General features: G+C 41.3%; 2 protein-coding genes and 1 long non-coding RNA gene across 8 annotated transcripts; 1 reads left to right on the top strand and 2 right to left on the bottom strand.

Moving 5' to 3' along the window:
- The first annotated feature begins 45,058 nt into the window (after positions 1-45,058).
- Positions 45,059-102,086, top strand: GRAMD2B (GRAM domain containing 2B). 5 transcript variants are annotated; one of them, XM_048292028.1, is made up of 15 exons: positions 67,687-67,748; positions 69,021-69,243; positions 80,935-81,057; positions 83,120-83,201; positions 83,519-83,585; positions 84,569-84,672; positions 89,033-89,128; positions 89,828-89,899; positions 90,021-90,101; positions 90,724-90,835; positions 92,484-92,606; positions 92,800-92,887; positions 93,408-93,509; positions 95,059-95,152; positions 98,137-102,086. In XM_048292028.1, the coding sequence occupies exons 2-15, from the start codon at positions 69,215-69,217 to the stop codon at positions 98,176-98,178; spliced, it is 1,215 nt and encodes a 404-aa protein (XP_048147985.1). In that variant the 5' UTR covers positions 67,687-67,748; positions 69,021-69,214; the 3' UTR covers positions 98,179-102,086. The 5 variants fall into 5 exon arrangements, with proteins under 5 accessions (XP_048147982.1, XP_048147980.1, XP_048147983.1 ...); XM_048292025.1 differs by lacking the exons at positions 67,687-67,748; positions 69,021-69,243 and adding an exon at positions 45,059-45,252 and having other exon boundaries at positions 98,143-102,086; XM_048292023.1 differs by lacking the exons at positions 67,687-67,748; positions 69,021-69,243 and adding an exon at positions 45,059-45,252.
- Positions 102,087-102,968: 882 nt separating this feature from the next.
- Positions 102,969-107,881, bottom strand: LOC125320062. The gene is made up of 3 exons (XR_007200980.1): positions 107,651-107,881; positions 105,126-105,221; positions 102,969-103,994 (listed from the first exon to the last, which is right to left on the bottom strand). It is a non-coding gene; the product is annotated as an uncharacterized LOC125320062 (long non-coding RNA).
- A 1,274-nt stretch (positions 107,882-109,155) lies between these two features.
- Positions 109,156-127,432, bottom strand: ALDH7A1 (aldehyde dehydrogenase 7 family member A1). Of its 2 annotated transcripts, none has more exons than XM_048292021.1 (18): positions 127,228-127,432; positions 127,073-127,126; positions 126,144-126,209; positions 124,416-124,496; positions 121,989-122,112; positions 121,236-121,368; positions 120,574-120,618; positions 120,165-120,242; positions 119,169-119,266; positions 118,149-118,190; positions 116,474-116,568; positions 115,523-115,607; positions 115,126-115,232; positions 114,276-114,392; positions 113,733-113,830; positions 113,494-113,567; positions 112,653-112,728; positions 109,156-109,700 (listed from the first exon to the last, which is right to left on the bottom strand). In XM_048292021.1, exons 1-18 carry the CDS (start codon positions 127,399-127,401, stop codon positions 109,643-109,645), a joined length of 1,605 nt encoding a protein of 534 aa, XP_048147978.1. In that variant the 5' UTR covers positions 127,402-127,432; the 3' UTR covers positions 109,156-109,642. The 2 variants fall into 2 exon arrangements, with proteins under 2 accessions (XP_048147978.1, XP_048147979.1); XM_048292022.1 differs by lacking the exon at positions 109,156-109,700 and adding an exon at positions 111,387-111,883 and having other exon boundaries at positions 127,228-127,431.
- Between the last annotated feature and the right edge of the window lie 16,747 nt (positions 127,433-144,179).

The following is a 144,179-nucleotide window of genomic DNA, read 5'->3' as shown; positions in this document are numbered from 1 at the left end:
ACTCTTCACTGGAAGTTGTAATGACTTCTGAGGTGCACAGAATCTTGGTAAACATATGAAATTACAATCAAAATTATAGAATCACAGAATGTTAAGGTGTTGGAATGACCTTAAAGATCACATAACTTCAACCCCCTGCCAAGGGCAGGGACACCTCTCACCAGATCAGGTTGCTCAAAGCTTTATCCAACCTGGCTTTGAACACTGCCGGGGATGGGGCATCCACAACTTCCCTAGGCAACCTATTCCAGTGCATCACCACACTCACAGTAAAAAATTTCTTCCTAATACCCAGCCTAAATTTTCCCTCTTTCAATTTGTACCCATTACTCCTTGTCCTATCACTGCTAACTTAGTGATAGTCCCTAGTGTCCTGTACAATTTCCCTGTATTCTTCGTGTCCTTGTTTCCATTTCCTGAAAGCTTCTTGGTTTTGCTCTGTTTGCTCAGCAGCTCCTTATCTGCCCATGGAGGCCTCTTGGCACTTTTTCCAGGTTTCCTCCTTGCTGGGCTTTATAAACCCTGAGCTCAGAGGAGGTGATCCTTGAAATTCAGCCAGCATTATTGGGTCCCTCTGCCCTCCAGGGCTTTATCTCATGGGACTCTACCAAGCAGGCCTTTGAAGAGATCAGAATCTGCTCTCCTGAAGTCCAGGGCAGTGAGCTTGCTCTGTGCCATCCTCACTGCTCTGAGTATCTCAAATTCCACCATCTTGTGGTCACTGCAATCAAGTCTGCCTTGGAGCACTACATTCCCCACCAGCTCCTCCCCACTGGTGCGCACAAGGTTGAGCATGGCACCTCTCCTTGTTGGCTTCTCAATCACTTGTCTAAGGAAGTTCTCACTAACACATCTGAGGAACCTTCGGGACTGCTTGTGCCCTGCTGTTGTCCCTCCAACAGACATCCAGGTGGTTGAAATCCTCCATGAGGATCAGGGCTTGCGAGCGTGAAGCCACTCCTATCTTCCTGTGGAGCACTTCATCCACACCATCCTCCTCAGCAGGTTGTCTGCAGCAGATCCACACTATAACATCCTCTGTCCCTGCTATCTCCTTACTCTTGACCCACAAGCTCTCAGCTGGCCCCTCATCCTTCCTCAGGCAGAGTTCCATACTCTCCAGCTGGTCATCAATATAGGGGCTACACCCCTTCCTCATCTCCCTAGTGCGTCTTTCCTAAAAAGCCTAGAACCTTCCATTCCAATGCTCTAGTCATAGGAGCCATCCCACCTCCATGATGCCAATGATATACCCATGCAGGCATGCACATGCCTCTAATTCCTCTTGTTTGCTCCCCATAGCACATGTGTTTGTGTAGAGGGGTCTGCATCAGGTCCCAGGCTCTGGATAAAGCCAGCTCTCTGGCTGGAGTATCTGGAATGCCTTTGCACTTTTCTGGGCATACCTGACAGATGTCAGCATCCTACTGGCAGGGTTGGGATGGACAGGTGCCCTCCCCTGGCAAATCTAGTTTAAAGCCCCCTTCACTAGTCCAGCAAGCTGCCTACCAAAGGTAACTTTCCCCTTCTTTGTTAAGTGGACCCCAGCAGCCTCCAGTGAACCAGGCTTGGCAAAGCAAGTCCCATCATCTGAGTAACCAAAACCCTGACTACGGCACCATTGCTCTAACCATTTTTTTACCTGCCAGAATCATCTGGCCATTTGAGTCCCTCTCCTTCTGGGTCAGGGTTATTAAATTATTTGGTTTTGGTTTTTTAAAGGATGTAATACTTGATCTTACAGACAGATTTTAATACACTGTCACATTACCTAGTCATATCTCTAATTTTGTCCAGGTGATAACAAAAAGCACATCACTGAGTTTGTGTACTCATGTGCAGTATGTGTTAGTGCAACAAAAATATGTCCTATGTCCTATTAGTGTTGGTGATTAGGACAACTTCTTTACACATAAATGCAAATGTTCATAGTAGACTTTGACATCAGTGCATAAAAATAGGACCAAACCACAAATACATGAAGAGGGCATAAGATCATTCCCTTCTATGGTATCTAGGAGGTTTGTAGTAGGCAAAAAGGAATGATATTCCTGTTCTCTTACTATAACAGATTTTCAGAGTTCTGTATCCAGCAGCTCCTAGCATTTCATTTTGTCCTACAGGCTGCAAAGCCCTTCTGAAAGTGTCTGATTACCATGACACCAGTGTGGAAGTATAGTACATAACTCGCCCAAAGGAAAACCAACTTTCACTGCAACAATCAATATATTTATTAAATAAGAACCATGGCTTTGTCAAACTACAACTGCCTATGTTCCACATTTTGGATTTAGTTATAAGAAAAATGCATCTGAGAAAGCTTGGATTGCTCTTACCAAAGTTAGTCACAACTTGGTTTCTGTTACACAGGAAGCTGAGGTGTGTTCTTATAAATAATGGAATGAAAACTGAGGCTGTTGCATTCTTCCTTATCCTCCCAGAAAAGAAAAGGTTTCTAAACATTTTAGTGTCATATTTACCATGTGAAAACATTCAGACACGAGTACTCAGGGGTTTTCTAGTGCAAAGCACAGAGATTTTAGTACCAAGAGCTCTGATCTCAAGGCACCTGGAATGAGTTTCAACAGGGGGAACCTTCACTGTATCCAAATCTGTAACCATCAAAGCACTGTAGGCCACTGCAGCCTTGGCAGCTTCAGCCTACATAACTGGGTTGCCTTCATCTTTATACTCTGCACACCTCCTGCAGTCAAGTATCACTCTGTATAAAAACAGCAGTCCCTGCTGAGTATTCTACCAAGTCCAGCCAGAAGGCAAATGTTAGAAAGGCCTTTATTCAAAACAAATAAACAAACAATTTAAATAGGTATTTCCAGGAAAAAGGAGAGGTTTTATTTCTACCAAACAGTTTTTCCAGAAACTCATGGTACTTTCAGAGCATGTCAGACGCATCACTTTGAACTCACACTGTGCTTTCTTTAACACACAGCTCAGTTCTTCTCAACCAGAACTGAGTTACACAAAACATTTAGGCACAAATTCTCCAAGCATAAACACATATAACCCTGTTTAGTTCAGGTATGGATGCCATGTTGAGTATAAGCGCAGCTCTTTTCAGGATCCACATCTAATCTAAATTACTAACACATACAACTGCCTTAATGTACATGTGGGGTGGTAAAATACACACACATATATGCAGAGCAAATATTACCCTTTCCTCATATGCAAACAGAGTGCCAGCCAGCAAGGAAGTAAACGTAGATTTGTTTTATTAGACTTCAGGAGAAGAAATTGTCCAGCTCTGATGAGAATATAGATTTTAGGTTTTAATTATTATTCTAATGGAGTCACTTTCATTTGCAATTACACGTTTCATTTTGCAATTTAATAAATCATCACAGTGGGAGATAAATCAGGAGACATTCATGCTACAGCCTGAAATTTCTGGTGTCATTTGCATAAAAGACAACATCTCAGAGAAAACACACTGCTGGTTACATTTTCACATAGTGGAAATAACTGCAAAAAGCTAAAGAGATGCAGCAGGGACAGATTTATTTAAAAGAAAAGTCACACTGCCAATATTTAAATATGGAAACTTCATGATGATAGTGTGATTTTATATAGCTCAAAAGTAGAATAACTTTTTATTGAGAGTCATGATCTTGAATGTTGTGTGTGATATATATCAACACAGCACTCTTTTTTCTTAAATAAATCCCGCACTCACTGAAGCCATCATTTTACTAACACTAATGCTAGGCATGCATAAGAAAAATAACAGAAAAATTACAACTGGTTAACTAACAAGAGTTATGATCATGCATAATGAGTGTGCCACATGGAGGAGCCACATTTTGTCAATGACCTAGAGAAAGGACATGTTTTTGTACATCTTCACTCATAAAAACAATTACTTAAATTTCCATATTTTTGCTTCAAGATTAAAAAATACAGCCACAGAAGAGGAAATTACCTTGATAGCAGTAGAGCTCCTTCCAGCTCTTAACTCCAGGCTGGAAACCAAACAATTAGTTGATGATATAATGTAACATACTATAAAATGTTTCTTCAACTCCAGACAAAAAGATGTTGACACTGATTGAATTTACACTTCTTCCTGATCTTTATGTACTCCCTCATCTTTATTTTGATTATACATTAGAGAGCTTTCAAGTAAACTGATTTTTAAACACAAATACATGCAAATAAATTCTCAGGGAAGTGCATACTCTTACTGGAACAGTCTTCTCATTTCAGGAATTTAATACAGAAGTTGAAACCTATATCAGCTTCTTTCTCCATAACACTTGTTTTTCTGCCTAAAAATAGCTCCCAAGAGCATCATTAAGTTGTATTGTTTCTTTTCTAGACATGCAAGTAAACCCGAAATTTTTCCAGTTTGGAGGAAGTCATTGACATCTGAGGTCTCTATCTTGACCCACAAATATAATCCTAAGAATAACTTTAGTGCCTGTGATAGGAAAGGGAAAAAAAAGCAGTACTGAAATTTTCTGGCAGCATAAGTTCCATGTGTTAAAATAAAGAGTTTTGCAATAGGCGACATTAAGTAAAGATTTTACAGAAAAAAAAAAAGAGGGAGAGAGAAAAGTAATAAAGTCTCAATTGTTACAATATCTCTGATAGATTTTCATTTAAGTTTGAAGGCTGAGCAAGATTTCACAAATTAGAAATGACCCTGCATATTTTTAAAACTAGGAGAGTATTGAGACAAGAAGCAAGAGGGGAACACAGCTGGGTTGCAGAGTCTTTTCACCAGGAAAACAAATTTAAAGGGCCTATGGATTAAACAGTTTGAAATACTGCAGATTAAAACAATGTCAAAACTCCACTGAACTGGGGAAAAGAAGTGAAAGCAAACTAAAAGATATTCATAACTACAATATCTGCCTCAGACATGGGAGAAATACACAGACTATTAGGTTACCAACACTTTATTCCAAAACAAGGTGAAAGATACTTCTTTATAGCATGAAACACATAAGCAGAGGATATGCATTAATCATAGTGAGAAAGCAAAAAAATAAAGAAGCTATATAAAAAGAAATGTATAAATGCAAAACTAGAGAGATGAACAAAATTAATGTCTTGAGCTGGTGTAAAGAAAATGAAAAATGCCATGCCTACTGAGCCACATGGTAGCTGTGTCAGTGTGCTAAAGCTTGCAGTAAAGGAAAAAAAATCACACACTGAAAGCAAAACAGCATCTGAGAGGAAAATTTCTGCATTTTATGACTGTAATGCAATGCAAAATAGCACAAATAAATGATTTTTAGATCTCAGACTAGTACCAGATGCAAAGACAAGGCATCAGTATGCAAACAGTCAACTGAATGCCAAGCAGTCAGTGGGGCATGAGTAAAACCATGAAGCTAAAAAAAGCTATGGAAGAGGGAAGAAAATATAAAATTATTCAGTCTTACATATGCAGAATTAGGATAGTACAAATCCTACGCAAAATTCTGGTGAGGAAAAAGAATGCTAAAATTTCAGGCAGGACAAGGACATAAACCATACAGGACATAAACAGACATTCAGGCAAAGCCACCAGCAGTAAGCACATTCTGCCAGGGCCCACAGTATCCACGGAGATCTCTGCAAAAGTGGTACAGATTATTATGACAGACTTACAGGACCAGAGCCTTCTGCCCATAAGCACACTAAACCAGATAAAAACACTAAGAAATACAGCATCGAGATCACTGATTCCTTTTGTGATATGAGAGTAATGGAAAGACCAAACGGAAAAAGAAGGAATTATGGGTAATTCCTGGTAAGTCATTTGAGCCAAAGAAATATTCAAAAAAAGGGGAATGAGAGTCTTGGACAGATTAGTCATCATTTGAAAGGTTAAGAACACACATTTTAAAGACTGATTCTAGTCACAAAAGAGTGCTCCAAAGAAATCCTCTAGTAATGGTCTTAAAATGTGGTGTTCTCACTTCCCAAGGTTTGGACAGTAAGCAGTGCCAGAGGAGAAAACTATGCTTTTTGCCTGAAACTATCATTTTGGATCTAAAATGATTTTGCAGCAGGTCAAGAGGATCTGCACCACCCGGGAAAACAGAAATGAAGCAAATGAACTGAACTAGTCCTGGGCTTCAGAGAGAACAAAAACAAAACAAAACAAAAAGATTAAACACAAACTAATATTCTAAGACTATTTGCATCTGATATTCTAAAAAGGATCAGCTACTGAATGTTCTGAACTATCCAAGATCATCAAGTGCAAGAACTGCCACTGTACATTAAAACATTGAAGTCCTTGAGATACGAAACCCTTCGTGAAATTATTTTAAGTTGATTAGCCCTGGCTGGATTTGACTTTCAAGTCAAGTCTACTACAGACATTTGCCAAACATGACCAAAGATATTCAGCACACAGTTGTGACACATTCCAGGAAACACAGCAAAAGCAGCAAAAGCTAAATGTTTCTTGGAAATTGAGAGCATTCCCAGTTTTGGGGAGAGGGAAAGGGAGTACTTCATCGACTGACAGACTTGTTAAGGCTCTACATGCCAGAATAGCACAGCAAATGAATAAAACAGAAACACAAACCTGCTTCTCATCCATTAAATACATAATCACATGTTTTAACTTGCAACCTATTAAGTCAAAATATGAACCCAGAATGCTATGATAAAATACTGCTGGTCTGATTCCAGTGTGATTTGAAAGGGCATACACAGGCACCCACAGCATTCAGAAACTGATTCATGTTGACTCAGTCTTGGGGCAGGAGCAGGGCAACACCAGGTGATATGGTCCCAGCCTTTGACACAAACAAATTATATTAACCATATGCCACTGCCTTAGAGGCAAAGACACAACTGAGATGAACATATATGTTTCTTGTATTGTTTCTGCTATGAGGGTAACAGCCTCTGTCTGAGAGCAAGGTTGATCGTGACCACCTTTATCCCTACCACAGCAAAAGCACTGCAGACACCACAACAGAGGCTTCATTCAAATTTTGAGGAAGACCATGACCTGCAGATGTTCTGCATAAACCCAAGACAAGTGTTTGCAACACTTTAGAAACCGGATGTTTTTGACAGCAGACGGCTGTTTGTTAGCAGCATGTTTATACCCCATAGCCAGGAACTCAGTCATATCATTCTATCACAGCACCACAGCCAGCCAAAATCCAAAACTTTTGAGTCAGCAACTAGAATTTTAACCTTTTAACAGCTGCATGAAGCAAATAAATATGTCAAGTCAGCCTTGAAAGAAATAACTACACAGGAAGTCTGATTTACAAAGTCTCAATAAAACAATCAGTGCCAAGGCACAAGCCTGGATATGCGCAGCAGGACAGAAAATCAGAGTCAGACATACTGCCCAGAGCTGCTGTGGACGCCCTCTCACCAGAGAAATACAGGAACCATCTGGACACAATCCTGTGCCATGTGCTCTGGGGCGGCCCTGCTTGAGGAGGACATTGGACTACATGACCCACTGTGGTCTCTTACAACCCATTCTGTGATTCTGTGATACAGTGTGTACTGATATGGTGACACACAACCTTCCAGGGATCCTGTGAGGGAAAAAACATCTTCTGAAGATAAATTATGCTCTGGAAAAGAACTGCATGTATGAAACAGAAAACTTCATGGGGTTTGATTTGTTCAGGTTTTGGGTTAAGTGAGTGAGTACATATTTTTCCAAAAACATAAATATATCCACTCATTATGAATATATGCATCCGTGAAATACACTGAGAATCAGCCACCCAGAAAAAGCATCTGCACTAGTAAGTAGCCAGCATCAATAAAGACATCCTCAAAAACACTACGTATTCACAAAAAAAAAACAAAACAAAAAAACAAAAAAACAAAAAAAAAAAAAAAACAACAACAACAACACCAACAGGGAAGAAAAAAAGTCATTGAAAATTAAGTCAATTAAGTCCAACTTCAAATCTTCAAATCACCCACAAACCCCAATGTTTCATTCAATGCTAAAATAAAAGGAAAAGCTTTCCAATTCAGAGGAGAAAAGGTTAGTTGCCAAATAGAGAGGTAAAGTTAATTGTTGAGTTTAAAAGAATGAGGATGGGGATGACAAGTTTTACTATCATGAGCAAATACAAGAAATGTAAGCAATGTACAGTGGCTGCATCTAGTTGTGTTCTGTTGTGTAAAGAGAAAAGATATTACAATTATCAGCAACCTGACAATAAGGGCATGTACAAAGGACCTTAAAATAGCATTGGAAGGATATATATGAAAACCAGCACTGTTCAGCTAGGTTTGTACACTCATTTTACACTTCTGCAGTGAGTACATTTGCCTTAGGAGCACTGCTTCTGAATCACAGAATCAGAGAACCATAGAACAGCCCTAGTCGAACGGACTCATAAGGATCATCAAATCCACCTCCTGTTTGAAGCCAAACATGTTTTTGCTTTCAACACAGCTGCTACAAAGAATTACACTGCACCTTCCAAACCAGTCTACTTATAACCAGTCCAAGGGAAGGATGGACAATAAAAGAGTGAACTTTAAAATGGCAGAAATTAGTGAAAAAAGGATCCAATATTTTCAGCAGAATTTCAAAGCACTGAGTAAGAACAGAGGCTTGTCTTGTTCTATGCACAGATGTCAGCTCATGAAGACTTTGCTTCATGGAGAAGCTCATCCAGCAGCAGTTTCAGTTCCTTTTTTAATACTTAAGTCTACTTACTTTGTTTTATCTGAAGCATATAGTTAATTCTATAAAAATGACAGCCCTGACTTTTGAAACACCAAATTAAGTTTAGAGAGTTTGGTGGTAGAGATATTTACTTTGCAAGTTAAAATTAATTCAGGCTTGGGTTCTTTAAGAAATGCTTTGTCTCTTCGTAAAAATGTTTTCCTTACAAATAATCTGAACTTTAAACTCTTTTAGTTAAAAACCATTATCCCTTGTCCTATTGCTACAGGCCCTATTAAAAAGTCTGTCCCCATCTTTATTATAAGCCCACTTTACGGAAAGGTCAGGTGGATGTCCTTGGCCAAAAAACCACTTGCTTCCTTCAAGAAATCATTTCAGTCATGTTTTCAAGGTTTTCCCTAAAGATTGACAACTAAAAATACTTTTAGGATTAACAGGTAAAAGTTACATGTAACCACAAATCCAGGAACATAAGCTGTCAGTCAAAGTAATATAAGGAAACTGCCATATTTGAGATGTGAGATGCAGATGTGTTAGATTATTTGATTGTAATCTACATTCATTACACAATGCTGGCATCACAGGGATTTCAACTGCCTGAGGGTCGTTCAGTTTTTGTTGTCTATTTGACATGCATGCACCAGGTATTAAACCTACTCATTTTTCATCACCACCTTACAATTTCTTAAACCTCTTATGTATTCCAGCTTATTTTAAAAAAGAATTTTTACATATGTTTATTTACACTTCTGTTGTTACTCTCTGAGCAGATATGGGGGAAAATATTTTTTTAGTATCTACAGCTTTAGATAATCTTGGTATTTTTTAAAAAATCAACAAAATATCCCCATACTTTCTATCAACTTACTTCTTTCCCTAGGAAGGGCATATAAATACAAAAAAAAAAAAAAAAAAACAAACAAAAACAACCCAAGGCCTTGATGACGCAAGAAAACACAGAATCCATATAATCAAATGTTACTGAATGGAAAATATTAAAGAAACTATAAAATATTTCCAGGGATTGATTACCCAGAATAAATAAAGTTTTGACTGTGCTTGTGCATGAGCCCAGGCATGCAGAATACAGCACTGGTGTCTAAACAACTGATTTGAGCTTAATAAGAAATGAGACTAATTTGCTCCACACCCAATTAGTAGAAGCATTAAAAAAAAACCAAATCAGAATCCATAGTTCCATGTAATTTATTCCTCATTTTCATTTCTAAGATTTCTAGTGTACTTAGTAATAAAAATTTGAAGTGGATAAGATGGTAATTAGGTTTCGTATGGATTTTCTTTATCTAACAGTAATAGGAAGCTACACTGCCAGCACATGGAATACTACAAATTGTGTCTAAAATGCACAGTGGGAGGAAAGTGATCACTGTATGCCTGATTTAAACAAAAGACCCTTCTCATAGTTTTCTAGAACATAATAAACTGCAGTACAGCATGGCAGACTTTAGTCTGGTAGAGGAAGCAACAAATGAATCCAGGTTTTTTGTGTTAATAATTATTGGCTTCCAGCAACAGATTCACTTAGATACCTCACTGCCAGTAATAATAAACCATGTATTTAGTCCTTGTTTATGTTTATGGCAGAATTTTACTTTTAAAGCAATGTAAAAGAAAACATATGCCTCATCACATTAGTCTGTCTTGCTGTTTAACATCATCTGTAATGATCTTTTGAGAATCTGACTGAAAGCCTGGAGTTTCTCTACATGATGTCCCTTGGAACACATCACAGAATTCCTGCCGTGTAAAATTAGGCCTAATCTTAATTATCTTGCTGTCTATTTCCTGAGCTTAATTAACTTTTATGAGTGCTTTTCTACAGTGCAATGAGTACTAAACCCATTTCATCTTATTCAGCATTTCATAATTTCTTTTCCCTCAGTTCTAGGACAACAAAAAGCTCTTCACAGTCCTAATTGTTATGGCAAAAGCTAAGGTATGAAATTTGAAAGAGAGCTGTAACAAAAAAATTGAGAACATTCAGCCATGCATACAAATAGAAGGGCAGAAATCTGCAAATGTTGAGAGATAATCCATTCTATCCTCTAAATGAACTGACTTTAAATATTTAATTATCTTGTTAAGTAAATCCAGATTATAATATTCAAATCCTAGTCATTATAGGTCATGAGGCTGTTTTAGGTGAAGAACAAATTGTCTACAGTCCACACTACTCAAATAATTTTAGAATAATATAGTAGCTAATTTGCATGGCCAAGCCTTCTCCCTTAGTGCTTATTTAAATTTTCCAGTGATCTGGCCCCTTTTATCACAAGAGAGAACAACACAAAGAAGATTGAGCATGTATTGTAGCATCTCACTTTCCTACTGCTTGAATTTCACTCTGTTTTTATCCAATTATAAAAACCATCTCTATTCTTTGGTGAAAGAAGACACAAAGGCTATTTATTCCATTTTTTTGCCCATTCATGAGACAAAAGAGCAATTTTATTTAAACTGGCTCTCTAAAAATCCAATAGATTAATCTTAATTAAAAGAATACTTTCTTCCAAGATCAAACAATGTCCATTAGCTCTTACAGTGCATTTACTACCTATTACTCTCTTCACCTCTACCATGCCAGCAAGAACCAGGGTGGCTTTGTCTCTAGGCCTGATCAGATGAGGCACTCTGTGATTGATTAGCTGATATGCAGGTGTTCAGGTAAACTGCTTTTTAGTAATACCAAAGGCAGAATAGACAAGTGGAAAACAAGTGAAGGGACACCAGTCGCTCTCTACTTAAAGGTCAAAGGGCTAACGGATTTTACAGAATATTTGTTTGACTTCTCAGGATTTAGTCCTGCCACTAGCTGACTTTCAGCATCAAAGACAGATTCAGATACTTAAAATAGCCAACACCAGAGAAAAAATAATCAATATCTATCCAGAAAATAGGGAAATCTAAACTATATTTCCATTTCCACTTTTCCCATGACAGGCACAAACAGCAAAAAAGCTTAGCAATAACTTTATCAAAGTGAACAAGAAATTGTGCTGATCATAAATAACTAACTGAAAGATAGCTCATGATGGGGCACTCTATCCACTTGGTCATCTCCTCTCTTACCCTGGACACCAACAAACTACCCTTTATACCAAAAAATAATGCACTGCATAAAGAATAAAGAGGGCCAAAGTTCAGCCATTTCACTTCATGAATTTGTTTCCATGTGTATTTCAGTCTTTTTCATTGATTAAAGCCTCGTGCTTGTGAGCTGAGAAGTCACACAGGGCCACTTTCAGCGTCTGTGGACCACAGCCTTACAAGCACTGCTATCCCAAGCTGTCCGTGTTTTTTTAGCGGCAGCTTTCAGAAGGAAGATACAATAAGGGTATCTGGATGTACGAACATCGTATTCTCTCCTTCAGCAGCAGGGAGAGAAATTAAGCACAAACATCATAGCTCCCTGCCATCACACAGGACTCACACTGTAGATCATCAGCACAGCACACAAGTGTGCAATTGCCCACCACAAGCTGCAACATCTCACCTACTCCTTGAACTTCATGCTATCGCTTTCCTACACAGACCAGGGTATGCTTATATAGGGCTTGATAAGCTAGTAGTGAATTGAGTTACAGACCAGAATGCTTGCAAAACCAGGTCAAAAAAAGAGTCTTACTACAACCCATTATAATAAACAACAAAATAAAGAAAAAAACACCTAGAGCTCTACTAGAGTGGGTTTTACTTATTTTTTCCACATTAGCTTCCGTTACCATTAATACTTAAACAATGGGTAACTTCAGTCTATATCATCACTAATTTCCCCATTTTACTCTCCCTCCTCCAGAGCACCAGAAAAGATGTGAAGAAGGGCAAGTCCTACTTAACAGAACCAAAGGACAATCCCAGCTGGGCAAACTCAGCCTCAGAAGCAAGAAAACCAGGCTCCCAGGACTGGCACCAACACACCCAACTCTGACACCTGGGCAGTATATGGGAAAGGAAGGCCCACCAGGAAAGTGAGTAAGCAATTGCTGTCTCCCTCTTGTGAGGTGGCCCCAGAGCTGAAGCTAAAAACAGCTTTGAGCAAACTGTTTGCCTGTGTCACTAGTCCACAGCAAATGGGCATTTTTGACATGTGGCCTATAAACTTAGGAAGGTTGGCCATTTTAATTTTCAAGCTTCAAGCACAGTCTAAACTGGAACAGTTTCATCTGAATGCTTCAGAAATGAAAGTGCCTTTTCCTTCAAGGCAAATCCCTCTTAGGAACCAGAGCCCAGGGCAACTTACTGGTGACCAGTTCTAAAATGTTCTGTTAGGCCAGAACTGCTCACACTGCTGTGAACCCTATTGTGTCAACACAGAAACACCAAAAATTTAAACTTTAGGGCAGCAAAAAGGATTTATTTCTATTTAAGTGACAAGCTGGAGGTGAAAGCTTTGCCATATGAAGGTTAAAAGAAAAAGCAACAATCTTCTCCTTAAGCAGTTTAAGATTTGACTCACAGTTTCACCAGCTTGTGGACTTGTAAATTGTTTTTCAGCTCACAGAACAACTGTATTAATTTCCACTAAATTGGACAGCAGTTTGATTAAAAGATCAAGCAAAAATCCATTTCAAATTTGCTAGCCTTCTAGCACTAGTGTGATGGTGTAAGAAACCATTGCCTAGGCAAAAAGTCCATAAACCTATCATCTTATTGTATCTACTGTCTTTTGAAGTGAGCAACCTGCTCTGCAACTCAATTCTCATTGACAGATACAGACAAACATATCCACGTGTAAACACTCTCAATGGCTATTTTAAAAATATGAGGAAGGGAAATATATATATCTGTACTAGTTTGAAAACAAACCAGTGGGAGGCACCAAGTCAGAATAACAATTTAATGGAAATTAAAGAAAAGGGAAAAAAAAGTAAAAGAAAACACTGGTTCAAACTGACAGAGTCAAGATACAACCTGAGTCCCTGTTAGGCAGGGTGGTGGTAGCAGTCTGGTAGAATGGTGGCTGCAGTCCTCTGAAGCAGTGATCCTGTAGAAAAGGGTCTGCTCTTCCTCAGAAAGTCCAATGGTGGCTGTGTAGCTCCTGTCCTCTGGAAATCCAGTGGAAAGGGTTGTCTCTGGTGTTCAGTCCCAGATTATATCCAGGATGGAATGCTTGGTTCCTCCCTCTGGGTGGAGCATCTCACAATGGGGTAATGAGTCATGAGGCAAAGTGTTGATGAGGCTCATTAACAGAAGATAGTCCGGAGGGAGTTATCTCTGAGTCATACGGCAGGACAATGATGGGCAATTAACAGAAAGATAGTCTGGGGGGAGGAGGCAAGGAAACACTGCCCCACCTGATTACAACAGTTCATGAGGATGGTAATAGAATACACTGCAACCCAGGACAATATCCCTAGCTATTTTGAAATGAAGAGTCTGAACAACCAGAAAAACTCAAAACACATATTCATATCCTCATTTAATTGCGGAAAGCAATAGGCAAATAAATGAAGCGGAAGAAACAATCATAGAAGTTCAACAGGTTGCTTTTGCTCAAAGACAAAAAGTGGCTACATGTTAGAAGTGAGAATGTAGGTTTCACACCCGTGCATGCTCACGTACGAAGCAGTATGTAATTTTCTGCTGTTTCTCTATATGAAGCAGGTGATTAAGAGTGAACAGATTGAGAGACAACTGTCATGTAGGCTAAGTGTTAAAATAAAGCAAGCTCATGTTATCCCAACTGCACCACCATAACACTTTCAACTACTACTTGCGTGCTAAAATGAAGCAAAATGAACAACTAGAGAAACAAACAAAAACTGAAATAAACTCTCATAGTTAACCCTTGGTAACAGCAACTCAAAGATCTTTTACAAAAAAAAAAGTTTTCTAGCAAGTTTAAAAAAACCTGCTCATGTCTGGATATGCAGTGAGTTTCCAGGCATGCTTCATGATTATTAGAAAATGTATTAGAAATTTATTTGATCTAGATGAATGGGAAAAAGAATAATCCCTACATCTGCTGAAGCCACTAACAGCTTATTGATGGGTTCAACTGAGTCACTTCCATGTTTTCCCTACTTCCCTTAATTTATATCTTGGCAGTCAGCAGAGATGACAAAACACAGTATTTCAGAAGGTAGGGGAAAAGCCAATACATAGCTAAAGAAAAACATACATCAGCACTTCAGTCAACCTTCTTTCTGTGCTTTTGCTTTTTCCTCAGTGTGTGTCCTGACATTTTTCGAGTTATGTCTTTACAAAAGCTATCATTCAAGTTAGTATGAATTAAACATACTAACATAAGCACACACATCGCTGCTCTAGCAATTCACAGATTTCTTCCTGCATTTTATGGGGGTTTGAGACTATAGTTCCCAGAAGCACCCCTTGACACAAATATGAACATAATGCACAAACATATCCATGCATAATACACATAATACTCCCACGTCTATTCCTTGATTCTTCCCTTCCCACCTTGCTTCCATTGCTGCACAAGAGAATAACATTACAGATTTCTGTATGTTTTTGTTTACAGCATTTCTATGTAAAGATATTCCTAAGGTTTTGCAAGAAATTAAAATACTCTCAAAACAGGAAAGTTATTAGAAAGACATGTTTCTATGAAATAAGCATTCTCTCTGAATTCTTACACCCATGGGGTTTCTTAAGATAGCTTTGTATCCAGATCCTGTGTATAAATGGCAAAGTGGCTGATAGAAATCAAAAGCAGGACCACCTTTTAATGTAGTGAGTACAGACATGTATATTTTTATATACACATAAATATACTTACATCTGTATATATCCAGATTATACTAAAAGATAGTGCTGTCTTTAGTTTATATCAGTTGGTTTGCCATATAGTAGATAGCAAGATCAGAGGGGCTCTTGTGACTCTCCTATTTTAATACTTGTTTCCAGCCCTGTATCTTCACTGTGACTTTTGCAGCCATAAGGACAGGTTTACCACATCTTGGTCTGGCAGAGCACTGAGCTTTCCAAAGTCTGCAAATTATACTCTTGCACTTGATACCAGTAGCTGAATTCAAAATCATGAAGAAGTGAATACCTGAATATTCCATTACTTCTTTTTCATTGTTTGTGTGGAATTTGCAAGAAACATGACTACCTATTTTTCGGCCCTTCTTACCTGCATAGTAATAACAAGATAAACATCCTTTAAACACTTTTTACAAACACAAGGAAATAATTCAGTCATATATTTTTTCCCCTTTTCCAGTGCAATATTCTTTTGTACTCTGTTACAAACAGATCTGACATTGGGACCTGAAAGAATGAAAGGACAATTCTATTCATATTATGTGGAAAATAAACACAATAGTGTAGAACATTACTATATAGATTATGATTTGATACCTGCTGGATGTGAAATCTAGAATAATACATCTTTTCTTCAGAAAAACAACAAATAAAAGGTGTTGCTTTATACTATCACAAATGTGCATACTTGCTTTTACATCCAAATTATGGAACAGGCCAAGTAACTGAAAATTGCTAAATAACACAAGCAGAAAACAAGAAAGGTGATACAGAACAAATTTAATATCAATTTGTCTGGGTCAGAAGTCACAGTGCTTCCTGTGAGCACTAGCAGTGTCACCCAGGCACGAATACGATGATAATGTGCAATTTACATGTTTAACAGTAGAACAGAGCAGGATATCTTCCCAAACAAAGGGGGACCACTTAAATACAAATATGGGACAGAAACTCTGTTTGGAAGTGACAGACAATAAAGCAATTTATATGAGGATAAAAATAAAAATAACATTTCTGGTTCTTATGAAGAAAAGCATGGGAAAAAATCAATAGCCTTCAGGTAAGCAGACTTCTACAACCTTAGAGCCATGGTTGCTGAGGTCTAGTGGGATGGATGTCTAGAAAAGAGAAGGGAATGAAGAGAGCTGGTGACTTTTAAAGGGCATGGGTGCAAGTTATCACAGTTCAGTGGAAAGATAAGTAAGGTTTCAAAAACACTGACTTGGTTATTTCAGTTTTTCAGTTATTTCAAAAAGAGAACTCAAAGTAGAAATTGACTTAGATTATTCTTTATTACCACTAGTAATTAAAAAAACATGAGAAGGAAATGTAGAAAGACCAATCTTTGAATACTTAAACTTATTTGGTAAGTAATTCAGTAAGTAGACAAGCACAAAAAGAGCTGGCTTCATACACAGTGAAGAGGACACAATGCTTTGCAGTTCTCAGTGACTGACACACTCGTTACCAGTTCACTCAGGATGTGATCAGTGTTCAATATGACCAGTTCAAGTGACAGAAAGGTAAAAACTCCAGCAGGGCAAAGAGCATGTTGGATGTTTTGAAGCTGGCAGTGCTGCTGAAATACACTATTAGCACAGACTGAGGCCAGTGCCTGCATGAGTGGCGGAGCCAATCTAACAGCACACTCAAGCTGAGAGCAGAGGAGAGGAATCCGCCTCCTTGCCAGCAGTGGGCAGTTTATTGGCCCACCTCGCAGTCCTAAAACAAGTATTTGCAAAAGGCCAAAGGAAGCATCTCAAGAACAGTCAGTAGTTATGCTTCAGAGTTCATAAAAGACCTGGACACGCCTTGAAAACTGAGGACAGAAAAAACACCTGGTGACAACTTTTAAACAAGGGAAAAGAAAGGGTAGAACTTAGGACTCTGAGCCCTATGAGTTTAGCTCTGATTTCTAGAAAAGGAGAGCAAGAAAGCTCAAGCACCATCAACGAGGTGCAAATAGCACCAAGTTATTTGCACTTCTCTTCCTTTCAGGGCATAGATTCTCCTGAATGGGGAGCAAAGTGTTAATACCTTGACTTTAAGTTTCGAGTACAAAAACATTTCAGATTATCTTCTTGTAAGAATTAAGAAAGCAAGTTAAGAGAAAGCAACAAGTAGGACAAGCTAAATAGCAGAAGTATTATCAGCAGATTAATGATGAGCTGGATCAGGGTACGGAGTGAGGTTTTTCAAGAGTCAAGCTCAAAACTATTCAGTATTTCTTTACCAACCTGGATGAAAGAAACAGGTATGGTTACCATATTTATTACAGGTAGTATATATAAGGATCAGAGTTAGAATTCCAAATCATAATTAACTGAATTCTTACTCATTGCAACAGAGGTTAGGCACTGCTCAATAACAGCAAATGCAAAGCTCTACATTTAGAGGTAGTACAATTGCAGACAGGAAAGCACATTACTCTGTGCATATCTGCTCTGCAGAAAGAGGTCTAGGAGTTACCCAGTGTATTTTGTGATCCAAGGGGAAATGCATAATTGGAATAGGTTTTATCAACCATGTGAAGTTCTTCGCTCATTTAAGTGACTGAGTTGCCCTCAGCAAGAGAGTAATGCCCTGTTCTGGGCACTCATTCAAGAAAGACATGAGCAGCTGGAAAAGGCAATAAGAATAATCAAAGGCTTGAAATTCAAGTTACTCAGTTTAGAAGGTGGAAGAAGAAAGTGGCCAAAAAAACCCAAATGTACATCAGAATAAACTGATGCCATTGTCAACAGAAAATAGTGATCCTAAAGGTTTAAAGCTCTACTTTACATGCCAACAAAAGAGTCTTAGCATCCAAGACTTTTAGAAATGCAAGACAGTGCCTAGAACTATTTCAGTTTGACAGCAGACTGGGCACTTCTCTATGGCAGACAGGTAGAAGCAGTATCACAAGGATCCTCTAATGAAATCCAAAGCAAAATATTCAAGTAAAAAGAGTTGGAGGTAGAGGTGAGTAGCTGTCCTATAGAAAGTGTTATGCAAATTATTTTAATTACATTTGTGTTTTGTTGGCATGGCAAGGTTTTGGTAGCAGGACTCTACAAGGGTGGTTTTCTTAAGAATCTGCTAGGAGCTCCACACACATCCAACAGAACAAGTGCCAGCTTGCTGTAAGACAAACCACCACAGGCAAAGGCCAAGGCCAAGTCCAACAGCTGCAATGGCAGCATCACTGTAATAATGTAGTGAAAAAGAGGTAAAAACTGCTCCTCAATAGCAGCTGGCAAAGATGATTGAGAACATGTGAAGGAAACAACCTTGCAGCCACTGAGGTCAGTGCAGGAGTGGCAGGAGGTGCTCCAGGTACCAGAGCAGATTCCCCTGCAGCCCGTGGTGCAGACTGTGGCGAGTCACACTGTGCCCCTGGAGCCCATGGATGTTCATGATGGGGCACAGATCCACCTGCAGCCCCTGGAAGAGTCCAAGTCAGAGCAGTTAGATGGCTAAAGCTGTGACCCCACAGGAAACTTGCATTGGAGCAGGGTCCTGGCAGGACCTGTGGTCCCATGGAGAGAGGAGCCTATGCTGGAGCAGGTGTGCTGGCAGGACGTGTGACCCAGAGCAGCAGTCTGTTCCTGAAGGACTACACCATGTGGAAACAGACCCACACTGGAGCAGTTCAGGAAGAACTGCAGCATGTGGGAAAGACTCACATTGGAAAAATTCATGGAGGTTCACAGCATCTCCTGAAGGAGGAACCCCACACCACAGAAGGGGAAAAGTGATGGAGCTCTGCATGCTAGCTCAAAAGGGGCCCAGAGGTCTAGCCACAGTCCCATCCACGCTACGGCAGTCACACACCCACAAGTAAAGCAGGCAGACAGAGCTGAGCTCCTCACCCAAGGGAGCTTCCCTCTAAGCTGGTGGAGTAAGCACACAGCAGCAGAGGCAGAGAAGTAAGGAAAGAGGACTCTCCATCTGGGTTCCACACAGGCTTAACCCAGCGAAAAACAGGGACAAAGAAGCCAAATTGGTAGGAGAGTCCAGGGATCTTATACTGGGCACGGAATAGGTGGGGAAAGGGATCTCAGCCAATGGGATAGAGAAAAGCAGGTGGGATTGACAGGAAGGGAACCAATGGGAACAACACATAGGAGGGACTCAGGGAAGGATCCAATGGGGCATCAAGGAACGAAGAACTTTTTAGAATGGATACATATTAAAGAAGGGAAATGAATATACATAACCTCGTACATAACACAGGGAGAGGAAAACATTAACCAATTGGGAGAAAACATGCAAAAGACAGAACAAGGGAATCATGGGTTCTCACTGTGTCTGTGCTAAACTTGGGTTGCTGACCGCCGCAGCTGCTTGTCTGAGTTCTCCTCAGGAGACAGAGCAGCTGGAGCCACTTGCACCGCCGCGGAAAAGTGTGAGGAGTCCTCCCCCAGCAGAGGAAGAAGCAGCAGAGACAACTGTGATGAACTGCAGTCTCTATTTCCTGTCCCTCTGCACCACTGGAGGGGAAGACGTAGAGAGAATTGAGCTTAAAATTAAGCCCAGGAAAAAGAGAGGATTGTGGAGTAGGTGTTTTACAATTTAGTTTTTATTTCTCATTACTCTACTGATTTGCTTGGCAAGAATTTATATTAATTTCCTCAAGTCAAGTTGCTTTTGCCTGTGACTGTAATTGCTGAGTGATATCTCCCTGTTATTACCTTGACCCACAAGCCTTTTATTACTTTTTCTCTGCCTTGTTCAGCTGAGGAGGGGAGTGATAGAGCTGCTTGGTGGGAATCTGGTATCCAGTCAGGGTAAAAAGCACCACAGCAGTAAAGATGTCTCATACCACAGGCTCCCCTCTTTTCCTTTCTGATTCACAGTGCCTTCTACATCTAAACTGTGTTTTCCTAACGTTTAATCTCAGAAGATTGCCAATTTATGGCACATATTCTTTGAAAATCAGACATTACCCCTGCTTTCAGGAACTGAATCATGAAAAAGAAGAAAAACATGATCTAGTTCCATGTTAGTATTTGTGAGTTTGCCCCTGGAAGATGGGATTAAAGGAACAGAAGACACCTGATCAATGTTCAGTGTCTCACCTAAAGTTACGCATGACTTCAAGTACAACAATGCTTTCTCACGCCAAGCCTTTATCTCTGCTAAAATTATCTCTATGTATTGCCCATGGTGGTATTTCTCACTTAGGCAGACTATTCAAATGTGGTACCAGAAGTGCAGCAGTAGGTGGCGTGATTACGCTGTGATCTGGGGGAAATTCCAGCTTCACTGTTCTCTTTGTCTAAGTCAAGCAGACCAAATATTTTTTTTAAAAAGTGCTTTATACCCAAAACATTTTGCTCTCCAACCGAGGAAGTATGAAGCTGGCTCAACAACTATAAGAGCAGAAACAACACAGGGGAAACTGTTTTCTTGCAAGAAAGCTGAGCTCTAGGCTCAAATTCTTGTAACAGTGGTCAGAATCAAGCTAGAGTTCAGTGTTTATATTCCTTTCTTTTGACTGAAAGCAATACAATTTTCAGAAAAGAAATCCATTGAGTTTTTATGGATTTATGTAGATAATGTGGTTAACATTACTCACTCTTGCTTTAAGACTTTTCTTTCATACAGATTTTAAGAGAAGGTTGGTTGGACATTACAGCTTTGGTGTTTTTTAAGGCATCATAACTCCATTTTGAATTAACTATATATCAGAATTTTTCCCTTGGACTTCTCCACTGTCATAGGTTTTCAAAAATTTCATGTGAAGTTATTTTAAGTTACAGTAAAATCCCTCACTGCTTTTCAGGCTATGATTTCAAAGTGATAAAGCATGTGAAAAATGACACCACAAACAACCTAATATAACAGCTTCTGAGCCACAGGCAACAGTAAAACGAAATTTTTGTTACCAGTAGGGGTTAGCAGTATGTTAAAGAAAACTGAATTGCATGGCGTCTGTTTCCTTCGTCCTTAAGAATGTTTTAAGGTACTCACTGTCTTGCAAAATACTTTGATTTTTCTAGAGTGCAGAATAAACTGTTGAGTAGATATCAGCATTAATCTGCTTATATATGGTTCTCATTCACTGAATTGTAATCTCAGAATGAATCAAAACATGTGAAGAAAATATGCTCAAAACCAGCTGTAGCATCAGTGTACCTAATAGTCCTAATACGTGACATAGCACCTGGAGTGCTCCAGAGGCAACAGCAATCCGTGTTAGAAACCAAGATTTCCTCCTTGGGATCACCACGTCCCCCTTCTTCAGCATCTTTACTGCTGCCTTTACGTATTTAGAGAAATAACACAGCAAGACATATTGTCTAGAAACTTTTCTATAACTTATGCATAAGTTTTGAAGACTATAGGCTAATATGACATTCTTACAGGCAGGTTAGGCAGAGAGAAATATCATCACTTCTTCCCTATTTCATTGTCTCTCCTATCTCTTGCAAGCAAGAATAATTGGTTTCCAATTTGCACTCAGAATTTGGGTTATCTTCCTTGTGGCACACTGAGTACACACACTTTTCCTATCCCAGACAGCACTGCTGCAGTCATCAAGGTGTTCCTCTGGCTTCTAGAACAGCCTCTTATAACACTTTTAAGCAAAAATACCCACAACAGAAGAAAGAGCTGGATCCCCTTATCTAAGACTTCACCAGCAAGGATTTGAGATCTGGAAAAAGAAAATATTCTTCCAGTCCAGGTTTCTGTTTATATCGGTTGTGATAGAAGCAAAGATGCTCATGTGGACAAGTTTTTTCCACCTTGTGCACTTCAGTACACCAATTACACAATCAAATTTCTTTCTACAAGATAATCATTGGAGTGGCTGGGGATGCTGATGCTTATTGAATAGAAGGTACTCAGCACTATCATGTTGCTCTTACTACTCAGTGCAGACTCACATTTTAGTATATTTCTCACACTTTATTCTGAATATTGACCCTGACATCAGCTCAGCTTGTTAGACTCTGGTGCTAAAAACAGAAAGGTTGTGGGTTCAGTCCCTATATGGGCCAAGAGTGGGACTTGATGATCCTCATAGGTCCCTTCCAAGAGAATATTCTGTGATGCTGCGACCTACTAACTTCTGTGTGAAAGTCAAGTGTTTGTCACCCATCATACTGTCTTAGTGTGCTCCTCTAAATACTCCACAAGGTAAAGGACCATTATGATTCCTTTGCTTTTACTGATGATAAATGAAAGCATGGCAGCCAAAGTTAACATTATGATGACAAACTTTTTCAAGTCAGTAAATGTGATTTTTCAAGTTTTCAGGACAGAATTTCCATTTACTAAAGTTTAGTTGTGAAATCTCAACGTGTATGTGAACTGGGATGCTCAGGGTTGGAAGTGACATCCAAATAATTAATGAGGGGTTTGGCTTGGAGCTCTTGCTTTTTGGGTTGCTCCGTTTATTTGCAGGAGTTTGGCTTCGGTGACCTATAAAATTTTCAGTAAGACTTTGTGCAATGGAAATTAAATTCTCAAGGACACATTTCATCTGTCTTATTTTTAAGACCTCTCTTCTCTATGTCAGTCATCAAATAGTCCTATCTACATATCATTCAATCTCCACAAACCATTGAAAGGTTTGATTTCATATTCCAAATGTTTATTATTATTTTCTTGTTAACACCATTACTGTTCAGTATACTGTGCAAGCGTACTGACTGTTCAAAATAAAGTAGGAAGAGCACCCTCTGAGAGAATGTCCATTTACTTACACATGAAGATGTGCTATGTCTTGCAGGAAATTGTAGTATTTCCAAATCTTCTTTTAAGAGTGCTTGGGAATAATCCACCCACCCCCTTATGCTACTGTATAGCATAAGCCTCTATGTTGCATGTCAGGAACTATGAAATGAACAGTTCCCCTGCATTTGTCTCCCAGCCCCAAACTGCATATTTCAAATGCATATATTCAAACTGACTAAATTCATCCATAATACTCGAACAATTGAGGGCATTATCAAAGTGAACAGTATTAATGCTGCCAGAGGGAAATATTTCAATGTGGCATGATTGCAAGGGACTCCAGATCTTATGGATTCTATTCTTATGCTCAAGTGAAATCAAGTTGCACCTTGCAAGGATTTACTTGTTTTTTAAACAAAACAACCTGCTTTGGAAAAAATGTTTCACAACAGAATGTGTTGTGTGAGTGTTTCTGTTCTTTCTCCTCTACCCTTACAGTCTATCCTGGAAGTTCAAAGAAGTTTCCTAAATTAAACAAATATTCATGATTAAGCTCTCTTCTCACAATTATTTCTCCTTTATAGGAAATGGAAACTGGACAAGTTTTTTTCCACACATAATGAGGAGACTGTGGCCTTCTCCCACACTCTCGCAATATTCTCTCTTGGAAAATCCACTCAGTTACTTGCATTTCCTGCTGGTTTTTGGGGGGTTTGGTTTGTTGTTTGGGTTTTTTTAAGTGAAGCCACCTAGCTTGTAGCTTTTGTACTTTTATTTCTGTTACTGCCCTGGCTGAGTTCTTCTTTACCACAGGCAGATGTTCTCAAGCTCTCTCTTACAAGTGTTTTCTGAAAGTTGTCAAGCACTTTTACATATTTGTCTAGTAACAGGTGTTTTCTTGCCCAGGGTTTTTTCATGTAACACCTGTCCCAATTCCCTATTTGCCCATAAGAGTTAAGTCCTGTGTGCCTCACAGGGCATAAAATTGTTCTCAGGAAACAAATAAATTTGTGTCACTGGATTCTCACAGTATTCTAAAACTACTGTTCTGTCAGGACACTAGACAATGCACAGCTGATATTAAAACAAAAACCAACCAACTAAAACCCCAAACAAACAACAAAAAAGTTGACAAGTCAGTACATTACACACTACATTAGGCCTGAGGAATTCCTGTTACACTTTGTAGCGGGTTGAGTTTGAAACCGGGCGGAAACACCAATTAAATGTAGTGGTTTTGATTCAAAATATTCATTATTTACTTATTTTCCTTCTGTGAGATAAGAATTAGGAGAAAAGCAAAGCAGGCACAAACCTTAAACAGTTGCAGTACAATGGAAGAGCTTTATTACTAACAGAATTAAAAGTAAAGAGAAAACAACAAAACAAAATTCAAGTAAATTCCCCACCCCCCCCCACCCCCTCTTTCCAGCACTTCTCTCCTTTTATCCAGCTCACACAAGGGATAACAGAACATGGGATGTTAGTCAGTGTTGCAGTTCTTGAAAAGTCTCTCTCTTATGCTTAAGGAAAAAAGGGTTTTCCTTCAGTTGCACGTGGTTCCCAAACTGCCACCAACAGCAGACCCGCCCGGAAACAAACAGTCTGCTGTGTGTAGAACATCTCTCCCATGAAGAATTTCACAGTTCTTTCACACTACAGAACATGGGCCATCACATGGGGTTATTCATCTTTTTAAGGATAAGTTATTTTGGCCTGCACACAGAGGCTTTTCTTCGCCACAAGTCTCTAACAGCCTCTTACTACTTCTATATAGCCTGGCATAGGCACTCCTCACAAACTTCATAGGCACACGTTGATTCTCCACCCCCCCCCCCCCCATGTTCTTCAAATGGATTAAAGAGACAAACAGTTTGTGGTATTACAGTTTCTTACCACGGCATGCAAGAAGGTTTCTTTTAAGCTGCGCGCCAGAATCGCGGCACCGCCCTCTTTTCTCCTGTCGCCATGCTCAGCTCCGTCCCACGGGACTCACTTCTCTTTCTCTCTGACTCTGACGCCACCATGTTGAAGGGTGTTCTTGTTCGGGCTTTACGGTGGGGAAAGCCTCGCTCCCTCTGTGCTGCTGGCTGCGTGGTGTCCTCTTCAGTTCAGCACGGAGTGTGCTGGCTGCAGACAGGAGGCTCTGCCGGCTCCCGCTGGCTCCGCCGGCTCCGCATGGAGAGGAGAGGGACCCGCCTGTCCCCAGAAGCCGCGCTGGATGGGTTTAGCTGTGAGCAGTCCATGGCTGGTTTTAGCTGCCTGCGGCTCTGGGACAGTCCCCCGCAGTGACCCAGGGTCCGTGCCGCAGCGATGGGAAAGGGGGAAAGGGGCAGTGGCCCCGGCCTGGCCCAGCGGGGCCGGGAGGCTCGGAGCCCCCCCACCTTCCAGCAGGCGAGCTCCGACAAAAGGGGAAGTCCCGCCTTTCCGTGCGGTTTAAATATGTAAATTGTGAGAAGCGTAATTGGTCTTAAAGACTGTCCATCAACTCAGGGTCAACCCAACACACACTTAAAGAGTAACCTTATGACAGTTGTGTTGTAGTTCCTGATCTTTGTCCATACTAGGCAAACTCTGCTAAGGTTTGCAAATGTAAGTACTGATGTAAGCTTTTTCCATCCTATAAGTAAAGGTGTGCCTCTCCTTCTACTAATTGTAAGGGCCAACACAGTTTTTTTCTAGACAACAGCTTGGATCTCCACATGTTCATACATTACAGTTTCTTTCACTGTAGTATTCCAAATTCTCAAGTAATCTCTACTGTTTCAGGCACTATCTACCTTCAGAAATGGACCAAACCCACTATCTGCCAAGTTTTGTGGTTTAGCTGTTTTGTGAAGCATACATGGCTTTTCAGAGTTTTCATTCAATATCTTTTATTTTATTGAATACATCTTGCAAATGAAATCAGCTCCTTAAGTTGTGCTGAAGCTCCCTCTGATCAGTAAAATCATATCCTCCAAGTTTATTTTTTTCAAAGAACACCAAATTCTTCAAGTTCCTTTGTTTACATACAGAGTTGACTCTACAGAACAGGTCCTTTCTTGTAACTGAAAGCCATTACAGGATAGGAAGCCCCTACCATGTAGGGAGGGTAGGAAGCCACCATGTCACTACAGCATGTAGTGCAGTAGTGTAGTTCTTCCTGGAAACCTGCGATATCATTTACTACTTATATTCGCAGGGTGAAACGTGAGTTAATTTTTCTAATCTCTTTTATTATTATTATTATTATTGTTGTTGTTGTTGTTGTATGTCTTAGCGCACTACCATGTACAGTAGGCAGTAGTTATTCAGAAATAAGATGGCTTATGCAGTTTTGATTTCAGATACTTCTAAGGTACAGAAAGCAAGCTTTCACACCACCCATTCCTCAGATGCCTGTGATCTGCAGCACTACTGCAGCAGCAGTCAAGGAATGGGCCTGCAGACACTCAAGAAGAAACACAAACCTCTCCTGAGGAGAGCACTGCCTCCCCAGAAAGCAAGACAACAGAGCTACAACTATTCAGTGTCTTTCATTTTTCAGTACCTGCTAATCAAGTATTGTGCTACCCAATACCACACATGCTGGACACTGACAGGCCTTTTTCTGTCTCAGGTTTGAGGCACCTGCAGTTTTAAAAGCACTTGAATGTCATGTCCAAGATTAATTCAACTGGTGCTTCATAAATGCAAGAGAATGACTCCTTCATATTTTTGCAACAAACTGTAGCTCTCCTGTTTTGGAACCCAACTTTTCATCTTCAGTTTCTTTCCACCAAGCACAGAGGGCCTGGCCCTGGGCCAAGCCCCAGCTCCGAGGAGACCAAAGGGAGGACTCTTAACACTTTCCCAGGTTTTTCTCCACAGTGAAAGGTTTTATTATTTAGCATTATTTTCCTTTTCCGTGTGTTTGTTAAATAAATTGGTTTTATCTCTTTCATTTTCCTTCGAGGAAAATTTATTTTTTCCCAAACCTGGTGGGGGGAGGGATGGTTTGTAACCTGCCTTCTCTCAGAGGATATATTTCTAAATTTGGCCAAACCGGCACTCCATTCCAAAAAACTAGCACAAAAATAAAGTTTTACAGTCACTTTATTGAATCAAGAGTCTGTTGTTACAGTGCTAATTTGGGAAAAGTGTTTGAAAATACTATGTAGCAAAACAGACGCTGCACAGAAAATAATGAAATAATATAATACAGATGCACGTCATTGACAGATCAGTTCAGAGCTACTGAGGCTTAATATGATTATTAAAATTAAATTATGGTTTGAAGTAATAAGTTTCAACACAGCATTAGGACTTACTCATGAAGTAGCAGCTGTCAGAAAAAAACACAGACTGTCAGAAAAAACTTCAGGATTGTGGCAAAGTGTGTACAGGTGTGTGTATGTTTCTGCATGTGTGAATGGTCCAAAATGAAAACATTCGCAAATTGAGTTCTCCTGTAGGGAGTGGTTAATTTAAAATGTTTATAAGACATAACAGATTTTGTCGACTTGCTTCCTGAATTCTAAATATAAAATGAAAGCAAAGGATCCCATGCAAAGAAATTGGAGGCAGACATTACATGTCTCTCATTTGTATTGTTTGCAAAATGCACTAAGTGGTTTAATTCCAGTTGCTCCTACAGAGTAGACATGGGGAGCCTGCTGAAATCTGGGAGCATCCTAGTACAAAAGGAATGCTTCTGCAATCACAGAACTCTTGTAAGGCTTGAGTAGAAGGAACGGGACACATTGTGCATGATAGATGGGTCTTCCCACCTTTCTATGCCTGCAGCCAGGCACAGCAGCTCTGCAAGCCTCTGGGGCTGTCTTGCCTCCCTTTGGGCACACTTGTTTCCCATGGTTGTCCATTCTGGCAGCAGCCCCTGCTCTGGCTATGCCAGGGCCACCGCATGCCCAAATACCAGATGCCCCTCCTAGCCTGACTTGCACATGCAGCATAAATTCCAATGTCCAGGCTAGGAGCCACCCCACAACCCCAGCAGGCTGGGCACTGGCTGAAGCCCCAGACCTGTCCATCACCACTCTGACTCAAGAGGCTCTCAAGCAGAAGCTCCAAAGCCACCACTTCAGCAAAAATTACAAGGACACTTCTGCATGGCGGAAAGGTGCCCAGATGGCTAACCTGCACAGTGGGCCACTTGAGACCTAATGCTGCAGTCTTCTCTCTTTGTCCCTGGCCAACATCTCCTACAGACTCTGCGCTGCCCTGCCATTGCCTACAGCATTTCATAACAGTTGGATTTACTGCTTGACTCCTGAGTCCAAACACCTGCAGCTCTGGAAATGAAAAGTGAGAACTGCTATTTGTCATCTTCCCCTCTTGCTGCTGCAGCATGCCAGGGCACAGGCTCCAGGCTGCAATGTCACCACTGTGGAGTATCACAGTGACATTTGAGAACTTTCCCTCGGACCTTGCAGCCAGCCAGTGCCAGTTCCTTAGCATCTGCTGTCTGGCAGGACCAAGCCCAGCTGCCCAGGGAAATGCCTATGGCTAGGAATCATTCTGCTCTAACCCTGACAAGACAGTTTGAATGGGAGCCATCTCCAAGAAAAGCATAATCTGCTTCTGCTCAAGATGAATACCTTCAGCCGAAAGACTCAGCTTCTCCTGCCCCTCCAGGACAGGACAAGAAAGCAGCTTGTAATGCTGGTCTAGCATCCTTCAAGGAAGAAGAGCATCCCCACATGCACTGATGACCAAAGTACCAACAGAATCCATCTCCTTTGGTCAGAGGAGTGCTCTAGTGAAGCTGATGACTTTACCTTTCCAAACAGGCATACACAGACACACACCCCTTCCTAGATTCATACACACACACACATTTGTGGATTCCCCAGGAACTAGCATGGACCCTCCTGTCTCACATACAGATTCACAGAATAGTTAAGTTGAAAGGGACCCCACAAGGATCACCAAGTCCAGCTCATAAGTAAATGGCCCATACAGGGATTGAACCCACAAACCTTGGTGTTATTAGCACCATGTTCTGACCAAATGAGCTAATCTCCTCTCAGTACCCCTATGCAGATGTCAGCCTTCTTTTAATCCTGCATCACCTGAGGTACAAGGTGGAGTGTCTGGAAGTTGCAGTTCTGATGTGGCACAAGTATAGTCCTTTAACTGGTGCACAAAGTGCCCCAACCTCTTGCCCCCACATTTTCCCAACAGTACACCAAGACATGGGGCCTAACAGACTTTTAGTATCTCAACATCTTTTTGCAACAGTTGTTTCCTCTGCATGTTTACAAGGGCAGGCCTCCACTCTGTGAACTTACCTAAAATTACATACTCAAAGTTACAGCATTTAGGCATCTGATTAGGTCAACCTGGAAGTTTACAGATTGTTCCTGTGGTTTAGGGTGTGCACCTATAATGTGGTCTCCTTCTGCCTTCTTTTATTTTATTGAAATAATTTCCTAGAAATATTCAAGAATGAGAACAGTACTTTGCTAGCAAGCCTCTGTTTGCACCCTAATTTCAAATAAAAATGAAAGCCCATTCCTGATCATCCAAGGTAGAGAACTATTTGATTGAAAAAAGAACGTATTTTGATTACACAAACCATACATTTGTATAGACTATTAAAAAACCTTCTTTAAAATTATTTACCTTTTCTTTGTCAGTATTAGCTGTATTTTCAGATACAGAAACATTTCATAGGTGTAGCCAGCCATTAGCTCAGTTTAGAATGGTGTTTCTAACTCTGTATTTGAAATTGAAGAGACTATTGCTCTTTTTAGTACAGCAAGAGCACATTTTTTATCCAAAGAACCAAAACAACTATACAGAGACTAAATGAGATATCAAGAATAAAAGCCGAAGCCTCACGGGGCAGGCATGCATTTTTGATACTACATAGCCCAAAATCAAAAAGCAACACAGGACTCAGTGCAGCCTTTGCTGTGTACCCTCAATATAAGCAACACAGGCCAGGACAGCTTTGCCTTCTTCACTGCACTCCTTGTACATTTCACCAACATACTCTTTAACCTTTTAAAAACTAGGTATTCTGAACCCTGGAATAAAAGCGAGGCATCATGAATTTCATGTACCAGCTGAAGCTCCTCTGAGGATAAGTAAACACAGGCATGTTCAGCTAGCAGTTTTATCTAGCTTCATAACAGGCCTTGGAGATTACATATCACCATCTGCACACTTTGGATTTAATTTCCATGGTTTGGGATAAGCTGAAAGGCCAATTTGCCAACAGCACACAATTGCCTGCATTTTGATTGACTGGCAGATGAGGGAAGAGTTTTGTATTTATTACAATGAAGTCCATTCAATAAGTAACATTGGTAGCATTACCAAAATTAATAGTTCCTTCTTGCCAATGGTGTTCTTGCTGAAAGAAGTGTGCTGACACCTTTCTGCCTTTCTGCACACAAAGGCTTCATACAATAAAATCAAACATAATAGGAAATCAAAACACCTCCGAGTCTTTCCTAGTGCACACTAGCACATCCAGTTGTTACCATAACAACAACAACGAAAGATACAGTGGATGAGACTTTACTTTTAACACTGAAATATCTGAAAAACTACATTCCTCAGGAAAAAATACTAGATATTCTCTTCTTCAGTTGCAAAAGGACTGCAACCTCTTTGAGGCCGAAAAGCTGCTGGAAGAAGGAAACCTACAAGAATGAGGATGCAATTTAACAGAGGGAGAGAATATATTAGTAGTAAGATTTGGAAAATTTGAAGCAAAGTTTCTTCCAGCCTCAACACTCTAGCTGTGTGGAGGTCAAAGAAACCATGCCAAGACACTCAATGTCCACTAAAAAGGTACTTGATCATGTATCTATACAACTAAATCATGAAATTTATCACTTATGATGAAACAGAGCTAAAGCACATTCAATCTTTGTTTTAATTTCTGCAGTACTGTTTCTCAAGACCACAAAGCTTGTTCTTATAAGAAAAAAAGCACAAAATTTTCAATAGGATGCAAATATGGGCAATCAGCAATCTAGCTATGCAGAATCCTGACTATGGACTTTGTGACTATCTGTATGCAAGAGGCAGAACTACTCACTGCTTAGAGAAATTGGGCAGGAAAATTTAGTGTCCATATTAGTAAATAAAGTCAAACACTGCAGAAGCCTTCAGAAGTCATGAGTTCAGAAACAGATGTAGGTGAAAAGAAGGTAAAGTAGAACACTTCAGCATGTTTTATGGCAAAATTGATATTTCTGACCCCTCTTCTATCCATCTCCTTTGAGAAAGTGTCATTTATAAAATGTTGTTCAGATACTTTTGGTCCTAAAGAATCTAAAAGTAAGTTTGGGTCCTTTTTAACCAAGGGGTGAGGAGTTATTTTGAACATGCAAAAGCCAAACAAGCAAATCACACAAACACTTTTCCCCCCATAAATAATTCTAGTTAAGAGTTTGCTCTGTGTTTTCAGAATTTAAGAGTTACTTACTTCTACATATAATTTCAAGTACTCCATGAGTAGCATTTCTTGCTAATACCAATGAGCACTGTATGTACTTCCATACCAGCTTTTTGTGTGTGCTGGTTTCAGCTAGAAACTCTAGGGGTAGAGTTAATTTCCTTTCCTTCACAGCAGCTGGCAAGGGGCTGTGTTCTGGATTTGTGCTGAACACAGGGTTGATAACACAGAGTTGTATTTGTTATTGCTGAGCAGGGCTTACACAGAGCCAAGGCCTTCTCTGCTGTTTGTACTTCCACACTGGTGAGGAAGTTGGGGCTGCATGGGAGGCTGGGAGGAGACACAGCTGGGACAGGTGACCCCAACTGACCAAAGGGACATTACAGACCATGTGACATTGTGGTCACTACATAAAGCTGTGGGGAAGAAGCAGAAAGGAGGGAACATTTGGAGTGATGGTGTTTGTCTTCCCAAGCAAGTGTTACACGTGATGGGGCCCTGCTCTCCTGGAGATGGCTGAACTGCCTGCCATGGGAAGCAGTAAAATCATTTCATTTTTTGCTTTGCTTGTGTACATGGATATTTTTTTCACTATTAAACTGCCTTTATCTCAACCCACAATTTTTCTCACTTTTACCTTTCTGATTCTCTCTCCTCTGATGGGGCATGAGCGAGTGGCTGCCTGGGGTTGGTGGCTGGCTGAGATGAAACCACAACACTATGTCACTTCTATTTCTCCAACTTCAAGTGAGGTTTCACTTAGCTATGAAAGCTCTATGTTCCCAGCTGAATATTGCTGAAAGTTTGTTACGCAGGTTTACATCCAGAGGTTCAGTCTGTCAACATGTTCTACCACTATCATACTCCTTTGTCTTTTAGTACTAAGGGGAACTAAAAAGGAAGGAAGAAATATCTAGAATACGAGTATCTGTGCATATGAAGAAATGTGAGACAGACATTTAATGGGAAACAGGTTAAGAGCTTCACACTATCAGGTATACCACTACAGGGGGGAAAAGCAAAAGTCAGATCCCTGAATTATTCCCAGAGATCTCTCAATTACCTAAGGAAGTTTCAGTGTCCTGATCGCATTTCTGTTTACCATCCTAGCAAAGGAAGGACTGTTCTCAACAGGCAATCAAAGCACAATCTCGGCAACAGATTTAAAACTAAGTTTGATGCACTGACAGACTACTGCACCATCTGCATCTGCAAGCTTGTATCATACATTAGGCAGTCTGGATTATCTTTCATCATGTTAACCAATGTATTGCAGAAAGCAGACAAGCTATACAGTTATCATGAAGGGTTTGTGACTAAGCATAAATTCCCTAGCATACACAAAAACAGTGCTTCTTTCAAAATCAAATTTCCAGAGCTAAACCTCCTTTGATTACACCTTTTTCCCAACTGTATTCAGAACATATTCAATTCTTGTGTTTCAAAAGCAGATCAGATTAGGACCTATTATGTGTTACTTTCCATAATTAATTTCAGATATATGATTTAATACACCAAACATGTAATATTTTAAAGCTCTTCCATATGAATTGGATTATGAGAAATATCCTAAGACCTGGAGGATGTGCTGGGAATGAACAGATCAAGAGCAGCCCTGCCAAGAAGGCCTTGGGGGTGGTGGTGGATGAGAGGCTGGACATGACCCAGCCATGAGCACTCGCCCACAGCCCAGAAAGCCAAACATGTCCTGGGCTGCATCCAAGGCAGTGTGGGTAGCAGGGGAGGGAGAGGATTCTGCCCCTCTGCTCTGCCCTGGTGAGACCCCACCTGGAACACTGCATCTAGCTCTGGGTTTCTCAGCACAAGAAGAATGTGGACCTGTTGGAGCAAGTCCAGAGGAAGGCCAGGAAAATGATTAGAGGGTTGGAGCAGCTGTCATATGAGGAAAGGCTGAGAGAGTTGAGGTTGTTCTCTCTGGTGAAGGGAAGGCTCTGGGGAGATCTTATTGCAGCCTTCCAGTACCTGAAGGGAGCCTACGACAGATTTTTACAAGGGCATCAGTGACGTGACAAGGGAGAATAGCTTCAAGGTGAAAGCAAGTAGGTTTAGGTTAGGTATTAGTAAGAAATTCTTTACTGTGGGGGTGGCCAAGGCACTGGAACAGGTTGCCTAGAGAAGATGTGAATGTCCCATCCCTGGAAGTGTTCAAGACCAGGTTGGAATGAGGCCCTGAGCAATCTATCTAGTGGAAGATACCCCTGCCTCTGACATGAGGGTTGGAAATAAATGGTCTTTAAGGCCCTTTCCAACTTTTCTATGATTCTGATTCTATGAGTTCTGCACCTTAACTTTTATAGCCTACCTTATACATAACAAACCACAAAGAGCCCCATCACAAAATAAGATACAGGTTATGTATCAGGATCTCATAAATACTCATACCTGGTGGACACATGTTATCTCTTATCCTGTAATCTCAAATGTAGAAAATGCAATATTGACACATAACATAGACAACATCGAGTAAAAATCCGCATAATAAACATACTTTTTCTAGAAAGCAAAAATTTATGAAACATCCATTTATAAATTTCTTGATTTTGCACTAAAACTAACAACTCACAAAAACTAAATTATTAAGCACCTGTTTTGACATCTGGCTGCCTTCAGATATCAACTTCCTTGTTTGTTCCATCATTCTTGGCTCAAACACTTAAAGTAGCTCTAACTTAAATTCTTGTAAAAATAATCTACATTTAAGCCACTTTATGAGAGTCAGAAGGGTGAATGACTCACAGTGGAAAACGTTTTCTTTGAAAAAAAGACCATTGCTGAAGAGCTCTGTTAACTATTCATAAATGCACTGCAGAGATAATCAAGAGCGTTCTCAAATAGGGAACCTTTGTAAAGGATGCTTTTAACTGAAATGTTATCAGAATAGTTTTCAGAACAATTAAACCAATCAATGAATTCTTAGAGATCCTGAACTCACCCCAAGCTGTAGAAAAGTCATGCACTAAATTTCTGCGTAATGCTTTCAAAACTGAGTGCAGGATCTGCAGCCTATCATTTGCATTGGGCGCCATCCCAAGCACATGGGAACTGGTAGCTGCAGCACCAGCGAGAGAAGTGCGAGTGTGGGGCCCCTGACTGCGGCTCCGCGGGAAGAGAAAGGCGAACGCCGCGCAGCACAGGCCACCACGGTGGCAGGGACCACTAGATGGTGCTGTTCGCCCACATATTTAGTACTTTTGTCTTTGAAAAATGTAAAAAAACAGGACGGGAAAATGACCCGCTGAGGGCAGCGATTTTTGTAAAAAAATAAGAAAACAGCATAAAGTTTCAGAAGATTTTTTTTATCAGCTTTCTCCTCATCACTCATGTGAATGGTACTGGCCTCCATCACATCCCTTTCTTGAAGCAACATTAGATCAGAAAACTAAACCTTGGCCTGGGGGGCTTAGAGATATGTTCTCTCTTTTTTAACGGTTGTTCTCTAAAATAATCCAATTCTTAGGCTGCTCTAGTGATACTATGTATTACTCAACCATATATTAAATTATAGCCTGGAAGAGATTTCTGATTTTATTAATTCTACAAAATAGTCACATTTGAAAATAATTTACGTTGCAAATTAAATAAAAAACAAAATCTAGATTGTAGGAAACAGAACATAACCTTTTGTTTTCCGAACCTTTTCCAGTTTTTCACTGATAAATATCATAAGTTCACTGCACACAAAGGGAATGTTTAGTTTTTCCAAATGGCTTATTCCATTTTATCTTCATTTCAAAGTAACAGTCTATACACTTCTATAAACCTTGAGGGCATAGCAGGGAGTGGCAAGAGGGAAATATATAGTATTTTTAGGAAGTTTTGGTGTAAAAATGGCAGCTTATCCACAAAATATGGTAATTTTGTCCTGGAAAAAGAAAGATACACACACACGTGCAAAAATTTATACACATAGGATTAGGTGGTGAGGAATAATGGGTTGAGTCACAGGGAAATTTTACTGAAGGGGCAGGGACAAATTGTGTAAAGCACTAAGCCATTAACATACAGCAGACTGCATCAGAAGAATAAGAGTTATAATGAAAGACAGTGGAGGTGTCTTTATTAGCAGACTCAGTGGAATTTAGAAAATAGGTTTCTTATTGCTGGAGGCCTAAATAAAGTTTGCAGAGAAGAATTCAATATAGCAATTGTAGATGGTCATGGAAGAATCACATTACAACCTACCTTTCCTGGCTTCTCACGGAAAGCTCAGAAACAAGGCTGAAACCCAAAGTTAGCTTCAATATATTAGGCAACTAACAAATTTGCCTGAGTAACAATACACAGATAGCAAATCTGCTGATGAAAACTGCTGTTATACGTGCAAACTTACCATCACACTTCTAGAACTTAGTACAAAACAGTGACTTTCAACAGTGTTTTTAAGGACATTGTTTTAGAGACAAGACAAGAGGATGTAGCCTCAAGCTGTGCCAGGGGAGGTTCAGGATGGACATCAGAATGAAGTTTTTCACTAGAACAGTTATTAAGCATTGGAATGGACTGACCAGGGAGGCAGTGGGGTCACTGTTCCTGGAGGTGTCCAAGAAGAGACTGGACGTGGCCCTCAGTGCCATGGTTTACTTGTCATGGTGGTGTTCAGCCACAAGTTGGACCTTGATGATCTTGGAGGTCTTTTCCAACTGTTGTGATTCTACAATTCTATCACAGGATTAATATAGCCTTAGAACGGTGGGCATAAAATACACAGTTCTTAAACTATGCAACAATTCTGATTATAAACCAAAATTGATTGAAAGTATGACTGCAGAGGTTTAATTTAATCTTTTGGATATAAAACTGACAAAAATGTTAAAGGTCACCAAGAAAACTTGCAAGTGAGAAAATAAAATGTTTCTGATATTTTCTTTCATTAACATGAATAACTTTCTACCAGATTACATTATTCAGCAAATTAATAGGCAATATTTATTATAATTTTTAATTGCTAGTAATTAAAAACAACATTAGTGAAGTTAAAGATATTAAAAGCCTTGAAGTATTGTTTCCAGTTTTACTGTGTCTTCTGTTTAAGCATAAACAGCCTTTGTTCACTTAGGGTATTACTATACTACCAATAACAAATTGACAGCTTAGCATAGCAAACTGACCTACAAAACATAGGTGTCAGCATAAAAGATTGTTCTGCACACATCAACAACTTCTTATGCTACTAGCTTACCAGGTAGCTTACAACATATTTTATTGTTCACTATAGAATACAGCATACTAGAGAGTAATGATGGGATGAAAATTTCAATTCCTCTAATTTTTAATTATAAACTATGTTAGCACTAAAAAGTAAAAAAGGGTTGTTGTATAATGTCAGATCTAGTAAACGTTTTTAAAGTGCTTCCTGATATTTTCAAACATGTTTCTAGATATACTAATTACTGATACAAATTTCTAGCTATACTAATACTGATACAAAGTTTTCAACTTTGCTGCACTAATCTGTTTTAAATTTGTTCACCCTCATTTAAGGGATAGGAAAATTTGCCATAAGAATATTAAAACAAATTTGTAAAAAACATTGCTAAAAACCTAAGCCCAGTTACCAACATCTGAAGAATGCATGCAGACATGGAGTAACTAAAATTACCATGGTTCAGCTCCTTTAAGCAATACTATCTACTGCAAACTGATCCAAACCCTAGTTTTATGTAATTCGTCTAAAGTAGAAGGGTTTTCAAGGACATGGTCCTGTATTGCTGGTCAAATTGAAGAGCTGAAGTTTTGAAGGCTCTCCCTACCTCACTTATTTGAATGATATGGGCTGCTTGAACAGGCTTTTTAAACACTCAGCATTAATTGGTAACAGAGACTAGATTGAAATCAGTCGAGTTCTTTTAACCTTCCCCAAATACCCTCACATCTTCAAGTTTCACTTAATGTAATTCTAAAAACAGGTCTACTGTTACTCAGCTCTCACGGGTGGCATTAACTTCATTAGGTGCTGTTTGTACAATGTGTTAAGCTCCTCATTAGAACATGCACAGAGGTATTTTAGACTAATGAGGCTCTATTGTTATAACCTATCCCTGCTTAATTGCAATTTCTTTATAAGTACCTGATGTGGTGCAAACTCTCTTCAATGGCAAATACTGGTACAACAATCAGTTTTAATTGATGGGTACTTTAAAATAAATCTTCCCATTAGGCTGCAGGTTGTATGCCTATTAGCCTCAGAGAATAAAAAATATTTTTAAAAGAAAAAAGAAAAGTACATGTGTCCACCCATGGACCCCACCCATCTGCAGAAGAGTGCTGCAGACTCCTTCCTTTTCTGGACCCCTACCACAGCCAGACACACAGCACCAACAGATGGGCTCTACAGCTACCAATGAGATAGAAGCATGGAATCATTTAGGCTGGAAAAGACCATCACTAAACCATGTCCTCAAATGCCACATCTATGGGTCTTTTAAATACCTCCAGAGATGATAGATTTCAGCTCACCACATCTGTATTTTCCAGCAGCAGCCTTCATCATCACCCTCAGTTCAGGTAATTCACTGCCTTCTCTCATGCTAGAAGAGAAGCAGACCCAGAGGTCAGTATAGACAGTCTATTCCCACAAGTGCACAGTCACAAGAGCTAAACTGTGGTATTGCAACAGTGCTTGTGGTGATAAAAGGGACAGATGAAATCACTGAACTTGCAAATGCCTCAGACAATGTTCTACACAGGACAAGTACATACAACAAATCACTTGGAATGAAAGAAATTAAGCAAGGGAAAAACAAAAGCAAAACCAAATAAAACAATATCCAGGTTGCAAACAGGAATTTTGTTTCTGAACAGTGTCAGTTCTGTGCTCTTCTGTGCCCTTCATGCAGGAAGGATGCGAGGTCTATGTAAATTTAAATCATACTAAATAGAATAGCTTCAAGGGAAAAGAAATGCACCTAAAGCTTTAGTTCTTCTTTTGCACTGGCAAGGCTCCTTCTAATTGTCATGACTGGGCAAAAAGTCTTTTGCTTTTAACACAGTTGAATAGAGAAAGACAGCAGATAAAACCATTTCTGTATATTCAGGGATAGAAGTTTACCTCTGAAAAGGCATTCCAAAGGAAAAAGTTTCTTTTCAACAAAACATGTCTTTTTATTTTATTTTCAGGAAGTACTCTACTGCACAATCACATAAGATTAATCTTGTATCTCTAACCCTTCCTCCTATTGTTTGTGTTAAATAAAAATATATAGTTAAGAGCTAGGAAGAGACCATATAAACAAGTGCGGGAAAATTCTGCTTGGGACTACATGAAAGCAGTAAACTACCACCATTCTTATAAACAGAAAAACAGGTTTGAAGTGCTTAAATTTCATGGATGTGTTTACTTTCCTCATGGACCAGTCTAATCAATTCTTAAGAAAATCAAAGCAACCAAATCCATGGGTTGTTCAGATCATCTGAATTGATTACTGTAGGCAAGTTTCTATCCAGTGAGGGTTTTCCACGGTTCCTACCTGCAAATTAAGTTCAGTGTTGTAGCACAGGGTTGTCTGACAGTGATTGGATCAGAATTCTGATGAAGCTTCTGTTCACCTGGGTGGGGCTTTGTATAATACCTCAAATGCCATTCCTGTTTAAATTATTTGCTACAATGACATATTAAGCTGACCTTGTTGGCTTCCTATTACCACACTGTTGTTGGTTTGCTGACATCTGTATTACCAGCTGCTATCTCATTGATGTTATCGTGGTCTTGTGCATCTTCTTGGTGCTGCTTCTCTAGCTGAACATTGCTGGAGTTTCCTATTTTATTCACTAATGCCTTTGCCCATGCACCTCTTGAGAGGGGTGTCACTATACAGTCAGCAGTGATATTTTACACTCTACATACCAATACCTCATTTACCAAATGAAGTGTTTAATAAAGCAGAGGTCTATCCAGGAGGCAGCTAGCTCACCACAAAGATGGCAGTAGTATGGATAACGAGAAATTTCCAACATTTCACAGTGCTATTCATTGAATTTATTTCTTCCTTTCATGTCAGTAGCCACCAGCTTGGTAAAATATTGTTACTTCTCATTCCTAGCAACATTTTACTCCAGTCCTGTCCATAATCTTCATCATTAATACAGACAGTTTGAAAACATGACCTGGACAAACTCATCAGATTCAGCTGTGTAAATAAAGATATTAGTATTAGTATTACAGTCCTGAAGAGAATAGATCAATTCACATTTTTTAGTGCAGGGACTGATAGTACTGCAAGACTCAAGGTATCATTTAGAGAATGGGAAACACAGCCATTTACAAAGCTGAATTTATTTAACTTTTTATAGTATACCCTACAAACAGTCTTTATTAATAGCACTGGTCCTTCAGTCAACCAGATGAAGTATTCTTTTTTCTTCTTAATAACAAACCCAAGTCTCTCGCTCACAGAGGGCAACAAACCCAGGGGTTTTTTTCTCAGACACTTTTTGTCTTATATTTGCTTATCAGCCTCAGGTGCCCAAGGATTAAGGCTTGAATTTTTAGACTTCAGTGTATCCTTATGTTAAAAGAAAATTTTGCAAAGTCTCATCTTCTAAGGTAAAGTTGCCTTTATTAACCCCACCACATTAGACTGTCTTCTCCACCCCAATGGCTTTCTTCCAAGTTCATTGGGTGAGGGTTTGTTTCTTAAAAAAGCTTTTCCTGCCTGGAAGTAGAGGCTTCCAAACACAAATGTGCACCTCCAAATGTTAAGCATAAGGGAGTTCCAGGATGAGGAAGGGAACTGGAAGTTCATACACTAGAGTAAGCAAAACTGCATCTACTGAGGTACCACCATGCAAGGGAGCAGAAAAGACATAGTTTTTAAGAGCATGTTCCTACAGGATTACTGAAAATGGTCACTGGCTTCCACAAACATGGATGCCACACAATTCATTTCATTTCTATGTACCTCTAGGTGTAATTCTTCTATGCTACATATTCGTCTACCTCTCTCACTCCACCCCACCAGTTTTCTGCCCCTTGCTCCACAGATTTGTCTGTGATTCTACACATGAGTTGTGGTCCCATGCAGCATTCAGAGTAGCACAGGAGGAGGCACAACAATCCTACATATCTGCCCATAGCATCCCAGATACTCAACACAGCATTTGTGTAAGTTCAAGCAGAAACAGCACAACTGAGTGTATCTCACTATTGCATATCAAGCATTGAGTAGAACAGATCAAACCCCACTTCAAGAGGAAAACCAAGAAATCTAAGATCAGAAAAAGGAACAGAATATCAAAAACTAGATATAAAATTTATCTAAAAATGTCCAAACTGATTTTAGAGCGAACAACATGTGACCCGTATTTCCTTCTGGAATTATCTGCAGAAAGGTGGACTTTTCACATGTCCAATTCAGAGGAAAAAAAACACTAGTTTTTGCACAGACTTGGTCCAAGCAGGAAAAGAAAAAATTGAGACAGTCCTAACCATGAAAGACAATGTCGGTTCAGAATCAGAGCAGCTGCTTCTGCATATACCTCAGAAAAATTATGCGAGTTAAACCCATAAAGAAGAACTCACCTCCCGATTATTCTAGGGATCATAACAGACTAATTATGCAGCCCAATTTACAGGCCAGTAAATTCTGAGACTCAGAACAAACTGATAAAATGACCACTCCCTGCTCCTTACTAAAAAAGCTGTGAGGTTATGTGGCCACACTCCAGCCAAGATGTAAACTCTTGTAAGATTGTACATAATAACATTCACTACTATCTCAAATCACTGGTATGACCTTCAGCCACAAGTTCAGCTGCTGATTTATTGTTCACTTGGTTCATTCCTGGATGGTAATAAAATTGAATGTTTTGTTCAAAAAATACTTTCTGACATCTCTTTACATACTTTGCGTAACAGCATCTCCCTGTGTCATCACTTCAACTTGCAATATTTAGGCAGTTTCTTAGCAGTCACCTATCACAAGGCACAAAGGCCTTCCTAGCATAAATGAAATCTCTTGCTCTGAATACCCAGATTTCATCACTTTTTTGTTCCTATATGATAACATAAGAACATTTACTAAAGACATAAGGACTTAAAATGGGTGTAACATTAACATGGCATTGTTAATATATTTCTGAGTATCTGTATCTTCAGAAGAAATACTGCAGGGATTGAGAAAGTAAAAATAATCTATCATTTCTTTTCCTGGAGTAATTCACTTTATTGTAAATGAAAAAAAAAGGAAAGACAAAAAATCACTGTAGTCATGAGCAAAAAAAAAAAGAAAAAGAAAATACATTTTTTCAGACAAGCTCTAAACTTCTAGTGACAACTGCTGCAGACTGAAAATGAAATTGTATGAGGTTCAAGGACACCAGCCACATTTTTTTCCCCCTCTGCCTGCCTGTCAGAAACAATTGCAACAGTCCTAGACTCCACAAGATATAGTCTAGCTGATAAGCGATAACAGAGTGTCAGTGACAAAGGTCAGCATTAAAGGGCATAGCTTGATAATTGAGAAAAATAAAGATACACTTGGCCAAATATGCATATGGTATACAAGAAAAGTAGATTAAAGGAAGAGGAACTCAAGAAATAAAGGGAAAAGTTGTTTTCATTGTATGAGACAGCAAGAGACAGAGTAAAAAAAAGGTACTCAAGCTTACAAGCCACTGAGCTACCAGTTTCTTCAGAACATGAAGAACAATTCTCTGGGGAGAAGTCCGTGTACAGCAGATAGCCACATCACCAGGAGTATCAACTTCTTCCCACACCTGATCCATCGCATCAGAAAGAGAAAAGATACTGGTGTCTGTTAACTACTTCTAAGAGGTCTGAAGTTAGCAGCTATGAAAATTAGTTCTGTATCTGCCCCACATCTCTACTGGTGACATTTCTGCAAGCATCTAAACCTTCCCTGAAAATGTTTATGGATACCAGGAATCAGAAAGACAGGGAGTGATCAATGCTTTAAAAATTTGCCTAGTGGTTATAAACTACAAGGTTTTCATATCCTTGCATCAAAATAGGGCAATCCCAAAGACGATAATACATCTTAGATACACTTGGAATAAAAATTGCATGATTTCAAGTCTTATACAGGCACCATCAGGTCAGCCCTTTTGGCCTTCTAACTGCAACCAACCATCTACTATTTTCCAGCCCTAAAAGGATCTCCAAAACAGCTCAAGATCACAGTTGTGCAGACACCAGAAATCAATAGTAAACTCAGTTTGTATGGGCCTGAGAGTAAGGAGAGAAAATCGTCTCTTGAGCATATGATAACAGCACTAGCACCACTACCTCTCTGTTCCCTCTAGAAATGCATCTTGTAGGCCTGCTCCTCCTCTTTTCATCAATCCAGGCAGTTACTGCGGCAACATTCAAGACAGATAAGACCTCTTAATAAGCAGGAGGAGTGAGAGTCTCAAGGCACTGTGACAAAAACCTGTTTTTCTTCACATGACCATACATAACACCAGTTGTCACTACAACAAAGCTCCTGAGGTGGAATTGGCAGTGTTAGATTTACAGATGGACTTGATTTAAATAATTCTGTGATTCTGTGTAGTCAGGCCTGAGCTGACCTAAACTAGCTCAATAACACCAGCTGTGTAGGCACAAGCACTCAACTCCCCAGCCTAGTACTTGACCTGGTTAGCACTGCACTAGCATGGCAAACCTAGAAACCTATCAGTACAGGCATATGCAAGTAGTCATAATTGCAGGCTGGAAAGCATAGAATTATCACTTACTATGGTGATATGGGATGGAAAACAGTAGTTTAGAAGCAGGCACTGTACCCTGTACAAAACTGCAAGACTTGACTGCTTTGTAGAACAACAGCAAAGATGCATAAATTTGAAGGAAGGAATTATGTCATAGTTGTTCCTTGCTAAGAATGTTCCTGCAATTACCCATTTGGGGAAAAATTCAATTGCCCTCTCACTGTAATTGCTCTTTATTATACAGAAAGAACACAGTTGCCATTCTGACTTTTAATAAAGGGATTGCATTACATTTCACTGTACAAATAGATTGTTTTCAAAGATAAATACGTCATATTAATGATTTACAAGCTCACTACATCACTTAAGTTTTCTAAAGAGTATTACAAATGTTTCTTTCTTTGAAAAGAATAAAGACTTCCTATCCTAAGGGAATAGATATGAACAACACAACAGAGCCAAGGCAAATTCTTCTTGTGACTAGAGAAGGAAAAAGTTTCTGTATTTGTTGAAGGTTATATCACTTGCTTTATGGAAGAGTAATAAAGTACAGAGATTTCTTTCTACTTAGGCACCCCTGGGTTTGTAGCGTATGATCACACAGGATCAAGCGCAGAGTAACAAAAAGGCTTAGATAGCAAGAAACCAAACATGTACAGCATAGTGTCTCAAGGAGGCATTAATTCAGATTCCAAGTAGCTTAAATACACCTCCTTAAGTCCAAGTTTCATGGGGAATACTTAAGATGATGAAAAGCATGTATTTATTCCTGTTCTTCCTTTTTTCTTTAAAGTCTTCCCACACTTATTTGGAATTTTCACTTCCAAGGAAGTAGCTGTTTCATCTTTACCTTCCTTAGCTGTTATGTTAATCCTGTATTTCAATAGTTACTGTTTCACACATTTATAGATTTCATTACAATTTGCTTAACACTGATCACAAACAAATTTTATATTAAAAAAAAGACTAGGTATTTAGTTATGCAAAGAAACCCAAAACAAAAGAAATTTTAAAACAGAGAAAGACATCAGTTTGCTTAGATGTCTTGTGTTTACAAAAAAAAACCTGTGAACAGTCCAAATGGATTTGTACTATTTCACAAGCTGTCTATAGATGCTGAGAACAGAAAGAGTGCATTACATTAAACATTTTTGATCAGTCTCAGACAAATCTTCATTACCATGCAGGTCTGAGATGAAGTTTAACAGAATTTCTAAATGCCTTGGGTGCTGAATCAGTCTATAAGAGGATTTGCAATATAAAGAAAGATTGCCGATTGTTTCATTGACTAACCAAATCATTATAGTAATCTTCAACAAACAGAAACCCATGTAAGTTTGTAGTTGATGTTTGCCAATTCCTATAGAAAAACTGATTAGACAAACTGGTTTTGTCCAGTTGGGTTCCTGTGCATTGAGAATTAAAATACTACCTGTATTTAAATTGAACTGCAGTGAGTTGACTTCACAGCAGCTACATGCACACATGTGGACCAATTTGTCACCAGAGAAGTGCAATATAATAATTTTGGCATGTCACAACACATGGATGTCACTTCTTAAACATATACAAGTATGTTATTCGGACTTGGATACTTAGGTAGGTAATTCACAAAGTAGAATTTATGATGGACCATGTAAGAGTTTTAGTTAGAAACCTGAAAACAAAACATCATTTGAAACAGAGTTCTTCTTTTACATTCCTCAATTCATTAAAACAAGTTATTGTTATTTATAATGAAATTTCAAAAACACAGTTCACCTAGATTTGATGAGTTTTGTTTACAAGTAAACTTATGAAGTCCTGCAGATAAAAAAGAAAACTCCCTTATGATGTCACAACACTGCGTTACTCATTAACTGGTTTTTAAACTTAGTTCGAGCTGGAGTTGCACCAAGACAGCACTTCCTACAGCAGTGAAAAGTTGTGTGTTTCAAGGATCGCTCTAGAATTGAACTTCCCTAAGTCCAGCAGTTAGCTCCATTAAAATGCTGAAAAAAGGAAGCTCCTTGGAGGACTCAGTTTTTCATTCTGAAAGTCAGAACAGCTTCCGAAAGTCAAGTAATGACACCCCAGCCAGTCCTACGGAGAGCGTTGGATCCGTATTTATAAGGTAAATCCTAATATGTTTGAGTGTTTCACATGTGCTCGATGATGGGGGAACAGGGCAGCAACATGGGAGGGCACTGGAACAAAAGCACTAACAAAAATACCCAGATAAGGAAGCTTAATATGAGTATGCAATGCATGCAGAGAAGGTAATTTCGCATATGTTACTGATTCCACTGGGAAGGGGAGCACTACTGTAAAGGAGAAACTTGTAAGGCAGGACAAAAGGGTATTGTTTTCTCCTTCCTTATCTGTTTACACTGAAATTGACTGAAACCAATGACGGTTTTCGTTTCCATTTTTGAATGTGTATAACACTATATACTAGTGAAACTCAAGTTTTAAAGTGACCTCTATGGGATCACCCAAATACCTACAATATTTAATCTCTGTACAAAACAAATGTAAACTTTTTTAGATCAGGGAGTTTAACAAAATATTTTCATGTGTGTTTTGGCCTAAAGGAACTTCATAATGTTCATTAAACTAATTTGCAAGATAAATGCCACTTTATTCACAAGAAATATTCATGGAAGTAGAACACTTGCTAAATGAATACTGGTAAAGGGTTTCCTGATAGAACATCACAAAAAAAAAAAAATTAGGGAAAATCTGTTTTCCTACTTTGGAAGGGTGGACTTGTTGAATTCTCTCTCTGGTGGATTTCATTGCAATGCAGAGTTCTGGATAAATCATGCGCATTTTAGACAGCACAGACAAATGAGAGAAGGCAACATCAGGGGGTTACTGGCACTTACCACTTATCCTTCCTCATCTACTGCGGGAGCAAGACAAGTAAACACCCATAATACTTATATCAACCCATCATGAATACAGGAGCTTAGAAAGCTATTCAAAATACCTTGAGACATTTATTGGTTCTTAATCTGCGTGAAAATTCTTTGCTAAAGTCTGGTCTTTAATTGTTGCATGGTGCCAAACAACTCTGAAGAGTGATTTGGAACCTCTACACAGCCTTTGTGTTGCTGAATTACATTTCTTTGTGGCTGTGCACAGATTCTTTATATGAGGTGACAGATCTTACCACTAATTGGGTCACTACTATAAATGAGTCTGTTGGCCTCATTTTTTCTCTTTTGAAATGTTATTAGGGCCTTTTAATATTATATCTGCATACTATCCTTTCTTCCAACTTGAATGTCAGAGAGATAATGTCCAACAGTTTGAACAGATAATAGAGAATCAGAAATTTTAAGTTTTAATTAGAGGTTTTAAAGGCTCTTATCTAGAACTAATCACTTAGAGCTTGTTTAAAAAAAATACATCTCTTTTCATATGCTTTTTGATCTCATCTTCCAGTTAGGTTTGGGACATACCATGGTATTTGGAGGGTGCAACACAAGCTGGCAATGTTTAACCACTTCCGAATTTGGACAATATAAATTTTGTCTTCTTTCCTGTGTCTTGTCCAGAACACTGGGCAGACAGATTTACCTACTTTTTTATTTATCACTAGATAACCAGTACACAAAAAGCTGCCATATATGCTGTGGGGGCAACGTGACTGGCCCTTACAAAGAACAGTGTTGCAGTGGGGATCCTGCAACACGCATATATCAAACCAGGAGTCCCGTGGAAAGGAAATATATAAGGACAGACAGATTCTTGATAGCTGTTTCAGAGATGTTTATTCCTCCAGCCGCATGGCCGGGGCTCTGCCGAGGAACTGTTCCAGTCACGGGACCAAGGGTCCTTCTGCCCGCGCAGGGAACACAAACCAACCAATGGGAACGAGGCTGAGCAGGGACAGGGAAGCCCCGTGTCTGTGCCCTCAGGGCCCCTCTCCCAGGGCTACATGGCAGGGGAGGGACCCCAACACCTCACCCGTTTTATTTTAATAAAAGAATGAAAACAACTGGATAAACATAACAAGAACAGTTTCAAAACAAAACAAGCCACCCTCCTGAGTCTTTAAATGTCCAAACAGATTCTCTGGAACATCTTAGGGCTGACAGAAGGGAGACAGAACTCTCCAAGCATGCTTTGTGGGGAAACTGAGGCAGGAGAGGGTTTAACTTCTTCCCTCCCCCTTTTCATCCCCCACTCGGCATTGGAAAGGGATTTTTGGGGACACAATTGGCAAAAGCATGGTTTTGTGAGGGAAACCATGGATGAAAAAACGGATTGGGAATACACTGGGGGTAATAGGACATAGGGTAAAAGGGAAAGGTGGGATTAGGAAAGGGAGACTGTAGGGGGGGCTTACAATGGAGATATTGTCTAACATGACTACGATTTTTTGCATATATACTGCCTTTTACAGGAACACCATCAGGCCCAGTGACCTGCGATGCTTGTAACCCTTTTCTCCCTAGTACAATATTAAATTCCACCACCTCTCCATCTCCCAAGCTTGGGATCCATTTTTCAGGGTTATTCTTTTTAATAGCAGTTCTATGCACGAATATGTCTTGCTGGTTGTCACACCTTGTTATAAAACCGTAATTTTGCTTAACATTATACCATTTTACTATCCCTAAGGTCTTAGTTGCTATGATCTTTTCCTTTTTCCGAGTGGCTGCTGTTTTCTGTCTCGCTGCGTCTTTGCTCTCTCTTTCGGTCGCTCCCGTGTTGGAATTGTCGGGGCTGCTGGTGCCTGCGCGCTCTTCCCGGGGTCGCGTTCGGGGCTGTGCAGGCCGGGCCGGGCCGCGCTGCTCAGTTCTCCGTGCGTCGCCTCCTCTGGTCGCAGCTTCGCTGCCGATGCCGGGCGCTGTACCCACATCTCGGCCGGGCCCCCGAGCGATGACCCCCCCGCGCTCCGCTCCAGCGCTCGTCTCGGCTGGGCGCGGCTCCGTTCCACCGCCACCCGCCGCCAGCCGCTGCCCGCGCGCCGCCCCTCTCGGTCGGGCGTTCCCGGGGCTCGCTCCACCACGCGCTGCACGGGGCCATTCGGGCACCGCCGGGTCCCGCCGCTCCCCGCCGCGCCTCGCTCCGCCACCGACACTGCGGCTCGCGTGGCTCCGCCCGCGCGCGGGAACTGCCTCGCTGCTGCTCGCAGAGCGCTCGGCGCACGTGGCCTGGGCCGCACGGTCCCTGCGCCAGGCTTCCCTTCGCCAGGACACAGCTGACATTGCTCAACAGTCTCGGTAACTAAATAATATTCACGAAAATATTCTTCCATCGGCATATATTTTGACTCTAGTATTAACTGTGTCCAAACGGTCTTCCAAAACCCCTTGGTAAGAATTAAATCCCAAGAAACATAGAAAAAGTTCTTAAACAACTATGCCAGGAAGTGTTTCAGTTCTTTTTGAGCTTGAATCAAGCTAAAATTTACAAATCGTTGTTCAAGAATCATTTTAAGTTTAAGATAAATGTCCATATGCGGCTCTGAGAGCCAAGAGTCTTCCCACGGTTCCTCCATAGTTTAGATATGGAATAGCAAAGCAAAACCAAGAAGAGGAATCCAAAGTTTCCGGGGTTTACTCACACAAATCAGTCGCTTAGGGATCGGGGATCGTTCTGCTCTCAAATCTCCACCATTTGTTGCAGTGGGGATCCTGCAACACGCATATATCAAACCAGGAGTCCCGTGGAAAGGAAATATATAAGGACAGACAGATTCTTGATAGCTGTTTCAGAGATGTTTATTCCTCCAGCCGCATGGCCGGGGCTCTGCCGAGGAACTGTTCCAGTCACGGGACCAAGGGTCCTTCTGCCCGCGCAGGGAACACAAACCAACCAATGGGAACGAGGCTGAGCAGGGGCAGGGAAGCCCCGTGTCTGTGCCCTCAGGGCCCCTCTCCCAGGGCTACACGGCAGGGGAGGGACCCCAACAGAACAGAGTCCTTTACCCCAGATTTCTCAATAATCAACCTGCCTGCCAAGTATGGAGTGGTAGGGGCAGGCCTTCTAGAAATCCAGTTTACTCAGTTGCTGGTTCAGTAAGGATAACATGATCATAAAATCCTGCTGTGAAACCATACCTCTATCAATAGCAAAGATGGAGTAGAAGGCTGCAAATACAGACAATCTAATAAGAAGGATGCATGATAGCACACAATGAGCTAGGAGATGGACTGAGCTCTCACCAAACTTGCTTTTCATGTGCTTGTCGCAGTCATGATACACTTATTGAAAATGAGCCACATGAAAAATCAGGGAAAATGCTTTTGGGAAAAATAAATGCAGGCTCTGCATTTTTAGGTACTATTTTCAATACAGTCCTGTTTATTTGGAGCATATTTTCCATATATGAAGATACATCCACAGAGAAAATTTACTATATTAATGATTGTTCTTGTTCATACTAATTATTCATGCCTGAGGACAAAAACTGACTATACGCCTAAGTTTTTATATACGTCTGTTTTCACCTCACTGTAATTGGCACCATGTGGATGAGCATGAATTTGGCAGAAACCAGGGAGTTATTAACATTTCATAAAGGGGATCTCACAGTTTATCACCATGGCAGCATGTTATTCCTGACATAGAGCAAAACTGATTTCAGAAGCAAATTAAGACTCTGGAGCTAAAGCTGAGGTGTCAGCCATGCATTATAGATCAGAAATTCGTATTGATAAAAGTATTGGCCACATGTGTATACAGCATTTTATCAGCATGAATGTATAGAGTTGTTCTGACATTAGAACAAAACATATTCCATTATGCCAGATCAAAATATGGACTAAAATAATAGGGATCTCAAGCTCCCATTTGGAGCCCATCCCTGTAATATGAGTCTATTATAACCCTGTTATCCACCTCTCCTAAAATTTAGAAAAATCTCAAGGCTTTTGGTTTTGAACAATCTTCAGAGTGATTCTAAAAAAAACCCCAAACATATTAAACACAAGAAAACTAGTTTTTTCAGCAATTTAGATGAGGACTACAGACCACCAGCTCTGTGAATGTCATAATGCTATGTATGTTTATGCCAATCGTAGCAATAATCATGCTGGTTATATATTAAATGCTTGTAGAAAAAAAAAAAAAGATTCAGCATTTGTCAGTAACACTGATATTAGGCAAAAATTATAAACATTTTTTTTTTTAATTACAGAAAAATGTACAGCATGGAGAGATTTGTTTGCTAAATGCAGTTTCATGAAAATAGGAGTCAAAAGGGTCCTCGACTCTAGTCCTGATCCAAAAGCTCATTTGGTGCTTTACAATATGCAAATAAATTAAATGCAGTTCTCCCTTATTGCACTTGTGATCTGGCATTAATATTTACCTATCTTTTGCTTACAACAAAATAACAGAAAAACTCTGTAACAACTACTAACATAAACTTTAAAGATGGTTTTCTTACAGATGGGTTTTTGTTTGGACAAAAAAAGGAACCCTACATCCAGATTTTCTCTCTGAAGATTTTTGACAGAAAACTTTTTTTTAAGGAAATTCTGCATTGAAATTATACTTCTCAGAATCTTCCAATGTACTGCTGTAAGACTGAGACTTAGTTCAGATTAATTTAAGAAGTCACATTAAAAAGATAGGCACATACTCCCTTCTAAAATGTGTGTTGTCTTTATAGCTGAATTATGAGCACCTGAAACACTGGCAACCCCTTTACTGCTCAATGGCTTGCATCTGGGATTTGGCATTCACTCCTTGTGGCCTGACTATGAAGACATATTTAAACTTGTTTTAGTTTCTTTTTCCCCCAAAGTAATAGCTCTCCTAGTTCTAAATGAAACAGAAAAGTAACTGTATAAGCTCAGTCGAATAGCTTATTATTCACAACCCCATCTATGTAAAGATTGTGAGAAAACTGACAGTATGATTAACTCTTACACATTATCCTATGCTCCTCACTTTAACATTCCTCTTCTAAAAGTAAGAATAAACATTTCCTAAGCTTCTGGAAAGTCTGGGCACTATATTTTCTTGTGGAAGATTCAATTTATCCTCAAAGAAGATGGTTTTCATTTTCTTGGTACTTAATGTACCATACTGCAGCACTTCAGAGACCAAAGGTTTCTTTCAACAAAATGATCACTGTAGTTACAGATATCATGAATATTTGCATGCACTCAGGCACATCTGGTACCAAAAAAGATCCACATGTATTCCTTTATGACACACAGATTGAGTAATTACATATGTTGCATGCACATTATTCATTAGATGCAAATCACCTGTTTGATACCCTAAACATACAGCTGTAGCTGGATTGAAATTTCTGTCCAAGTCATCAGGATACAGAGATGTCACACTTGGATGTTGTCCAGGATTTCCTTGGACATTTATAATCAGAGGATGACAAACCAAGTTAATGTGACCCACCAGGGCAGAACAAGCAATATTTACACTTATATTTTTCAACATAGCTGGACAATATATTAAATGAGAACATACATTTCTTTTATTATAAATAGAAATATCTTTTTTTAATTATAAATGGAGAAAGCAGATTTCGCTGCCATGAGATTTAATACAACCATTTTAAATTACAAGATCTAGGCATCACCTTATTGTAATATGTTAGCATTGCCATCCATGACGCATCCAGGACAATATACTGCATGAAAATATGCCACAGCTGCTCTTTATTTTTTTTTATCATGAGCTGAGAGGAGACACTGACTTGTGTGTTTTTCAGAAAAATGCCAGCTGGCTGAGTGCTTTCTCAAAGCTAGCAGAACCGAACTGTTACATATCACAAGGTTGCTTTTTCCAGAATGTAAGAAAGTTGCCATGGACAATTTGGAGGGAGATGAATATTCCTTTATTTCACCAGTTCCACTAAGTTTTGCCATTAATCCTCCTTCCCACACTGTTCTTTTGATCAACATGGCACCATAAGAGTGGTGAGGATCACAGCATGCAGTGTGTCTTCTATGACTCTAAACAGGTCATTGTGGAGGTCATTGGTACCAAAATGGCAGTAAATGTGGTGACAAGTACATGTGCAATGTGTTACATGTTCACTTAGAGGTGGGCTGACACCATATTATGAAATCCACAGAAGTTTTGTGTGGCAGTCTCTCTCCTTTTCCCTGCTGGGTGTTACAGCACGATTGTAGCGCAGTCTAGTTCACCCAATTGTTTCAGTGCAGAGCCACAAGGAACAGCCCCGGCATGCCTCACCATTTGTGATAAGTGCTCCAACTAGCTTTCAGACCATCTTACTTCTTTTGCCTGATGCACTGCCCTGTCCAAAGGGAAGTTCAACCAATACAGTAATCCAGGCTAGCTTACACAAGAAAACAGGAATTGATAGGCAGATAAGACTTCCAGTAAACAGCTCAGAAAAAAAATATGACCTGATATGGGTATCTATAAAGTAATCTCAACTTTTAAAAACAAATAAATTACTAAACTCTTAATCCAGGCAAGGAACAAGACTCAACTGGCCAAAACTGCTTTTCACTCCTCACAAAACTGCACCATTCGCTGTGTTCTGGCCCTGGTTATCTTTCACAGACCATTTTGGACCTTGGCTCCATCTTTTGAGCATACTTGAGTAACTTGAACACTGTTTTTGAACATTCCTGCTTGAGTCAGGAGTATAATCAACACCAGATCAGATCAGGTATGGCTTTGTCTAATTGGGTCTTGTACCTTCTGAAGACAGAGACCATAGCCTCTCTGGGCAATTTCTTCCAAGGCTGCACCACCTTTTTAGTCCAGTTACTTTGTTTTTTCTAGTGTGTATCTCCCAAGCTGTAAGCCTGGTTTCACTGTGATTTGTGGATGACTTGTCTATATTCTAGAAATTAGAACTTTTTCCCTGTTTTGACATCTTTCTAAATGTCTATTAGTTTGTGTCTCATACTATCAGAGCTCCTATTTCTGTAGTATCTAACATAAGACTGCTTTATTATCACATTTCAAATATAAGGACTTAGCAGGTCTTTCAACACTTAATGGCTTCCAAGGCATTTGCATAGCTTTCACAGAATCCTACCAATGCAGAATATCATATAGAAAACTGAAGACAAGACATATATAATGACCTATTATGCAAAAGTACCTGTATCGAGGTACTATTAAGGCTGTATTTCTTAATACATATTTGCACCTGCCAAGAAATACAGAAGAATTCTCTACTGAGGAGAAATGTGTTCCAAGTATATAGAATGCTTGTAATCACTCTACTCATTTTCTGCTTTGTTACTTTCCAAGGAAGTTTCCTCACATTCAGGCATGCTGATACTTGGCATATGAACTGAAAAATACTTTATGAACATACTCAATGACTGTACTGAAATAAACCTTGTTGATTAAGACAATCTTTAACACTGTTTTTCAGCGAGATTGGTTTTTTTATAATTCAACAGCAATATCCTGGCCATTAATCTCTAGGCATGGGTAGCAGTTTCACTGCTTTTTATACCGACCTTTCTAGTGTGTCTTATTAGGCTCTTTTACTCTTTCTTTCTTCATGTCCTTCAAGATACGATTCATAACTATTCTGATAAATTGAGGAAACAGACTGGAAAGAAAAAAAAACAGAGCAGAATGAGCAAAGGATATGTAGACCATCATACTTAGTCAAAGTCTTACAATTTGCTGCCAATGCACTAGAGAACATCTCAGCTGACCTTTATAAAAGCTTCATTAGGTCATAGTGGTTGAACACTAAACCTGAGCCAGCCTCACCCTGCTGTGAAACACAAACACTTTACTGCAAAATATGACCAGTGGTACTGTGTATAGGACAGATGACATAATCTTTTAAACTCCTCTCTACACAGCCTTCATAAGACTACTGGTGTCCAGCCTGGGGGATTGTTGCAGTGGGGATCCTGCAACACGCATATATCAAACCAGGAGTCCCGTGGAAAGGAAATATATATGGACAGACAGATTCTTGATAGCTGTTTCAGAGAGATGTTTATTTCTCCAGCCGCATGGCCGGAGCTCTGCTGAGGAACTGTTCCAGTCACGGGACCAAGGGTCCTTCTGCCCGCGCAGGGAACACAAACCAACCAATGGGAACGAGGCTGAGCAGGGGCAGGGAAACCCCGTGTCTGTGCCCTCAGGGCCCCTCTCCCAGGGCTACATGGCAGGGGAGGGACCCCAACACCTCACCCGTTTTATTTTAATAAAAGGAGAATGAAAACAACTGGATAAACATAACAAGAACAGTTTCAAAACAAAACAAGCCACCCTCCTGAGTCTTTAAATGTCCAAACAGATTCTCTGGAACATCTTAGGGCTGACAGAAGGGAGACAGAATTCTCTGAGCATGCTTTGTGGGGAAACTGAGGCAGGAGAGGGTTTAACTTCTTCCCTCCCCCTTTTCATCCCCCACTCGGCATTGGAAAGGGATTTTTGGGGAAACAATTGGCAAAAGCATGGTTTTGTGAGGGAAACCATGGATGAAAAAACGGATTGGGAATACACTGGGGGTAATAGGACATAGGGTAAAAGGGAAAGGTGGGATTAGGAAAGGGAAACTGTAGGGGGGGCTTACAATGGAGATACTGTCTAACATGACTACGATTTTTTGCATATATACTGCCTTTTACAGAAACACCATCAGGCCCAGTGACCTGCGATGCTTGTAACCCTTTTCTCCCTAGTACAATATTAAATTCCATCACCTCTCCATCTCCCAAGCTTGGGATGCATTTTTCAGGGTTATTCTTTTTAATAGCAGTTCTATGCACGAATATGTCTTGCTGGTTGTCACACCTTGTTATAAAACCATAATTTTGCTTAACATTATACCATTTTACTATCCCTAAGGTCTTAGTTGCTATGATTTTTTCCTTTTTTCGAGTGGCTGCTGTTTTCTGTCTCGCTGCGTCTTTGCTCTCTCCTTCGGTCGCTCCCGCGTTGGAATTGTCGGGGCTGCTGGTGCCTGCGCGCTCTTCCCGGGGTCGCGTTCGGGGCTGTGCGGGCCGGGCCGGGCCGCGCCGCTCAGTTCTCCGTGCGTCGCCTCCTCTGGTCGCAGCTTCGCTGCCGCTGCCGGGCGCTGCACCCACGTCTCGGACGGGCCCCCGAGCGATGACACCCCCGCGCTCCGCTCCAGCGCGCGTCTCGGCTGGGCGCGGCTCCGCTCCACCGCCACCGCCGCCAGCTGCCGCCCGCGCGCCGCCCCTCTCGGTCGGGCGTTCACGGGGCTCGCTCCACCACGCGCTGCACGGGGCCATTCGGGCACCGCCGGGTCCCGCCGCGCCTCGCTCCGCCACCGACACTGCGGCTCGCGTGGCTCCGCCCGCGCGCGGGAACTGCCTCGCTGCTGCTCTCAGAGCGCTCGGTGCACGTGGCCTGGGCCGCACGGTCCCTGCGCCAGGCTTCCCTTCGCCAGGACACAGCTGACATTGCTCAACAGTCTCGGTAACTAAATAATATTCACGAAAATATTCTTCCATCGGCATATATTTTGACTCCAGTATTAACTGTGTCCAAACGGTTTTCCAAAAGCCCTTGGTAAGAATTAAATCCCAAGAAACATAGAAAAAGTTCTTAAACAACCATGCCAGGAAGTGTTTCAGTTCTTTCTGAGCTTGAATCAAGCTAAAATTTACAAATCGTTGTTCAAGAATCATTTTAAGTTTAAGATAAATGTCCATATGCGGCTCTGAGAGCCAAGAGTCTTCCCACGGTTCCTCCATAGTTCAGATATGGAATAGCAAAGCAAAACCAAGAAGAGGAATCCAAAGTTTCCAGGGTTTACTCACACAAATCAGTCGCTTAGGGATCGGGGATCGTTCTGCTCTCAAATCTCCACCATTTGTTGCAGTGGGGATACTGCAACACGCATATATCAAACCAGGAGTCCCGTGGAAAGGAAATATATATGGACAGACAGATTCTTGATAGCTGTTTCAGAGATGTTTATTTCTCCAGCCGCATGGCCGGAGCTCTGCCGAGGAACTGTTCCAGTCACCGGACCAAGGGTCCTTCTGCCCGCGCAGGGAACACAAACCAACCAATGGGAACGAGGCTGAGCAGGGACAGGGAAGCCCCGTGTCTGTGCCCTCAGGGCCCCTCTCCCAGGGCTACACGGCAGGGGAGGGACCCCAACAGGGGATGACAGTTCAGAAAATACCTGAATTTACGAGGGGCAGTTCATAGAAAAAGAGGCAGTCCAAACCCACAATTTATACGTTTTATCTCAGACTAAAGATAAGATGAAAATGAGGAGAAACAGGAGACAGGTTTTCACTGTTCTTCATAATGAATAAATTAAGAAGTAATGGCTTTAGATTTTAGCAACAAGGATTCAAAACCATGTTAAGCACAGACAACATCCCCTGGATGACAGCAAACACTGGAATTGGCTGCCTGGACACACTGATGGCTTTCAAGAACAACTTTTACAGGAGGCTTGTCAGGAGGGACACAGGAATAGCTTGGGACAGGGAGTGAACTCAATGACCCAGTGAGTTTCTCCCCATTCTGCTTTTCTGTGATTTCAAATGTATCTTAAATCTTTTTATTTTGCAATGAAAGCTTTTTCCTATTGTTTCGTCTCTAATTTTTTATCATTTGCTGTGTTATACATAATGTTGAAGGTCCTAATTACTGAAAACGCCAAATCCCCTCTGAGGTTTAATGTACTTTTCAGAGCAGGAACATGTGAATTTTTGTCTATATGGCATCAACAGTACTGCAGGCACTGAACAGTAATCAGTAACTTTATAGTACGCTGTCAGGGTCTCCCCCCCCCACCATGTAGCCCTGGGAGAGGGCCTCCGGGCAGGAGACACGGGGTTTACCTAGCCCCTGGTCAGCCTCGTTCCCCATTGGTTGAAGAATCTTCTAACTTATGAGAGGTGTAGGCAGGCCCATTATCCATTTTGATTTCTTCAGGGACTCCCAGGGTGGCAAAGGCAAGGAGAAAATGCTTGATGACGTGGATGGCATTTTCTTCTGCATGGGCTGACGCAAACACTGCCCCAGAAAATGTGTCAACTGACACATGCACGTATTTGGATCTCCCAAAGGATGGGAAGTGGGTTACATCGGTTTGCCACAATTGGCAGCTGTTCAGATTGCGGGGGTTGACTCCGGTACCCATAGATGGTATTTGGTAGTTCTGGCAGTTCGGGCACGTTGCAATGACAGCTTTTGCTTGATCTTTTGAAAGCTTGAACATTCTGACAAGTGCAGGAATGTTTTGGTGAAAAAATGCATGTGACAACTTTGCCTGGGCAAAGATGTCAGGGACGTTTGCAGTCTCTGCTGGCATGGCCAGTGCATCTGCTCTCCTGTTCCCTTCAGCAATGGGACCAGGGAGGTCAGTGTGTGACCTCACATGCATAATGTAATAAGGCTGTTTTCTGTGGGAGATTAAATGGATTAATGTAGAAACCAATTGGTATAATTTTTGGTTGGAGACCTCCTTTAGAAAAGCATGTTCAGCCCTCATAGCTATGCCAGCGACATAAGCTGAATCTGTGACCAAATTAAAAGGTTCATCTTTAAACTTCTCAAAGGCTCTTTGAAGGGGACGGCTGCTAACTCGGCAATCTGTGAAGATCCCTCTACTATTTGAATATCAGACTCCCATTTTTGAGTATTGGGTTGTCTCCAAGTCATGACAGACTGATGTGACGAGCCAGACCAATTGGTAAAGACAGTCAGAGCTTTGAGAGGTTTTCTACTTTGGATTAATTTTGGAATCAATTTAAAGGCTGCTTCACGGTAGAAAAGTCTATGTTTTGGCATGTGAATGGAAATTTGGCCTGTGTAGCTATCTAAGGCTAACTGGAGGCTCTCATTGGTCTGGAGCAAATGCTTCAGATTTCCAGTGATCAATGGCAAGTATATGCATGTGAACTCACACCCTGCAAGAGAGCGGAGACGAGTTCTGGCCTTTTTTATTAAATGTGCCATTATTTCTTGGAAGGTGGTTAATGTCTTTGTAGGTTGATGGCTTGTGAAGACCCATTCAAGTATCAGCAAAGGGTCTCTGAGTTGAGGGTGCCATTGGAAGATCAGTCCGTGGAAACAGGGAGCCTTACCCAAAACTGCAAACTGGGGAGGCAGGCTGGGTTCAACGCAATGGGCTTGGCGTGAAGACAGGGCTTCCCGGACTGTGGTGATGGTACCTCGGGCTTCAGGTGTGAGGGCACGTGGAGAGTCCAAGTCTTCGCTGCCACGGAGGAGGTTGAAGAGGGGAGTGAGGTCTTCTGTTGTGACTCCCAGTAGGGGGCGTATCCAATTTATGGATCTGCACAGGCTGTGTAAGTCCCTTAGGGTTTTGGGATCATCTTTGATGGCGAGTTGCTGGGGTACGATGGTTCTCTCACGGATCTGGAGGCCGAGGTAAGTCCATGGGCTGGAGTGCTGCACTTTGTCCTCACGGATCTCGAACCTGCTTCTTCTATGGCTTCAATTGTCTTTTTAAGAGTTCTGTCCAAGTAAGTTTTTTCTGATGCACAGATTAGGATGTCATCCATATAGTGGTAAATGATTGCTTCCAGGAACAGGCTTCTGATGGGGGACAGAATGTGGGCGACGCACCACTGGCAGATGGTCGGGCTGTTCTTCATGCCTTGTTGGGAGGACGAGCCAATGGTATCTTCTGAGTGGGGCTTGTTCGTTAAGAGAGGGGACGGAGAAGGCAAACCATGGTGTGTCCTGGGGATGGAGTGGAATGTTAAAGAAACAGTCTTTTATGCCTATGATGGCAAGCAGCCAGTCTCGGGGCAGCATCGATGGTGATGGCAGGCCAGGTTGGAGGGGGTCCATGTCTTCAATGACCTCATTGATCTTCCATAGGTCATGGAGTAGTCTCCATTTGTCTTTGCCGGGCTTTTTCAGCACAAAGACAGGGGAATTCCAGGGGCTTGTGGTCTCGGTGATGTGACCTTTGGCGAGTTGCTCTTCCACCAGGGCTTCCAATATGCTGAGCTTTTCTTCTTCAAGGGGCCACTGTCTCACCCATTTTGGGTTGTCAGTCTTCCAGGTGAGTGGGGGAGTAGATGGTAGCGCACGTTTCTCAGTGGCCCCAGTCAGAAATCCTGGCTGGGAATGGTGAGGGTAGCCCCCCCACTGGGATAGAAGGTCTCTGCCCCATAAGGTGATGGGGTTCTTACCACGAATGGTCAGGTGGTTGCTATCTTGCCCTCGGGTCCTTCGATGACGACATTTCATTTGCTTCTCATGGATACTGCAACTCCACCAATCCCGGAGATTATACCTGCCACTGGCTCCAGTTCCCAATTCCCTGGCCACTCGGAGCGGGCGATGATGGTCACATCTGCTCCAGTGTCCAGCATCCCTGGGCAGTAGACCCTCTCTTCTTCACAGAACAAGCTGCACTCGATGGTCGGTTTGTTTGAGCCCACAATCTCTATCCACATTGCTGTTGGATTGAGAGGGAGCTGTTCTCGGCGGGTCTGTGGAAGTAAAAAGGCTTGTGCAGTCAGTGTTCCCTGTGGGAGAAAGAAAGGTGTGTCCGTGCAGCAAAGCTGGACAAGAATCTCTTGTCCAGGGTGCACTGTTTGTATCTCAGGTAATACAAAGAGTTGTTCTGGGCCATGGAGGGTATCACTTAGGATAAGAATGTCCCATGGGCCATTCTGCGGTCTGTACTTTCCTGTGGGGATACGATAGAAACGCTTGTCAACAAAGTTAAATGGCAGTGATGTTACCAGTTGGTGTCTGGTACCCATCGGTAGTGCTCCATGTGTTGGGTCCTTCTCATGTGTTCTGAGATCGCCTGGGATGATGGTGCCAGGTGAGGTCCAGTTGTCTGCTCTTAGTGATCCAATGTGGAGTTTGCAGCCGGGGCGGGGTAGTATGGCCTTTGATTTGTTGTCTGGGCGCGGGGCCTTGACACTGCGCTCCGATAGAAGTTTTTTGGACGCTGCTGGTGCTGTTGCTGTCTCTGGTGCCTTTGGTAGGCGGCACGACGGTCCTGGGTGGGTGACCTTTGTGGGCAGTCCTTTATAAAGTGTCCAAGTTCACCACAATAGAAACAGCACGCATTCTCCTTAGAGACTGCTGCAGCAAATGCACCGGAAACTCCCTCTGTGATGCCCTTTACAACTGCTTGGGTCATTGTGTTTTCTGTGGATGTGTGTCTGATACAGGTTTCTATCATTTGTTCTATTGTGGGTTCTGTGTCCATAGGTAGGGCCCTCAAGATATTCTTACATTGTTTGTTAGCATTTGCCATGGCAAGTTTACCTAAAAGTTCTTTTCGCCCATCTGGGCTCTCTATCTGTTTCTCTAAGCTAGCTTTTAAACGATCAACAAACTGAATAAAACTTTCATTTGCTGACTGTTTGATGTTAGAGAAATATTGTGTAGGAACAGAATCATCTGGAGTAAGGAGCAGCGATGTCTTAGCTGCAATAGCTATGTCTTGTAATGCCACTTCAGGTAAGGTGGTAGCTTGATCTGAGGGTTTTTTGGAGGTCACCTTCTCCAGCCAGTTGTTCTATTGTCCAATCTGTCTGGTTTGCATCTTTAGTATAAGTGTCAGACAATGGTTTTAAATGTCTTTTCCAATGCCTTTCCCATAACATATATTCGGCAGGGGAAAGGATGCAATTAATAATGTTTTTAATATCATGTGGCACTAATGTATAGGCAGAGAAGGTGGCTTCCAATAAGTTTCTAAAGAAATGTGACCCTCTCCCATGTTCTTTTGCTGCCTTGCAAAGCTCTTTGACTTCTTTGTATGGAATAGGTTTCCATGCTCTTGTAGTTGATGGACCACCCCTCCTCCCTTTCCCTGTAATGACTGGGAAGGCTGAGATTTTCTGGGCTAGCTCCCAATCTCCCTCTCGGTTTACCTCCCTGCGTGTCTGTGCCCATCGATCCTCAGATTCAGAGTCAGAGCTGCTACTACTGTCATCTGAAAATGAGGGATTGGCTGTTGCAGGGCGGGGCTGGGATACAGGGGGCGTAGCGCGTCATTTTTGAAATGCTGACTTTGCTTTAGCCAGGGCAGGAGTAGCAGGGGGTCAGGGGTGTTTTGAGGGATGGGAAGGGGGTCTGTTGTGGCAGCATGGGGGTGGAGAGGTTGTACAGCAGCAGGTCATTTGGGGGGAGGTCAGGTTGCAGGTGGTGCCGGTTTCGCAATTCCATGTGGAGTCGGCATGGGCTGTAGGAAGGTGTGGGGGGGCGGTGGGCTCTAGGACAGGAGCGGAGATGGGAATTGCGGAAGAACCTGTGGTAGGGGGAGGGGGGGTGTAGGGAGAGAGGGATTAGTAGCAGGGATTGCGTTACGATGCAGCTGGGGGGGGAGAGAGGGGGGTCTGCTGGCATTTGCCAGGGTGGCAGGGCTATTGGCGGTGCGGGGGGAGGGAGATTCCACTCCTTGGGTGGCAGCCTGGGACAGTGGCATGGATAGCTGGGTCCCGCCAGCGGTGAGGGGACAGACGCTGGCGGGGGGCGTGACGCCTGTTCCGTGCCCCTCAGTGCGTCCGTGGGGCTCTGCGGGACCGGTCCCGTGTTGTACCATGCTTGCTCCGTGGGTGCACGGGGGGAATCAGTGGTGGCGGGGCGGCTTGCTGGGACGGGGCCGCCGCAGTGGTGCTGGGGTGGGGGGATAGGGCGCGACGCCGCGGGGAGCAGGGACACGGCAAGGTGGGGGCAGTCAGAGGCACCGGGAGCTGGTGCGAGAGGGGGAAGGGTGGTGTCGTGCGTGAAGGGTTGCGAAATACCAGGGGCACAGGGAGATGGGGCTGGGGGCGGCTCAGAGGCATCCATCCCGGGGAGGGGGGATGGGTCTGGGATGGGTCCTGTGCACACTGCCTGGGGGGTGGCAGTGGGACCAAGGGGGCAAGCGGGGGGCTTCGGGTATGGGAGAACTGCTGGAAATAAGGGATCGGGGTAGGGAAGTGGGGTGGCCGGCACCCCAGCCTGGCCAGGGTCAGGGCAGCAGGCGGGGTCCACGCTCTGGCTGGCCATTGCCGGAGGCGGAGAGGGGAAGTTGGAGGGGGGGAGGGCAGAGAACGGGTTTGGCTGAGGGGAGGTTGTCGCACAATACGTTTTAACCATTAAATGAAATAAAAGAATGAATTTGGAAACAGAGAGGTTTCCCGTGGCTTGAAAGGAATAGAGTTTCTTCTCCACTTTGTCCCAGAATGGACCAGAAAGGACAGAGTCTGTGGTGGCATCAGGAAAAATTTGAGATATCCAATTAGTGAAAGATTTGAGATATTTCTTAGAAACAGCACCTGTAGAGAATTTAAAGTCGGATTTTAAGAGAAGGGTTAGAAGAAAGGGGTATAGGTCTCAGATTGGGAAAGGCTGGGTTTAGCTTGCCTATTTCCCATTTAAGTTCCTCCCTCAGCAGAAAAAAGAGAAAAAAAACCAAAAAGGACTTTAAAAGAATTGCGCGCAAGAAAAAGAGGAGAGCCCCAAATTTAAACTTTTAAATCCCATTTTCTGGTGAGGCTGGCTCCTGTTGAAGTCCAAAAAAGGTCTGCTGGGGAGGTGGTCCGGCTAGTTCAATCCTCAGGGACTTCTGTCCTAGTTTGGAGAAGCGAGGGTCTCGAACTGTCCCTGTCCAAAAGGCCTGCTAAAACGTAGGTCTATTTTCAGAGGATCAGCACATGAACGGCTGGCTCTGTCTTAGCGTAGTCAAGATGCAGCTCAGGCCAGGAGTCCAAGGTCCAGGGTCCAGTGGCTGTTCAGGCGCCAGTTATGACAGCTCTGACCCAGGAAGAGGTGACCGGTCCAGAGAGATGGTCCCATAAGGAATTGCCTTCCCAAGACCCGGTGTCTTCCCTCAGCTGCTGGCAGGAGGGCCCTTGCAGAGATTGTCAGCTCTTTAGTGATTATCAGCTCATGATTCCAGCTCAGCTCTGCAGGGCAGTCTCCACGCCAGACCAGAGAGACGAGAGGCTCCTGTAGTACACTACTTTCTCTCCCCAGACTGCCCTTCACCAATTAAAGAAAAACACAGCCCGTATTTTCTCACAATGAGTCTCCATTGGAGACTGCTTGATCTTCAAATACTTGCTTTACAGTATATGTATATATGAGCAATTATCACAGTACAGTAAAAGGTCCTTTGTGCTTTTTTTTTCTTTTTCTGTAAAACTTGATCATAATAAAAGCATATGGTTTTCAAGTATATTCCACTCACATGAGCAGTTCCACATTTGCTTGTTTAATATAAAGCACTCCTCCATGAATATTACTAAGAATCCTGCTATTCAGAGCTTTTATCACTCATGACTGTGTCCTCTCACTCTGGAGTTGCTACACCATGTACAGTTTGACAGAGCTTGGCCACAGTTTCTTTTTCAAATCCTCCAAAAAACTCACAAGCTATATTTATATATATCATTGCTCATTGCTTATTACTACCACTGTCATTATCAGATAATAGCAAAATGGACAAAGGACATGTGTATTGGCAATTTGCCAGAAACGAGTCTCTGATAAAAGTTAAGATATTGTGATACGGAAGAAATTATTAAGCAAGGGTTCATTTTTTTAGTGTTGAGGCTTTAGGCATCAATTTATTTGAATGTAAGTTTCTTCTGTGTTAAATAACAGATTTGTTCAAATCAGAGAGCTGTGCACACCTTGGGAACAGAGCCAGATGAAACTACAAGAGAAACTGAGCTCCAGGACCAAGGAACTCCTTTCTAGTTCTTGCACCACTGAGGTAAACGCAGAAACCTCTGGAGATGAATGAACAAAACAGGCAGTGGTAGCATTTCTCTCCTAAACAGGTAGCTAAACCTGCCAGACTGAAAACCTAAGCACTTGAAAGAAAGCAAATTTTATTTACTTAAATATCTAAAAGTCAGATTCTCACCTCCTAAAACCAGCACTTCTGATGAACTGCGTATAGTTACACAGGACTTACTCAACAAGTCTGCCTCAAAATTAGTAGATACATTTTTAGTGCAATAAAAAGCCTCCAAAAACAAGATGAGGGGTAGGCAGTCACTTTTCCTACTGGTTCCAATCCTCCCATGCATGCCTTGTTAGTGCACACTTACACAAGAACAATCCCCAGCATACCTAAAACCCCACACAGGTTGCTGCACCCAAGAAAAGGGTGCTGGGCCTGAACAGACACATGATGTCTTCCCCAGCCCTCTCAGTTCCAGCTCTACTCACAGTCCAGGCAGCTGAAATGGCTCCTATTCTGTTATGGTTGGATAAATGAGATGCTGTATATTACCACAGGTTGTGTCTGGTGTAAAGGGGTGGGAGAGGCTTTGCAAAGAAATGCCAAGTCCACTCAGCTGCTCCCCAGGGAAAAATAATGGAGCAATGTTTCACAGGTGCAGAGCCTAACAGGCTGAATAATCTCTCTTGTAAATTAAATCTCATTTCTTTTCCACATGTGCCTTGACTTAAATACTCCATGAATATTAGTTAATGGTGTCTCCCAGAAATACAGCCATTTTAAATGTCATCCTTTCTATGCAGCTTAGTGCAGAGTCTTCAAATTTTCCTGTACTGGAGCCAATTAAACCCACATGGTCTAGCTAAAATCATACAGCAATCTCACACTTTTTGCAGGATTTGCGTGTCCAACAGGTACAGCAGTCTTGAGCCAGTTCACCATTAACACCTCTTTCTTATCACTGATTTCCTGAACTTATTGCAACAATACCTAACACTTAGTTCTTGCACCTCCTAAAGACTAGGTATTCAAAAATAATTAATTCACTTCATACACTTTTTAATCTAAAACCTACCTTAGTATCTATCTCCTACACAGATATCCACTAAAAGAAACCACTCTACTTTACATATTCTCCCTTTAGCTCATGTGAGTAGTCAGCTGTTAGGAAGTTATTCTATTATTAATTTTATTAATATGTTCTAGCTCATTCAAACATGAATATAGACCTTCGTCTAGACATGTAACTTTGAACTCTCATCCCAGGATTTTCTCTCCTTTCATTGTGTACTTACAACCACAGACTACATCTTAGCTTTTTGAAAACATTAGTTCACCAAACTGAAACCTAAGTTGGGTATTAACCAGGTAGTAAAAACATTTTCATATGCACGTTGACAGTTTGTGCCTGCCATGCAAGATGTCTTGTGCCAAATGCCACTTTAACCTTCCTGAGGGCACTCAACTTGCGCCACAGCTCTGCCAGCACAAGCCCAGGGAAGGCCAGGGGTAAGTCATGCTTGCTGGCTTTTTGCACCATATTAGCTCATTTTGTCAGTTAGTAGAAATGAGACAAGGAAGGGCAAGGCCCATCTGGAATTAAACCTGGACAAGGATGTCAAGAACAACAAGAAGAATGTCTTTAAATACATCAATAACAAAAGGTAAATTAAGAAAACACAGAGAAGGCAAAGTTACTGAACGCCACCTTTCCATTGGTCTTCGCTGGGAAGACCAGCCCTAAGGAATCTCTGACCCAGGTGACCAGGGTAAAAGAATGTTGGAAGCAAGACTTTTCCTTGGTCAAGGAGGGTTGGGTTAGAGAATACCCAGGCAAACTCAACATACACAAGTCCATGGGCCCTGATAGGACACACCCAAAAGTGCTGAGAGTGCTGATAGACATCATAGGTACGCTCCTTATGATCATCTTTGAAAGATCACGGAGATCAGGACTGGTGCCTGAGGACTGAAGAAAGCAAATATCACCCCAGTCTTCAAACATGGCAAGGAGGATGCAGGGAACTACCAGCCAGTCAGCCTCACCTCAGTCCCTGGAGAGGTGATGGAGCACCTCATTCTGGAGGCCACCTCTATCCACAGGGAGGACAAGAAGGTGATCAGGAGTAGTCGGTATGGATTCACAAAAGGCAGATCATGCTTGACCAACCTGATTGCCTTCCACAATAAAATAACTACCTGGATGGATGAGGGGAGAGCAGTGTCTACCTCGACTTCAAGGCTTTCACACTGTCTCTAACAATGTCCTCACAGGCAAACTCAGGAAGAGTGGACTGGATGGATGGATTGAGAACGGGCTGAACAGGAGACCCCAGAGGTCATAATCAGTGGCACAGGCTCTAGCTGGAGGCCTGTCCACAGTGGTGCCTCCCAAGGGCCCAGTCTTGTTCAACTTACCCATCAATGACTTGGATGAAGGGGCAGAGGCCTCCTCAGCAGTGTCACTGACAATGTAAAGCTGGGATGACTGGCCAATACCCCAGGGTACTGTGCAGCCCTTCAGAAGGACCTTGACAGGCTGGAGAGATGGGAGGGGAGGAATCTTCTGAAATTCAGCAAAGGCAAATGCAGGATCCTACACCTGGGGAAGAGTAATCCCATGCAGCAGCACAGACTGGGGGCCAACCTGCTGGAAAGCAGCCTTGCAGAGAAGGACCTGGGTGTCGTGGTGTCCTCTGTGAGCCAACAGCATGTCCTTATAGCCAAGCAGGCCAATGGTACCCTGGGCTGCATTCAGAAGAGCATTACTAGCAGGTCAGGGGAAGTGATCCTGCCCCTCTACTTGGCCCTGGTGAGGCTTCACCTGGAGTGCTCTGTCCAGTGTGGGGCTCCTCAGTAAAAGACATGGAGTTCCAGTAGGGAGTTACTAAGTTGATCTAGAGTTTGGGACATCTCTCTTATGAGGAAAGGCTGAGGGAGCTGGGCACGTTCAGCCACAAGAAGGGACAAGTGAGCAAGGACCTCATCAATGTCAGTAGGTATCTGAAGGGAGAGCGTTAAGGGGACAGAGACAGGCTATTTCAGTGGTGCCCAGCAATAGGAAGAGAAGCAACAGGCAGAAACTGATGCACTAGAAGTTCCACCTGAACATGAGGAAGAATTTTTTACTGTGCGGGTTACCACACACTGGAAAGGTTGCCCAAAGAGGTTGTGGAGTCCCCCTTGCTGGAGATATTCAATAACTGTCTGGACACAATCCTGTGCCATTACTCCAAGATAGTCCTGCCTGAACCAGAAGTTTACACGAGGTGATCCACTGGTCCCTTCCAACATTACCCATTCTGTTGTTCTGTGATTCTTCTGTGCAGACAAGCCAGCCTGGGGTGCTGCTGATGAGAAATGAACCATAACCACCTGCTTGTCTGCTCAAGATGTAAAGCCACAGATGGAAATATCGGCTAATCACCTCAGAAGTTCAGATTAGTAGAGCAGTCCAGGGCCAGCATCAGTATTTGGACAACTGCCTGCTTCCACGAGTCACCAGGGAAACGCGCTGACAGAAACCGGCCAATGCCACCTTCCCCCCTGGGACCGCGTCTGTGTGAAACCGTGTATCTCCTGTACCCCCGCATAAAACATTAAGGACGGCTTTTGTTGGAGCCGGCGGGAGCCGGCGTCTCACGCGACAGCGTCGCGACTGAATAATTTAGGGCTCGTAAGGGATCGGCCTCACGGGGAGCGCGGGGCCGCCTCGGTCAAAAGCTCCGGGCGCGGGCGGCGCCGGGCCCGGCCGGGCGGGCTCAACCGGTTTGCGGCGGCTCCGGCTCCAGCCGGCCCCGAGCGGCGGCGGCGGCGGCGGCGGGTCCGCCCCAGGGCGGGGCGGCGAGGGCGGAGTGGGCGGCGCGGCTCGGCCCGCCGGTGGCGGAGTGCCTTGTGGTGGCGGGGCGAGCCGTGCTGCCCGTGCCGATGGTGCTCATGACCGAGCCGCGGTGCGATGCGGAGGAGCCGAGGGCAGCGCGGGCCGCTGGCCGGAGGGAGAACAGGGGCGCTCCGCGGCTGTGAGTAGTGCCCGCGCCGGGAGAGGGGCCCCGCGCGGGGCTGTGCCCGGGCCGCCCGCGGGGCAGCGCCGGGGCCGCGGGGAGCTGCGGGCAGGGGCGGAGGGGGAGCCCCGGAGCGGTGGGGCCGCGCTGGTGGGGGCGTCGGCCTGGAAGTTCCCCGGGAAGAGTGGCCAAGGGGCCTCCGCCTCCAGCCTTAAATTGAGCGCGAACACCCCCGCGCAGCCAAGACCCGCTCTCGAGTCCAGCGTTGAACTCCGAAGTTATACTTTTAGGAGCAAGGCGTATAAATACTGCTTCTAGTAATTTCACCCAATAGCATGGAAATCTTTCTGAGCCGTTTCACAGAAAGAGAGTAGTTGTGCTTTATCGCTTAAGTTAAAGTATACGGGTTCCGGTGGGAAGCTGTTGTCCTTTCCTCTGGGTGCCTGGAAAACCCAGAACTTTGTTAAAAGTTCACAAAGTCTGATACAGACAAGAGACATTAGAATGGGAGTTCAGTCTGATGTCCCAGACAGATGGGGTGCTCTGAAAGGATGGTGGTTGCTTGCCTATCCTGGCATGGTTCCCCACTGGTCTCCTCGCCCAGCATGGCCATACCCATACTTGCGCTCTTCCTTTTGACCTAAGAGGTACCATAAAAATTGAGCAGGTGAAGAGATCAAAAATACTGTTCATGAGAAAGAGGAGACCCTGCTGGCTGGTAAAGGCTTTCTGCTTGGAGTAACTGGTGGAACGTAGGGAGGTCAGAGGGCTCAGAACGGTGGGAGTACTCCCCTGAGGCTGCTGACCTTCCCAACCTCTGATGATGACTGGGAATATCAAGAGTTAAAGGTTCGTCTCCTGCATTGGTCTCTTGCTTGCTGCAGAGATCTCAAGTTGTTTAGGTGCTTGTGTGTCATGGCAATGACCATCCCGTGAAAACATTGCTGGAATCAAGAAGCTGTCTGTTTCCATACCAGGCTCCTAATTCACATGGGTCTTGGCAGTCCCAAGGACAGTGTTTGAGAAGTTAAGCATCTGCAAAACAAGAAACTAAAACATGTGGGGCTTTCTCCTCAAAAGAAGTTAAATAGAGTTAACTTTCTCCTAAGCTGAGATGATTCCTCTTCTCGAAGAACTTTCCTTCACGAAAATTTAATCTTAAACAGCTTGCAGGAGAAAGGAGAACAAGTTACTAGCAGCTAGCTCTTTCTCTTCAAAGAAATTCTGAGAAAGTCTGTGTTGGTTTTTGGTTTTTTTCCCCCGGCTGTTGTATGTGTGATCTCTAAGCAGGTGTACTCCTAAAGTGTTGCCAGAAATAACTTGCTTGTTGGAGAGCACTGGGAATCAAAGTGTCTTCTAAGTATCCTTTATCCTGTATGACGTAACCACATGAGTGACTTCACACTACAAATGAAACATAATTCCCAGACCTTCTCTAGAGTCTTCTGACTTCAAGCCTTGGATCCTGATTCCTGTGCAGAGTTATGCCAGTGAACCTAATGAAGTTCTTCAGGTATGCAAGATCTGTATCTGATTTTTCTCTTGAAAACAGAGCTTGGAGTCCAAGATAGTGTACGGAGAGCTTGATCTCGGAGACATTGCACATGCATGGGTAATGCCATCTCCTTTTGCCACTAGGTGTTGAGTCTTTCAGTCCTTCATCAATTAACTGTTTTAGAAGCAGGGTCAGTCTTAGCCAGTGTGATAAATGGTGAAGTCTTACTATAACTCTCTAGGGTTTTTTAGCTATGAATTTTTGCTGTTCTGTAGGTGTCATGCAGGGGAGAGCTAGGCAGTCTTGCTGTACTTTAAGATACAGTGTTCAGCAATACTAGCCTGGGCAGTAGGAGAGTGAAAAGACTGGGAAAGACAAAAACCTAAAAAGCTTTGTCCTAAACTAGAAAACTGTTGAAGCATTTGCTCTTTGGAAACCAAGTTGGAATTAATTTTCCAGCCCCATTTAACTGAGAAACTATTGTGTTCATTTGATTAGGAGTTAACCTCACAAGCCAGGTGTCTTTGGTTTGACTAATGTGAAGTTACAGGGGAGATTGTTCAGCTCAAGACCAGAATCATGGCTTAAATTCAGCTAGAAGTGAGATTGCTACAAGCTGAATTGTTGAAGATTTGGTTTTAGAAAATGCATGTGGATTTGATGGAGTTTCATTCCCCTCATGTACTTGCAGGGAACTAACAGAGCTGATGATGACCTCTATTTGAAAAAAATGCTAGCAGGGTTACAGAGGTTTATGGAACCTTTCAGTGTTTTCCAAAGCTCAAGGGGGAGAGAGATGTATCTGTGTAAAGAGATTTATGTGTATACAGTAACCTGTACTTCCTAGAGGTATGCTTAAAATGTTGTTCAGTTTAGAGATGGACTTCATAGCTTAATATGCTGCTTCTACTGTAAACGTTCCCTGGGGGATAGGTGCATCTGATGGATTGAAGTTGTAAGTCTTCTGGGTTGTTCTGGGGGTGTTTTTTGCAGGGGTTTCTTGGATTAGTTTTTCTTAAATATTTCAAGGTTGGAAACTAGGAAGTCTGTATTTATCCAACAGTGATTCAGAGTAGTTAAGTACTTGCATACTGATTCAGAAAATGGGCTACTCTGGCATGATTAGTGATACTTATATATTTGCAAAGCTTGCAGTAGATCTCGGTGAGTTGTACAACCCCAGAGACAACACTGTGTGGAAGATGGGCACTGTTACTATGCAGAACCAAAATAGCAATGTGCCAAAAGTTTGTCATTATGTGGAGTTCCTTCCAAGCAAGTAAAAAATTTGTGGACAGAAAAAAAACCTTCCAAGTGGAGTTCCCTAACCATTACATCCTGATGTGGCCTTGGACCAAAAAGGAGTTAACCCTTGCATTGTGTTTAGAGGGTATTTATTTTTTTGACCAGAAAGTGGGATGTGTTTTATTTGTGGTGGCACTGGACCTCCTGTAGAAGCTGTCAGCTGTGCTGTAGGGACAGCTGGTGGAAACAGATGTTTTAGCACTTATTTAGAAAATAAGAGCCTGGCATATTAAGGAGAAATGGCAGAGGAGTAAGAGCAAGCAGTTCATATGCCTTGTCAGCATCCCTCTGCTTTTACCCATGCTTGCTTCTGACAAAGTCCATGTAGCACTTTCTGGAGCCACGGGTAGTATTTATCCTGGTATGATTCAATCTGTCTGTATAAGTGTGATGTGATGGGTTACTGTATGGCAAGATTCTGCTAACATTAAGTGGCACATCCTGTCCTTTATGGTTTACAGAATCAGGTAATGTCCAATTACCAAATGTAACTTTGTAACTTAAAGGAATGAAGACATTGGGACTTCAGAGTATGAAATATACGGAAGGTTTTAGTTGGGGGGTTTTGTTGGGTTTTTTGGGGGGTGGGGGGAGGGTTGTTGGGGTGGGGGTTTTTTTTGTCTGGGGGTTTTTTTGGTTTTTTTATTTAGTTAAAATACATTGCAGATACTGGGAAAAATATGCTACTGCAAGCAATGGAAAACACTTGCAAGCAAATTGAGTACTTCTTGGCAGGAAGAATGTGATTTTTATGAGGTTTTTTTGTCTGGTATATTATTCTACCATAACAGATGTTTCTTAATAACGGTCTATCAGTTGATAAATTAAAACAAAATCAATTGACTGACTTGTGCTTAATCACGATTTACTATGGTTTTTTTCTTAAAATCTCTTACTTGAGAGAAACACAAAACACAGAGAAAAAAGGGGAAATTATTTATTACTGGTTAAAAGTTTTATTTCAACTTTGATCTAGGTTAACTCATTTCCAGCAGCCAAACTTCTACTGTGAGGTTTTTTTTCGTGAAGGGAAAAAGGTGTAGGTATGTACTTTCAGAGGATGAAGATAGTACCATACACTAAATATAATATTTTTTAATTCTTCCATAGTAGTTCTTCCTTATTTTTATAGCAAAAGTTATAACACATGATCTGTAAAGAAGGACATACTTGCAAATGAAACATTTAAATTTAAGATGTGGCAGGGGTTTTCCAGGCTAGATTTGAACCTTCATTTGCTCATGATGATGTTTTTTAGTCACTTCTGGTTTTTCCCTTTTTTCTCCCTGCCTTTCCTACTTTGTTCACTTTATGTGCATGCTTAAATTATAAAAGCAGCTTTTTAAAAATAATTGTTCCATGTGTAAATGCATGAAATGGATCTGAAGAGTTTTTTCATTCCACTCAGGTGCCTCAAGTGGCTAACCTGAAATATGCCCAAATTATTTATGGTTATATGCAGTCTGTGAGAAATGTTTGTTAGTCAACCTAATAACTACAACTTTGGGCAACGGGATTTGTTGCTGGTATTTGACAGAGGATGCATAAACATCGTATCCCAGTATTGTCTTCTTGCTTCCATCTCCATAAATGTTGCAGTCATGTGGTTAGAAATTATGTGCTTATCTGATGATGCCACTGCTGGGACTAATGATCTTTTATGCTCTGTACACAGCAGCTGCCATGTCCATGCATATCCTTTCCAATGATCTTTTCAGACCTGTGTTACTTTAACTAAACTTCTACCTGGCACTGACCGTCTTTGCCTCTGTCCTTGAGAAATAGTGCACTAAGTTTAGGGAGGTTAATAAGCTCCAGAAAGAGGGGCAGGAAATAATATGTAGGCTGCAGATAGGCAGCAGACAATTTCAGCAGGTAGGGAACATAGAGGCAGACTGAAGCCTTCGCCCTCTGTGGATAGAAGAGGGAAACCTTCTAGTTACCTGACTATGAAACAGCAGTTCTGTACATCCCCCATAAAACCAGCCATACCCTGGCATGTCCTACACGTGCCTCAGTTTAGCCCTCTGGTTATCGTTTTAGTCTGTTCGTGGAAGAGAGACCACCTAGGCGAAAGACTCTTGATGTATTTTGTAGCTGCCATCTGTGCTGTGCTAGTTCAAGAAGAGCTGTTTAGATTTGTTCAGTCTTTTTCTCAACAAGAAGGAAGTTTATAGTACAAAATACATATACAATTATATGTATTCCTATTTGGTTTTGAGAAATTCTAAAATATGTGTAAATATGCTATGGCCAGCATAGGAGAGAGTGTGTTTTGCCATGGAGGACAGCTCGTGGCTGGCGGAAGGGCTCAGATTGAAGAAGGAAGCTTTGAGAACATTCAGACTCAGTGTCCTGGTGACATAGAAAATAGAAAGTCCAGTTGGCCTTAGCAGGTGTCTGGCTACCATGTGTCACATCTGATTCTAGTAAGACTACCTTTTCCCAGGACTCTGGAAGGAAAATGGTTCCTTTTATTCACTGTCACAGTCAAAGGCACTGTTGTGACTAGTGTTGGTTAGACCCATTTTTGGAAGCTAGTATTTCCTAGTGTGAAATAGTAACTTTTGGATTCAATTATCCACATTGTTCTGATCTTTTCCGTGAACACATAGGCAGGCCTGTAAGAGTAACCATAGGTTGAAAAGATAATAGTGGGAAATTCAAAATTGCCAGATCGTTGGTGAATGGTTCACTTCTGTCCTTGGTGAAATGTGTGATGAAACATCAAAAATGTACCTGGGTATTCCTTGAAACTTCAGATTTTGTCTCCGTGATTAGTGTTGTTTTAAACAAGGAAAGCATGAAAAAGCACAGTAGATAAACACAATGAGAAGTTCATTTTCATCTCATTGTTTTACATTTGGCTTTGTTGTACACTATTCTTGCTGGGGGACCTCACAAAAAAATGTAAATAAGATATGTAGGAGCAGAATCTATCTTTAACACACTTTAAACAGGGAAATATTATCAATGCTTTTGGATTATCTTTTATCAATGCCAGTTTTCAAAGACACTGCTTTATGAGAAAATCCAACTCTCCTTCTCTTTGTATATAATCTGTCAGAAGAATCAAAATTATTTTTTCTCATTTACATTGATAAAACACTTTGTGTAGCATAGTGAGTCATTATTTCTAAAAGTGCCATAGAGCAGAAGCTGCTGGTCGAGGTTTTCATGGCAGCTTCACTTTTTAACAGCAGAGAATGGAGTAAAAGTGTTGGTAAGATAGTTCCCAAACCTCTGCTTTCATCTCTAACTGTTCTGCATTCTTAATAAGTTGTTAATACAATTGCAAGTGTCTGGGGTTTTTTTTTTTTTGGTTGGTTGGTTGGGGGTTTTTTTAAGTATTTGAGTCTGATATAACTACTTAGGTGGTTTTTTTTTTTTTCAAAAGCACAATTAATGCTGGCAAACTGGCATCCAAGTCTTGCATCATGTTGAGGTATGTTTCTCTGGAGTTCTTCCAGAAACAGAGGTGCAGCCTCAAGTAATGAGGCTAAATTTTTATGCTTATTCTCTGGTGATTGGGCCTCATTTGTAAAGATGCTTGTGCCTTTTCATATAGATATGTGTTGTTTCTGCCTGAGTTAAGGAACAGTTCTGATTGATGTCTATATGGTGAACATATAAATTGTATATAGATGCAGTATTTATCTTTTTTACTTAATTTGGTATTGAACAATTCACTGAAGTGCCTTTTCCCTCTTTTTTGCACCCTGAACAAGTCATAAGTCAGGAATTTTTTCTTTTCCCTTTCTCCTGTCACCTCTGGAAGCTAAAGATAAAAATGTTAAGACTGTACACTTCCTTTTCAATATGAATTGTGATCCTGTTTTTGTATTGCTTTGGGTTAGAAGATTAGGTAGTCTAGAACAAGGAGACATGAAAACATTTTCTTCTGAAGGATGTAAGCAGGTTGAAGAATGAGAAAAACACATGCTCCCTCCCAAAGTAGAGGTGAATGAGTGTATTTTGCTTAATTTTCTTTTTTTTCTCTCCCAGAAATGTGTCTGTGAAAGATTTCTGTTGTGTGCTAGATCTGACTGTGCCTATGGTCAGATAAATAGTTGTTGGTGATCCTACTGAAACTCCCATCCTACTGAAAACTGCATGATGGGAATTTTGTGGAGTTGAGTGAAGATACATATGAGAGGGCTTTTGCTTTTTGAAGTGGATATATGAAACGGAAACTCTTGAGAAGACAAGAGAGCTAAATGGCTTATGTTCCTGTTCTAGTGTTAACTTAGTAAAATATCTTGTTATAGTGTCTCTTGTTTCAGAGCGCAGGGAATTCTTCTGTGGTTTTTTTTTCCTATGGAATTTGATAGCAGTCTGGTTTTGATTAGACGGGGAATACAGACAGTTAATAATAGATGGTATTTAGAGCAGAAAATTTACATACTTGCTAATGACGTCTGCAGTGTCACAGTGATCTTGCTAATGTCCAAGTGGTAAGGCAGTGTGAAACTTGATCTAGTTATTATGTTAAATGTCTATTCAGTTAAGGAGAAAAACCTAACTTTCTCTGTCCTTAACAGTGTTGGAGGGGTTTCTGTTCAGTATTAACTCCAAAATTTCATAAATTTTTTAATAAAGACATTGCAACACAGACATATGAAACTACTCACAGGTGAGTAATTGTGTTCCAAGCGATAGGTGTGGAATAGAACACAGTAAGTATTTCTGCAGTTAATTGCCTTGATATATAAAATTAGATTCAGATTTTAAGGAAGTCCTAAACAGTTGGGTTAATTTCTCTTTTGGTGCTATCTGACATCAAGATTCCAGCTGTGCCTGCAGATGTGTTTCATCCTAGAAATGCTTAGAGAAGCGCGTGGTGTATGTGCAAGTGTGCTCATCCATATGCATGTTTTACACAGTTAATGTGCAGCTGTGTAACTCTGCCTCCGTTATGCCGTGTTTGACTCTGATTCTCTTCTGAGGAGAAGAGAATTAGCCTGCTCCTTGAGCAGCATGAGGAAGTTAAATCTCAGTCTGGTTCATACTTATTGATATTGACAAACTGGTCTTCTCCGTCATGCAGGGTTTCACATCTCTGTGCCGTGATTCATGCTTTGCTGCTCTCTCTGTTTGGTATAAATACATCTGCTGGCTGTAGATTTGCTATACAGAAGAATACAAAATCCTGCACTTCAGAATCAGCTGCTTTATTTCGTTCAGACTTCAGCCTTAAGTACAAGCTGTGCACAAAGTATATGGAATTATACAAATACCAAATGGATACATTATGTCTATCTTTAACATCTATTTTAGCAGTTGTTAAACAGTTTCTGCCCCTATGTAATTAAGGTAGCTGTAGCTCATTTTCTGCCTGTTTTGATAGTTTGGGAGTCTTAGTGATAGTCGATGTTTGGCTGTTCATTTGCATGGTAAAAATGGTTTGTGATCTTAGAAGTAGATTAAATCTTGACGTTATTTCGAGGCATTGTTTCTGCATGATGTGTTATCTCACATAAACGGTGCTGTGTGCCATGTAACACTAGAGCACGGCTGTAGAGTTACAGGAGGCATTTTGCTTCTGAGTGACCAGACTGTACAAACAGACAACACCTAAATCCTCAATTTGAGCACTATTGCTAATTTTTCCAATATGGAGACCATTCAAATCTTCTATGAAGAGGACAGCAGGAGAGTTTACAGTGGAAAGGTATTTTCTTCAGTCCAGGACTGAGGCAATTGAACTGTGTACAGTATGAAAACAAGCTCATCAGCTAAAACACTCCAGAATCTGATGACACATGCAAAACAGTTTATTCAGGCTGGTGTGGCATAGAAAAGACACTTAGTAGAATGATGGGATACGTCTTCTTAAAGAAAACTTCAAGACTTTAGACCTAGCAAAAGGTAGTTTGGGATGATTGCTTCTCTAGGACATGATAGGTCAAGGAGAGTAAGTGCTTAGGAGGACACCTCTGACGTGCAGCATGCTTAGCAATGTCCTACCAAGCATTGGTACTTCCCATCTGGCCCTCTTGTAGTCATCTCTGCTTGAAGCATGTTGCTGGTATGTCTTTCAGATAATGCCTAGATAAATCTCTTCATCCTGCTCCATGTTCTCTGCTTTTAAAAACCTGCCAAACTCTGTCATCTTTATTTGGGATCCTTAAATGTTTGTAGTCTCTCCCTTTAAGTTTCTGTAGAAGTAACCCATTCCTTTACCTGAATAGACTCATGTCAGGGAGTAAGAGTAGCTTTAATAACATTGTCTCTTAGCATTAAGACCTTTCACAGTACTTTGATTCCTTTGTCAAATCCTGTCAGTCTGCCAATGACTACCCGATTAATCCAACAGAACCAAAACATACAGAATGTCATTGTATTTGTGATGGATATTTTCTCATGCACTTTACCAAGCATGGTTGTGGACATTAGGGGAGAAATTACTCCCCACCTATTTTGGTTGATCCTTTGCAGTAATGCAGCAGTCTAACTGCTGTTGAAAAAATTAATTTTTTTTGTTTAACGGAAGTGAAACTGGACCAACAGTGCTTCTAAGGTAACATGATGACCTAATATGTATGCTCCATCCAAGAAGGAACATTGCGCCAGTGCTGAGTCACATTAAACCCTTAGGAAATATGCTTTGACTCCAATTTTGCAAACAATTGAAGATGTACCTAACATCTCTGATTATTCAACAGGCATTTCTGTCCTTCTACATAACTGATCTGCAATCTGTAGACTGGAGGACTGGTTTGTCACAACTTACTGTGGCTTCTGAACTTCTAGACCAGTTATCAGGTGGACCAAGTAGCGTGGGTGTCCTGAGGAAGCTTTGTAGAAGGATTTGTGTGGTTGCAGGGATTTAAAGACAGTAACCACCATATAGTTCTGGAATTTTGGTCTCTTTTGTGTATGCCTGAGAAGTGATGGTGTCTGGTTCAGTGCTGTGCTTGTCAAAGACAGCAGTTGTTCCTTGAGGGTCACTTTCCAAACTGTGGCCTATCAGCACTTCTCTCTCACATTGTTTTTATTCAGTGCTTCTTACTCAAACTAGTTTTGAAGGGAACAGATGAAAAGTTGCTATTTTAGATTAATGTATTTAATCATTTTTTCATGAAAAACTCCCATAATGTGGTACTGTATAACTTCACAGGGAGTCTGAATTTTTCAGGTCCTGGTGAAGGTTACTGCCAAACAAGAAAGTTTGAAGTTCAGAGACGTTTATGCAATATGAGGAACTTGACACACATGTCTGCCAGAAAATTTTGGTTTCCCAGAAACCATTCAGATCAGAAGAAGTGAAATTCCTCTGACTTTTGAAATGTATTGATGAATAATGTGCTTCTGAACTACATTAGAATGGAACTTAGTCCACTGCCTTGGTTTATGTAATTCATAGCACTTTCCCTTAAACACAACTAATGTTTATTTTAGCTTGCTTAGATGCAATGTATGATCTCACTGTAAGTGCAGGACTTGGCTTTGAAAATACTCCCTACGACAACTGTTCTTTATTTGGAAACTAGAGACAACTTCTCTCTTTATTTCTTTTAGCCATTATTTTAATAGGCTTGGTAGTAGTACCAAATATATGAGACTTTTTTCTTTCATTTCAATGGTTCCAGTGTCACAAAGTTCTTTTGCTTTGCCCTGACACTGCGAACCCAGTTCTTTTATGCGCATCTACTGCCAACAGTTGCGGTAGGAATCACTCATTTCTTAAGTGGTCTTAATCTAATTTGTTGTTGTTCCTGACTTTTGTGCTCTTTTTACAAAGCATTTATGAATACTGACTCACTCATAAGAATGTGAGGAGTGCTTTAATTTACTTGTGATTTGATAAACAGTATTTTACAAAGGGAGGGGGAAGGGAAGGTCAGCTAAGATGCTTCTGGTAGTTAGAAAACACCTACTAGTAACTTAGGTGCTGTGTGGAGCTATAATTATCCGAAATATAAGGTCAAATCCTTATGTAGTTTTTCTTTATGTGAAGGAGGCATAAGCAGGTAGGCTGAAGGATAGGCATGGCGAAACCTTATCAGCTAGTAGGAATACACCCTATATCTACTGTCAGTGTCATGTGTTCCATGGCTGACTCTCCTCACACCTGTGCTGCTGTTCTCAGGCCATCCTGGAGAAGTGAGCAGATTGGCACAGGTTAGCTCAGCATTCCCACACGCAGCTGTCAGCAGGATTAGCATTTTGGGATGCCTGAGCTCTCTGCCATCTGAAAGCATCTAGGTGAGAGATTCGGGAGTAGTAGAAGTTAGTAGGGAAGACAGACAGAATAGAGCAGGCTCATAGGTTTAACTGCAAAGTACAGATTAACTTATGGATGAGGTAAAGGGAGTATGAGTAGTAAGTAAAAAAGGCAGCAGCAAAGCATCTAAGCATGCTGACAGGTGTGAGCGGTAGAACCTGTGTTATAGGTTTTTTTTAAAGGATATTTTTACTATAGAGGTATGAGACAGGCCTCCTTGATCAGTTGGTAGCATTGCCGTGTGAGAATAGCAGGCTGCCCAAGGCAGTGAGGGACGCCAGTCAGGCTTCAGGCTCAAGAAACTATATCTTAAAAACAATGCTGTGTTATGTAGTTCTATTCACTTGGGAGTTTCCATGCTAAGCTGCTTTCTTGAAACGCAGGTGTGATTGAATCTGACAATTTTGCCTCACCCAGTTCCTCATCCCACTCATTTCTGGTATTCTCTGGCCACCCTTGGAGCCCAAGGATTTGAGTAATAGAAATATAGCAAGACTGTGAATAAGACGTTTTCAGGGTTTGCAGACTTTTGGAATACAAACTCCCCTATGTTTGCAGGGAGCACCTGGAGTTGGTAGTCTGTCTCTCTGTTTAAAATCTCAAACAGCATAAAGCTGCTTATTTGGGTTTTTCAGGCAGATTGGATTCCACTTGAATCTCATTAATTGCCTATTTAATTGTAGTTTATGTCAACTGAAAATAAAAGCTGATGATGTGTGGTCAGGCAGAGCCGATACAAGAGTGAAGCTATGGGGAAATAATAGGGTTTTTTTCTTATTGGCTTTGTGTATAAATGAAAGGATTACGGCATTAATAAAGTCTGATTTAGGAAGTAGGAATTCAGTGTCCCTGTGGTGGGGAGTGCTAAGGGTGCTGAGGAAGGCTTAGATATGGAAATAGCTGTTCTATGTAAATATAAGATCCCTTGAGAATCTTGGCATTTGTCCTGTGACATAAGCTCTAGTTTAGCTGTCAGGTAGGATAACACCTCATTAGACTTCAATTAGGGTGTTGTGAGGCGTATCTCCTGATCTTATTCATCAGAGCATAATAAAAGCAAAAGACCTTTTTGTGCCCTTCCTAAAAGAAGATTAAATCAGTTTGAGAACCTCTGTTAGCAAAACTTTTGTCGTAGTAAGAAAAAAGCCTGTTCATAATAAAGACAGTGTCACATGATGGCTGTGGTATGCTGTAAAATTGCAGAAATTAAACATTATAGCGGAAAGCTTCTGTAAATGGGGTCATTCAGGCCAGACACGAAATTAGTGGGCAACATGGTTTGGCTTTCCTCTTTAATCCTAAGAGCATCTATAGTTTTTCTGAGGCTTCAGGTTTCTACGGGGAGGAGTATGTATATAGCTGTCATGTCATTTTAAAGTATTATCATTCTTCACACCCTATTATTATTAACAGCTCTTTTTCTCTAAATTTTCTGAGTTGTCATTTTGTTGGAAAATTATGGAAAGGTAAGCCAGGGGCAGACTCTAATGGCATATTGTTTAGCCTTCAGACTATGGGTCCATAACATACATTTCTGAAGCAGTGGCACATGCTGTGAAGAGACAATGCGCTGTGGCAGCGGTGCTGCTTTTATAAAATAAAACCAATGCTTTTTGTACTTGGAGAGAACCCTTTGTTGTGAAAATTCTGCCTGTGGACTCTCACAGAAGAGGAAAGTAAGAGGCAAGATAGGACCCATCTTCCTCTTGCAATATTGAGCACATATTATCTGCAAAGCACCAAGTGCTGTCATGCAAGATGTTTTTCTCCTGGCTTGCCAATCAGATTAATTTGCATTAGTCATCTGAGTCTGAGTCCTGAACATGGAATGCATTTTTTCTTAAACGAGACATTCTCTTCAGAACGGAAGCTAGAGTTACAAATTTTATGAGTGGTGAAATATCCATGGCAGTATTTCAATTTTCCGCTCTTCGTTGCTGAAATTCCAGTACTGGAGCTCAGAGTACAGCTCACATGTATAATACTGTCAAGTCAGTAGACAAAGATTTTTTCAGGATCTCAGTAGAAATACATGTTACAATTTTGTTTTTTAATATATGCTGTATTGTCAACATGTTGCAGTGGCATTTGACATTACTGTGAATCCTGTAAAACACACTTCTAGCTTTAGTTATTTATTTGTTTGTTTGTTTGTTTATTTATTTTTCCCCCCACAGTTCAGATGGAGAAAATGGAACTGATGAAAAAAGAAAGGCTGGAAAATCACCCACTGTGTGGCTGCAGACCTCTACCAGTGAAATGGAGTATTTTGATGACCGGAAAAAAGTTGATGTTGCTAGGTAATGTCAGAAATACTACCAGTTTTCTTCTAGTAGAGATAATAGAATGGCTGCAAAGCACTTCAAAAGCTAGACTGAGTAGCAATATTTATCAGATATCCTAGCTGAGGGTTAGCTTGCACACTATGCAAGTGAATTGGAATCAAGGCACCTTCCTTGGTTGCTTTGTTGCCCATTGCAAGCAGTCACAATAGAATTTAGACTTTGAGCTGGCTTAGTTTCCCTGTTCTAGGAAAAAATGTATTGCACTGTTTGGTGCCGCTGCTAGTTACATTCCTGTCACAATCAATTTGACAGGCAGTCAAATTGAGCTGCAGTTTTAGTCCTGGCTTGTTTCCAGAACTCTTTCATGCTGGAGTAGTGATTGTCCACGGTAAAACTATGACATAAGTTTTAATTTTGTACTCTGTGTTGTATATTGTATCAGATTTTTGTACTGTCCCCACAAAGACACTCATTCTTCTTTTGCTGGAGAACTGGAATGCATTTTAAGTGCTTATAAAAGAGGCTAAAATCCCACTTGGATGGCTTGAACATGACCTTTGCATCCCTTTCACTTTGTCAACTGAACAGTCAGTGCAAAAGTCAGTGGTCAGCCTGACACTGTTGTTTTGGTCAGAAGGCAAATATTTAAAAAAACATCACTTAATTTCATGAAGCATCTTTGAGGAAAAGGTATTTGAAGGAATACATTATCACTTTTTTTTTTTCAGAGGTTGCAGTCTTACTTCTCATACTGTAATTGACTACTTTTGGTGAAGGCTAAACATAACATTTTTGTCAGGCTTGCTGTTTGTTTCAGTTTCACCTGTACTCTACGTAAGCACACAAATACATGTACTCAGGTATTTTAGTGTTTTATGAGGGACCTCCTGAGATATGCAGCCAGGTCCTCTGCTGTCAAAGTCAGTGTCTAAGTCAGATTGCTATACAATCTCTTTCCAGTTATGTCTCCATAACACTCAGGGTTTCTCTTCCTGTCACTCTTACGGTATGTACTAGAAGCCCTGAACCTCTCAAGCTTAGGGAAGTAAAGAAGACTTGTTGTGCAGGATATGGTGCAGTAATGGAAACTTTTGTAGCACCTTTATTTCCCTACTGTATCTTCAGCACAACATGTTTTTCAGGTCATTCAGTATGAGTCCTGTGATATGGTTTTTTCTTCTGCTGTTCAGTTTACGTCTGAGGGCCTCTGAAAAAGAGCTACCTGATTTTTATAGTATGTTCCTATGCATTTGTTCTGTGCCACATAGCTTTCAGAGAAAATGGTCTCCTCTTTCTGATTTATGAAACAGTTATCCCACCTCTCTGTTTTTCTGAACAGTCCATGCCATTAATTCCTCTTGTGTAGAACAGGCATCCTAGTCATCCACAGAGAATTTGATCTACACTTGTTCTTTACTAGAGTTCTTTGTGGTTTTGTTTGGTTTTCCAGTGTAAAGGGCTGGAGCTGTACAAGTACAGCTGCCTCTACAGCTGGCAGTCAGAATTCCATTTCATTTCCTGTAGGGTTGCTGGTTGCCTTAATGATTTCATTACACTACACTACACCATTCATAGCCATCCTCTGACTTGTGCACCTATTCTTCTCCTGTTGCATTTTTCAGATGAACTCACATCTTGTATTACAAGTTCATAGCTTTCTGTACACTGCCTTCCACCTCAGCTACTAAGTTTTATCTTGTTTTGTCTGTCATTAGTAAGGAATGTGCTTACTTAGTATTAGTATTTCACATGTTGCCCAGAAATGAATGTGAAGCTAAGCACTGTGATAATTCATTAAGCTGTAAAAATGTTTTGAACTTTTTCTACTTCCGTACCAACTAGTCAGTTACTTAGAATACCCTTTCTAAATTAAAAGAAGACCTTTAGCAGACTGCCATAGTCAGCAGATCAACATGGTTTAAGAAAAAGATATACTCTTCTTTATCTCTGCATAATTCTTGATGAATTGGGTATGTTATCTAAAGGATTAATACATTCCGTGGAAAAGCACATCCTATTGGTAACTTACCAAGACCAGTGTGAGGCCAGGCTTACATCAAATGCTTTAAATCTTCAGGACCAAGAGCAGCACAGATAGTCCGGTCCTGACAACCAAGAGTGACTCCAAGACTGAAAGGAAAAAACGTGCCTCAAATCAGGTAAGGCAGAGACTCCTTGTTTGCTTACATATAGTAAGAGTAAACACATAACTACCATGAGAGGGCTTTTGTTTAGCAGCACTATAGTTCATGGTTGTAAAAAGGACAGAGGTTACTTTTTCATCAGTGTGTTAGAGTCTGGGTGAAGCACAATATGGAGTTAATAGGCACATAGAAAAATATGAGGATTTCTTGTAGAGCAAGTGGGCAAAATGGGAAGGTGTGGGGAGGACAGGAAGTGGAGCAGGTCACTTGACAGTTGTCAGACTGTCTAATAAAGTGTGTGTGTTTTGGGTGTGGGGCTTTTTGTTTTTCAGCTGAAGGCAAACGCACACTTTCATAAGCTGTTTCTAGATGTTCCTGTTGATGAGCCACTGAAACAAAGTAAGTATTAATCCCTGTGTTGTTGTTGGCTCTGGATCCTAAATAATGTTGTTACCCAACAAATGTGATGTACAAGAGGAACTACCTAAATTTTAAAAACCTTTAACTCCAGTTGCTTAGAGCTATTGGGCCTTGATCCACATGCTATGGGCACCTTATTGTTACCTTGGAAAACTTAAATCTCTTCATGTTTGGTATATTTGGAAATTGTAGCCCATTTTTCCATTCCTGGAGAGTAGCCTAATGCAATATTTTTTGGTACTGAATCTTCCTTACTAAAGGCACTACTTGAGACAGAATTGGTCAAGTGATTAGCTTGAGTTTTTGCTGTTGGTGATGTTTGAATATTTGAAAACACTAATAGGAAAAGGAATATTTAAATGTTTAAATATTTTACCGTTATCTGTGGTACTTATAAAAGGGAATTGTACATAGACATGTATAGCAAATGTTTCTTGAAAGGAATACAGGGAATGTGGTTCATGAGTGAGAAATGGTTTGCTCAATGTCTCTGAAGTAAAAACTTATTACTTTACATGTGTTGTACCTCTTTTGAACATCTAATTTAGACAACAGCCATAGAGCTAGGAGTTTTAAAGATAAAACCTCTTGTTAAACTCTTTACATTCATGTAATACAATTACCTAGAAGTTAATAAAAAGTTTATAGGAAGCTAGGTCATATCCTCTCAGAAAAGATTTTTTGACCTTTGGAGGCCAGTTGCATGTTACTATTAATTGTATTCATTTCAGTTGTTGTCCTTCAAATATTTTGAGTCTAAACTTAGGCCCATGACATCATCTGAGCTTGTCAGTATTAGTTAAACTTACCAAAAATTTCAAGATTTGCCAATGTTAATCAAAAGGTTAATTTAAAACCTAAACATATAGAGGCTTTGAAAAAAAAAAACAAAAACAGAAGCCAAATTGGCTTGGCTTGGCTTGTAATTACCTTAAAGACTATAGAATATCTGTTTGTTTCAGGCTTTACCTGTGCTCTGCAGAAAGAAATTCTGTACCAAGGAAAGTTATTCCTTTCTGAAAACTGGATTTGCTTCCATTCCAAGGTTTTTGGTAAAGACACTAAGGTTAGTAAAATCTTTATGTACAGAACAGTACAGTTTGTTGGTTACCAGAAGTTCAAATTATTGTACAAGTCTAGAATACTAATACTTCTAAGTTTTATCTAATACAGTCACTATTCATAAGTGATGTTCGAAATTCACTCTAAACTGAGCACTATTATCATTAGTAGAAATTGAATCTCTTGCTTAAGGACTTCATGTCTGAAAGAAACAGATGAAAGGATCTGACAGGCAACAGTGAGGGCATTGTCAAATCCATGTAGCATAACCTTCAAAAATGTTTCTCTTGGAGTAAGTACTTAAAAGAGGAGGAGGAGGAGGAGAAGGAGGAGCAGGAGGAAAGAAGGCTGAAAAGTATTAAGGACTCAAAGACTATAGTTAGGGAAATGGAGAGAAGGATCAAGCATATTAAGGCAGTTAAAGAGGAAGAAGTAAAACTGGCTTCTGCCTTGAGTAGCAAAGCTCTCTGAAGGATTCTTCTAGCAGTCCCATTTTACATAAACAGAGCATAGGATAAGAAAAAAGTTGACAAGGTTTTTACTTGTGGGCCTAGTATGCAGATCAGAAATGAGATGTGAGCTGCTGGGAATATCATAAATTAGTCTTTTTTGGTGATCCACCTAAAGCTTAGCACCCCTATGGTGAATGATACACATACAGAAAAATCACAGACTTTGCAAAAAGATTTGGATCTGTTGATTCGGAGCTTTTGAAGTGCACTTTGTTTACATAAACTCTGCTTTGTTTTTGACCTCTTTTGGGAAAACAGATGGATTTGCTTCAAGGATTTCTTTGGCTTCTTTCTTTCAGATATATCCTTGAACAAGGTTCCTGGTTAGGTTCAGTGAATTGAATGCTGAAATCAGTTTAGGGGTTGAGATTATCTCATATCTCTGCAGTCAGCTGTTTTGATGGAGTACCATCTGTTTTTAAAGGGCTTTTTATGAGGTGTAATAGGTTTAAACAATGCTTAAAATTATTAACAGCACGTTGTCCATGGTGACCTTATGGGTTATTATATTTCACCACTTGGCCCAAGATGGTTGGTGATTTCTAGTTAATGGATTCTATTAGTCATAGACAGTACATTAATGTGGATGGTGTATATGTTGGTGAAAGCTGTGTGACACAAAAGAAAAAAACAGCTGGTTGAATACTGTCATTCAATATTAGTAACAGCAATCTTGGCAATTATTAATATTGAAGCTGCTGTACTAGCCATCTGTTGGGGTTTTAGTTTAGTCTTAGGTTTTCCTGTTAAAGGAATTTTCTCCCATATGCATGTTGCTAGGGGACAAATAGCTGTACTTAAGAAAGACAAAAAGGGGAGTGGGGCGGGCCTGGCTACTCTTTTGTGTACACCTGGGTGTGGGGACAGTTCGCTCTGAGCGTCTGGAGAGAGAAGCTGCAGAGAAAGGAGCTGCTGCTGCTTTCTTTTTGGCCGTTCTTTCTTCCTGCTGGAAACAACGCCGGGACCCCAAAAGCCGCTTTTCCTGCCCTGCTGGAGACCGAGCTGTGGCTGCCCTGCCCCGCTGCTGCTTCGAGCTTTCGCTACGCTGTAGCCCTGCTCGCCCTGCCTGCCTGGGCCTCCGTGGTTTTTCCCATCTGGATACATCTCGTCTGCCACCCGGGATTTGCGTTCGTCCCTGCCATTCCAGCCTGCTGTTCCTGAGAGTCCGGGATCGGCTGCCCAGGGGTTTGTGAAGCCTTTGTTCCATCCTTCCCGGGATCCCAGGGCACCAGAGCCGCGGGTTTCCCGAGCTCGCTCCGGAGCGCCCCCTGCAGCCGCGGGGGAACCATCGCACCTGCCCTGCTCACCGGGAGCCGCCAGCGCCCCTGCCGGCTGCGAGCGGAACTGCACCCGAGGGGAAATAGCCTGACAGCCGAGAAGGCTGGGACTGGGTTTGTGATTGCTGTTACTGCCAGAGTTATTGTTGTTTTGTTTGACTGGTTATATACATATATATATATAGTAAAGAACTGTTATTCCTATTTCCCACATCTTTGCCTAAAGGCCCTTGATTTCAAAATATAATAACTTGGAGGGAAAAGGGGTTATATCTGCCACTTCAAGGGGGGCCTCTGCCTTCCTTAGCAGACACCTGTCTTTCAAAACCGAGACACCATCTTCTCCAGTCACCATGAACAAATGTAACTACTTCAAACTGTGGAACAGCTTTCTAATGCCAACTAGGCTAAATGTATACAAGAATATGGTAGAACTTTACTGAGTAGAAAAATCTGGAAAAAAAGATGCAGAGTGATGATGACGTAGTACTAGGAAATTATCGTTGTCAAAATGGTTATAAATGCAGGAGTATATACATACACATAAGTGTATGCTGAAAAGTGAAAACATTTTACAAAATAGGGTAGAATAAACACTGTTTGTAAATGTGATTATAGCAATATTGCAAATTATTTGGTTCTGGGTCTTATTTTCAAAAAACATTGTGGGGAGCATTAAGAGTGAAGGGGATAGTGCTTATCATTTATTTACAGCTTTGTTCAGCTTTTAGGAATACCATCAAGAAAAAAGCTGGAAAATCAGGTCTACGGCAAAAAATTATGTAGTGGGAGGGGAAGGAGGAAATCAAGCTGGACAGGAAGAGGAACATTCTTAGCAGTCATTCTTAGCACTGACAAAGCTTCCAAAGCTTCTATTGCTTAGAACTTGTAAAACAATTTAAGCTTAAGGATAAAGTGTTTTATTGAGTGAAACAGCAGATCTACACATTCCAGTAAATTTTTGACAAGAATTCTACCTGCAGATATTTTTTTACTGAAAGCTTTCATGCAGTGAACAGCTATGCAATTCAGGAGTTTTGAGTATGCAGTAAAGACACTGTGTACATTCGAAAATAAAAGATTGCTCCTAGAGGATTGAATAGGCATTGAAAGACATCACTTTCTTTCCAGGTGGCACGAATTTGGCTATATATTTTGGCCTTGGGTCTTTCTTGGATTTAGACATTATTTTACCCTTTTAAATTTCTTTCTAAGTTGCCTGCAGGTAAACCTTTTATTCTGAAATAATTAATATTCCAGATAGAAGTAGTTGTGATCAAATAGTGATTCCACCCTTTCAATCTAATGCTGTGGGAACAGAGCAATAAGCAAGTGCTGAATCCCACTGAAGGATAGTTTAGTTTTGATTACACTCATGTTATTCATCAAAACTACACACAGTAGAATGCCACTAGCATCTCTGATTTAAAGTTCTTTGAGGTGAATTGTGAACTGAACCAACTAGAAAAATTTGAACCAACTAGAAAAAGCTGCTTTTTTGTAGCTTGTAGCAGGATTTCTGTTCAAACAGTATTTGGCAGACTTGCAACCAGACTGTTCTACACAAAGATTTTTTTTTTTTTTTTTTTTACCTGGAACAATTTTTCATTTAATGATTTCGTGTTACTGTTCTGAACAAAAGTTAACAAGAAACTACACAGAGTAAGTTCATTCTCCTCCAATGACATGTTTTAATTCAGATTGCTAACTGAACAGTTTATGGATACTTTCAAACTTGCTTCCAAATTTCTCAGGTAGTTGCGACAGCCTATGCCAAAGGTATTTTTAACAGGATCTGTTTCTTAATCATGTATATCCAGGATTATTATATTTGCCTAATTCGCTAAACCTCTAGGCTTTTCAACTGACTGTCTACAACCAGAGTTTTTTTTCCTTTGTAACATGGGGTTTCCAGGAAGAGCCCATGCAGAGTATCTGAAGTGAAATACTCTGAAACTTAGCAGATGTTAAGCTAATGGGGTTGGATGTAAACACAAAGCAGGAAGGAAAATTGAGAACTTTTCAATGCAAATGTAGACTGCCTGGTTGGCACACACGGGAATCAGTTGAAGTCAGCAGGTATGTCAGTATTGAGTCTTTCAACATTGCTGAAGGACGAGCTGTTTACTCACCTGCTTGTTGCAGATCTGTAAGTGGTGAGAAGACTTTTATGTTCATGATTCCAAAAGCTTGTCTTGTTTGATGTGTTCTGAAATATTTGGTTTCTAAACAAAGAAGCATAACTGTAAGATTGGTTTGTTTTGCTGATCTACACTGCATTAAGAATGTCGTCTTGTGAGAGCCAGGAGGGATCAGGAAAGGAGGACACAAACAAAAGCCTGGATTAGCTTTTTATAAAAGCAGAAGTAAAAGTAGTTAGGTATGGTTTCAGATTATTACAATTTCTTATGTCACATGAAATAATGGTGATCAGAAATGTAGTGGAGACATCTTTAAAAGGTGAGTGTTGAAGGTCTGGCTTATCCCAGTAGGTGGGCTGGCCCCTCAGGAGAGAGCGTGATGCAGATTTGTACATGAGTATTGGGATTTGAACGCTACGTTGATCTTGTTTCAGATTAGTATACCTGTGCTGTCAGTGACACTTCTGAAGAAAACCAAAACTGCCCTTCTTGTGCCAAATGCTCTGATCATAGCAACAGTGACAGATAGGGTAAGTACTGGTAGAGGACAATGGTACTTCTGTGAGAAAATAAAAAACAGAATCTGTTTGCCCCCTGCTCTCTGTAGTCTTTCATTCCATTTTCCAAAATTTCATAGCACCAGGGGCACTGAAAAAGCTGGGTCACGAGGTGCATGCACAGAGGGTTACCTGCTTTGTTGGCATCTCTGTCAGTGTTCTTCCATTTGCTTGTATCTCTTACCTGACCAGTCATACCTTAGACACACAAAAACCTATTGCTTACAGTGATACTCAGGAATAGTAATTGCATCAATCAGTAGGAAATGTGATTATCCTATGAGCAGCTTCAGAAACAACCCATTTTCATTGCATGAGTATTTTGTGGGTGCAGGAGACTGTACATAAAAGCAAGTTTGAGGTTTTGTTTGTTTGGGTTTTTTTTCAAGGGGTCGGTAAAACATAGCATGAAAAGTATTTTTAAAAGAAAGAGCAGATCTGGATTATGCTCTTGTTCCTGCATCAGAACATAGTAACTTTTGTGCCTATTCTGTGTTTGTGTGATTAACCTCAAGTTGTAGGCTTAGAAGGACTGCAGGTTTTTCCTGCCATACTAAAGTTCTTGAAAATAGTTACTTGATCAGCAAAACCACCTGTCAGTTTTATTTAGATAAAAGGAAGCTTGTGCTGTATGTCTTTTTGTCAAACAGTTGTGGAACTTTTGTTTTCTAGTACATGTTTGTCTCACTACTCTCCAGAGATACCACCTACAAGCTATTAAAATCTATCTGTAGACATCTTGAGGTAAGTACTAGTGGCAGTGAAGATGGTATGTAGCTTTGTGTTCATTATTGCTGTTATCCTGCTGTGAAATGCTAGGTACTTTCTGCTTGTGTTCCTTGTTAACAGTGGTGATTTTTTTCAGGATGCAAGCATGGGCAACAGTCCAAATCCCTCTTCTGCAGAAAACAGCTTCAGGGCTGATCGCCCTAGAACTCTGCCCCTGGTAAATGTTTTAGAAGTTTGTTGTTTTGTTGCATGGCATCTTTCATTGCAAGTGCTATTTCTAATGCTTGAAGAAAGGAAACTGAAGGAAATCATGACATCTGTTTCTAAAATTTCCATGAGTTTTTAACACTAGAAAACAGTAGGAATAATTGGCATAATTATCTGGTGACATACAGTTTATATACGTGCATACGCTTTGGATTTATTCAAGGTCTGTATGTTCTTCAGGTCTCTGTCTAGCAGCCAGGTTTCACTGTACTGACGTAAAGTTGCTTTGTCCTCTGCCATGAGCAGTTTTGGAAGTGTTTCTAGTAGCAAACCTTCCTCTGTAAGCCAGTTCACTCATCTGAAAGAGCTGTGCAGCCACAGGTGATGACCAGAGTCTAAGTCTATTAGTGCTTGTCCTGGATTCATAATTTGTCTGACTTAACAGTCTTTCTTACAGACAAGGCAGGGGATGAAGCTTGAATTCTGGTGATCTTATGGAGCTTATTTTTTAACTTCATCTCAACATCTTGATATCAGAAATTGGTCCTGGTTGAACAGTTCTAATGCTTTGATATTTGGTTCAGATTCTAGACGAAGGGCTGAGCCTTTTTGTTCTTCATTCTCCCCATCAGGATTTCAATGAAGATTATTCTGATCTGGATGGAATAGTGCAGCAGCGAAGACAAGAGATGGAAGAGTCCAGCAGCACAGGCTCACAGACACCAGAGCTGGAATGCTTCCAAGGTGAGTGGGATCATGGAGCCCCAAGGGAAAGAAAAGGGACTAGTTTCATTTTGCTTCTGTATCCCCTTCTGATGCGGAATCTAGATTCTCCACAGTCCTGGAGAAGTACGTGGATTTTGAGGTCTTCCTCAAGGCCCCAGTACCTACATATCTGTTACTATATCCTTCTGCAATCCAGATTCAGGCAATGACTTGGTCATCAGCAGATCTAAATTGTCGCTACTGGTTCCAGTTGCCTAGTTGTGCGAGGAGAGATAGAATGTAGGAACTGTTCGTGCTTTAAAACACAAAGGAGAACAAACAATCAAAACCTATTCTAAAGTAGTTCAAGTCACTGTGTAACTTCTGATCTATACAAATAACATTCTGTACCATGGTGGCTTTTGGTCATCAAGAAGATTATTTTTGACATGCATTTTTATGGGGGTTTTTTAAGCACTCATTTTATATTTGCAGCTGTTAAGACACTTGAAGATACTGTCCAAAGTTGTTCTTTCTTTACAATGCTGTTTGTAATCTATTGTCTCAAGTTCTTCACCTAATTAGCAGCTATTCTGATTGAAACTCACTACATATAACTTCATGAGTACAGGAATACTTATTTTATGTAGCTCATGCTGAATGTTATTATGAAAACTTAGACTATTCTGTTGTGCAAGTCATATATATTAAGATATTAATATGTTGTTATGCTGTTAGTACTCTGGGTTCCATCTTGACTATAATTTGTATAAGAAACTGTTGAAAGAAACTGTCTTTTTTTATAGCCGTTTTCTGTCATGTTGTTTTTGATTAACTCTCCTTTTTGCTCTGTGTCTTCTTGTGTTCAGCAGGATGATTTGGGGCTATTTTCTTTCATTGGTATTTGATATTTACTGTGCTTGTATCTTTAATTGTGGTGCCATAGCATGCCACAGAAGTGCTTCTGAATAATGATTTAACTTGCTGTCTTACTTTCTGATGGTTTGTAACTACTTCAAACCATTCCATTTTATTTTTCCACAAATGAAAACCAATATCCAGGTAAAGAACCATTCTAGGAAAAGGAATTGAAGGCAGGGGTGAAGGGTAGCACATCTATCACTCATGGTTGTTTCTTGTGCATCATTAGAGCAAGTCCAGGGTAAGCAAGTAGAGCATAAAACTGAATGTGATTAGATTTTTCTGTCCCTTTCCTTTCAAGATTCCATTGGCATTTTTAAAGAAAGTCAGGAAAGGGAGTTGTAATGTCCTTTTTAAAGTAACAATGCACTATCTCCATTTGATGTTGCTGTTAAAGTAATTTGGAATCATTACTCCAGCAAACTCAGGCCTTTTGAGAGACAACTTTTGTGACTTTAATCTTCTGCCTGGAAATTCAATAGTAGCTTTCAACATCTTCATGGGTTGCCATCTTTCAAAAGCTCTGGAAATATAAATGCAACATACATCTTCTTTCAATCCAGGTGCTTCTTTTTATTTTGTGTTGATGTGGAATTAGTATGTAAACTGTTTCAAGGATACTAAACCAACTGCTGCTTTTTACCCAAAAGTACAGAAATGCACCTTTTGAAATTCTCCTCTTAGTCTATTTCTTGACAAACATAAGCTATCAACAATTTCCTTTGACTTCATATTTCAACTTTATTAAAAACCTTTCTTTTGATAGATTATCATGTTGTTGAAACAGAGACTCACTTGAAAGTTTCCAAGCCTGAGGCCAAGTCTGTTCGTTCAGATGCACATAGTAAATGTGGGCCTGATGGAAAAGCTCGAAACAGTCCTCGAAATGGTAAGAAACCAAGGGCAGATCTTCAGCTGGAATAACTTGAGATACATTTGCATAATTATGTCAGTTCACATAATTTGGGAGATCTCTTTCTTGTTTATCCCTCTGTTTGCATTATCTGTTACATAGTTCAAAACACTGTTTATATTCTGTGGTCTGCTCTGGTCAAAGTAAGAGTTGGTTCTTTCCCTTGCAGGCCATTCTGAAGCCTTCAGGTTCCTCCACAGAGTGAAGTCCCAGAAGCTCTTCACTCTGAGCCATGTACTTGTGTTTTATGCAGTTCTGTAAGTTTGCAATAACAAGATTGTCAAAAACTAGGGGTTTCTTACGTTTATGTGATCAATATAATGTAAGCATGATTGATATAATCTAAGCTTTACTTGGAAAAAGGAAATTATTGGGAATTGCGGCCTTTACACTCTCCAGAAATGTGTATATACATACATACATATATATGTATATGTATGTACATATATGTATATAAGCCTGTTAGGGCAGGTTTACTTAACAGGCCATTTACTTTTAAAAACAAAAGGTCTTTTGATTGAGAAAATGTTAGAAGCATTTAAATACTTGCATGTTCCTTTTGCATGTCACTTAGCAAACACATACTCAAGTCTGAGATTTTCATAACTGAAATTTCATAATCTGAATGCCACTGATGGTATTCCTGAAATGTTTCTAAGAATGATGCCTTTATTATTGAACATGTACAAGTAACAATGTAAATGGATTTTAACAATAAATTTGTCAGGTACTGCTAAAGTTTCCTTAAGTGATATACTTTATTCTTCTCTCTTACAGTGTTTGTGTTTTAATACTTTCTACGTTCTACATGAGATATAAAATCAGTGTCCTGGAGGAACGCCTTATGTCCATGACAGCCTTTGATTCACATATTAAAGAGTAAGATAAACCCTGTAAAATGTTGGAGACTTAAAATCTTTTTCCGGAGTAATGATTCCATGAAAAAGGTTTAACTTCTGGCTTCAGTCTTAGTGTAACTTGATTAGTATGTAATTAGAAACATACTTCATACTCTGAGCTAATACATCTGTCTTGCTTATATAAAGCTTTGTGTTGTCTATATACCATTTAGAAATTGATATCCTGTCTTTGTAATATAAAAAACCCCACACCACAAAACCAAACCAAAACAAAATCCAAACACAGCAAGGGACAGGTGTCTCTCTATTTGAAGAGGAAATAGGGAAAGGGACCATAGTTACATAAATAATTCTTTTCTGTAGCTAGAGTCATGGCTGTCAGCTGCCTCTGTAGTTAGTTTTTTTGTTTCTTTGGATGTTGTTTTTTTGTTTCCACATTGCACAGATAGAAAATATGCAAACATTAAATGGAGAGGCAGTGCCGAGGTATGTATATTTTCCACAGTAGTTTGCCTCTATAAGTTGTATTGGCTCCCTGCACTTGTCTTAGGAGGGAAGGAAGTTAAACTGGATACTGCTGAGAATATTAATCAGTTTATTGAGCATTAGATTTTGCATTAACTCTTCTCCCCTTCTTATAATAGATTTTTTCCTGTGCTGCGCTGAAAAATATGGCTTCAAAAGTCATTTGTAAACTCAGTGCAAAACCTGCAGCCACATGCAGCATGAGTGGAAATTCTGACAGCTGGAGAAGCACCACATGAAAAAGGGAGGGGAAAAATAAAATTCAAGACAGAGCTGACTTGGGCATGGTGGAACTGTTTGCAAAGTGGTTCAAATTCAGCAAGCTCTTACATAAGTGTGCTTTTTCATTCAGCTTTCTTTGATTACCCATCCATGACAGAACAGGTCACTCTGACATTGCACTTGTGGTCATATCAAACAATGACTGTGCTGTTTATGATACAACTTGTCTCAGCTGTCATCTGTGGAAAGCAGTAGGACTTATATGCATGTGTCAGAATACAGAGCTAGGTTCTTCATAAAAAAGGGATAGTAAGGAAATGGTGCTCTATCTATGCAGACTTGCATTTATCTTTTACCAGAAATGGAAGAAGTGGGGTAAACCTGCTTTCACATAGTAGGCAATGTCAAAAGCCTTTTTCTCACTTCTGGCATATTTTCATTAGTGGGATGCTGTGTCCCTCTTCAGAAACACTAACACAAGAAAGTCCTGTTTCTGTTGCTCTGAGCCCAAATAGTACAAGATACAGGAAGGAAGACCTAATGTGCACTTCTGCAGCATCTAGGGCTTGGGCTTTCTGATTTCTTCCAAGTCACAGGATGTGGAACTTACGGAACTTTTCAGCGGAAATAGCTATAAATCCAAACTTTTGGAGAAAGAGATCACGTTAAAAATGTAGTCAAGAAGTGACTTAGCACTTTTTTTTCTGTAAACAAGTACAGGTTACAATTTTGCCACTCTGTTGCCATGTACATGTGTATCCAGTTCTGTTTTCCTGTTCTTTTGAGTCTGTCACACTTATTTTTTTCATTCTATTTGACAGACATCAAGTGCACCAAGATTTGGGATCTCATCTGCAAATTAATGCTGATGCCGTTTGTGATGAGTTAACTGCTAATCTTAGAAAATTGGAAAAGGTAACATCTATGATATAATGCAAATGCTGATGGACCAGTCAGGTTCTTGCTTTGTTTCTATGATCTTTCACTTGAAAAGTGTCGAGTTACCCTCAGATGTGGTACCAAAAGGTGGCATGTTTTCCTAGACAAAGGACTAATTTTTGGACTACAAATTAACCCAAGTACAAACACCGGTATGTGTAAAAGTTTTGCTTTGAACTGAGGCTTATAACCAGGAAAAGTAACCCTGAAGCAGACACTTCAGGGGTGATTATTGCATTATGTAAGGATCTCAACCTTTTTTTTTTTTCTTTCTTTTAATCCATCTGGGCTAAGGACTTTGAGCTTAACTGTTCTTGGTATTTGATGAATTTGGTGTTTGCTTTCATATGTAGTCAGCTTCTTCACAAAAAGTGGCTGGAATCTGCCTGTTTTACTTCAGTAACATAAATGCTGCTGTACCAGTTGTGTAATTTGCTATACCTGACCCTTGATTTTTACCATTCTCTGATTGCAAAGCTTAAATGTATTTGGTGACTTAAATTGGAAACTATGCAAAATGATTGGGTGTGCAGACCTTACTTCCTTTTTTGGTGTTTTTCCCCTTTCTAAAATACTTTACCAGAGGCTCCACCACTCTCATGGCTGGGGCTCACCTGTGCCCTGCGATGGGTCCGCTGGATGCTGCTGGAATGGCTGTGTCCAGCACAAGGCAGCCCCTGGTCCTGGCCACAGCTGCTGCCCCTGCACACCTTGCCCCACCTGCCCCCAAACCTTGACAAATGCACCCAGTACAGGTTGGTGAAATGTGTGTTGGAAACACGTACACAGGCCAAGCATGACAACAGCACTAGTGAAACAAAAGTTACTTGAATTCCTATGTGCTTAAGTCACATGGGATATTTTTGCCTCTCTTTCTAAACTGAGTCTGTGCCAAGGTCTTTCAACACCTTTTTTCCCCCCAAACCAAGTTTCTCAAATAGCATAAAGCTAAGAGTATATAATATCACTGTTTACACGTGTGGCATAGGTTTTAGAAATACTGCCAAATTTCTTCTCCTAAAAAAGGGTTTCTTTCCCCACATCTTCACCCCTCTTGGCTATGGAAATCTAGAGTAATGCTGGCTTAACCCCTCTGTATTTTCTGGATAATAGTGTGAATACAAGGGGGAAATGCTTACCAGATGGTTACCAGATACAATCTTCAGCCAAATTAGGTCATTTTAGAGGTTACTGCTTTCTGGCTGTCTGGGACAGGCTGGCAAGATGGTTCATGGGAGACCTCATTTCAGTGGGAAGCCAGCCAGCCAGCCCTTTGCAGCAAGGCTAGGCACTGTCCCACTCCCTTATATAGTCTCTGCTTGGAGACAGTAATAGACAGCTAGATGGTTAGATCATTCAGCTGTTCCCAGAGAGGTGACCTTCTATCCTGAATTAGAGTCTTAAGTGGTGTGCTTTCTTCGTTTAGTGTCTACAGGATTGGAGCTTTAAAGACTTAACTTTATCTGACAAGCATTCAAGCAATGAAGTGCTGTGTGTACAAGCTAAATCAGTAGTGCCTGTAGCTGCACATTGCCACATCCTGTTCGAATCTAGATGAGCAGTGCCTAGAAATCTAACAGCTTTTTGTTCTCTGAGCAAAGTTACTGCAGTTGCTTGACAGTTTCATACGCCTTAGTGAAAAGTGCTGGTAACTGGCTGCAGCAGCAAAGGTAGCACAAAAGTTCTGGTATCACTTGTCATCTCTCCCCTTATTTCCCCTGTGACCGCAGCACTGTAAATGGGAGCACTGAGATAATCTAGATTAAAAACTGTAAATTATTCTGCAGTTAAAAAATGTTTAGTGCACAAATATGTTGCAATGATTTTTTCAGTGTGACCTTGTGATTTTTACAAGTTTTCCTTCATACTTGGAGCCAAGGAACTACCATGGTTTAGCAAAATTTTGCTAATTTGGCTTTTAATTGTATTTAGCAGCTTGTTAAAATGCACCATGTCTATCAAAGGATAAAGCATTAAATTGTGTGAGGGAAAATGTGGCCTAATATTACTTGTTCCCTTACACTAACTTAGCAGGCTAAAAGGAAATTCCTGTGTTAAGTGACTCTCATAAAATTAGCTCCTTCTTACTGTTTCCCTTTCCTCAAAATGCCCCTCTTGAGACAGGTGTGCATCTGGGATAGAAATCATGAGGTAGGACTTAAAAGTGGTATCCTTGAACAGGAAGTGCAGTGGCTTCTCAAATTAAAGCCTAAAAGTAACTGGGACTAAACCTGTAACCAGGGCTGGCAAGTTACTAAGATGCTGAGGTATTGAGAACGTGTGTCTGGGGATGTGACCCACTATACTGCATTACTCTAGATTTTAAGGACAAGGAGACAAAAACTGGATATATAGGCTGTATAAAAATAGGCTGTTCAAATTATTCTCAAGGATGCAACTGGCTGACATTGCTTTCATTGTAACTAAAGGAAGGTAATCCACAATCAATTCACTAAATCTGGTAAATGGGACATGTCTGCTGATGGTTAGAAGACTATTTTGCTGTGCACACATCATGGCTGAAGCTGTTACAAAACTATTTGAGTTATCCTTTTTAGCGATAGAGCTGTTTGAGGAAGTTTGAGGCTTTTACTGGATTTTGATCAAGGTGAAAATAATTCAGTTTCTTGTCCCATTCCTTTTGCTCCAGTTTTTTATTTCTGTCTTATTTTCTTACTACTAATGGAGGAGACAGTCTATAGGAGAAAATTTCAGGGGCTACTCATCATTTTAAACTTAGATGTCCTGCTGGTTGATTGTCTAGGTGTTCCATTTGATGGACTTGATGATTACACTTATTATAAGGGAAGCATTTAACAGGAATACCATTGGTATGAAAAAGTGTGACAGAATTAACATGCACACAGAGTATATTGAAGAGTATGCCTTGATTTTATTTTTTATTTAAAATGCAGTGTAACACTTCTTGCCTCCCAACTCTTTCCCTCTCTTTTTCTAAGATACAGAACAACTTACAAAAACTACTTGAAGATGGTGAATGAAACATCAATGTTCTTGGACTGCTTCAGACTTCATTCTTCTGTCTTGACAAACCATTCCAAAGGAGCTCTGCTGGACAGAGTTCAAGCTTCTTTATTTTCAGTCTAAGCCAAGTTTAAACTACTGTAAAGTTCATGTCATCATGCAAAAAAGTCAGTTTATTCCTCAGCATGTATCTATATGTTTTGAAAACATATGTGGTTTGATCTACATGTATCTATATGTTTTAAAAATGTGGGGATTTTTCTTTCTCTATTGTGTGTGAATTAATGGATTTTATAGCTTACTCGATTCTAGATTTGCTTACACCAGTGCAAACCTGGTGCATATCCTTTTACCTCAAGATTTACTTTATGCCTATTGTCATACAAATGTAAATGTGAAGAATGTCTGTCATGATTCATGTACTGAAGTGTTGTGTGAATGAGCAGGTATCTGTTTTAGCTATGGTTATGGATTGGTGCTGTGCTCTTCATTTTTACTTCTCTGCACCCTGACATCCCAAAGATCAGAAAACAGACACCTCTGTGTTTGGGTATGCAATCATGAATGCTTGAGGTCTGCTCGGTTCTCCAGTGCTGTAAAAAGGCTCAATTCCACTTTCTGTGACACTGTTGTCACCACTGAGGGTAAGGTCTGTTTCTACTGGGCATTCAGGTTTCATTGAAGTCAAGCCTGAAATCTCTATGGACTTGCCAACTTACAATCAAGTTGCTTAGGAATAGCAATATGGGTGTGACACACCTGCACAACTTAGAAAAACTGCTTGTTTTCTATCCACTCATGTGGTCTTTGTCCTTTAAGTTAATCAATGTGAAGACCTCAGTGAGCTTTCCTTGGCGTTGTGTGGGGTTTTGGTTGGCTGAGCAAGTGCAATTTGTAGTCCAGTTAATGGAAATCTAGTCTTGGTATGTGACTCCAGGGATTGGGTATTTCCACATAATGAGAACTGGCAAATTAATGGTGCAGCAATACAGTCAGTAGAGTGAATGAAAAAGTGGACACCTGCTTTGTAATATCACATACTGTTTTTTTCCAGAGTGCCTAAGATGGGGATTTTTAGCTTTCTGATTCACCAAGCAGGCTCATTAGTTTTTAAAAAGCAATATTAGAATAATAACAACTAGTATCTGTAAAGTAACAGTATTGTTTATAATATGCTATGCATTTTATAACCATTTCCGTGAAATGTACCTACTTTGTTTAAATAAACTTTTTTAAAACAAGAGACTCAATACTATAATTTGGATGAACCCAAGTCCATCTCTCAGTTTTGATCAAATATGATATTCATGAGGCTTATACCTCACAGTACAAAGTTTGTGCAAAACCTATCACCCAACACAAGGGGTTGGGAACTGCATCCTGCTGCAGTCCTTCCTCTTACTTGGTTGTGTGTGACTTCTTCCCAGACCTCAAGGACAACAGTACAAGCAAATTTGGCCCCCAGAGTTTTGAGGACATGTTAACAGTTTTCTCAAGTTCCCCAAGTTTCTCAAGTTTCCTCCTTGGAGGATATTGGAGGAGTATTAGAATGTTGAGGCAGTTTAGAGAGCCCTGTGTGCTCTAACGTGCCTGCCCGGCTCAAGATTCCACCTGAGCACAGTATGTAAGAAATATGTGAGATTTGACTGTTCTCCCTATTGAAGTCTCTGCCTTCGCTGCCTCAGCTGTCCTGACTTTATTGGAAAACTCAGCTTCACAAGGAAACAGTTGAATAAGTTACTTTTAAATTATTTTTCCTTTGTTTTCCCTTCTTTCTTCTACAGTTGCATGGCTTATGTAATGTTTTGGACTCTCACCTCATCCCCTACCTTCTCTTATTCCCTCCCTTTAATTCTGCATCAGAAGTCTCTAGTTCTGTGGTTGCAAAATTGATGCCACGAGTCACTTCTATCAAAGGAACTACAAGAAAACTTGGTTATATCCAGCAGCTGAACTGAGTTAGCCTTTTACTTACATTACATCAAGTCTGTGCTTTGCTATGGAAGAACAAGGAGAGAGATAATATTTGATATTGAAATGCTTAAGTAAATCAGGCACGCTAAGCCCTTATCATTAGCAATACAGGAACAAAATAATTACTGGAGGGAATGAGCAGTCAGAGGTGGATGTGTGCCCTTTAGCCTGCTGCAGCAGCGTGCCAAGGGCGGCAGGTCCGGCCAAAGGTGTAACAGTGTCCTTCCAATGCCAGAAAGTGAACTATGCTCCAGAGAAGGGACTGGCTTGTGACACAGCGGCCACCTGAGCGCACTGGTGCAATTCAGTGTGACCTCTTCCCTGCCCCTCAGGTGCTACCCTCACTTCCCCTTTTCCTAGAGGAAGGAAGATGTCTCAAGGATGTCACACTGTTCAGGTGTGTAGTGGGCAGTGTGTAGTATTGAGGTACTTCAGGCAGTGCTGCAAGGCCCCATGTGGACAAAGCTTAGAAGTGAGTGGAGTGATTTAAATCCTGTGATTCAGGCTTGCAACTGGAGAGGAGGGGGTTTGCCCCAGCCATGCTTGGGAGGGAAGTACCAGCAGCAGGGATAAGCAAGGAAAAGCTGCTTCCCCTAAGGCTGGGAGTCTGTTAAAGAGCAAGGAGACTTCTCCCCTCATCTGTGGTAGGTAGCGCATACAAAGGCTACAAGGAGGGGGTTTGCCTTTTGGCAAAAATGCAAGTTTGCAGATATAGGAGGGAAAGATGTGTGACTTCAGGGAAGTCAGAAATGCACACAGAATTCTTAGCACACAGTAACATTCATAATTTGCTGCATAGGCTGCATGGAAGTCTGCTTTAAAAAGCATATTTTAAATTTTCTTGTGTGTTTGTTTTTCCAGTTTTGTCCACCTGTTGTCCTAAACAGCATAGAGGCTAGAAAAACACCTGAGTTCTACCAGCCTTGCAGGACCTAGTAGTAGTGCCAGGTTCTGGGAAGATGCTTTCAGTTTGCAGGTGAAAGGCAAGAGGGGCACCTCACTTGTGTTTTCTCTAGTTGTAGTATGTGAAAAAAGTAATGAGGGTTTGTATTGGCTGTTTGGATTGAGGGGTTGTTGAAGTAGTTTTCTGTCAAGGTACCAAGTCTGTGGTACTGCTGGTGTGAAGGATGCAACTAGCACTCTAGGCAGGAAGTACGATCTGCTGAAAGCCTCCCTCTCAGCGGAACATCAAAGGTAGTAACTCCCAGTATCACTTGCAGGAAAGACAAAGTTTTGTATGTGTTTTTGTCTGAGCATGTCTGAATTTAACACTATTAACTGCTATCATGTGAACCTTTGTACAGGTGTGTGGTAATGCTTTCTGCTTCCTGCTACACCTGCACCTTCATTTCCATGTTTCCACCTCATAGTCAGTTGACAAATGCTAAAGGAATTTCCGGGTTGGTGTTATCCAGGCCTTTGCAGGCTATTGCTCAGCTGGTTCAGCTGCAACTGCTAGTGAGTGAGGTGTTATTCCCAAATATGTAGGGGGTTTTGCATTTACAGAGCACGTGTGACATGCAGTAATGATCAGAAAAAGCTGGCTATTTATAGAGAAAACTGAGCAAACAGTTACACTGAGCAAACAGTTCCTTTTGTGTTCAGTGCATGTGTGTATGCTTCTATAAACAGCAGAGGAATAATGTCATTTGAAAGGATTTTACCAGCACCTGCTTTTCAGTTTGCCTGGTGAGGCTATCTGAGTCTGACAGGCAAATATGCTCAAGAGGGAAAATTGACTCATCTCATTTGACACTTCTAGGTTTATGGTTTGAACCCAGTGGAGTGTTCTGCTAAACATGGTTCCATGTAATGAAACTTTACAAAAGGGATGGGTTTTTTGCTTTCTTGGGTTTTAAAGTCGGTGTAATATCATTTTATGAATGTAGAGCCTCATAATATCCTGTTGTTCACTGAACAGCCACAACACAATATATGTCAGTAAATGTCATTAATTGTCTCTGAAGTTACTCCCTGTTTATCACAAACCATCCTGGATTTTAACAAAGAATCAGTCAAATGTGAACAATAAAACAATGTATAATCTACACTAACTGCACAGCACTTGGGAGCGTTTATTCCCTGAGCTTCATGGAATGTTATGATGCCTGTCAGTATTCCTGTCCAAAATACAGGCATTTCACTTATACAGTTGTTGTTTCAGACTTTCTGTTTTTCTTTGTGTTGACACCTACTGACCCTCGTTTCCGTTCAGTCAAACTGGCCAGTGAGACTGTACCTACTCTTGAATTAGATCTCAAATTATTTGGGTGACAAGGCCTAGATGTAGTGTTTGTAAGACCTTGACTATACCTGCTATAGTACCTTCAAAAGGGATGATCCCAAGAAGGAACTGATTAGAAGTGTGCTCTGAGAGGATACTAGCGGCGTTAGAATGATAATCAGAAGGTTTTGTCTTTCTCCCATACCTAGTTTCATATCTGTTACAATTTACAAAGAAGGGGTCAGGATGCAGCATCTTAGCAAGCAGACTTTGAGCAGGAATTCAAGGTATGTCAGCAAAGCCTTTCCCAAGACTGTGTTTCATGTACAAAATGTACAAGAATATTCCAGCTATCCCGTACTGAAGATACAAATGCTTTGCTTGAATCACTTTACCTATTTTCCCCACAATGGGCAGTATTTGAGCCAAAAAAGTCCACCCTGAGTGGGATGTCTGTTCACTAAGTAAACACCTGTGTCAAAAAACTTGGAAATTAGTTTGAAGAGAGTTGCCATAAAAATGATTGCCCTCCATATACATTTCATACTGACTAGGCTCACACTAGCTGCCAGCCTCTGTGTATTCAGTCAAGATAGCTCTTCCCTCTGATTGTTTTTTTAACTTTTGTCCATTGTGTGTAGAGCTTCTGCTAATGTATTTTACTGTCCAGTGACCTCCTTATCTATCCTTATTGCCAGTTTCTGTAGTGAAAACTGTTTAAAAGTTCGTTATGCTCTTAAATTTGAAAAGGTACCTTTCCCTGGCTTTACATAAACAGCAAGTTCAAGTCATGATGATGTAGTAGCCGCATCCTGTTCTGGAGGTGTGACATTTTACAATAAGCTTCATAACAAGGATTTGATAGTCTTTGGCAATGCAGGTAGTTTGGACTGTACAATAAAGGCCTCTTCAGCTGTTGTTATCACTTAATGGTATTGATAAGGTAATTTTCCACTGACCAGGCATTTTAGCAGTGCTTAGCAGGAGATTAAAGCAAAATCATTCCGATGTGCTGTCAAGGACAAAATTAAAAGTCAGCTCTTCATGCTATCTACAAATAGATGGATAAAGGCTCCCTCCAAGAAGAAAAGGTAATGAGTAACTTAAATATAACCTTACATGCTGGATCTGGCATGCAGGGCAAAAAATAGCTCTGAATTCTTCCGGCACTTAGAGCCTGCTATCGTGGCAATGTGCACACGTGGCCTCATTCCGGAGCAAGGGCAAGGTGGGAAGAAAGTCAGCTTGTACTAACAGCTATTTCCACAACGTATGTAATGAACCACAAGCCTTCTCTCACAAGTGAATCATGAAACATAAATGCCTTGACACTGGCTTATGATACTTGCAGGAAGAGATGGCCTTTTCCCAAAAACTGAAGTGATGCCACTGACAGCACACATGAAGAAAACAATAAAATCTACATAAGCTGACTTGGAAATGGTCACACTTCTAAAGACTCTGATCAATAGTGATGGCTATAAGGAAGAATGCTGTGCAAAAGACCAAGTTCTTGATTGTATGGACACATCTTCCACACTTCTCTTCCAAGTCTCTTCATACATTTCTGATTCTGCAATCGCTCTGTGACCATCGCAGTAACTGCTACCACAAAAACAGTTTATGGGTTGGGGTCTAACTGAAATAAGAAAGCACAAGGTTTTTGTTAGGTTTAGGACTAAGGAAATGAGACTGCTTGTAGCTGAATATTGACAGCTCCAGTATTTAGCTACTCCCTCTTGCTTATAGACTGTCCTCTGCCTCCATTTCCCATCTTGTTCTACCGAAGGTAGCCTGGATCCAACAGCTGATATTCTAAATAGTAACCCATCCAAAACCAGTTAATTTTCTACCAAATGTGGATAAGAGCCTGTAAAAGAGCCCAGTATCAAATGCAGGCATGTTGAGCAATGCTTGAAATAATGCTTTAGGAGCTTTGCTGACATTACTCCTTTTCTCCTCTGTTGTTTCTGTAATTGTATTCTATGTAAAGTGAAGCAACACTGGAAACTGCAAGAATATTCTAAGCCAGGTTTTCTGCTCACCTGCCCTGTACCTCTGTGCTTCCCCAGGGAGCCACGGGCACAGGCTATTGACCAGATCTGTCAGCAGCAGTAAGTCAGGCTTCTACACAACTCTGGTGTCTTTGCTGAGATTAAAAATTAATTTAAAGAAATCAGCGCTGCCTGATCCTTAAGATTTTAGTCCTTCATCTGCCTGAGTCACTTCAGATACAGGCACATGGCCATCCCCTCTGCCATTAAGCACTTTAGTGAAGCCAGCTGTGACAGTTGCCCCACCTGCCAGCAGCTGCTTTCCTTAAAGTATTACTGCCACTGTACCATCACCACCTTCCTGGTCATGTGCTGCTGCTTCCCATCTGTACCAGTGCCCCTGGGGTGCAGTATCCCTAATTTTCTTCTGGGAAAATCAACTGGGGTTATTTTGTGCAAAGTCCAAATTGCAAAGGTGTGTTGCATCACCTTTGCTGCATCAGCTTTGCTAAACAGATTAGACCATTTGAGTCGTCAGTTTGGTGGAGGAACGTGGAACTGGAAATGATGAGAGTCTGGGGTAATAACACATTCACATCTTATGGGTAGAGGTGGAAAATGCTGCTTTAAGTGTCTATTTCCCATTTAGCAGCACTTTCCTATCTTTAAGGCCAAGGTTGGATAGGACCATCGTACACATCCCTGGACATAAAAGAAGACAGTTACAACTACATTTTGTTAGATTCCCTGTCCTGGCTCAGAGAAAACTTACCCAATCAGGCTGATAAATGCTTTGGGACAGCAACTGATGCAGACTTCGTGGTGGACCACAGAGAGAACAGCATTGTCTCAGAGGCCAGCACATGCCCTGTGTGGGAAACAGCAGGATGAGGCAACAGTTTAACCAAGATCCTGCTCAGCCTCTGATTGCAGGCACAAGCCAGAATCTTACTTTGTAATGCTCTGACCATATCTGTGTAAAGGAACTCTCTTCCTATTGAAATCTGTCACCGGGCTGCATGGCTGTGGAATAATAATAATTCCTCTGGAAATCTTGTAGACAGGAGCAGACCTCTCTCAGCCCAAGATGCTCATAGATTGCTCTTGCCCTGCAGTCAGGATATGCTGAAGTTGAGCCATCACATTTGTGGCTCATGCAGTGTGAGGCCTTTATTTGGTACTCTGACCCCTGGCAGTCAGCCCTGCTGATGAGAAACTGGGAGGGTACCCAAGTGGGTGGGTGTAGGCTTCCACAGGGGGGCAGGAAGGGCAGCAGGAAAGCACAGACAGCTTTTTCTCTTGGATGAGTAGAACAGCAGAAAAGCATATTGGAGAAAAATGGAGATTCCAAAATACCAATGTCTTGTCCCAATTTCAAAAAAAAAACCCAAAGAAACAAGCTAAGACTCTGAGGAATTACAAGCTTCTCACTTAATTAGGAAATTTGTGATGTGAAGAACTCAAAAAAGAATTGTGCAAAGTATTCTTCAAATTCACTGTTTCCCATAGGAATAACACAACATGGAATAACACAGGCTAAGTACAAGGAAGGGTTAGCCTTTCTGTGAACTTTCAGTATTTGTTGTTCATAAAGAAGGCAGTGAAAAGCCGGAAGAGAAAATGATACGATCAGCATGCAAGCCAGAGTACTTAGACAAACAATGGCTGACATAAATCTCACAGAGATTTGAAATGCATGGTCTGCAATATCAGAGATGATTTTTAAAAACACAGAACAAAGAGACTGGTGTGGTGTTTTGGCTTGGAGCTTTTTTTCACAAAACATGCTTCATGACATTGGGGAAATTTTTACAGCAAAGAAAACATTAAGAGGAACACTACCATCAAAACAAGAATGTTTCTTCTATTCTGAGGTGCCTTCCTTTGTGTTGTTGGTGGGTTTTTTCCTTAATCACAATAGATAGTTGTGACAGCCTGTTAGATTCATGCTCCAATCAATGAATTCTGAACAGATTTGGAGGTTTGGGGTGATACTGCACCCTAGTGAATATGTCTATCTATGCCTCATCTGCCATAAACGCAAACTTATGTGTTAGCTTAAACTACACCTGGCTCCTTTACCTGTATTTTCCTCATGCAGTAATCCTCTTATCCTTTTATATATTCAAAACCATGCTCTTTCAATTTATCCTATTTTGTGCACTCTGCTCCACCTCCCACTTGCAGCAGTCTGACCTTCTGCAGCATTCCCAATGTAATATCCAGCTGTTAAAATCCTGGTACTGGGTCCTATCTATCTACAATCCTGCCTGTGCCTTTCACATTGGTTTCCCCATCATCAGCATCTCATCATCTTTTCTGGTGATTTTGAGTTCCTCATTCTCACTTTCAAGGCCCCTTCATTTTCTGCAGCCAGCAACAGGTTGCTGCCTTCCAACACATTCTCCAGCAAAACTAAGGTGCTTTTCAGACTTTGCAGGGAGTCACTTAAGCTTTAAGTTGGCAGAGGAAAAAAAAAATAAATCAGTAACACAGCTAGCCAAAAAATATGGGAAGAAAACAAGCAGGCAAAAGAGTCACAGCAGCCAGTGTTGGTTAAGCCAAACTAAAGTCCTCACACTGTTTTTTTAACCTACAAGGATTTACTACAACAACAAAGCTTCAGAGGATAGTTTGACTTACTTTGTTTCATGAAACATCACCATAACCTTTTTCTGCTATTTGTTCTGCTTTAAACCAAGACCATAAATCAACTGCTGTCTAGGTCAAACTGAGAAGAGGAATGTGTCAAAGAGCCCCCATCTCTCAAACACATAATCATGAGCAAATACCGTTGTAAGTGAATACAGTCACATAGGAACTAGAAGGAGGTTTATGTTCTGGGATTCTACAGAAATCCTGCACACTTCTTGTGGTAAGTGTATTAATAAAAATATCAGCAACTGTGGTAAAAAATGTAGTTAAAATACAACTCAAAGAAGAGGTATGTGCTACACTTTTGAGATATGTTTCTAGTACAGCTGCCACATTGGACTGAGCTTGTATTATAGGTCAGTCTAAATCACAGGCCAGTGAATGAGTGGCCTCACAAAATCCACAGAAGACAGGAGACAATAATCACTTAGCAACAGTTTGTGGATTAACTAAAAATCCTTAGAAGCAAGAGAGCTTATATCAATCTCCCATTTTTAAACTTGCACGTTGTCATTTCATTACCTCTGTAACACTCTGCTCAATAAGTGAGCAGGTGATGTTAACTTCACTATCACAGCTCAGGAGGTTTGGGACACCTGTAAGGAGAGTGTCAGGGAGGCATGAAACACAATTGCCACCTACTGCGAGCTTTCCAGACTTCAATGTATTGAAAGGATGTGCCTTCCTCTGAAATTCAGAGATCTCACTTGAGCTGTTTTTTCCTCATAAGTCCACCTTGAAATCAGGCTGCAGGAAAAGAGGTATAATGCCAGAGCACAGCAACATACTGGGTAAAGTATGTATTAAACCATTTGTTCTTCCTGGCTGAAACACTATTATTTTTAACCTTTGGCTTTTGGAGTTAATGTTTTATATAACAATTGCACTAATCAACTGAGGCTTTTGCAGAATAGAGTGTATTTCATTACTAGCTCAGAGGCAGCAGTCCCAGATGTACTGGAACATAAAAAACATTCAGACAAAGAGGTCTGTGTTCTACACAGCTGGCTAGCAAATGCAAAGAATGCCCTTGGGCAGGCTTTAGCCCGACCAACAGCGACACCGGGAGGAACACACAGGTTCTTAAAAAGGCTTTGCTATGCTCTGCTGAGTAAGTCCTGTCCCAAAATGCACATGCATTTTCCTATTATTTGGAGGAAAGTAATGAGCTGTATGGAAAATCAGTGCTAATAATTTAGCAGAAATGAGACTGCTAACCAGTATTTACCTTTGTACCAGCTATCCATAGGGCAACCATGTCTAAAATGTGAGAAAAGACACTTCTCACTGCAAGCAGCACTTCAGTGGCAGCAGATGTTTGCACACTGAAAACTAATGGATTGATTGCATTCAAACACCAAGCATGTACCACATGACAGCATGGCTTGCTGATTAAGGAATACCAAAGAGAAGACACTAAAAAAAATCCTTACAAAGACACTGTTTTTACTCAAGAATTTGATTCTATGTGATTAAGTCATTTTACCCCTATAATAAAAGCCTTAAAATATTTTTCTGCTTCCACCTAGGAAAATAAGAGGATACACTTGTGCAGTACATGACCAACACCTCAGTGCAGGACAAAATAGGCAGTGATTCACAAGAAAATAGAGGCATAGAAGTTTCTGTAATTTACACTTTTCCAAATAGTTACAAATGAGATTAATGCAGAGACACAAATGGATTAGTACACCTAATGAGACTTGAATGCAGCACCTGTACAGATGATTTTTCACACACAAACATAGCTGCCACAAATTAAGAGTTCTGGCAGCTGTGTTCTTTTGAACTCATCCAGCAACAACACAAACAGATTAACGGAAACACAAGAAAAGAACATGATATAACATGAATGGGCTGGTGCGTTACTGCTGAAATAAAATGGGGAATGCTTTCCCAGTTGTTTTAAACTCAGCACTGTGGGATCACTTTTTGCAAAATTCCAAGCTGAGACCTACTACTGACAAGTAGTATTCTTGGTTCCTGAAAATCATCAACTCTGCAAGGAGAAGCTATGATAGGACACAATAAGATAGAAGAGAGGCAGCCTGCAGCTCACATTCTCACAATTCATTAAAAAAAGCAATTTCTCTGTTTTTCAGCAAAAATATTAGCAGAATTTTTATTTTTCTTCAGGTAATAATATGGCAAAAAGAAAGGAAATTACTTGCAAGACTATTCCCATCAAGGTCATTTCACAGTAAGCAATACTGTGCTAACAAATGAATTATTGATCACGTGTCATTTAACACTTGTTATTCACTGGTGTTACACACTCAGTGGTAATTAAGTTTACGCAACAGTGGAAGACGCTGATAGAATTTGTATTAAAACTGCAAGTTCCATTATGTTGCACATACCAGTAGCTCCAAACACATTTTAGGAATTCTCAAAATTGGTTTCCTTGGGTGACATAACTGACTGACAGCTAATGCAGTTTACAATCTCCTGAGTGGACTTTCCAAATTAAAGCAGAAATTGAGAAGCTGGGTGCTTACCATATCTTTAAACCTCCTTAGTTTAATACTTCATCATAATCATAACTACTTACAGGGACCTAAATCCTTGCCAGAACATATTATAATCTGTAGCAGTCCTTAAAAATCACTCTCCTCAGAGCCACTTCACTGGAAGTCACTTAGCAAGCCAGTTCTGGTAGGATTGTTCTGCACCACATGTACGGAATTCAAAGCTGTCCAGAAAGAGAAGCAGCATTTTGATTACCTGCTCTGATGCCACACTAGCAGTCCAGTGACAATGCAGATAACAGATCTTTGGAATAGTAATTCCCATACTCAGCACAAGTGGGGCTGAATTTGTAACCTACTTACAGAGAGCCCATTCTCTGCCTACATAATGTGGATCTAACCCACTTATTCGTAACACACAGAGGTAGTGACAAGTACTTCATGCTGAGTTCTCTGTAAGGCTACCCAAAAGTTTCTGTTGAAGAAGAAATTATGTATCAAGACGTCAAGTTAACCTTCAACTGTTTAGCATGTTTGCTATGCAGTCACCTCTTCATCACATTTGTGTGTTTATTCCATTCATACTGGTTTTCAGATAATGATTTGAAGACCAAACAACACTCGCCATACCAGTTTTGTTCCATTCATGAGCTGACTTCCGGAATCTAAAGCCAGATGGCAGAATCAACCTTATTCCTGTAAATTAAACTGGACTTGTGAAATTATTTTACCCTAAAAGAGTACTTTACCCTACAAAGAGCTTCTATTTTCAAGAAAAGCAGATGTGACATGAGGCTATCCAAAAACTATAGTAAGCAGCAAGAAAAGAGAATTCTTGAACTTATTTTGCCATTGTTAAGAGTTTCATAGTAACATGCAGTGCCACAGAACAGCACTAAAGAGTATTTTCTATAAACTGGTGCTATTTGCTGAACAATTAAATTTGGGAATTGAATTGTTTCTTTGCTCTATCTGCTAGTGATTATCTGCCTGCTTAGGGTATGTCAGTTCATTCTGTGTGCTAACATACAACACTCTGTAATGAAATATCCAAACACAAAGAACTAGAGGAGAGAATACACCTGGCAGTGAGAGATTCAGTAGGAAAAAAGCTTTGCAAGCCTAATGTATGATCTACAGAACATGACACCCAAAATACCTTCTATAATACAGATGTAAAATTCTAAACACTATGCACTGTAAAATTACAAACAAAGCCAAAAGGAGACCAACTAGCAGTGTGGTATGGTGGACTTTCAACCCAGTTTGTATGGTATTGCTATTAAAACATCAACAAAATAAATCAGTAGTCAAGTCAGACTCTTAGAATCTTAGCCCATAGTGAACAGTTCTGCCATGTTCAGAGATTGATTCTTCACTGAGAAGAAAAGAAATCCCCAAAACCAATACATTAAGAACCTCAGAAGTTCCTTTGTGAAAAGCTAAAATCAGTCTAGTAGCATGGTGTTTTTTCTCATCCTGAGTCCTGAGCAAGGCTCCTAAATGAGCTGTTGTTGCCTGTAGTCTCCAGTGGCCAAAAGAAATTCCCATTTGAGGTGAAATGCAAGCAAACAATGTGCCTTTTCCCTGGAAAAGTATTTCCTCTGACTGCATCTCTAGTTCTCATCTCTAGCCAGTTTGGTTGTAGGGTATCACAAGAGCTGTGACAACCTGAATTGGCTGTAATACCTTCAAGTGTTAAAAGGCTATTCCAAGACACTACAGTAAACCTCTATCTCCCAACATGTGTGGTCAAAGTCTCCTTTCTGAAGGAGAGACAGGAAAACTAAAGCAGTGCTTTTAGTCCAATGATCCTTCTCCCAACTAGCAGCTCAGTGTGTGAAAATGGGCAATCCACTGAATGTTCCTGCTCAAAAACAGTGAATAAAATAAATGAGAAGCCCAAGATATCTCACAAAATGTACTTTTATTTATGCATTGAAAATTAGCCCTGTACTGCAGCCCAAATATCCCCCACAGCACCAGTTACCTGCAGGAAACTTGGCACACAGTTTGAAACACAGACCTCATAGCTAGAAATATTAGCAAAAAAGTGGGGAGGGAATAGAGGCAGTGTTGGTACTGAAACACAGTGTTAAGGCAACAGGTTATCCAGGCCACCTGAATCCAAGCCTGTGAGTTTTAGTCACCCTCCCTTCTTCCCAAAGACCACATATTTCTCATTTGAGGACTAAATTAGTAAATACATACATAGAAAGCGAAGCAATTTAAGAGTGGCTGATTTTCTGACAGAATTGGTTTCATATAATTAATTTTTATCCCCATAATGCTTAGGAGCTGCTTGATTCTGAAACACTAGGACGGTTCGTAGCACAGCCATTCGTAAGGTTGTTACTGAAACTTGATTCCTTGAGCCAAAGGCAAATCTTTGCTGTAGTTGATTGTACTGAAAGAGAAACATGAATTTAGAGACCACACTTAATCACTGAGACAGATTATGCAGTCCACTTCCTACATACAAGCTTCTGATTCCTGTCACATCTAAATAAAAGACTTCTCAAAAGCAGTTTGCCTATTTAAAATTATGAACTAACTTAACTCCTGTTTTCAACATAGTAACCATGTACAGAGAAAAACCACATTTTCTATTATCTCTTCCTTTATGGTGAATCTTCTTTCTCTTCATCTATTTAATTTCTTACTAGGAAAACATCCAGATAGAAAAATCAAGGTGGGATTTCTCATGTTCATAAGCCTTTGGATGGAAAGCAAAGACAGCACAGGTAAAGGCTATGGAAGTCAGCAGAGGACACTAATGGTCATCCACTATGAGCTGTCAGATTTCTGGAGAGATAACCAATTCAGCTCAATCACCTACCAGAGGCAGTAGTGGTGCCCTCATGGTCCCCTCACTGTAGTAGCAACTTAGTGTATTTCCTGACAAGTTTCAGTAATTTTTCAGATGAGTTTAAAATCAAGAAAAAGGAGGGGAAAAAACCCAAAACCACCTTATTTTTTTTCCTTTGGAAAGTTAAGAAAAGATCTTTATAAAAACCCTCCAAATCTTCTTCTACTATGAATGTGAAGAAAAGGCAATTACACTTATAGATGATTATCTCACATTCAGTAAAGATAGTAGCCTTGTAGTCAAGGATTCATATATTTTGAACTTTTGGAAGTTCATCTGTAATATAAATTTATTTGGTCTGTCTTACCAAGTAGATCGTCTCATATAAAGTTTCCATGAATCACTTCCAGATTCTCTTCCCCCACCAGTGTGCTTTTCACCACCTGTACCAAAAACGTTATAAATTAAAACCTATTTTTTGACATGGGAATCTGGACTAAATCCAGGAGGTAAGACATTTTAATAAAAATACATGGGAAAAACTGTTCCTTTACCCTTGTCCTATATCTGAACTAAATTACCACCCCATACAACACACAGAGCTAGCACTCTCCTCATGCTTGATGCAAAAAAATATCTGCCTGGAGTTCAAAGTCGCATCATGCTGGCACCCGAGGACTTTGTTTGAAAAACATTTTGTCTTAACATGAGACAAGAGTACAAGAATGTGCTGGTTCTTGTAGTGTTTAAATGGTAATGTAAATACTTCTTCTTCCACCCCCTCACTTCTTTAAGTATACACAAAAAGGAGAAATAAAGGCAAAAATGTTCATTTAAAGACTTTCTCACAAAAATACTATACACTGTACATCTTATATAAACCTGCAAATATACAAAAAATTGCTCAAGATTGTTTAAATTAAAACTGTTTTAAACAGTTTTCCACCTGGTTATATCTTTAAACACCTCCCGAATATAACTCTGAGTTACATTCCTTTGATGGAGGGGAGGAAAGGAAATAACATGTGCAACTTTTAAAAACCAAATACAGGTATTTTTATAAGTTTAAACCCAACTACCTCTAATCAATATCCATTCTCTGCTAAAGCAGTATGATTCAAAATTAACTTCATTGATTTCTTCACATTTAGTCATTTAAATGACTAAACCTTGAAAAAGGAGACCTGAAAAAAGCACAAGTAACATACCAAAAGCACCTCCAATCTCAGCTCCACTGGTTGGGATGTTAACATTCACAATGCCACAGTCAGATCCCTTTGGCCTATAAACAAAGGTAAGACACAATTCCTCCTTAGGATCAGGAAAGGCTCTCTTCCTAAAATAAGGGCTATAAAATGCTCAACTAGTATTATGCGTAGTTTTACGAAGGACATGAAAGACTGTGATCTTATGCCTCAGGAAAGTATAAAAGTAATTTAAATTATACCCAAGCCAGCGGAAAATCCTTCCCAAATCCTTGGTAAAGATACTGCTGGAAAGACCTTGTTTTACTTCATTATTCCAGGCAAAAACCTCCTCTTCCTCCTAAAGGGAGCATGTGTCAATGGTTAAGACATGGCTATCCAAAGCAAAGCAGTTACAAAGAAGCACTGTGAGAAAAAACCCAACATGCCACAGCCATAATGCAAATGTCCAGAATGGCAGTGGGCAAATACACATGTACCACGTCAGCAATACTTCCACTGCTGCACAAAACACAGTCTGCTTTTGGACAGATACAATCAGTATCAACAATGAACACTAACAATAGAAATCTATTCCTGTACAGATTCTCATCTTAACTCCAGTGCTCTTCGCATAAATGCAGCCACACAGCAAGGTGAACAGTGGATATGTCACAGTGCAGAATAAGAGCTACCACTTCTTGAAGTGCTGGGACAATTGCACGGATATGACACACACATCTGAGATCTCTCTCGTGACTCTACTGTTACCATCCTTGACACCTGTTTCCCCACTGTTATTTTACCTTAAATTTCAGCACATACAGTATGGGAGCAAATGTCTCAGTGTGGACAATGGGCGCGTTATGAGGAAGGCCAGTCACAATGGTTGGTTCAACATAGTTTCCAGGGCGGTTTATAACCTTCAAAATACATAAAAAATAACTAAGTAAGTTCCAGTCAGCATCCAGCTTGGTACTAGTGTAGGAAAGGAATCCATCATGGTCTGACTACTACAGTTGAGCAATCAGAAACAGAAGGCCAGGTAGTCTGAGTAACTTAAATTTTATTTATTTAAGTATTTAAAATACAGAAGCATAACTTATATCTACTAAGGATGTAATCAAATTGTAAAGTCTAGCAGATGAAACTTCCTTTCTCCTACTTGTAAGCTACTTACAGAATTTTAAAGGTATAAAAAAGTTGCCAATGAAAGACAAGAAGTCCCAGAATGACAAGTCAATGTGAATTAAACATCCTGTATGATGAAGATGCACAAGTAGTTGTCTTGAATCTCCAGTATTTCCTCAAGTTTGATATTGTGAGGGACAGAACTGCAATTTTCCTTTGTTACATGTTTGACATTTACCATTTAAATTGCTGTTTTTATTTTCACTATTGCTTGCAACTGGGGAGTGGTGTAAGAAACAGCCAAAAGCTCTTAACCATTTCTTGGAGGAGAAAGTAGCCTCCAAGTAGAACTGCCTTTACCCTGAAGACAGGATTCCAATTCAAACTGTCTCAGTCTGACTAAACTACCATCCTGTAGTGGCTGACAGGACAAACTGACGTACAAGCTTGGCCTTAGTCATCATGTTATTGTATTTTTTTTTCCTAGAGCACAAAATGTAGCAGGGAAAATAAAAGTTAAGTCACCTTTCCACCACAGACCACAGAGCCTCCCTGTTGTTTTGCTTGTTCTACTGCATCAAGGAACATTTTCACTGCTTCTTTAGTATGAAGAGGCCCATACAGAGTGTCAGCTAAAAACAAAAGATTCAGAAGCATACTTTCAGCAAAACTGCATATGTTTGCCAATATTCTTATCACGACATCTTGGGACTAACTGTTTAATCTGTCCAGGATAAGCAGTATTAGCCAGATTCTTCATCTTCCTTTCAGAGTTTGTATTCTAAATAAAAACAGCTATTTCCACCCCCTGGTAAAGTGCTAAAATTAGATAGTTTGGATGTATAATCCCATCAGAATTTAAACAGAAAGAAACCAACAGCAACTTGTTTCCTAAACCCATGATTTGGAAATAGCTACTTACAATCCCATGGATCACCGATGCGGACCTGGGCATAGGCCTTGGCAAGCTTTGCCACCACCTCATCATGGATGCTTTCATGGAGAAACTAAAATGTGGTAAGAAAGTTGTAAGACAGCGCAGTCTATGCAACTGTTCCTGAGGTACTACTGCACTTTGAAGGGGGCTGAATGAAGAATGGAAATAGTGCTGTTCCTATTCAGCAAATCCCAAAGTTAAAAAGAGACAGAGGCCTTGGCCTCCAAACAGCAGCAACACCAGAAAATGAAGATGTAAAATCTTCACCATGAAGATTTAAAACAAGCCAAGAAACAAAAATCTGTTTTAATTTTACCTCATCTCAGATCAGTGTTATCGATGTGCTCTGTAAACATTTCAGTTTAGTGTTCTAGAACAAACATTCAAGAAATTTTATTGCTACAGTTTGAGGAATCACTGCCCTTCCAATACACCCAAATCAATTAACCCACATCCATTTTGGCTAATATTTACCCAATCAACCCAACTCTGAAAAGACTATACAGACACTGGCTGACACTCTAACACCGTTAAACTTGTTGAAAATGATTGGTTAAGAATTACTAACAAAGTAGGCAACACACACCCCCTTGCTTTGCTGAAATATAAACACTGCACCAAAATTTGCAGCAGTCACAAGCAAAGCTCTGGCAATGAAAACAGAGAGAAATTTCTGTATGCCAAGTAGCATTCTCCTGGCTTTTAGCATATTTAGAAATACATACAAACAAACTGTTTAGAGCTAGAATTACACTGGACTGAAACTATGTTCTTCTTTTTCCACCATACTTATTTTTCACAAAACAAAAATGTGTTTCAAGTATTATTTGTTGCTCTTCACAATATTAGGAATTGTTAGGCATTTTCTGAGCCAATTTGGAATTAAGATAAAATTCAGAGCTACCCAAACCAGACAATACACATTTATTTACTCACCAGCCTTCTAGCAGTTGTGCACCTCTGGCCTGCTGTTCCCACAGCAGCAAATAGAGCAGATGGGATGACTAGGTTCAGATCTGCATCTTCAAACACTTAAAAAAATTAAAACATGATCATGTTACTGAAGTAAACAGGCCATTCACAACACTTAAGATGCTAAACAATATTAAAAACTGACAAGTTGGTCAAGAAGCATTAGGAAAAGTTGCACTAGCACAGCATGGTAAGATACAAAGAAACACCTTAAAGCTCCTACTATTTCTCTGCAGCTGGAATTAGACATATGCAATTAGACATAAATGTAGGTTTGAGCTACTGAAGAGAGCCTTCTGCAAGAGTCTGCAAATAATTTCAGCTTCCTTTTAATTCAAGAAACTACAAACAACTTCTTGACATTTCTCCACCTTGTCCATCTCTCACTGAGAAGTTTATCAGCATAAAGTAGCAATTGTAAAGTATATCCAGGTGGCCTTCCAGAAAGCATAGCTAAAACACACAGGTGTACAGTAATATAAAATGTACAATGAGCTGAACAAATTCATCTGGCTAGAAGACATTGAGATGTTTTATAAAGCTCAAAGGATTCCCAAAATACCACTGAGCTTAACCAGCCCCACAAAAGTCTCTTTAAGCATCCAAAACTACTATTAAGTTTGGGACAAAGTCCAACCAAACAATGATTATGCAATTGTTCAAAGTCAATTCCAGGTAAAGTAGGACTTTGATATGAAAAAAGAAACCATTTCCAAAGCATAAAACAAGTTTATACTACTGGCTACAAAACAGCATAGGGAAAAAGAAGGACCTGCTCTAATGTGATTTTCAAAAGAGTAGATGAAATATACGTAAAAAGCACATTTGTCCAGAATATGAGAAAGGTGAAACAAAAGGCAACTGCATAAGAGGACAGCAATCTACATATTTATCAAAATTATATATTCTTTCCACCATGTTGCTCAGCTTTGTAGTATTTATGTTGTTCATCTAGGAACTGGATCATACCCTAAAGAACTTAAACCTGAAAAATGCGCTACTGAAATAAATGCCTGCGTGCTTTTCTTTCAAGTATCATAAGTATCTTAGACTTTATATATATCTACTTTTACTCTAAAACCCTCGAAGTATAGTGCTCACGAGATTACATATAAAAGTGCAGTCAGGCATTGGAACAAGCTGCCCAGGGAAATGGTGGAGTCACCATCCATGGAAGTACTCAGAAGGTATGTGGATGTGGCACTTGGGGACATGGTTTAGTGGTAAATATGCTACTGCTGGGTTAAGACTTAAGAGTCAATCTTAGAGGTCTTTTCAAAACTTAATGATTCTACAACTAGAACTATCCTAAAATCAAGCTTACTTAGTTTAGCATTCTCCACAACCCACTACTGAAGCTTACTGCTTCTCTCATTCTGTTCTCCTCTTCAACACTGATTACTTAGAAGACCTTGGACTCTCACATTTTATTTTAAAACACTACCTCCTCCACAATACCAAAGACAGAAAAGCCCACAACATTCTACTATTCCATATGTACTACATGTACTTTTAAAAGTCCAGTGTGGCAGGGAAAAACAAACAAATATGCCAGAAAAAAGGGACAATTAGCTATAAATATTTGCAAACTAACTTCCAAATATCATCTATGGGACTAAATTTCTACAGTGCATATTACCAATAATGGCATTGTTTCCTCCCAGTTCCAGCAGGCTTCGACCTAATGAAAAAGACAAAATAAGTTATGCCATGCACACATGTATTCAATGCACCTCAGTCAGTGAGGTCACCTTTAACTAGAGCTAAGCTTCATTAAACATATTTTTCCAGATAAACAAAAGATTTTAGAGATCACAGTCAACTCTTGCCAAAGCAGAAAATTACACCAAATACTACATCTATCACATGCTGTGAAGATACCTGCACAGCAGTTATGGCCCAGAGAAAGGCAAAAAATAGCATTGGAAAGAAAAGATGAAAACAGGAAAAATTTACAGCATAAACAGTGCAACATAGGTAAAGAATAAGGTCCTACAAAGATCAAAAGGCACATGAAATTTAAGTAAGCTCATTCATTTCCCCAGCAACTGTTTATCTACAATCTGAGGGAAAGAATCCTGACCTACATCTGCGTGAATATTTGCTATCTGTTCTGGTTTCTGGGGGGCTTTTTCACATTTATATGAACTTCAAATGTATAAAATAAAAAAAACATGTTTGCAAGGGGCTCTTCTTAAAACTAAGAAGTTAGAATCCAGCAGCTGAGATTCTTGCCTATACACTTTTAAATATGTAATAAAAAACCAGCACCTCAAAAATCACTTTTCTACTGTATTTATCAGGAGTAAAAGGTGAGGGCGAATGCATTCATGTATTCTATTCACACTGCAAAAAAGATCATAAGCTCTGGTTGTTCACCCTGACAATCTCCATACAATCAAACACTAATGAACACCACCACACCCCTCCCCAAATTAATTTAGGACTATGGATTTGTGGGTAACATGGAAAAAAAATCTGAGTTGTAATAGAAGTAACTGAAAAATGCCATCTGTATCTCTGAGCAGTTTCAAACTCCCATTTATCCAAAACAAAAAAGAGATAGCACAGCTGAAACAAACTGTTACTTTAAAATCTTATGGGGCACCACTGCCTTCACCTAACATGGAAAGAAACAGAGAAGAACCCACACACTCACCAAATCTCTCCTGAACCATAAGCGCTACTTGCTTGCCCACTTTTGTGCTGCCAGTGAAGGACAAGAGGTCCATCCTCTCATCTCTTGCCATTGCTGTCCTGCACAATGGGACACAAAGCACTGTGGTCAACAAAAGACATGCAGACAGAAAAGCAGCTTGCACCTTCCACATACATCAGCTTCAACCAGGGAGATCCTTAAAGCCAGAGCCACTTCTTTGAAACATCAGGTGACTGAGCTAATGGCAGGAAAGCTGCTTCTTGGCCAGAAAAGAGGAACAAGGCTGTTTCTCTATACTTTTTCAGGCCAAAAAAAGCATTTTGTAGTAATTTCAGTATTTCTGTAGTAATACTGAAACTCAGTCTAAAGTATATTGTGAGATTAGCTCCAATTGTTATGATCCATAAGAAAATATGCAAATCTATGACTTTTTTTAATGCTTGCCACATGTTTTGCTTTCTCTTAAAATGCTCAAAATATATATTTGAATGTGTGTTTGTACTGGGAATTTCCACATTGTAAAAATCCAACTAAGTGATTTGGATTGTACAGCTTCCAAGCTGTACAAGATGTATACATCTATGAGCAAGTGCAGAGTCCTGCATGAGCTCAGAAAAGGGGAATTATTCTCTTCCACAACTAATCTAAAAGGCTAATGCACTATACACTGAAAACTCTCAATAACATGGTAGAGGGACTTTAATATCAGCTGTATTCCTTGGGTGTGAGCATATGCAGAGGTAGAATATTAACATAGTCATGTCTCTTCATTAAGTATCTGATAAGTTCTTTGTTAGCTGCTGATCTCACACCAGCAAGTAGACATACGTAGTATATTTAGCACAGGGCCAGAGTTTCAGACCAGCTGATAAAAATCATGGCAACATGTGCATGTACTGGGAACTCCTAGACACCAGAATAACTTTATGAGAAGTATCTCAAAGAATATACCTTACCTCCTATAAAGGTTCACAAAACACAAGAAATGTTACCTACCCAATGTCTGCTCCACCACAAACCAGAGAGCAGATTGCTCCAGGCAACTTGTTATCCTCCAAGACTTTGGCAATTATCCTGGAATCAAAGATGTAAAAATGTTAAAGATTTCTGGCAGGTGCAAATAGGGAATGAACCATTAGAACTGGCTGGAGGTTTTGGGGTAGTAGTGATTTGGTTTAATTGTTCTCAGGCATTAATATTCGATCACAAGACTTAGTAATTACCTATTTTAAGGAGCCTACTTTTATTTAGTATTTTAAAATAAATGTTACTGGTAATGCAGAATAAGTATTTAAAATGCTGATATAGAGTAACAATAAACCTAAAGTAAGTATCACTATGAAATTTATTCTTTGGAGAAGTTCTCCTTTTTATTGAGATGAAGATCAAGGAAACCAGAACTCACTTTGTAACAGCAACACTAACAAGGGACGTTGTAGGAGCACCCTTCCTAAAAAGAAAAGAAAAAAAAAAAAAGAGTTACATTATCTTCTTATTCTTTCCAATTCTTTAAGAATAAGAAATAATTCAAATAAGCAACTTTTATGGTCTCTGATCTACAGCACACTTTGATTAGGCTGGTTTTCAGGTACAAATGAAGACAGGAACTCAAGCATTTCCTTCTGCAGCTGAGCATTCAGAACTTCTACTGAAATCCATGTGGACAAAGGCTAGGCCAGACAATAGAGCGAAGCAGGTAGATGAAAGCAAAGCAGGAGATGGGAGAAAAAGTAAAGCTACTTATTTAAATTTTTAACCTTAGCTGTATCAACTCTGAATATATTAACTACCACTGTTGCAAGCTCTCAACCTGGGTTCTTTATTCACAGGCCATTTGGCTAAGTCCTGGATGCATCTGTACCTTAGTACCTCAAAAAAGAGGTTACCACAAAATAAAAAAAAAAACCGCTCAGACTACAAACAGACCTAAAAATAAAGAGAATTTAAGCCCACATTAGACAGAATCAAATATCCAGAAACACCTGATACTCAACAGCAATTTCATGCCTGAGTTAATAGCTCTCTAATTTAAAAATACTGCTAGCTGGCTGGAGAGCCAGATCTTACCAGAGGCAAGCATTTCCACAAATCATTGCAATTGCACTGTTCCACCCATAAACTGCCACGGGGAAGTTGAAGGCTGTGATGACTCCTACTAACCCAACGGGATTCCACTGCTCTATAAGGGCATGGCCAGGTCCTGAAAGCAAAGCCACAAGAGAATGCATTCAGCCATTTCATGATTGAGGCTTTTTTATAAAGGGAAAATACATAAGCAAGAAACCTAGCACCACTCTTCAGTCCACCACAGCATTAGCTTGTGAAGAGCTGTATTATTTGTGCTCTGCAGCTTACCTGGATCAAGGTTAGCTAGATTGTGCAAAAAGCTAGTGACGTCACAACATAAAGTTTTATTATTTTAGCTATTCAGTTAACATAATGATGACTGTGTGCTAATCAACAACTGACAAAGAGGTCTCTCCTTTATAAGTACACTTCCAAACCCTTTACATACTTTCCTCTACCACCTTTCATCAATAAAGAAATCAAAGACAACCTAATGCTTCAAAGAACAGAGAAAATGGATGGACTGACCTGCTTATCTGTCACTTTATTCTTTACTTCATTAGCTGGCACTACTGCCCACCACATCTATTCCTAAATCTCCCTAAATGACACACAGAACAGAGATCTTGCTGCACTACCAGACCATATATTTAAGTTACACCTCCATATCTTCATTTCTTTAAGAAAAAAAAAAGAAACAACAACAACAAAAAAAACCACAAACAAAAGCGAAAAAATAACACACATGCTTACTTTCTGAAGGCAAAATAGGTCCACCAATCATTCGGGACAAACCAACAGCGTAGTCACAGACATCAACATACTCCTGCACTTCCCCAACACCCTCGACAAAAATCTTTCCCATTTCCAAAGAGACCTGAAAAAATTCATATTATGACAATTTTTTTTACAAAAATCCCTTGGATCCCAAATATATTTTGTATCCCACTAATGTCAGGTGTTTCTACTCACCAAGTAAGATTTTACCACACATTTTTTCATCAGAAGAGATTCAGCTCTTCCCACTTACTCACAACTTAAAGAAACAACACAATGGACAACTGGACAAGGGCCACATTCCAATACAACAGGAAGAAATTAGAAAAGGAAACAAGTGAATAGAGAAAAATTTAAAAAAAAACTGCTGGAAGGAGTGTCCAACACTAATGAGATTCATATGTTTAGATCAACAAAACCTTGGATTTACTTCAGCACACTTGCCTACATTGTGGGCCAGGCAAGGAACAAGTTGGGAAACGTGGGATTACTCTGCTCCAGCAAAAGAAAAGGGCTACTCTTTCATAAGCAAACTACTCATTTTACAACATCTCACAGTGAATTTGAGAGATTTTGTTTGCAGATACTGCTGAAAATGTGTACACATGTTTAGTATTTTAGTAATCTGGGATGTTTAGGATCAATTTTTTTTTCCTGAAGTCAATCATAAACTACATCCTTCTCTTAAAAATATGTTAGACTTACTCAGTTGAAATATATCAAGAATAAGCTGGTATTTGAAGATATCTTCACCCAAAAGTGAGAAAATTTAGGAACTGAGAAATCACTTACTTATCTCCACTCAATTTTCTAGACATGCTCTGATAGCTAGGTGTGACCTTCATGCAGATATCACCTACCACTTTACACTGATGATTGTACTTTAAAAAGGCTGTTAAATGAGGAATCAGGTTCAAAGCACTTCCATGGGATTCTTCTCTCCATGTGAAGGTTAACATAAAGATGACTAACTGTATTTCTATGACCCCTATGGTCATCTCAAGACAGAAGGAACAGCCCCTATCTGTGACCAAAAACAGAGGGGCATCAGACATATTTACTAAAAACACAGCAGTGGGTCTGTAAGTGCAGTAGAAAGACCTGGATACTTCACCAGGGCATGGCAAGGCAAGGCTGGAAATTTCCTACAGCGTATGAGAAAGATGAGTTTCTACATAGTTACTATTTACATATCCTTAAGCCAGGCAAGGTCCTAAAACTTGAATACTTACTGCACTTCTTTCACCCTGAAGTTCCTCTTCAATCCTAGCAGAGCTGAACAGACATATTATCTATTTGGGAAAACTAAGAAAATGTGGCAAGAAGCCTTAAGTTTTGGTCAAGGAATATAGAGCAAACTTCTATCTGTCCACACTCACCAGGGGAACTGTACTGTTTTTGAATACAGGAGCACGTTAGCACTCTAACTCCACCACAAAAACTGTGCTGAGGAAACAACATCAAGGGAAACAGCAGAACAAAGTTTTGAAGGTTAACAATATGGGCTTGACTACACATGGAGTTATTCACTGACAGCTGTTTCTGAACAGACAGGCAAGCCCTGTATAAAGAAAGTGGAAGTTGCCCACTTGTCTCCTTTTCTTCCCTAGCAACTAGCAAGAGTTTTAAAGGAGCGGTCCTTCAGCCTTTATGTCCTGCACAGCACTGCAAGATCATCTCATTAAGACCATCTCAACTTCAGAAGCCTCATGTTTCCACATGTCATTTGGCAAATTCCTGCAGATCATGAGAAAGAGCTCAAGGTTAAGAGCTCTGTATTAAAAGAAGGTCTTTTTCAGGATACTTTTAGTATCAGAAAATGCCCTATCTGACAGACAAGAGAGAAAATAGCAGGGCAACAGTTGCACCACTCCTCCCAGACAGGCCCATAATAAATTAACTTTTCTTTTCCTATTATATATTGTCATTTCATAGAATCACAGAATCATAGAACGTCCTGAGCTGGAAGGGACCCATAGGGATCATCAAGTCCAGCTCCTGGCCCAGCACCATCACCATCATGTGCCTGAGAGCATTGCCCAAACACTTCTTGAACTCTATCAGGCTGCTGCTGTGACCACTTCTCTGGGGAGCCTGTTCAATGCCCAACCACCCTCTGGGTGAAGAACCTTTTCTTAATAACTAACCGAACTCTCCCCTCACACAGCTTCAAGCTGTTTCCATGACATAATACTTTTTAAAATTTTTTCCTTCTTTTCAAAATGAAAACTTAATTAGGCAAGCTAACAGAACTAACAGCAATTATTTAACCATTACCAAGGTTAGTATTGCAGAGAAAACTGTTAGTATCACTGAAAAAAAAACAGTTTTGACACACCCCTTACCCTCATTCCCCACTCCCCCCCAGCCAAAAAATTTAAGCTACTTCTGAAAATACCTTACCAAGCTTCCTAGAACTTTGATTTTTTGTCTCAGGGCATCACCAATCTGTCGCACTATTTCTCCACGTTTAGGTGCAGGGATCTAGTTAAAACAAAACAGAACAATCTATGTGAGATTCAACATCTCTAACTTCTGCTGTATATATACTGCTAGTTTTCTGTCCTTGTACTAAGCAATCACTGACTGCTGTGCTTTTTCCTTTATCTTCCCAAGATAAAGGAAACTAACGCTGTTACTTGTTCATTTTTATCATGTGCACTGCTTTACAAGAAACTGTTTTCTGTCTCACAGAGACTGATAACATTGCACACATTTTGTCTGTTCAAAGCTTCAGTTCCACTGAATATTGCCAGAAGCATTCAGATTGTTAATTCTGTTACTTCTGTTCATCTACTTCACCCGCAATGCCACCAAACAACCAGCTGCACCTCAAGAAATGAGCTTTTTTCATAGAAGTGCATTTATTGGTTTCTGAGCCTTGAAGCATACTTAATGCCACATTTTCATACTTTCTTTCAGTATGATATTTAGTTTGTTAAAAGAAATTAAGACACACAGAAACCTCAATCATGAAAATATTGAGCTCATATACCAACCCTTAATAGATTTTTTTAATGTGGTATCAGTATGGTAAATAATAATCAATAGCCAGGATCAATTTGCAAACCATATGCAACAGGATTTACAGGATTAGAACAGCAGTTCTCTGTAAAAACAAGACTGCGGAGAAATACATAAACCATGCAAGCATATCTCTTTACAGACAAGTAAAGTAAGCTCATTACGAACAACAAAATTCACAAATTATTAACAAATAGCTTTGAGAAAAAGTCTTCAAGAAACATTTGATGTGTTGATTTTGTATGTGTTGGATTGCTTTCAGATTATTACCAAAAATGTTACAAGTCACCAACATTAGACTCACAAACTGTAACAAAAGTACATGTACTAACATATCCTGAGGAAGCTGTTGTGTTTGTCCTAAACTTTGTTGTCTTCAGACAAGGCAAACTACTTTGATGGCTAAAACATAGAATGCTTTCAAAAATGCTCTCAAAATCCAGGTTTCAGGTTCTACCAAAGAAACACCAGATAGCTGTAAGAACCAAGCCTGGCACAGCCATCAACAGAGTGGGTGCTGGCTGGACACAGCTGGTGCAGCTGCACCAGGAACTACAGCCAGCTAAGGAAAAATAGCTTAGCTACTATACACAACATAATACTAACGCTTTTGAACAACACAGTTGTCCTGTGACATATCAAGTCAGTGGGTGAACAAAAAAACCCCACATTCATAACTAGCAGTCTTCCTCATGCCATGAGAACAAGATGATCAATACATGTTACACATCCAAATACTCCACAGAATTCTCCCAGAAGAAAGCAGGCGGTGACAGGAAGTGAAACATGCATAGGGATAGTTTACTTGCTACAAGGTTTCTGAACTTCACCAGACCCGTTGGGAACAGCTCACAGGCACAAGCCTCGGTAACTCTGCCAGGGTTTTCAAAACAAACATATCCCACAAGTCCATGTCCTCATCTTTGTACCCCAATGGTACCACACACAAACTGTCTGGGTTTGTTTCTTGAGGTCTCTATTGCAGATTTTTGCTTTAGAGCACCTCACACAGTATGAACATATTTTTACACCTCCCCCAGACAGGGGAATTTAATAGCCTGGCTCTGCCAGAGATCTGTAATAAAAGAAAAGTCTCCATTAACTTACATCAGCCCAGACCTTCCATGCCTCTTTAGCCTTCTTTACTGTTTCTTCATAATCCTCCAAATTACCCTATATGAAGAAGCACGTCAAAGTTAGGAAAATCAAAACCCCAACAGAAATGCCACAAAAAAGCTGCATCCAACTCAAGACATTTTTATAGAGTACTTGCACTACAGGACACCACTTTTACAGGATGTTTGTATCCTGACACAATTTGGCCCGAATGACAAGTTGTTTGAAGTCACTGTCAATGAAAAGAACATGTGCTGCCTAAATAAAAAAAAAAACAAAACAACAAACCACCATTTTCATGTTAGAGGAAGTTCCATAAAAAATAACGGTTTTATACATGTTTGTATATATACATACACGCACACACATATATATACATCCTACTCCATCAGCCTCACTGGGCATCAAGGGCTAGTTGCGTCCTAATACACAAAAGGAGTAGGTTTATACAATAGTGCTATTCTTACACTAAAAACTTTTCCAAATTTACTACTTGAATGCCACGTTGCTCTTCTTCCTACTTCCCCCGGAGCACTCAGCCACAATCTGCCCCTAATCTGCAACTCCCCTAGTAACAAACGAAAAGGGAAGGGAGGGACCCTTGCTCTTCCCTTTTCTGCTGGCAAGAGTGCGAGGCGGAGGGCTGGAGAGACAAGAAGAAAAGAAAATAAAAGAAGGCAAACAGCCTGTTTTTCTTCCCAGGAAAGCCGCAGGCATATTGCCAGCAGCAGGCCCTGGCTGCCACGAGCCCCGGCGGCCGCCCTGGACTCAACATCCCCGGGACCCCTGACGTGGTTTCGGGAGTTTCGTGCCCTTCGCCAGCGCGGTCGCGGGCAGGCGCAGCGCCCAAACCAACGCCCCAGGACGCCCCGCTCCGGCCACAGGGCCCGCGGAGCTCCTCCCGCCCCGGCCGCGCTCACCTGCCGGACGCTGGCGATGGGCTCGTTGTTGGCGGGGCAGTACGTGGTCACCACCTAGAGCAGGACGGCAGCGGTGAGCGGCGGGGCCCCTTCACCCGGCGAAGGGGGCGCGACCCCCGAGGCCCCGCCGCCCCTCGCTCCCGCGCCCCCCGCACCTGCCCGCGGCCGCCCCAGCGCCCGTTGTACACGCCCGGGTTCTCCTCCTGCAGCCCCAGCTCCCGCAGCCACGCGTAGCGCTCCTGGCTGATCAGCAGCGTGGACATGGCAGCGGCTGGCGGCAGCCCTGCCCGCGGCAGCAGCGCAGCGAAGGCGCGGCGGAGCCCCAGCATGGCCGGCGGCCGCCAGCGCGGGGGGACGGGGCAATGGCGGCCGCGCCCCGCCCGCCCGCGGCCATTGGCGGTGCCGCGCCCGCGCCCCCCGCCCCGCCCCGCCCCGCCTGGCCCCGGCCCCTCTGACTGACCCCGCCTGACCGGGCCCCGCTGACCCCGCCTGACCGGGCCCCCCCGACCCCGCCTGACCGGGCCCCTCTGACCCCGCCTGACCGGGCCCCGCTGACCCCTCCTGACCGGGCCCCGCTGACCCCGCCTGACCGGGCCCCTCTGACTGACGCCGCCTGGCCCCGGCCCCTCTGACTGACCCCGCCTGACCGGGCCCCTCTGACACCGCCTGACCGGGCCCCCTTGACGGTCCCAGCCTGACCGGGCCCCCCTGACCGAGGCCCCCTGATCGGGGCCCCCTGCACTGCCAGCGCTGCCCAGCCCGTGTCCCGTCCGAAATCCACCCACACTCTGCTTCTTTTCGAGAAGGTACGACTGAGATAGGACCTCATCGATGTCTATGAGTATCTGAATGGAGGGTGCCAAGAAGACAGAGCCAGGCTCTGCTCAAGGGTGTCAAGCAATAGGACGAGAGGCAACAGGCAGAAACTGATGAACGAGAAATTCCACCTGAACATGAGGACGAATTGACTGTGCAGGTGACTAAACACTAGGACAGATTGCCCAAAGAGAGTGTGGAGTCTCTTTTGCTGGAGACACTCAACAACCATCTGGATGCGAATCTGTGCCATGTGCCCTGGAATGACCCTGCTTGAGCAGTCAGGTTGAACCAGATGACCTGCTGTGGTCCCTTCCAGTGCGAGCCATTCTGTGATTCTGTGTGATTCCATATGCCCTTCAAGAGCTGCAGGGGCAGAGGAGTCCCCAAGTCAGGTGTTTCTAATTGCTGCAGAAAATGAGAGCACAGGAACAAGGGAAACATATCCTTATGCAACAAATAACAATAGTAATATGCAGGAGTATGGACAACCCTTTCCATTCCATTGAATCTCAGTTAAAAATCTCAGTGTCTCTGGCTTCTAAGCCAGCCACTTTATCTACAAGCCAGTGTTTGTGGCGTTACATTTTTCTTTCCCATATGCAGGACTAAAGCCTTTACTTGATATGTGCTCACCTCGCAAAATTGGAAGTGATTTCTATCCCATATTTTTACTGTAATTACACTTCAGTGGCTTTGGAAATTTAGATAACTCACTGTGATAATGAAATATTGTTTGTTTTCAGGAATGCAATATTTTCTGAATGACCAAACCAATGAGGAATAAACTCTGATACTAAGATCTAAATGTCTCGCTACTTACTTATAGGACAGAAGAGAAATGCCACTGCTCTCAAGAATGCCATTATTTATTTTTTGGTTTTCTACAGCTACACACTTTTCCTTAATGTGAATTGCATTAACTATAAATAATAATCTGCTCTTTAATTAGTGGTTGTTCAAGCAATTTTGTCAAAAGAAAAATATTTTTGGATGACGTAAACAGATTAGTAGTCTTGTCAAGGTTCAAGAACTGGCTTTGCCTTTGGCTTTGCTGCATGCAAGATCAAACTGTCTCTTTTACTTGGAAAATGAATTTGGATACTATAAAACTTGTATCCAAAAGGCAGCAATGTTTTCTTTCTGCAGACTTTCACCTTTTTTAGCCTTATGTGCCTTTACATGATCAAACAGGTGTTTCACAACCACATAGCTGCAACCCATGCATTGTGTTTGAGCAAAAACGTGGGACTCTCAAATGTTCAGGGCAGTATCTGAGGCATGGACAACTGAGTTTCAGTTCTGCAGTCTCTTCTTATCACCATAAGCAGGCAGCTCCTCTACCAACAACTGCACACAGCTATTGGTACAGTAGCTACTGGTTGAGCCACAGAAAAAATCTGAAACCCTGGCACCGTGCCTGACTTGGATCTGTTCACATTTTTTGCTCCCGAGTGTCCAAGCAGATGAAAATATCACTGCCATAGGTGGTGCCAAAGTCCTTTCTGGAGGGACCTGGGGCTGGCTTGTGTGCAAGTAGCCAGTGATCAGATATGCAGGACTAACTGTGCGAGTTGCATTGTTATTAACCATCCACCACAGTGAAGACGTGCTTAGACCTACATTCAACCGTAGTGTGGGGCCCAAGCTTTTTTTTCTCCCTGCTGTGTCCAGCTGCACATCTAAATCTAGGTATGTCTTCAGAGCTGACAAGCACAACAGCGGTGTGAATTCAGAGCAGTGTCTGAAATACAGCACAGACACAATCTGTGCTCTGTCCCACAACTGCAGAGCAAGGCTAATTGCAGGAGAGTTTGTAGGATAGAAAAACATTGTGCAACAGCCAGATATGTGGGGGTGGGAGTGGGAGGAGAAGCCCCATATCACACTACAGTATGTAGTTTTTTTCTATTTGTTCTACATGGGCATCCAGAGCTTTATATTTTTAATCTTTATTAGTCAGACTTTTAGAGAGAAATTATCTGTCTATGGTAAACTTACTTTGCTGTGCAATCACACTAACATGACAATTTGCATTCTCCTTGATTTAGATGTGTTGTATCCACTACTGAGAGCACACCTTGAAATTTATGATATTTAAGACTGGTCATGAAACATTATTCTGCTGTAAAGCTATAATTAAGGTTCCTAAAATGTCCACTTCTAACAAAGCTTTCAAACAGATATGAAAAGATTAATTTCAGTGATGCTTGTGAAAGTTGGTAAAAATATGTCCTCATCTTGTCCATCAAAGTTTCCTTCTTTCCAGATCTAAGTCAGCTGGGCATTGTCACAGGCTCCATCTTAGGTTAAGAAACATGGTAGTCAAAGGGGCTTGGAAAGGGAGGCAGTTCAACAATATCCCAGTCATAAGCCAGACTTTGAATCCATGAAACTGTCCTCTTGGTTTCTGGAATCACTACAGGGCTTTTCAGATGTAGTTCTTCCTTGCTCTGCGCTTCATTTTCTCATCTGTGGGAAAAGGTACAAGTTCCTTGTATCTTTAAAGCAATATCCAAGGAACATTATCTGGACATGAGGGTGGAGGGCAAGTGTCCATGTTCAGGAGATCCCCAAGATTTTATGTTGTTGTGAAGTTAGAACAGCTTCAACACAGTACAAGCAATTCAGACAAAGGGTGTGGGGAGGAAAAGGAGAAAAGCTTCCAAAAACATGGTTAAAATTTTCCTTCCTGTCACATATTTTTGCAGCATGACAGAGCCTTGCCTCAGAGCAGCAGGCTCCTCTGTCCTGTTCACATAACTGTTATTTCAGTTCATTTTCAGAAGGAACAGTGTATTTTTCTCAGTGGTAGTGCAAGAGGAATGCAAAGAACTATGGTGATTCATGCTCTCAAAACAGTCAAATCTACAGGGGGGAAAGCAAACAGCAAAATTTCTCTCTTGACATGCGGTGTTTCAAATCGGTGCTTTTTACTTCCGTAGTTTGTCAGTTACTCATATCTTAAAGTTTCCTATTTACACTGTAAATAAAAAAGTGGTAACTTCCAGGACTCACTTCAATCCTTAGAAATAGGCATATATGTTGTATAGTCCATAAAGACAGAAAATGGCTTGAGGTATTAGGAAACAACAACAATAACAACAACAATAACAACAACAAACACAACCAAACAAGGTATCTTGTCATGTGGACAATGCAAAAGGGAATTTAGCATGCTCAAAAACAGACTTTCCATATTTAGCTCCAAGTGACAGTGCAGCAGGCAACATTATACTATCTGGCAATAATCAGCAGTGACTTAATACATAAGTGATCAGAAGATCACTTCAGTGAGATCTGAGGCTGAAAAGAAAGCTGGTTCAGCAACAACCTCTGCACTCTGGCTTGTTCTGTTTCCATGCTGACCATGCACCGATGACCAGAGAGTTGCAGTTATTCCTCCTAATCACACACCTCAGAAAGTAATCACTGCCCTGGAAGGAACATGCATTACCAGACATAAGGCAGCTAATAAACAGGTACTCTTTGGATTATGCAAATAAAAACATGTGAAATGAAAGCATCCTTGGATGCAGCTTGATGACCTATACTGTTGGGGTCTCCCCCCCTGCCATGGAGCCCTGGGAGAGGGGCCCTGAGGGCACAGACACGGGGTTTCCCTGCCCCTGCTCAGCCTCGTTCCCATTGGTTGGTTTGTGTTCCCCTGTGTGGGAAGGACCCTCAGGTCCCATGACTGGGGGAGTTCCTGAGCAGAGCCCCAGCCATGCGGCTGGAGAAATAAACATCTCTGAAACATCTACCACGAATCTGTCCATATATACTTCTTTTCCATGGGACACCTGGTTTGATATATGCGTGTTACAGTAATCCCCGCTGTAACAAACTGGTGGAGGAATGTGGGCACGACACCGATCCCTGAGGAAAATTCGTGAGTAAAAAACCACTCTAGACCTCTCTCTTCTCATCTTGGTTTGGATATTCTCTCTGGACTATGGAAGAATCGTGGGAAATGGGGCTCTCAGAGCCACAGAAAAAAATGTATCTAGAAGTTAAAGGAATCCTTGAACAACAAAACAAAAAGGTATTGGAACTGGGAGATCTAGAACATTTTTTTAACTGGCTTTGCAAAAGGTTCTCCTGTATTTCTCGAGACTTACTTTTTGATATCGAACCTCCTGGATCTTGTCAGGGGTGTTTCTTGGACAAGATCTGGGATAAGGTAAGGGATCAAACAGAACATGGACTAGCGATAGAAGCTCTCCGTGCATCCCTTATAATCAGTGAAGCTCTTGAGGAGCATTTGTACGGTCCCATTACCCCTAAAGCAGAAGATCATACTTAGCCCGTGGCCGAGGCCGCGCGGCCGCCATCCCGGGAGCGCATGACTGCAGCCGTGCCGGCGGAGGTGCCTGCGCTGGATGCACCCGGCCCCCTCGGGAGCGCGCGCCTTATGGCGGACCCCATCCCTGTCTCGGGGTCCCCGGCCACGCAGCCGCGAGTGAGGGAGTGCTGCCGCAGGCGCCGCGGGTGCCGTGGGCCACGAGCAGCCAGGAACCGGGCATCGGCGTGGCAGGCCGCTCTGAGCACACGGCTCGGAGAGCCCTGTGGAGGGAGAAGCGGCGGTTTCCACAGCGACACGAGAAGCCGCGCAGCGCAGCGCCGAGCCGGAACGGGGCCGCAACCAAAGCAGCGTGGAGTTTGCGGAGCGGAACCGCTCACAGGGCACGGGGCCGGCGGCGATGGCAACACAGGGCCGCACAGAGCCCAGACACGCGCCGGAGCAGCGCCGCTCGGAGAGCGAGGAGCAGCCGCAACGCGGGGGCCCAGCTGAGACGTCGGAGTCAGCGAGGCGGCGGCCACACGGGACCAGCAGCCACGACGAACACGCAAGCACGTGATAGGAGGAGTTGTAGCCATGAAAGTCACAGGAACTGTGAAATGGTACAATGTAAAAAACAACTATGGATTTATAACATGAGATGATACAGGGGGAGATCTATTCATCCATAGAACTGCCATTAAAAGGAATAACCCTAAAAATTACCTGCAAAGTGTAGGAGATGGAGAAGCTGTACAATTTGATATAGTGCAAGGAAAGAAGGGTTTTCAAGCAGTGAATGTTACTGGGCCTGGAGGTATTCCTGTCAAAGGCAGCCATTATGCACAAAATTATAAACAATATCCATCCCAGCAATTTCCCTACTCACAGCCTACTTCCCCCTTTTACCCTATACCCAATATGAACCCTTTCCTAAGTTTACCCTATCCCCAGTTTATTCCTAATCCGTTTTTCACCCCATGGCTTCCCTATACAATTCCATTTCCCTACAATTCCTCTCCGATGCCGAGGGGGGGGATGAAAAGGGGGAGGGAAGAAATTAAACCCTCTCCTGCCTCAGTTTCCCCACAAAGCATGCCCGGAGAGTTTTGTCTCCCTTCTGTCAGCCCTAAGATGTTCCACAGAATCTGTTTGGACATTTATGTTTATCCAGTTGTTTTCATTCTCCTTTTATTAAAATAAAATGGGTGAAATGTTGGGGTCTCCTCCCCTGCCATGGAGCCCTGGGAGATGGGCCCTGAGGGGGAGACACGGGGTTTCCCTGCCCCTGCTCAGCCTCATTCCCCATTGGTTGTTTTGTGTTCCCCGGGGTGGCCAAGGACCCTCGGGTCCCGTGACTGGAGGAGTTCCTGGGCAGAGCCCCAGCCATGTGGCTGGAGAAATAAAGATCTCTGAAACATCTACCAAGAATCCGTCCATATATACTTCTTTTCCATGGGACTCCTGGTTTGATATATGCGTGTTACAGTAATCCCTGCTGTAACACTATACCATGACAAGGTCCTCTACCTCTTATACAGCCTTTTCCACCTGCAGAAAGCAGTTTAGAAAGTAAGCAACCACCATTAGAACCATTTCATCACTAAGGAAATGGAAATCCAGAGAAGTCACTTCACACACTAATGAGGGACATTCCTTTGGACTTAAGTTTCAGTCTGGTATTTAGCCTTAAAGCCTTGCTACTGTACCATTGTCAGTGTTCCACTTCTCATATAGACAATTGCTGTACTAAAAGCACCTGTAGAGCTTTTCTTCTTTGCAAATAACAGGCTCTTAGTAATATAAAAACTACTAGCAAACCCACCCTGCACACACTTGTCTTGTCATGGGAGTTTGTGTACATCTTTACACTGATGGGTGGAATAAATGGTGATCAATTATGTATTTTACTCAAGCTGGCAACCTGTACCCAGTTGGGCTCTGGCAGGGATCAATACTGGGCTCCACAGTGTTCAACATCTTCATGACATATCTGGATGATGGGATTGAAAGCACCTTCACTAATGTCGCTGCTGATGCCAAACTGGGTAATGAGGTGGATCCACCAGAAGGGAGAGCCATCTTACAGAGAAACCCTGACAGGCTGGAGGAGTGGGCAGGAAAGAACAGAATGAAGACAACTGCAAAATCCATGAGGAAAGACCAAAGTAGTTAGGTCTCTTCTCCAAGGAGACGAGAAGGCTCAGAGGGGACCTAATCACATTATTCCAGTACTTATGGAGCATCTGCAAAGATGATGGAGTCTCTCTTCACAAAGTGCTACATGTAGGAGACAAGGGGCATCAATACAAGTTGCACTGGGTGAGGTTTCATCTTGACATAAGAAAGACATCTCTTATAACAAGGTCAATCACTGGAACAATCTTCCTAGAGACTTGGAAGAGTTCCCATTGCTGGTGGTTTTCAAGGTGCAATCAGATGAGGTGCTAAATAATCTCTTGTAGGTTTCTTTTCCCACAAAATGACTTGGTGATCTTCCAAGGTCCCTTCCATGATTCTCTGGCATATGTGGGGTGTGTTGTTCTAGAGTCCAATAGATGAGCAATGGAGAGAATGACAAAAAGAGGTGCAAAAGAATTTAGAACATACTTGAACAATTCTGATGTATTTGAGGTACATTTTGAATGATACTGAGAACTAGACAACATGGGAGGGGGAAAAAAGGGCAGTGTTTTATATACACGTGTGGATCTTTGAACAGTTTTGTTATCAGCACAGGGCAAGACTGTCCATATTAAGCAGGCATCCCAGAAAGAGTTTACTTGCCAAAGTTCATGTTACCACATGAAAAAAACCAAAAGAAAACACCAACCAAAAAAACCCACAAACAACAAGAAAACCAACCCAAAAAAACCAAACAAAAAGCCCCCAGGATCATAAATTACTTGGAAATGCGGGATCTAAAAAAAAGAAACTCCCCCTGCCCTTCCCTCCCCCCCATCCAGTATTTTTAAAGGGGCTTACCTGGAAGTTTAAACAGCCAGAGAGAAGCCAGCTTTTGTGCAGCTAATAGTGCTGAGGTCCCGAATTATACACTACATCTACCTGTTGCTTAGCAGTTGAGGATAGGAAGCAACAGGCCAAACAAATTCAACATTTTGCCCATGCCCATAACTTCTGTCTCTTCTCTTGTAGTGTTTATGGTATAACCATGACTATGAAGGAAGTTAAAGAAATGGGTGTTTGTGTAGCTATCATAACAATTTTTGCAAAGGTTTCTCTCAAGTGTAACGTAGCAGCTAAATGTCTACGTGGGTGGTAAAGTTGTTGTGAAAATAGCCTCCCCACTGGGAATGTAATTATTCAGTGCTTTGCAGATTTGCATTTGTTGGCCTTTCAGTAGCATTGCTTGATGAGAAAGGTTGGCTGTGCAGCTGATACAAGCATTAGGCAGAGTTCTCTGTGAAAATGGCTATAAGAATATTAAGAAATGCAAAAACAAAAAAAAAGGATCATCCAAATGTTAGCTAAGGTGAATCTGGATTTCATTATAACAACTTGCTTATTAGAATAACAGGGGTGAGAGAGTTAGGGAAGAGAATATACAAGAATGAAATGAGCAGATATTTGACACTAACTGTCTGTTGTAGAGGCATCATATATTTGAGATACGCATTTAAGCTCAAGGCCAGGAATATGTCCAGATAGCAAAAAAAAAAAAATTCATTTATTTATGCTCCTATATCCAGTTGAATCAAAGCCTACAACCACTGGAGACTTGGCACACAATCAAAAGAGAAAGGAATTCAAGAAGGCTCAACCTTCCACAGGTTTTGAAGGGCAAAGATCACCTTGCCAGGTAACACGGCTCAGCAGCTATCAACACTCCCTCGTTCTGGATAATATTCCCATGAGTACTACAGAACTGAGGCAAAATGGGGCATGTCCGGAAGGGCTTTAGGGGGAGGTTCTGCTGTTTTTTAAGTTGTTGGTATGGAATAGTTCAGTGCTAATTCTTAAATCCAATCTGGAAAAAACCCAAGTCCTTCCCCTGCTTGTCTTGTTAGAGAGGAGAGGAGTTGTATTTGATCCAGTCAGCATCCTTACACGGAATGAACCTGGAAAGCCTAGTGCTGTGCATAAGTACAGTGGTTACTGATCTTTCCAGGCTGAGAAAAGCATTGCCAGGACTCAACTTTGTTTTCCAAAATGGAGGGAAATTATTTAACCCTCATTTTTAAAGCTGTTAAGTTGTGCAGTACTTTCTTTCCTTAATATATATACCGTCAAAAAGAAAATATCCACTTCTGTACAGTTATATCAAAGTCATTTTTCATTCAGGTGCTCAGCAAGACATCCAGGATTAACTAACATTTCATGGCAACCTTAAATTCCCTTAAGATTGCTGCCAACATAGAAACACCCAGGGGCTACTCAAACGCATTGTAAATATAACATTACCTTGATCAATGTATTCCACGTTATTGGTTACTATATAACATAGTCAATTTAGTGGGACCTGCCTGCAATTCGACTTTATGCACAATGTCAGTTTGTTCAGTCCAAACTACTGCAGCTGAAACACACCTCACATTTGGAATTCCGAGGAAGTCAGGAGGCAGTCTTAATGGATCAGTGCTTAAACTATACGAGAGTTGAGAAAGCTGAACTTCCTAGGGAGACCTGTGAAGCAGATTGCCAAAATCAATCAGATCTGTGAGAAGCCAGGCTTGAAGGCAAGTACTTCCTAGGATGTTCAACATCCTTTACAATAGGATTCCTTTCTGAGCATCATGATCCTTGATCTGTCTTCTTGATCCTTGATCTATCATCCTTGTCTGTCTTCTCTGAGCCTTGTTCCATTGTGCAGGTGTGTAACCCAGACACAGGTAAGGAGAGCACAAGAGTAAGGGCACGTTACCTTCCTGCCGCCTTGCCATGGTGGTTTGTAGGCCCAGCGAGCGGCAGGGACATCTTGGAGTGTTTCATACCTGATGGGAGCGGTTGCATGCTCTGCCTTGGACTGCCGCTTTCTCCTCTCCTGCCTCATCTCCAGTCTGTGGTGCTGGCGAGCAGGCTTGGGAGCGCGGCTGATGGATATTTTGCCATCTGGTGGCAGTTCACAGGGGAAACATTTGTGTCACCAACACTCGCTGTTCCGGATGAACATAACCAGAACAGATGAGTGTGGTTGTAGCAACTGCAAAATGGTTTTCAGAAGGTTCACAGCAGCACAGAACTACCCAAACCCTGCAGAGACCATTATCTACCCACCTGCTGCATCTCTTGCATGTTTTCTGCATGCCTATGGTAGCATCTGAAATGAAAACAGAGAAGTTCGCCAGATGTATTTCTAGAATGCTGTAGCTAGTCTGGGAAATGTAAAAAAAAAAAAAAAAAAAGGGAAAAGGGGGAAGAGAAAAGAGGGAAGGGAAGGGAAGGGAAGGGAAGGGAAGGGAAGGGAAGGGAAGGGAAGGGAAGGGAAGGGAAGGGAAGGGAAGGGAAGGGAAGGGAAGGGAAGGGAAGGGAAGGGAAGGGAAGGGAAGGGAAGGGAAGGGAAGGGAAGGGAAGGGAAGGGAAGGGAAGGGAAGGGAAGGGAAGGGAAGGGAAGGGAAGGGAAGGGAAGGGAAGGGAAGGGAAGGGAAGGGAAGGGAAGGGAAGGGAAGGGAAGGGAAGGGAAGGGAAGGGAAGGGAAGGGAAGGGAAGGGAAGGGAAGGGAAGGGAAGGGGAAAAAGACCCCCTAAACCCCAAATTGAAAGGCCTGAGTCTTCTGCTGCCTTCCTTCCTCAGAGGTGCTGTCACTGCCAAGCCTGAGAGGGCCTCCTCCCCAGTCCACGGCCTCCTGCTCACAGCATGTGCACAGGTGCCCTGTTGTGTAGTACATGTTTGTGTCGTGGAGCAGCAGGGAGGAGTGATGTCACATCTGGTGCCAGAGTGAGCCAGTGAGGGGGATGGGGTGGTTTCCCCCTAGGGACTGCAGGTCCCACTGCCAATAGCTTAGGCAGTGCCAGTGATGCGGTTGCAGCTTAGCAGGATACAAGAGCAAAGATCCTCTGTTCTCTCCCCACAGAAAGCTGCCATTTATTACCGCAGGCCTGGTTCCTACAGTATATCACCGTGTCCCGCAGCCATAGGGGGGAGGAGGAGGAGAAGATCCAGCAGGCAGGAATTGTGCAGCAAGATTGATTTATTTAATTATTTTACAAACTCTTTTATAGACTTTTTTCTTCATAGTCTAATTGGACAAAGGACCAGCCACCCCTTGGGGGTGATTGGCCAAAATCCTAAAACATCCATTATCAAAATATTTTTCTACTATACCATAAACAAGACTTTCCAAGGTTGCAGGTGGCTTGGTTGTTTACATTCCCTGCTACCTCTTCTGTGAGAGAGAAAAGTCTCTCACGGACTTAGGAAATAACAAGAAAATCCTCACTAACAGCATTTTTGTACCTACAGCCATTGGACAAAAACTCTTTGTAGTGAGGAATTCCAAGGGACAGGATGGCTCAGGGGAAGCAGACACAAACTTCCAGAGGGGAGGGCTCTTCCCCAGGTCAAGGAATTTTTTGGGTGGGATGAGGTGGAACTTATCTGTGTGGATTGTGGGAGAGGAGCCCTAGGGCTTCTTACTTTCCCAGCTCAATGGAGAAACAACTCCCAGAAAGATCTCTTTAGTTTCCAGACTTGCTTCTTTTCAATTCAAAAGTGAAAATCCTCATGTGTAGGAGCTTTGTAGCCTGCTTTTGATGGCCCAGGTCACTTGTGATGAGCATTGGTGAGCGTACACTTGCCAGCTCTAGGCACAGATTCAGTTGGTTTGTATGGAGTATCTCTCAGGTAACATTGGCAGGATGATATCACAGATCCAAGTCTGAACTGCCAGGAGCCTTTGAAAGCCCCTGGCTCCCTTTTGCTGACCTTTTGGGCTGGCTCCCACCTCAAGGTCTACTTGTGTGCCTAGTAAAAGGCTGCAATAAACCAAAGATTTTCTTTCAGCACTGATGCCTACTTGTGAGAGCACATACACCGATAAGCGATTGGAGATAAAGAGCTCTTTAACACTGTGGTCCCACCACTGGGACACAACCAAGGATTCTGCGGAGGTCTGGCCCATGGAGTCCTCATGAGGAACCGGCCAGTTTGCTCTTCCCTCTTCTGCAGGCACTGGCTGTACATGAGCTTCCTCCTGTCTCATGCTTGAGTGTCCATGCTCTCAACCTATCCACAAAAACACAGACATGGGATGTGAGTCCCAAATCATGAAAGCTCTAGTGAGTGAAAGCCAGCAGCAAATTAGCATGAAAACACATGCCTAAGTAAACCAGAGGGAATTGAGGCTAGGGGCCACACATGTGCAGCTGAAAGCAGATGCAAGGAGAGACAGGGCTTCACCCTCCTGTGTATCTCAGAGAATCACAGAATGGATCAGGTTGGAAGAGACCACAGTGGGTAACCTGGTCCAACCTCCCTGCTCAAGCAGGGCCATCCTCAAGCACACTGTAAAGGATTAAGTCAAGATGGATCTTGATTATGTGTTGAGGGAAGAGTCAGGTCTGGCTTTCTGAGCAATATTATCCCAATTAAAAGCTGAAAAGAGAAGAAAAATATCCTTCAAATATAGAAAATTAGAAATTTCCTTCGGTTTTATTCTTATATTTTTCTTAAACACAGCTTTGAAATGTTCTAGGGATATATTTCTCATACTATGAGACTACAGGACGGCTTTCATAATGGGAATTTACAAACATCCTTCTGAGAAACCTTGGAAGTTATGTACCATTAATTCTCCATCTTCTTCATTTTTCAGAAATGTTCAGTGTAAAATATGATACATATTCTTTTCCTGGGGGATCAAACCAACTGGATCTGTTGGCAAGCCTGTTTGGCTTGCAGTGTTATTGCAAATGGTGGTCTCTCTGGATGCTCAAGGAAGGATGACCTGGAGGAACGCAGCTGACTGGAGGATACTGTTTATGCTCCTTGGTCAAGGGTTTGTGTCAACATGCTCTTGTTGGCAGAAGGATGTTCTCAGGGTTGAAACTGCTACTATCCAGCAAGAATATGAGGAATATTTCCTCCATGGGAGAACCTTCATTATCTGCATAGGTGAGATATCTATCTTTTGCATAGATGAGATACTGAACATGACAGACACAGAAGATTTGCATGTAGAAAAGTATTCCTCACTGGGTAGTCAGAAACCTGCTTGTTTACAACCTCCTAGAGTATGAATGGCCTGTGTGCATGGTCTGTGAACACATCGGGTCATAGCAAAATATGTGAGCACACAGAGAGTTGATAATAAACTGTTATGTGGCTTGCATTTCTTTATCTGCAAAGAGGATTCTGAATGGCATGGATTCCTCTTCTTGAAACTAGAGCTGGAAGATGACTTGTCATGAAAAGCAGATTTCATATTTGCTATAAAGGATTAGTACTATTCACAGGATCCAGTTTCTTTTAGCCTTTCTGACACTGATAACTAAAGATAAGTATATGTATACTGCAGATGGAAATCTTTATAGAAGGCAATTGAGGCCTTGGAAGTCTGCTCAAATATTATGCTAGAGACAGAAAAGGAAAAATCACTCTTCTTCAGAAACTTGATTTCATGGAGGAAGAAGAGCAAGGTAGCTGGTAGCTGCTCACAATAACGCATAGGAAAGGACGATGTTTCTCTGTAATAGGCTCATCACCCAAATCAGTTCTCCTTTTCCTCCACACTGAGTCAATGAACCTGAGAGAAGAGAGGAAATCTGACTCCTTAGATGTAATTAATTATTTTTCCAGTGTGTAAAAAGATGCAAATGTTTTGTTTTTCTTTGGTACAAACTATTTCATTCACTTCTCTAAATGAGTTTGCTTCGATACTTTGCTCTTCTCGACAGAAGCTTCAGTTTTCTCTCCCGGTGGCTGGTTATGTTGCCAAGAGAGGGCAGCAAAGAAGCACAGAAACTGCATGCCTGGCCCTATATTAGGCCACATGGGACTATAATTTAAGGAATCATTAGGACAGGAGATCTGTGCCTTACTATAATTACTGCCCACTGCACTTAACCTGCAAGTAGTTTGTTCCTACTGCAAAAGCAAACCTCTGAATTGCACTCTTTTCTTTCTGTTTTCTTTCAAGTAAAAGAAATAAGCACAAACTTCTGTGAAACATTTGAAAATAAATCCTGTGCCATGGGGAGCATGGCTGGACAAACGGCACACACAGCTCTGGGGATGCTGTGCAGAAGGCATGAATCCCACACCTGCCTTTTCATGGTTTTGCAGAGGATTAAATGTATGTAACAAAGCGCACAGCTACACTATAGCTTTGTTTCCATGTGCAATACATATTTATTGTTCATGCTGTCAGCTTCCTACTGCTGGCTTCATTACACATAACACAGGCTCTGATCTCCAAAGGACAGCACTTTCTTTCAAATCCATCATTCTTTTAATATGCAGAGCCAGCTCCTTCATGTGTGCTGCTACCCAAGCTGATCACCACATAGCCTTAAAGACATGCTTATTACAATATTTGTTGAATTGATCTGGGCTGAACCTGCTTTAGAAAAAAACAAAGTAACCTGGTTGGTTTCAATACAATTGATTATTTTTACCCCAAAAGGACCTGCAGTGTTTTGAGCCCTGCCTCTGGAGGCAGCTGGTTCTACTGCCCATGTTTTTGAGCATTAAAACAAAACATTCACAGCAGATTTTCACTTAATGAGAAAAATGTCATGGCCTGACATGTAACATTGAGGTAGAGAGGGAAGGTCTGTGTGGGCTTTGTGTTAATGCAGGACAAGCTGCTGTTGCTCTCTGAGGTTTTGCCCTTCTAAGGTCAAACATGGATGCTGGCTCTTTACCCATTAACTGGAAAACACCTGAAGCTCTACTGATAAAATGAAACTAATATTTAAGGACTGGAGCACACTGTTCTAGCACAAGGTTAGAATTGTGGGAAAACACAAAGCGGTGGATGAATCCTGCCACCTGTTCTATACTTAGATTTGAACACATTAATGCCAGCTTAACCTTGTCTACAAAAAAAGAAAAGCCTTGGGTCAGATCAAGACCTAGTTGCGGAAGACCGTGGCAGAGGCTTCTCAGAGCAGGAGGTGCTGAGAGAGCATCAAACCCACAGGATAGGTATTCAGACAGTTCCAGACACAGAAGGCCTCTTGTAAGAAACTTCTCTGACTGGTGAAGGGGAAAAACAATGATCCCACCAGTGGCCCTACTGATTTCTCCTAAGCCAGGATATTTTGACCAACCCGGATTTTAAGGGAAAAGAGATTAAAAGAGAGGAGGGGAAGGACAGGGAATGGGAGTGGTGGGGTTATGGCAGGCAAACACTCTTTGTAGGTACCACCACTCATACATACAAGACCTGGTTCTGCCTCACATGTCCTCTGTAGCCTGTGCAAAAGCACTGGAGTCCAGATTAATTTAAAGGCCAGTTCAGTTGTACGAATTACCTGGAGGGTGTGCGCCTTGGCTGCACTTTCATGCTACAGCTAAATTGGTTTGGCAGCTGCTGAAAGTGGCAGGACCCCTTCTGCTCCACTCTCCCCTGTGGGGTTTGCTCAGGTCTGCAAGCAGCCTTAGCAGAATTAAAAATTCCAGCTCCTGCAACATCTTTGCAGAAAGGGAGGAGACTCCTGTAAGTTCAGCTTGAGCTGTGCAAAAATGATTAAAGAAATAAACAGGAATGAGATAGCAAAAGGCTGACCACTTGGTTTCTGCAGGTGGGGTGCCTTATATCACCCACTCTGAGCCGAGCATTGGCTTCACTGTGTTGTCAGCAGCTGAACTGACCCTCTGTCTGACCATCACTGATCTCATTCGAATGAGAGCACAGATCACACAGGGGATGGATGATCTTACATCCCGCCATCTCTATGCCAACATCTTCAGCACAATACCTCCCTTTTCATCATGGGAACTACAAGAAGAGCTCTACTCCTCTGGATGGACTTTCCTACTGGTGGCGGCTGATGGGTCTTCATGGTAAGTGGTTTTCCCTGTTGCAGGCAGGAGAGTGCTGAGCATTGAGTTCACCAGTGAAACAGTCTGAGAAATATAAATATCAGTTTTTCTTTCAGCATTTTTGCCTTCTTTCATTGGCACAAGTAATAGCTTCATCCAGTCAAACAAGTTTGTTTTTTAAAGAAAAGCAAAGAGTCCTTATTTCCAGTGTCCCAGTAGTACTTCCGGTTTTTTCTTTCTCTCACTTCTTTTTTTTTTTCCTTTGTTTATTTTTCTTTTTTTTCCTTTTATTTTCCCCTTATGAATGGAGAAAGAGGACATTAGTCACCTGTTGGGGTCCCTTCCCCCCTGCCATGGAGCCCTGGGAGAGGGGCCCTGAGGGGAGGCACGGGGTTTCCCTGCCCCTGCTCAGCCTCGTTCCCCATTGGTTGGTTTGTGTTCCCCTGCGCAGGCAAGGACCCTCGGGTCCCGGGATTGCCGCAGTTCCTCGGCAGAGCCCCGGCCATGCGGCTGGAGAAATAAACATCTCTGAAACATCTATCAAGAATTGATCCATACCTATTTCTTTTCCATGGGCCTTGTTGATTGATACACGTGTTGCAGTATCCACACTGTAACAAATCCCCGATCCCTAAGGACAGCAACTGATTTGTGAGTAAACTCTGGATTTCTCTTCTTGCTTTTGTTCTGCTGTTCCATCTCTAAACTACGGAGGAACCATGGAAAGACTCTTGGCTCTCAGAGCCACATATGGATATTTATCTTAAACTTGAAAAGATTCTTGAACAACAATTTGTAAATTTTAGCTTAATTCAAGCTCAAAAGGAGCTGAAACATTTCCTTTCATGGTTGTTTAAGAACTTTTTCTACATTTCTTGGGATTTGATTCTTAACAAAGACTTTTGGAAGACCGTTTGCACACAGTTAATTTCTGAGTCAAAATATATGCTGATGGAAGAATATTTTTGTGAATATTATATAATTACCAAAACTGTTGAACAATGCCAGGTGTCCTTGCAGAGGTAAAACTCCTTCAGGGACCGTGCGACCCAGGCCATGTGGACC

The sequence above is a fragment of the Corvus hawaiiensis genome, chromosome Z, assembly GCF_020740725.1.
Source record: "Corvus hawaiiensis isolate bCorHaw1 chromosome Z, bCorHaw1.pri.cur, whole genome shotgun sequence".
Lineage (NCBI taxonomy): Eukaryota > Metazoa > Chordata > Aves > Passeriformes > Corvidae > Corvus > Corvus hawaiiensis.
The sequence above is the reverse complement of the archived record's forward strand: the minus strand, read 5'-3'. Positions and strand labels throughout refer to the sequence as shown.

What these genes read in the sequence shown, in the direction of transcription:
- GRAMD2B (XM_048292023.1), top strand. Translation starts at nt 45,128, where the DNA reads ATGCTGAAAAAAGGAAGCTCCTTGGAGGACTCAGTTTTTCATTCTGAA. An exon ending in GTTGGATCCGTATTTATAAG is followed by an intron (nt 45,253 to 80,934) that starts GTAAATCCTAAT and finishes TTCCCCCCACAG; the next exon opens with TTCAGATGGAGAAAATGGAA. An exon ending in CTATCTGTAGACATCTTGAG is followed by an intron (nt 89,900 to 90,020) that starts GTAAGTACTAGT and finishes GATTTTTTTCAG; the next exon opens with GATGCAAGCATGGGCAACAG.
- ALDH7A1 (XM_048292021.1), bottom strand. Translation starts at nt 127,401, where the DNA reads ATGCTGGGGCTCCGCCGCGCCTTCGCTGCGCTGCTGCCGCGGGCAGGG. An exon ending in GCTGGGGCGGCCGCGGGCAG is followed by an intron (nt 127,127 to 127,227) that starts GTGCGGGGGGCG and finishes GTCCTGCTCTAG; the next exon opens with GTGGTGACCACGTACTGCCC. An exon ending in TGTGGTGGAGCAGACATTGG is followed by an intron (nt 119,267 to 120,164) that starts GTAGGTAACATT and finishes CCCATTGTGCAG; the next exon opens with GACAGCAATGGCAAGAGATG.